At 34.7% G+C, this 132,965-nt stretch overlaps 8 protein-coding genes and 1 long non-coding RNA gene across 9 annotated transcripts; 6 read left to right on the forward strand and 3 right to left on the reverse strand.

The window, feature by feature from the left end:
- Positions 1-37,437: 37,437 nt before the first annotated feature.
- LOC110377507 (circadian clock-controlled protein daywake) lies at positions 37,438-42,772 on the reverse strand. The gene is made up of 5 exons (XM_021336434.3): positions 42,631-42,772; positions 41,550-41,787; positions 38,923-39,053; positions 38,506-38,655; positions 37,438-37,647 (listed from the first exon to the last, which is right to left on the reverse strand). The coding sequence occupies exons 1-5, from the start codon at positions 42,686-42,688 to the stop codon at positions 37,496-37,498; spliced, it is 729 nt and encodes a 242-aa protein (XP_021192109.2). The 5' UTR covers positions 42,689-42,772; the 3' UTR covers positions 37,438-37,495.
- A 5,584-nt stretch (positions 42,773-48,356) lies between these two features.
- LOC110377497 (uncharacterized) lies at positions 48,357-50,739 on the reverse strand. The gene is made up of 5 exons (XM_021336420.3): positions 50,591-50,739; positions 50,149-50,374; positions 49,757-49,908; positions 49,248-49,406; positions 48,357-48,729 (listed from the first exon to the last, which is right to left on the reverse strand). The coding sequence occupies exons 1-5, from the start codon at positions 50,652-50,654 to the stop codon at positions 48,554-48,556; spliced, it is 777 nt and encodes a 258-aa protein (XP_021192095.2). The 5' UTR covers positions 50,655-50,739; the 3' UTR covers positions 48,357-48,553.
- Positions 50,740-54,857: 4,118 nt separating this feature from the next.
- LOC135117072 (uncharacterized) lies at positions 54,858-62,433 on the forward strand. The gene is made up of 2 exons (XM_064035455.1): positions 54,858-55,179; positions 60,572-62,433. The coding sequence occupies exons 1-2, from the start codon at positions 55,160-55,162 to the stop codon at positions 62,310-62,312; spliced, it is 1,761 nt and encodes a 586-aa protein (XP_063891525.1). The 5' UTR covers positions 54,858-55,159; the 3' UTR covers positions 62,313-62,433.
- Positions 62,434-62,829: 396 nt separating this feature from the next.
- Positions 62,830-65,195, forward strand: LOC110377489 (uncharacterized). Its single transcript, XM_021336410.3, has 5 exons — positions 62,830-62,945; positions 63,209-63,437; positions 63,733-63,884; positions 64,358-64,519; positions 64,935-65,195. Exons 1-5 carry the CDS (start codon positions 62,879-62,881, stop codon positions 65,108-65,110), a joined length of 786 nt encoding a protein of 261 aa, XP_021192085.3. The 5' UTR covers positions 62,830-62,878; the 3' UTR covers positions 65,111-65,195.
- A 4,205-nt stretch (positions 65,196-69,400) lies between these two features.
- On the forward strand, positions 69,401-71,659 carry LOC110377504 (protein takeout). The gene is made up of 5 exons (XM_049847458.2): positions 69,401-69,558; positions 69,903-70,131; positions 70,573-70,724; positions 70,867-71,025; positions 71,355-71,659. The coding sequence occupies exons 1-5, from the start codon at positions 69,489-69,491 to the stop codon at positions 71,528-71,530; spliced, it is 786 nt and encodes a 261-aa protein (XP_049703415.2). The 5' UTR covers positions 69,401-69,488; the 3' UTR covers positions 71,531-71,659.
- Positions 71,660-72,341: 682 nt separating this feature from the next.
- Positions 72,342-75,158, reverse strand: LOC110377505 (uncharacterized). The gene is made up of 5 exons (XM_021336430.3): positions 75,051-75,158; positions 74,120-74,345; positions 73,120-73,271; positions 72,778-72,939; positions 72,342-72,555 (listed from the first exon to the last, which is right to left on the reverse strand). The coding sequence occupies exons 1-5, from the start codon at positions 75,115-75,117 to the stop codon at positions 72,380-72,382; spliced, it is 783 nt and encodes a 260-aa protein (XP_021192105.3). The 5' UTR covers positions 75,118-75,158; the 3' UTR covers positions 72,342-72,379.
- A 10,133-nt stretch (positions 75,159-85,291) lies between these two features.
- On the forward strand, positions 85,292-104,837 carry LOC110377484 (circadian clock-controlled protein daywake). The gene is made up of 5 exons (XM_021336405.3): positions 85,292-85,645; positions 95,156-95,375; positions 101,031-101,161; positions 102,332-102,487; positions 103,183-104,837. The coding sequence occupies exons 1-5, from the start codon at positions 85,564-85,566 to the stop codon at positions 103,347-103,349; spliced, it is 756 nt and encodes a 251-aa protein (XP_021192080.2). The 5' UTR covers positions 85,292-85,563; the 3' UTR covers positions 103,350-104,837.
- Positions 104,838-110,267: 5,430 nt separating this feature from the next.
- LOC110377498 (circadian clock-controlled protein daywake) lies at positions 110,268-123,122 on the forward strand. The gene is made up of 5 exons (XM_021336423.3): positions 110,268-110,439; positions 114,711-114,930; positions 121,615-121,745; positions 122,180-122,335; positions 122,896-123,122. The coding sequence occupies exons 1-5, from the start codon at positions 110,361-110,363 to the stop codon at positions 123,060-123,062; spliced, it is 753 nt and encodes a 250-aa protein (XP_021192098.2). The 5' UTR covers positions 110,268-110,360; the 3' UTR covers positions 123,063-123,122.
- A 1,097-nt stretch (positions 123,123-124,219) lies between these two features.
- LOC135117177 (uncharacterized) lies at positions 124,220-125,072 on the forward strand. The gene is made up of 2 exons (XR_010276679.1): positions 124,220-124,695; positions 124,869-125,072. It is a non-coding gene; the product is annotated as an uncharacterized LOC135117177 (long non-coding RNA).
- Positions 125,073-132,965: the final 7,893 nt, after the last annotated feature.

Below are 132,965 nucleotides of genomic sequence, written 5' to 3' on the forward strand. Positions count from 1 at the left end.
GAGTTTACCGCCACACGATACAGGAATATCCACAGTAAATCAACTACACAAGTTTTGATACAAACAATTTATAAAAAAAACATTAATCAGCACCCTTAACGTCAAAAATAAGTTAAGAAAAACATATTGACATTTTGCTGTTCGAATATTATCCATATCGTTTCACCTTGGATATATTGTAGCATTTCGTCAATGGCCAAAAAAAAAGTTTTCATTTCATCATTTTCAAACACAATAACTTAATACATTGTTTTAAAGATAAGCTCGAAATAATTGCAGTAGACCTACTATATTCTCTGTCACCTGTCCACCGTGTTGGCCGGTTGCCGTCTGATGCAGCAGTGTTTTGTTTTGCTCCCTTTCCATTTTCTCCGAGTGAAGTCATAATCTAGTCCTGTGTTTTTTTCAGATGCTACCACTAGTCCCATTATCTGAGGACTTTAGCATTTTAACAGTATTCTTGAAAGCGTATTTTTTATACAGTCGACAAATATTCGTTTCTTTTGTTTTAGATTTCATCGCAAGAGGAAAAGCTGCAGTTTTTTTGTCACTTGTAGGATATATATATTTTTTAATGTATTTCAGATTCAAAACTCCTGTAACAAAAGTATGAAAATTGTATGTTTAGAGTCTTTCCTCCCCACTCAGAGACATTTAATGATTACTTAAGTCACTCCTTAGTGACGGAATGTCATACAAATCCTTCACTAAGGAATGGCTTAAGTAACCAAATGTCTCTGAGTGGGGAGGTTTAACTATAATATGAAGACTCTATTTTAAAAGGTTTGGTCTTTTTCAGTAACTTTTCATATCCTGCACCTATTACATTTTTTACTATCCTTGATGTAAAAACTAAAGAACCCTTGTCTAACCTTCCAATGATTTTCACAAATACAATGAAATCAGCCCCATTTGTTGAAACATAACAATACTAAACCATCTAATTGTTCACAGTTCGGTCACGTAGACATACCTAGTAAAGTACAGAACACAGATCAATGTGAAATCTTTCGCACCGTTAACACCAAATACAGTTCAAACTGATTGCGTGCATGCGGGCCCACGAGATTGGAAACTATATGCTTGTTCGATTTACGATGTTGGGAACACCTATGGTGAGACAAATTGATCAATTATAACCTTGAATTGTAATATAATATTTAAGTACCTATACTCATCGATATATATGTACTCCTATACTTATAGTAGGTGCGGGTTATCTATCACCAATTGCAAAAGAAGCTACGTTAAAATGAGCGTAAGCGTACCTAATAAAACAACAATCCATACTGATATAATCAAGAGGAAATTTTTTTTTGTTTGTACCCCAATGATTCCGAAACTGCAGAACCGATTTGAAAAATTATTTCACTTTAACTTTATGAGGATAAAGTAGCTTCCCAATAGTGAAATAACTTGAGGAAGTTATAGGTATAGGCTATATTTTATTCAGGTGTGATTAGTAGTTTCCACGGAACGTGAGTGCAATCGAAGGATAACAGCTAGTTGTTAATAAATAGATTGACGATGTAACCAACCATGAGTAATGATTAATTTAGAGTATTTTAGAGATTCAACAATAATACAGAGATATATTAGGTAATAAGTAATTGTTTAAAATAATTCATGAGAACGCTAAAAAGATGCTCAAAGAACTACTTTTAAAACACTAACGCCTTTAAGTACAAGCTTAGCTCAGAAATCTTAAAGTACTTTTCGTTGAACAAGTTCATTACGAGTGCGACTGGTAATACCTGTAGCTTCAGTACTGAAAAACAAATAAGATGAGTGAACAGACAAACGGTACAAGATATTTTCCTTAATACATTTTATCCATGAATGAAGTAATGAATTTGGTGTCTATCTGTATTGGGTATCAAAATGTCAAATAGGTAAGTGTATTTTGGACAGAGACCCTATTTGTATATGTCGTAAAATTGTCTCCTTTAACATAACTGTGTCGGAAAAATAACTTATTTATAAAACTCTTTTTCTTTTTATATAAAAACTTCTTTCGAAGAATCGCAGTCTCAAGATTTTAGGGAATTTATTTGACCAAAAAAGCTACCGAAGGTTGTTATTTCATGTAGATGACGAAGTAGGTATAAGTTAGTTTTAGAGAATTATTTCTGTAGGTATTTTTTTCAAACCTAAAATTCATTTTTACCCATACAAAATAAAAGATGTAGTTATTTGTTATTTTTCAATTCGTTTAAAAATAGGTACCTACTTGTAAAATAACAGAACTCATATTTTTTAACAAAACAGCTGAACAGTGCTAAATGCGCATTTTATCACAAAAAGGCCCAGCATTCAAAACAATAATACAGCAAGCATGCAAGTTTTCCCGTTCACAGCAAAAACAGGAACCCGTTTATTTTCTTTTCCACAGAGGAATTTATTCAGGGATCAGTGACACGGCACTGGGGCCCGTACACAGTATTCACTATTGTTTGTGCGGCTCTCCCCAAACCGCACAATAATGAGTGTCAAGTGCTTGCGACAGCGGCGCGCTTTAAAATCTAATTTGTACGACAAGAATGCTTTTACACAGTTTTGAACTTCGCACGAAGAATATTACGCTACCTTTGAAGTCGCGGACTATAATGGATACCCATATATTTCAGAGGGCACACTTAGAAGCCGACTACATAGAATTTCCATTTTCTTTTTGATCCCACAGTCGTATAAAATCAATGTTTTATTGCGTATCTTAGGGCTACGTTTTTTTATAAAGCATTGTCTGAAAGATTTCTTTTATCAATTTCGGTGGCTTACTTAGTTGAATTTAGAGTCTAGGCTTAACTACATTATAATTTATATTAATATAGGTATATCCAGCCTTCGTGGATACAATAGTGAACAGACCTATTTCTTTTAATAACTAGTGAAAAATCTTTTTACTCCAAAACTTTATACTTTAGTCTTGTAATAATTAAATAAAAAGTTTACCATGTAAACAGATCCTAAAACATCATTGTTTACTCATCCAGCACACCGTAACCACCGCCTAATGAGTGTCAAGTGACGTCACGAACCCCGCCATTAGCGCACAGATAACACACATCCACTTCTACTCACGAAAAACAAAATGAAAATTTATTTTTTAAGAATAAAGAAGTATTTTCGAATGAAAATTTATATGCGTTTTGTTGAAGAAGTGTGTGACATGTTTTTCCGAACAAACAAAGCGGGAAAATGGAGCATAGTTTGTGAGTCGAGGCTTGAAAAGTTTGTTTAAATTGAATGGTTTTCATATAGGTTGATAGACAATTTCGATGTTGTGGGACATTGAAATAATGGTGTTGCTGTTATATAAAGTGCCCACCTTAACAGGTGCGTTATAAAGAAGAATGTACCTACTCATATATGTATATGCCTAAGTTAAGGAACGAATTGGATTGATAGAAGAAACATGTGCCGGGTAAGACAAATATAGCTTTTGATAAATTACTTTGTTATCCAAAATAGAGGTCATATGCATTATCCAGAAACATAACTTCTAGGTACTTCATAGAACAAACATAATGCACTAGAGAGCTATACTATAAAGTCATGCTTATTCACTTAGAATCACAACTAACACGTATTCTGACTAAACGTGAAATTAGAACTATTTCAGCTTTGCTGAGGCAAACTCCGGACAACTTGTAACGTACGTGGGACGACTTAGCGTCTTAATTAAAATACGTAATTAGCAATAGTGTGTGCTTTAGAGTTCCTGAACTGTGTTTGATTTATAAGGAAACTGTGTGACGTTTAATGAGGTTCAGATGTATTGTTATTTCTTATCTACCTACATAAAGATATTTTATTCATTTAGTTATTGCTTTTGTAACTGCATAGGTATAGCGATGTAGAACCTCTTAGTATCTGACTTTCAATGGGCAATGAGCAGATGAAGACTTTATTTTACGTTATTTCTTACAATCAAGAAGCCTATATTTTTTTTCAATTATGAAAACATGTACCTACCACTAATATGTTTTAACAAAACAAACCCAATGAACAGAGTCTCCTTAATCAAAATGTTCTATGACGTTTCACCTCAATTAAGTGGGGACCTATTACTTAAACTTTATCACTCTCGCGCTACTAATTCCTAGAGAGACTAAATTCATGCGAGATACAACAAACGGACATTGAATTCTAGAACTAGACAAGACTTGCTAATACAAGATACAGTCACAGTAAGTTAAATTGACTTTTGTGATGTCATGACGTGAATTGTGTTTGTTGTCAAACTGTATGTTGAATCGCACTGTTATGCAAGATGCTTATGTACATTATTGTGTGGAAACAATCCATATAAGTAAATATTTCCCTGTATATAATTTTATTCAATAAATATCATTATCTCGTTGTTATAAAAACAGCTACCGATAGTCGGCCGGACGAAATATCATCGTCAAATATCAAATCTTGCTGAACCAAAAGTCTAAAATTTTTGGTAGGTACGTGTTGTTAAACAGACTCGAACTAAGTCTGCTCAGATTTCCTTAAAAAAAAAACTTTTTTTCAGCAGTAGGAAATATAAAACTTTTTTTTATGTCTGAATTGAATATCAAATATTTGAAAAATTGAAAACTTTTGTAAGTATACACAGCGAAAACATCACGCAGAACTTTGAACCGTTTTGCGGAAATTATATTTGTCGCTATAAATCTAGACACACGGCAGTGTGTCCGCCAAGTTCGAGCAAAAAAAGCGACACACCGGCCGTGGGTTACATTACACGAACCATTTCGAGCCAAATTCGACCCCCCTATAACTCAAAATCTATTTTATTTACGCATATCAAATTTCTAGTATCTGTTGAAACTCCCTCACTTATCTAAAATACAAAATTTCATTAATATAGCTACTGTAGGTCTTGAGATATTGACGTTAGAAAATCGCTATTTTTACTATACACTCACTGACTGACTCACTCACTCATCAAAAACCTAGACCACTTCCAATGGTCGTATTGACTTGAAATTTGGCATGGAGGTAGGTCTTTATGTCAAGGTAAAGGAAAAAATCTGAAAATGGCCAAGTGTGAGTCAGTTTCAAAATAATGAAGGTGTTTTATACCCGGTGTAAATTTATACCCCTAAGGAACTAAAACGAACCAAATTTATCTATATTTATATAATATATCTTCGAATGGTCGTACCGATCTGAAATTCGTTACAAAGGTTTGTATTTAGTCAAAGTAAAGTAAAAATCTGAAAACGGCCAAGTGTAACTTTGATCCACGAACATAATATATGATAACATGTCATGTCAGTCAGTTGGTAAATCTAGTCCATTTAGTTAATCTAGTTCATTTCTTTGTAAGAAGCATAGTGCATATTCAAAAATCTGAAAGATAGTATAAATGAGACATTTCCTTAACTAACTTAATAAAATAAACAACCTTACAAAAATAAATGAAATCCCACCCAAAACAGAAATGTGAAAGACTGCCAAGTTCGATAATATGGGAATGCTTCGCCTATAAAAGAAGTGAGATCTGAATAAGTACCAAGTTCCATACACATACCTCAGTAAAAAATAGTTACTTTTTAATGATGTCACTTGGCAAGTTTTAAGAGAAAATTAAATACTTGATTAATTGCGTTTAGTAGGTTTATAACAAGGTGTGTGGAACTTGGTACTTATTCAGATCTCACTTCTTTTATAGGCGAAGCATTCCCATATTATCGAACTTGGCAGTCTTTCACATTTTTGTTTTGGGTGGGATTACGATAACATAAGTTTGTTGGCTCACGATCCTTGAATGAAAATGTTTTTATTTACGTAAGTAAAATAATTCTGAGTTCATGGAGTCAAGGAAGTAACAGGTATAGTTAAATCCCTTTTATATATCCTATAAATACTCTACATTATTTTTTAAATAAGCTGAGAGAAGTTTGAATTTATATCCATTTTGTATGTCCAACCAGGCTTAGTAAAAGTAACAGTTATGGTATTAAATGAGTTACCAATGTGGAAAATAAAAAAGTTAGTTTTACCTATATCACACCCATAGGTTGACAGAAAACAGTAACAAAAACAAACCGAAGAAAAATGTTATCGCTACAATAGATCAACTATTCAATTCTATGCTTATGAATACTCTTGCAATGTCTTATGTCTTCCGTATAGCTATTTAGAATGAATGTTAATGATAATCCAGTCGTAAGTCATAGAATTATTAAAATACTGCCAAAACTAAGTACAATTCTGTCACAAAATGACTTACTTACAAGAAAGCCGAGCTACTATTTTGTACTAACCATTTTGCTACACGAAATCGCATTACAATCAGTGTGTGGAGGTTCTTACTTTATAACGCTAACTTTGTTAGCCTCGCGGGTGTACTTTGAGACAGGTGAGGGTTTCTTTATTTGTTACTGTACATTGTTTTAAGTTTTGTGGAAGTTTTGGTCAAGACAAAAAATACAAAATGTTTTATTTCTGTACCAAAATATTTTAACATTTAATTTAGAAGTTATATTAATTGAGAATAAGGATCTATAGTTATTGTGGATGTAACTTCTACAGAACCAAGAGGTATGGTAAGGTTCTATGTACTTGGAACAACGTGTCCTTCCCCTCATTGAGCTATTGCTAAAACTAAACTTTACAGTGGATCGTTGAGTAAATCTCTTACCTGTGTACAAGTGTAGGTACATAACTTATGCCTCCATCTTTACCCTTCACCTATGCGTATTTACAGAGTGTACATAGCCAAAACGCATCCATAGGAAACTGCTCGCTGATATTTTGTAATGCTGTTTTTTAATTTGTGATTTCAAAGTATACACGAATTTTGCGTACTGCTCGAGTATAATTCGTAGCTTAGACGTGCACATGCATCATTCCAATTTATACATGGTCAAAGGACAATGCTCATGAAGTATGAGAAAAAAACCCAGGCCCGGCGCAAAAGAAATGTAACTCAAAATATAGGTAAAAATAAGTAATTAAATATTACATAGGGGGCATTATCGAAATCAGTGGCTATATGTGTGAAATTGCTATTTGAATTTTAACATCTGCGGTACATTGCTACTCAAGATTTTAGAGGTAACATAATGTATTAGTAAAAGAAACAGCAAACAGATACAGTTGTGGTTTAAGAGTGTACATAATGACATGTTTATAGCAACTTCTCCACTATTCTACCTACTTTTACAAGATAATAGGATGATAGAACTAAAACAGGATATGAATGTACTTTTCATTTTAATAATAACGCTTAAAAGTCATTGATTCTTTATTTCTAACACGACGAGATCCAAAAATGTTGCGGGATGCGCGAACTGTTCCTCATGTCTAGCCCACCCTAAGTAATGTAAAACGCTCATGACGCGATGACGTGGGCGCTGCAGCCTGTACTTCGGTATTGATTTATCTTTTTGGAGAAACTTATTACTTGCCATATTACTTGTTTGTTGTTTCAGATAGCACTTTAATTAAACTAGGTACAAGCCCCAGCTGCTCATTTTACCCCTTTAAAAAATCAAATAGCAATTTCATACATTTAGCCATTGATTTCGATGATGCCTCCTATGCAGTATTTCATTACTTATTATTACCTATAATTTGAGTTACTTTTCGTTTGCGCCGGGCTTGGGTTTTTTTTGAGCATTGTCCTTTAACTATTCAAAATTAATATTAGGTAAAGCATTAAATAAAAAAGGCTTTTGAATCTGAGTTTGTTTATTAAAAATGGGTGCTAATTAAACAGGCTTCTTTTTAATATCATTATTAGCCCCCAAAAATTTATGTTGCCTTCTAAATTACTAAGTCAGCCACAATTAACGAGCATCTAAATAATACTATCTTAGCCACTAGTATCTTCTAAGTAAACCACTCTAAATACAACTCAGCATGATGGTTATTTTTTAGCATCTACATTTGTAGCATGCATTCTAACAGTAAACTTCTAAATAAAATGACACCATAAAATATATTTAATTAGCTTCTATTTTTTTAACTCAGTACGTTTAAAATGTAAGCAAGCAACATGCAGCAAGCATCGCTTCTGTCAAGGCTCCAGTGCTGCGGGGCTCCGGCGGTCCCATGCGAGCTTATCGTCGCAGATGGTTTTCACGCTCACCACCGCAGCTTCGGCTTGCTGACCGGCTCAGCCGGCCAGCCTCAGCCGCGGCGGCGAGCGTTAAAACTACCTGCGCCTCAGCTCGCAGGCCGCCTCGCCCCTCCGCGCCTACGCGGTTTTGAATTGCACTCTAGGGGTAGAGCAGACAAGACTACGTGGAGTCGGTTTTGCAGCGATTCGTTTTCGTCACTAACTTCAATTTTTAATACAATTTTTAATTGTGTGTAATTTGAGTCTTAAAAATTAAGTACAATTTTTGATTTTATAAAAAATTAAACCGTCACTTATTTTTGCACGTCAAAGAGCTGTGACACCGGGAGTTGCAAAGAACATTGTCTTTTTTGACGTTCTACCAATCAGCGCGCAAGATGCATTCCGTTCTACGCCAGTGGACAATTTGACCGCTCTACATCGCTCTCGATCTTACAAAAAGACTGACCAATCAGGGAGAGCTTTCGGACAGTTGACAATTTGACAATTTCTCATCGATAGATTATAATATAGCGAAAAATAATGCGTTAAATTGCAATCAGGTGTTACGGTTTACAATAATTCGACAGTTTACAATCTCTCGAGATAGATTGTAATCTAACGATGTTTGTAATCTTACGGTGACATATACACGATTAGTTTGCATGCGGACTAGCACTGTATATTATGGAACAAAGCAAGTTACTTTGGCCACTACAAAATATATGCGAGTATTTGCGTACTGCTGCTGTATACATCGGAAGACTTTGTATAAAAAGTGAATTCCAATCTATTCGCGACTAGTTTCACACGCTTGCGTACTAGCCATGTATATACTGTAAATACGCTTCACCTATAGCCCCCAAAATGTCGATAAAATACTCAAAGCTATTGCCAAATACCCATATGACTACTAGTTTAAAGCGCACAGCTGTCCGTATGCCCGGGGGATACACTTCTAGTAAGACTGTCCCACAGTGAATGTAAATGAATGTACAGTAAGGCATCGAAAAACTATCGAGTGTATGTAAAAAACAAAACACTGTAGTTTTCTTTACGCATACATACCTATGAGTACGTACGCAACTTTGTGTTCTGAGGTGCTTTCGCACCAAAACTCCTGAACTGATTTGATAAATAATCTAGAGTTTGAAAAAATACATAGGCTATATCGTAAAAGAAGTACCCTTGGTCGCGAGTGAAAGCGTTGGCGAACCTAAAATTTTATAGTGGAAGTCTACTAAATACCATATTAAGGTAGTGATTCTTGAAAAGTTAACAAGAGAAAATAACCGCTTCTTCCATTTTCTTTGAAGTTTCAATCTGAGTTACACTACTGCAGAAAATTGTGCTGTGACACAATTTTGTGCCATACATTCGCAAAAAGACGGCCTCATTCAAGCCGTTGAATGGAAGTCTCCGAACTTCAATCGGATATATTTTTAGAAGCACTGTATTGAAATAGATTTATTTGCTATTTAAATGAGCTTAGTACATGCTTTAATTCTATTCCTTACCTTAGGGGTCAGCCTAAAAATATTAGCCACACTATTTATAAACTCGGTCGAACCGTCACCCGACCGTAAAAATTCACGCCGGACTGTGAAATTGACAAAGTTTTAGTGAGGTAGGTAAGTAAAGTTCCAGCGGGGCCCAGCAAGGCCAAGCAAGGCCTGCCGGGGCTGCGGGATTGTTCGAAAGAGTTACCGCGGCCCTGGTACATAAAAGACCTACGACGGAACACGACGGTTTTTAGTCAGTAAGAGTCTGACACTCCCACACCGCTACTAACCCACACCGGGAGGAGTAATTTGATGAATTTTGACGCCTTTAAAAAAAAGGTAAATAAAGTTACTTAATAAGGACATCGATAGATGATACAGTAGTAGGTAGGAACCTATTACTATCCGAGCACACATCCTGTAGGTAATTAATTGATTACACTCGATGACCCGGCCAGGTTCAGATGTTCATTTCCGATCACTAATTGCTCGAACCGTCTTTGAATTAATTAGTTTTACACACGAGAGCAATTTCATGAAGGATTGCTACGAGATAGACTAACATATTACGTACTCATTTAATAAGTAAGACATATATGAAAATCAAAGTGTTAATTTTACTTTAATTAGTCTACTGTTACTGAACTACTATAAAGTCTTAATGAACATGCTATTAACTTTATACTTACTAATATTAAAAATACTCTAACACAACTCTGTCTGTCTATTTGTCACGCGCTAATTTCAATAAATGCAGCACCAATTTGTGACATTTGGTAGAGACAGTCTACAGTCTGATAACGGACATAGACAACATTTTATCCGAGTATGTTCTTTCGTCGTGGTCTAAAGTCGTGGTGGCCTAGTGGGTAAAGAACCAACCTCTCGAGTATGAGGGTGTGGGTTCGATTCCAGGTCAGGCAAGTACCAATGCAACTTTTCTAAGTTTGTATGTACTTTCCAAGTAATCTTAGACACCAATGGCTGATAAAATAAGGGTTCCGTTTTTTCCTTTTGAGGTACGGAACCCTAAAAAGGTGAAGGAAAACATCTTGAGGAAACCTGGACTATAAAGTCTGAAATCACCAACCCGCATTGAGCAAGCGTGGTGATCAATGCTCAATCCTTCTCCGTGTGAGAGGAGGCCTGTGCCCAGCAGTGGGACTATAAAAAAAAGGCTGTAACAGATGTTCTTTCGAGACAGGGTGGAACCATGTAGAACAGCTAGTAGACCATACGTTACGTACTTTGGTCTCATATTTAGTATTTAACCAGTGCACTAATGCGTTATTTAAGTCCTAAAATTGTATCATTTGGCCAGATTTGAGTTTGACTTTTAATAAAGCCTGAGTTACATTCCACTATTCAAACACATTTGTTAAAATTTAAAGAGTATACTTAATAATAATCGAAACATAATTGGCAATAACAAAGATAATACAAAATTGCAAACATTAATGTTAATTATAAATACACCTAGATAAAACCATAATGTTCTGTAAATAAGCCGAGCACAGTATTGATGTTTAAGTATGTTTGTGAAAGGGAAAATTTGGTTCAAGTGGATAATTCTATTTTACAAAGTACTTAATTGTTTTTTTAAACAATTATAATACAATTTTATTTCGTTTCGGGATAAAATATAGGTTACGTTACACGGGAAGAGTGTAGCTTTCCGGCAGTGAATATTTTTTCAAATCAGTTCAGTATTTTCTGAGTCTTTATAGTGTAAACAAACAAAATAAAAGTTTCCTCTTTATTATAACTGTTGGCCTCCACATTTTTGATTAGTCTAACTAATTGCATAGAGAATGTCACATTTCAAAACATTAGCCGACGTCCTTATAACCACGTGGTGATCTGACCACGTTCAGCTTACCTAGCTTCCATAGAGTAATAAATAACTTCACAGCCAATTAATATTGGCTGTAAAATACGGCATAAATTCATCTGGCAAAGCACACAGTTCGATATTAGCACGTTGCACACTAATCCATCATGAGCCGAACATTATGGACTGAATAGAATATTTATTGGGGAAAATTCTCGCTGGGAATAAGCTTTGTGTATTCATGTCTGTGTACTTTTAACATCTAGGCTTTTTTCGTTAATCGCCTTTCAGAACAAACTTGTTGTATTCTTAGACTAATATTCTTAAACCGCTTCCTGATAACTACTTCTCGCCCTTGAATATAGGTATACTATCTATATTCTTCCGAGTTTACATTTATTAGCCATATACTGTATTTTTTTTCTGATCTGTTCAAAAGCTTGAGCGTAAAAGGTTTCACAAACTTTCTCGTTTAGAACAATTGTGTTGCTATAGACCGTCAGGAGGAGAGAAGGAAAATGTATGGCGATTCACGGCTAAAAAGAATTGTAACTACTATATCTGTCTCTAGTTAGCTCCATCCAAAATATAATTCGATTGAAAACAGCAATTTAGTCTTAAAAGAGTAACAAACACATGAGAAATACACGGGCTACGTGTCAGTTTTAATTTTCTACTGACGAAATAAAAGGTTGTTTTCACCTATTCATTTGCTAGATTCGCAACTGAATCAAAAACTTACAGCTAACTAACATTACAAGCCTTTTCCAGGTTAGATGTGACCCCTTTAAATGCATTCAGAAAACCTACAAAATTATGTTTTAGCTAGCGAGAGCCGCTTTCATACGCGATATTACGTTTCATATTGTGGAAAAGGTACAATAAAACGTTGTGATTTCAGAATTACGGACTGCCTGAGCTGAAACTTGAAATCTTGCGCGGTTTGTTTTCATAATGTTGTGGTGTTAGTATAAAATTGTTCTTTTGAGATCTCAATACCCCCAGGTATTGAGATCTCCAATGGTATTCAGCTTGTGAATTAATTAAGTAACGAGTATTGTCTACGCCGGAATGCTTTAAAACTTCCACTCTACGAGAACGCATCGTTTCTTCATTGAACTTCGATTACAGTGATGATGATGGTGATGAGATTTTACTATACTTACTGACATAATATTTTGTGTAGCTCTTTCAGGGCATAATACCTAATTATAGAGATTTTGACATTTTTATCTATAGTGCTCACAGTAACTTTGTTACAACATATGTATCCTAAAAGTTCACAACATTGACAATTTATAACATATAACATTGACAATATACAAAAAAATATTTTATTGCATTGAAAAAACTTCATTGTACTTTTTATCTCAAAATGCACACAGTAATGTAGATGAAACGACTGTTTAAACGAGTTTAATATAAAGCGATTTAGGTTATATCTAAACTTAATTTATTTTTTGAACAAAACACATTAGCAATGCAATTCAATTCTAACGAGCTCAAGAGTTAAGCAAATATCGTCTGGGAGTAAAATTAAACGATTTTTTCATTTTCTTCGAATGCCGAATAATAAAATTCTTAAATAGAAACCTAAAAAATGTTGACGACGTCTCAAAGATTGTGTGGGAGCAATTTAAGTGAAAGCCGAACGATTGGTTCAAATAACCTAGCTTGAATCGCCTACGCCATCTGTCTGCGAATGACAATGAATGACAGATTTCTTGATTAAGTAATAAGCAATCTATGCAAAAACAAGCCTGTGATGTCGGCCTTTATAAATCAGTTTCTATTGTATTAATCCAATATCTTTCCTTCAAATTAATAATGACATTTCTGTTTTAAGAGCCCACTGTTCTTTCGAAATATTGCTTTGTAATCTGAAATTATACGCAATCCTGTATTACTCAATTTACTTAGCGTTACATCAATAACCTTATCAAAATTATGCTCCCAGCATACAAAATACATCATGAAAAATGACATAAAGATTAACACACATACTCACACACACACACACACGTTTAAAATAATTTAAATACACAATCTCGGTGTTTTCACAGCCCTTCGTAAGGGCACGAGGACATTGCGGTCATGTCACTGTCACGCTCACAACTCAACATACACACACATACATGTAGCTATATGTATGTATACACAGTTGTTCGTTGCTTTAGAAAACCACAATTTGTTGAAGTGCAAAGTAACTGGAGATGGTATTTTGATATGCTGTCAAGAGATGAATGTTTGTTATGGGAAATTATTCTTCTTGGAATAATGGGTAATCGGCTGATTAGCGCAATTTAATGTCGTTTAGGTTTATGGTTTTCATGTCAGATCTAGGTTCTCACCATACCCACTAAATAATAGATCTTAGTTAGTTCAGTCTAAACTCTACAGTGTAACAGAATAGTGTACCAAGGTCAAAGCTTCCCTCATAGTTAATTCACGATAAAAGTATATATGTGAACCAAAGGGCAGAAAGTAATGTACTGCGGTAGGAAATCCTGAAAGGGTGGTATTTGAATTTGATTCGAACCTGTCGACTTTGAGGCCTCCCAAGAGCCTTAAACATGAGTGGAACGACGAATTCAGTATTTATTTAGGGCTTGTGTTTAAACACCACCCAAAAAAGTACCTATTTTACTACCAAAAAAATTCTAAACGGTTACCAAAATGGATAAATGGTCACCAAATAACGTTTCCAAAAATATTATTAGATAATACCATTTTTTCGTATTATTGACTACTAAAAAAATATATGGACGCCTTTAAAATACACTTTAGACCAAATATTATATATTGTCACTACTTAGATGTTACCAATTATGTAATACCATGACTCCCAATTTGGTCATTTTTGTTAGACTAAAAAAGCTAACGATCGCTAGAATATTTCCCAAATACCAATTAATATACTAGGGTTCCCAAACGTACGTCGCTTATTTATTGTTATATGAATTTGTGTGTAACTCAGTGCGTTTAAAATGTAAGCACGCAACATGCAGCAAGCATGACTTCTGTCACGGCTCCGGCGCTGCGGGGCTCCGGCGGTCCCATGCGAGCTTATCGTCGCAGATGGTTTTCACGCTCACCACCGCAGCTTCGGCTTGCAGCCTCAGCCGCGGCGGCGAGCGCTGAAACTACCTGCGCCTCAGCTCGCAGGCCGCCTCGCCCCTCCGCGCCTACGCGGTTTTGAATTGCACTCTAGGGGTAGGGCAGACCAGACTACGTGGAGTCGGTTTTGCAGCGATTCGTTTTCGTCAATAACTTTTTGGTAGTAATATTAATCTTTTAGTTGGATAGAATTTGGTGACCATTAATCCATTTTGGGAACCAAAAATAATATTTGTGCGAGATTTGCGATTTTTCTGATGTTATTTTATTTTTTTTGGATCATAACATTATATACTTTAGTGCCCTTTTAATAAAGTCAATTTATTTTTTTTGGCGTTGTTTATTTTATTTGGTGCCTCAGCTTAGAGTCTTAAAAATATTTTTGGTGACCGCCTAAATTATACCCTTTATTTAGGCGTAGAAGACAGAATCTAAATATTCACACACAATATTTTTTATTTAATTTTGTCATGTTTCTTATTGGAGACTGTGCTAAGGCTAACTTTAAACAATGGTTTATTTTTAACGTATCCCTGTATTTTGTCCTGGTTTCACCTGGCCTATTTATTGGACATCGTAATATGTATTTAGTTTTTTAATCAGGAATTTCTCAGGAGTAGTTTCTTGTCAGGATATAAGCTCTGCTATTTCATGAGCTTTACGCATACAATTCTCGAGATTTGGGTATGCTTAAACGTAGGTACATCTCTACTAAACTGTCCGGAGAAAACGGTCGTGATGTATGCGTGCATGCCCGACAATTCTCAAATTTATGGTAAACCTACCTCCGCTCAACCCATTACCTAAGGCTATGTGGTTTTGTACTTAGGAACTGTTAATATAATCTCTCCGAATCTCCGTTAGTTACAAAAGACAAATATATCTAAGTAACAAAGTAAAAGGTTTGCTTTCGGCAAACTTGGCCCGTGATGAAAATATCATAGCCCCATAAATATGAGATATCGCGAATCCTGCGATAGATAACTGTAGTTTTCAGTGATGATTTTATTACTTTTAACACTTTATTGCATGTTCAAAATAGCTTCCGAGGTGACAAAGTAAGGCTTGACTATGAGGGACTTTTAATCACTTTTGGGAATGTCTACTTGATATTAAAATTGGTGTTAGACCCTTTCGTTAAACCTCACTACACCTTGAAGTAAAACATGCTTCATTATGTTCCTCTAGTCATCATGTTCCTGCTTAAGAAATGAAATGACATCAAATATATAGAATAAAAAAGTCAAATCTTCACTACACTCAGCAAAGATCTACAAGTCATTTGAACATCTAAAATGTACTGAATCGATTATCCTTTCGACCTCACCAAACTTATCACTTACAAGTACGGATGCTTTTGTCCCGGTAAATAGGCTCTAAGGCCGTGTTTACACTATCAAAGTGAATAAGAGCGGTGGACATTGACGGATGGTGTTTGTACACACTGCGAGGGAGGCAGTGGTTGGTAAACAACAGGTTTATTTATTTGCAAAGTTTTCTGAGTATTATAATGGTGTGGCCGCGGAAGTTTTGGGGTGTAGTTCTTCTGCGAGTGTTTATTACGTAGTTTTGGTTAAGTGGCTTGTTAGTTATTTGTTATGATTAGAATGAATGATGTATTTTTTTATCACCCTTGATTATGAATTATTGTTGTTTTGATAGATTAGTATATTACCATACATAAAAGTTATTTTTTTCATTACAATATTTTGAACCGCATTTATTTAAGTTAGGTCAAATAAATCCTCATTTTGCGGATTTGTTGAAGCTTTGTTGTACACATAATGTAAAAATAGATATTTCATGAGCATAAATTCAAGAGCAAAAAAATCTACGTAGCTTTTTTTAAAGTAAGTAGGTACGTAGCTAACAATAACGTGAAAATGTTTACATCAGCAAGAGTCATAAATTCCAACAAATGGTTTTACACCGGTTTTATCACTAAACGCGAGTGTTTGTGATTTTTTAGAGCTATCCAACCTTTATGGGCTGAAACTATTTGGTTTGTAAGTAATAAATCTAAAGCTTTTTGTGGATTACTCAAGGACCGCAGAATAATTTCTCTAAATTAATCATTTGAGTGTAAAATTGATATTTTATACGATTTTCGTCTTCTGCGATTGTGTTTTTATGAAAAAGATAAAACTTTTGAATAAATTAATCTAAGAGCACTGTATAATTCGAAGCCTTAATAATCTAAGAAATTAATCATGATTTTATTTCAAATCTCTAAAATAACATCGGATATAATTAGAACCACTTATTATTTCAACTTTGGATTAATCGCGTCGTTATTAAATATCAAAAATATTTCTAATTCTAATAAATATAAGTTGAGCATCATTAAACTTTATGAACATCAAGTTTACTAATGATAACAACAACTAATACCTTCGCTGGAACTTTTGTTGACTTTGAAAATTATCTGTGGGGACAAAAATAGAAGTTGGGACATGTCCCTCGGCGAAATCGAGTTGGCTACGACAGCCACCAAAGTTTTATGAACACGAATTGTTTTTGAGATGAAACAGAGCTGTGTACTTATAAGCTTTTCGGGAAACATCGACAAAATAACAGAACATTTGAGTCTGTGTGGCAAATATCAAGTCAAAAGAAAGTACAATTAATTTTTTTGAGTTTTATCATGTCACGATTGTTTATACATAATTTTATTTAATGTGATTCAAGATAACAATAATTATTAACGTTTAAAAACAGTTATATATTATCGAATTATAATGAAATGGATATCCCTCGTCTGACCCTTTAGAAAAACTTGCTCGGTACGTGTTAATATAACAACAAGTCTAATCTACTAAAACAATCAAATTCGCAAACAATTTAAAACAGCCTCCAAACTAGATAAATTAATGAAACTTTTCCGACAAATGTTCAACAAAATATGCAGAAGTAACACTTAATTAATGAAGGGTCTGGCTTGTATAAAACCATTAATATCTGGGCTTCGAGTAAAGCAAAGCAGTGAGGCACTAATGGTCGAGCTGCTGTAATGTCCACACCATCTGTCAACGTCACATCTTTGCCCACTTTTTGTGGCACTTATGTACGAAACTACGGAGTTCTATTCACTTTATTATAATGTTTTTGCTTTTTATTTGCCATGATGACCGGATAGATGAGGTTATAATTAGCCTCTTGGTCTGTGTAGTCCTTTGTTTTATTGTCAGCAGTTGTTTGTTTTATTGTAGTAGCCGGATTTTATTGCTGCTTACAGAAAGGTGGTTTTTGGGCTAACTCAACAGGATTATACTGCTAAGTATGTAAGCTAAAATCAGTTCAACATTAAGAAGTGTTGCCTTTTTTCCTGAATTGGCACCCGCTAGACCTTTGCCATATCTAGGAGTAATGAATTTTAATGGGCTATCATGAAAACATGTAATTTTTTTAAATTAATAGGTAGGCTAGGCATATCAAAAAGTAATAACGATGAAAATTGTTATACAAATGGTCATTGTTATGGGGAATATAACTTTGAATTTGTCCACCGGCAATCTGTAAAAGTAGGCTACTATAATGCTTATAACATCATTTTCCCAAAATATGTGAGCTCGTTACACCATAAACTATAACTAATGGTCAGCTCATTATGGTATGAATGGCATTGTAATTTTACTACGATTATTTTACGGTCTACAAATAACTTTGCAAAAGAATGCATGCATTGTTTAATTTAGTATTTAGGGTTTTCATGTCCTTGACATGGGTTCATGGAAAAAAAACTTTTTGACTCGCCAGTGACGAATTTTTTTCTTGATTATTAAGCGTAGGTTTTGCATAACCATAAAGACGTGGAAGACTATCAATAAAGCCTAGTTTTACGATGCTTTCATGAGTTTCCAACCAATCTATTAATCCGATTACAATATTTCACTCCACACGATCTATATTCAAACGATTTATATTGATGAGATGCTTAAAAAGTTTAATTTCGTCGTTCAGGATACGTTGGGTTCGTAAAACTTTTAATAGAGCTTTTCAATGCAGACGCAAGTTAAAGCCAATTTTAATTACAAGCCGCCGAGGTATTTCGTCCTCAATGGTAATACGTTGGCAGAAAAAAAATACGTATTTTATTTTGTTTTTGTAGAGTTTTTTATAAATTCCTAGCGAATTAAATAACTTAATGAGAAACAAAAGATGAAAATAGGTTTCTAGAAGTTTTAATTGCTAAAGCTGTTAATCCAAATTTTATGTTACGTAATCGACTTATTTGAAAAGTTTTCAATCTCCACTTCATGTAGTTGACAGTTTGAGAGTTATTAACAGTTAAACAAAGTTTTCAATTATTCACGATATCTGTCAAGAGCATTTGAACGTTGAAAGGAAGTAGTATTAAAACTAAAACGTTCAAAAATGTTCCTGTTTATTCCTTGGGATTCAAATTTAAATTAGGAATTCCATTTTTGAACAGTTCTCATAAATGATGAGACTAGTCGTGCTCGTTCGTGCGCGCCGATGGTCAATGGAAAAAGAATAGGGTAGCATTTTTGCACTATCTTTTACGTACTATCTTTCCAAAATGTTCTGGAAAGTTCCTTGCTCAATACTGCTCGAAGGCATTTTCTAATGCGCTTTTTTACGGAACTCCGAACAAAAAATTATAAAATCTAAGTTTTATACAAACCCATTATTTTAAGCCTTGAATACATCCTCATAATTCCTAAGTCGGCAGCTATGCTTACATTTCATGCAGCATTAGCCTAACACCTGTGGTCTATTTCAAGGCTCATTTACATAGCTGTGACAATTTACAAGTACACTGCAATACGAATGTTAAATAGCGCACTGCAAGCTTTTAGTCGGCTGACAGTTTGTTTGGGCTCGTGAATCAGTATCAAGATGAATAAGTAAGCACATAACAACGAACAAGTAATTGGCCGGTATCAGACCGACTAAAAAGTATTATTGAATTCATGATTAAAAAAAAAACACCTATCATCCGGCCGACTATAAAAACTAAAACGTGCAAAAATGTTCCTGTTTATTCCTTGGGATTCAAATTTAAATTAGGAATTCCATTTTTGAACAGTTCTCATAAATGATGAGACTAGTCGTGCTCGTTCGTGCGCGCCGATGGTCAATGGAAAAAGAATAGGGTAGCATTTTTGCACTATCTTTTACGTACTATCTTTCCAAAATGTTCTGGAAAGTTCCTTGCTGAATACTGCTCGAAGGCATTTTCTAATGCGATTTTTACGGAACTACGAACAAAAAATATATAAAATCTGAGTTTTATACAAACCCATTATTTTAAGCCTTGAATACATCCTCATAATTCCTAAGTCGGCAGCTATGCTTACATTTCATGCAGCGTTAGCCTTACTCCTGTGGTCTATTTCAAGCCTCATTTCCATAGCTATGACAATTTACAAGTAGGTACACTGCAATACGAAAGTTAAATAGCACACTGCAAGCTTTTAGTCGGCTGATAGTCTGTTTGGGCTCATGAATCAGTACGAAGATGAATAGCAGTAAGCACATAACAACGATCAGGTATTTAGGATTAAAAAGTATTATTGAATTCATGATTAAAAAATATATATATATCATCGGGCCGACTATAAAGATAATGATAATACCAGTGTCATTTTCAGTACACATAAACGACGTCAATGTCAATAGAATCGATAAAATAACAAAAAAGGAATACTTCCGAACGGACGCCCAAAAATTGTGCCAACAAGATTGATTAGCTGTCCACTTTGTTTAATTAAAAATAGCATCGGATTTTCCGGGAAATCTTCTCCGAAAATATTAATGACACAGCCTTTTAATAAGTTTTATATTGTGTTCGTTTTCATTAAACACCAGGCAATTAGTTTACTAGGATTGAACAGGGGTGTATAGATTTCTTTCAGTTGAAAGTTCTATATGATAAGGGTCTGTGATTCATTCTAACTCTGGCTTGATGTTTAGAAAAATGATTGGTAGTAGTGCGGTTACAAATTTCAATGTTAGTTAAAGTAAAATATCTGACATAAGTGCAAAATTTTCATTGAAAGAACTCCTTCATCATACTAATTTTATAAATGTAAAAGTTTATGAGAATGTATGGATGTACGTTTGTTATTCTTTCACGCATAAAAGTCTGGGCCGATTCGGTTGAAAGGTATGTAGATAGGTTATACACTGGATTGACACATAGGCTACTTTATCAACACAGCACGCGGGCGTAGCTGCGGAAGCTAGTAAAAAATAAAAGTTTGTAGCTAGTACTTTACATACATTTGCTTAATCTTGACATATGAAAGGAGAAAGATATGATGTACAAGGTACCTAAGTTATCCCTCACTTGGCCTATACTTCCTTTATACATAATGGGTTCCTACATCTAGAATAAATAATACTTACGTCCCTTTTGCTTCTGACTGGCAGTTTGTTAACCATGTTACGTAGGTAAGAACATCAAATGTTATATTTTCTTTGTCCCTTTTAAGGGTATCTTAATTTGTATTCATAATGCGTGGCACCTATGTAACTTGAATACTTAAAACTCCTACAAATAATGTTTTAATAAATTACGTTTTATATTGTTAATTTTGTGTATACAGGTTGATGTTACAGCTGCGGTACGGTTTCAAGGGGATGAATATGTGAATGCCCTTAAAAATATTATGTGACACTGGAAGCCGACCCCAGTAGGTATGACTGTGGTTTTTGATCACTTGTCATTCTCAATAATCTGAAAATATGTGAATATCAACTAAAGTTGTGCCTCTACACTACTTATGTAACTAATGTAAAACTTATCCGTTTCCATACTTCAAGGCTTTGAATGGCTATCGATTTCTGAAAGAACAGTAGTTTGATCGATGCTTAAAAATGCATTAGCCTCGATAAGTGAGAAGTGCTCCGACAAGCTACTCAATCAAACTATCGTTATGCTTTTAAACAGCACTCTTGTTATATTTAAACGGTTTGTAGGTATTCACTTGGTTTTTGTACTATAGATGACTGTAGCATGAAGGGTATATGATTAAAAGGCTATTTTCTTATTATGAATATATGGGAAATATATCAATATAAGTATGTAGATAAAATATGAAATTTCAGAGGTCAAAGATCAGCTGCGAATAATTAAATTTTCTTCATTAGGTGTAAAAAAAATCTAATTAAAAAAATTACTCCAAGAAAGAAAATTGCTTCATAAAAATGTCAACAAATTGTAGGTAAGCACAATTAAACGGGATTCCCGACGGCTTAAAAATGTACGTGAAAATAAATTGGGAGGGGGATTAAAAATTTTTGCACGTTAAAGATTATTAAGTGAACCGAATGAGGGAGTGGCTAGAAGCGCACTGATGGGGAAAATATGCCCGATCAGCATTCCACAAAATGGTTGATTCTGCTCTTCAATTACCATTTGCCGATTGTCCCCTATTGTCGAAACGATCATTATTCAATGGAAAGAATAGTTTTTTTCGCCGTATGGGGACGCTTTGGAGCGTTGATTAAGATTACATTGTTTTAAGATTTTGTTGGTAGGTAATGAGTTTTAGGCTTTTGTAGTACTTTAATTATAACGATGATCTCGACCTGGAAGAGATAGAAAAGGGTAGCAACACTTCAAAAGATTTATTGTACTGAAACGGGCCATAATAGAATTAAATATAGAGAAATTTTGATTCACTCGAAAATTATTAACAAAATACAAATTCTTTGCACTCCAAGTCGATTCTGTCGCTACCTGAAATAATTTGAAAGCGAGGGAAATAATTTCATTGACATTAATTGTTAACTAAGACAACGGAATTGCCTCTCTTTATTGGATTAACGTTTAAGTAGACATCACCATTACTTCTCCAGTAAGTTAGAGGTACAATAAATTGGTTAGTCGAGGCGCAATCTTTGGTTCCCTCTGCTAATTGCACAAGGTGAAATAGACTTAATGTTAAGGTGTATTAAGAATGTTTTTTGTTCGTCTCAATTTGACAAGGATTGAAAAGTGTGGGTGCTAACCTAATTAGGTCACTCTTCTAACACGACACACCAATGGCACTAGTTTTGAAAGGGTTGGAGACGAACTTAATTTGTGTTACTAAGTAAAAGTTTGGGTTCTAGATACCTATGTTACCTTTGTTCAATAAAGTTTTCTCTCACAGCAAAGTATTGCCTGAAGCCCTAATTTAATTATTTCAATGACACATTCAGTTTCAGTGAGAATTTCAGGAATGTTAGCCAGGTTCGTCATGTAGGTACGGAATGTCAACACTTATACCTATCCATAAATGGAAGCATTAACATAATAATTAGGTACGCGATAGCTACAATAGAATTACCAAAGTATTTATATTGACATGATAAGTATACCTACTTCAATTAGACGCAGGCACCTGAATAAATAAGAACCTGAATGCAGGTAGCGTAGTTTTTTTTCAAAAAGGGTTAACCAAACTACTTCTTAACAAAAACTTCTGCCAACAACCGTTTCTAAAACTTCCGGGTAGTTTGACAGCAAAAACTTTTAAGTGACTACAAGAAAAGTTTTCCTGAAAACGGTTGAAACGCTGCTGAAGGCAGGTAATTTATGAGTTACTTACGTTGGTTCAATGCTAACAAGTCCCCTAGTTAGATACCGTATCACGGGTTAAAATCTAGCGTAAAATCTACTAGTGCTTGTCTAGATCTTTCGATTGTTTCACTCGCAAGCTATTCGCAGTTTGTATTTCTTTTAGGCTAAAATCTTACTTGTATTATAAATGTGAAAGTTTCTGAAAATGTATGGATGTATGTTTGTTATCCAATCACGCAAAAAAGACTGGACTGATTTGATTGAAATTGATTGGTATGTAGATAGGTGATACCCTGGATTAACACATAGGCTACTTTTTATCAACACACCATGCGGGCGAAGCCGCTGGCGGAAGCTAGTACCTAAGCTATAACTAGGATCATCAACGAATGAATACAAAAATGTACAAATGCAACTGTGAATTTCGAATGCCTTAAAAACTTTTAAATGCTATGTAAATTAACCACTTACATCAGTATTAACCGTAAACGCAAACAGGATAGCAGTTAAATGAAAACTACGCAATGTCGCCGAAAGTTGCCGGCGACGGTAGCAAAAACCGCAAACAAACCCGGATAGAACACTTGTATCTAATTAAAACTTTTGTTTTTAAGTGCAAATGGCACATCTCTAGTGGGCAAGTCAAGTGTTTGCTTGTTATAACTTCAGTAAGTACTAAGTTGCTATTCTGCTTCACTTAAAGTTTGTCGTTTCATACGAAAATTTTCTGATTCACGAAATTTTTGCGTAATTTTAGCGGCAGGATAACAAGTTTAAAGTTACTTAGGTAAATTCTGGGATTTTTTTTTTTATTAATGTTAAGGCATCGTTCATACCTTTTAACAATCCAACGCATCGTTTTTAAGTTCTGTAAATAACTTTTCTCGAAAATCAACTGTAATCATTTCTTAAAATACATTAAAAAACGACTCATGACTAAACGGTATCCAAATAGAGATACAACCATATTACGCGCCTTACATTCTAAACGCCTTTACACGTGATAAACAGTCACAAACGCACAGTAAAAAGAGTTCGTAACAAATTGAAACAGTTACTTTACATGTACGGCGACAGCATTCATAACATCATCATTTTTCAGCTGTCTGTTCGCAGGAATGCAATGAAAAATACGACGAAAAACGAACTAGCACTAAACAATTGAGTGTCGGTACTCTTTGTTCTAAATACAATTGTGTAAAACGATGTTTAGCGATTGATGTTCGCACTGCAAATACCGTTTTTTATTTACTTCGTGTTCATATTTGTTGTATTAAAACTTTCGGTAAATATGTTTCGTCAAATAATTGTTTCATATACAACAGATGTATTATGAATATATGTATTAATTTTGCTAACTTCGCTCCGCTACAAAATGAAACTGCTCCTATCGACTGGATACAAAACCTAAACCTTTATACCTGTGTCTAAGGAAACACCAGTCTCTATGCGTTTTACGCCAAATGATTTTATCTTAATCTACTGTGTAACACACAGAATTACTTTCGAATTACAATATATAATATTTGTTTGAAAAGTTTTCCCAAATGAATATTTTAATATCTATAAGAATAAGAATAAGAATAATTTATTGTTTAAAAATTACAAGCAATTGTTTTGATTCCTGAAACTTACACTAGGATTCCCTGTGTCGTAAGTTCCAGGCTCATTCGTTGTCACTTTTACAATTCATGTACAGATTTTGAGGTACTAAAGAGGAGACAGGATTTCATACTATACATTAATACACAAATCATATGCTCATCCGTTACAATAAATCACATATAAAAAAAAAGAAACAGAAACAAAAACAGTAAGGCTTGCAGTTGGGACTTGAAAGAATGTTGCTTATATATAGGTTAATACAAATTTTATAAATACATAAATATAGTGTAATTAATTTGTGCAATATGAATATGAATAATTGATGTATATATATCAAATAGTGTAACTATGTGCCTATAAAGTCTTCCGTCATGTCATAGTCCAATGTAAGAAGCCATTTCGTGACCACAGATTTGCATTTAGATGGTGTTAGCTGCAGAATATTGTGTCGATCATTTAGTTTTTTATAGATGTGTGGTCCCATAAAACCGAAAGAACTTCTACCTATTGTCTTGTGGCAACGAATCTTCTCCCAATATACCCTTCTACTTGACCTAATACAAGTATTAGGGGAGGTCTTGTGAAATCTTAGAGTAACAGATAAGATGTAAAGCTGTCTGACTCTTAGAACTCCCACTTCAGTGTATAGTGTGTTAGTGGGGTATCGAAAGGGTCGTCTATAGGCAACTTTGAGTAGAGCTCGCTGAGCCCTTTCTACCTTAATAAACGAGGTTTTGCCTGCTCCGCCCCATGCTGTTATGCAGTAGTTTAGGACAGATTGACAGAGGGAGTAGTACACCATCTTTAGAACTGAGTCATCTCCAATCCTACCCAGTAGTTTAAAAATACAGAGCATTTTTCGAACCCTACTCCTTAAGGCACTCAATTGTTTAGACCAGGACAAACGATTATCTACAAACACTCCAAGATATTTAATCGAATCTGTCTGTTCTATGCGTGGGCAACTACAATTGTCTAAACTGGAGCAGGAGTGCAGCCGTAGAGAGGTAACGCTGTGAGGGGACGTGCGTTTGGAGACGGCAAAGCTTATTGCTTTCGTTTTGTCTATGTTTAGAGTTAGGAGATTATGGGTCAGTCGCCTCGAGGTAAGCCAGGATTCGTCAACCTGGTCTAATTTGACGGTCATTCAGATGTACCAACCTTCATTGATGGTAAACATGTCCGTTACGGTAAAACTGAGTTGTAGCCAGTTCGAAACAGTTTTGATACCGTTTTCAATACAGTGCTGAACATCATCCCACGTTTCCCCATAAAACACAATTGCGGTGTCATCCGCATAAGTAAAGATTCTGGCTTGTGGTATTTTCAAGGCGCATAGTCCGTTTATATATATAATGAAAAGGGTGGGGCCCAACACACTTCCTTGCGGCACACCAAAGTTCACCGTGGTTGTGTCACTTGCATATTCCCCGAAAATGACTTTCTGAATTCTATTATCGAGGTACGAGGTAAACCAGTCCAGAGCAATGCCACGAACTCCCAGAAAGGACATTTTTTTAATCAGGAGTTTCCTTGAAATCGTATCAAATGCCTTGGCGATATCCAGGAATATGCCGGTACATGCCTGCCCTTTCCCAAGTTTGAGGGAAACGAAATCGGCTAAGTCAGTTACTGCGTCCTCCGTGGACTTGCCTACCCTAAACCCATATTGACTGTCCGAAATTAATTTATTTTTCTCTAGGTAACCGAGTAGTCGCTTGTTCACGACTTTCTCAAGAATTTTTGAGAGAGCCGTAAGTAAAGAAATCGGGCGATAGTTTGCAGGGACCTTGGGATCGCCATTTTTAAATATAGGACATATATGTATTTGCAATCTTTACGCAGTCAGGTACTTTGCCTGTAATAAGACTTAAGTTGCATAAATATGCAATTGGGCTGACCAAGGAATGTGCACACTGCTTTAGGAAAGTATTATTAATGCCATCATAACCTGTAGCTGACGTCTTTTTGAGATAAGAAATAATATTAAGTATTTCTTTTTCATCAGTCGGAGCAAGGAAGAAGGAGTTAGTGTCAGGGTTAACGGTGCTGTACTGCTCATTATGTCGTGCTAATTCATCTTCAGTTAAGCCCAATAGACTGAGTGTTTTAGCAGCAAGGTTTTGTCCAACAGTTGAGAAATAATTGTTAACATTATTTAAAGTGGTCTCAGGGTTTTCACTACATGTCAAAAGCTCAGACTTTTCAGATTTTTTATTTTTAATATTACATATCTTTTTAACTTCGTCCCATAGCTTTTTACAGTCTCCTTTAGTTTCCATAAGCAGTTTACGGTCATGTTCTTGTTTTAGATTTTTTAATAAATTGTTACAGTGATTTCGATACTTCTTATATTCATGTTGAATTACTAGATTATCACGATTTTCTTTTTTCTTTGCATTAATGTGCATTAAGTCTCGTCGTCTTATACACTTTAAAAGGCTTTTAGTAATCCATGGCTTGATAATAACCTCTGAGCTATGGCAAACGCGGTTAGTGGTGTGTTGTTTTATTTTGGCTGAGAGGATGTCGACAAACATTTGGAATGCCGTTGTGACATCTTTCTGCTCACTAAGCCATATAATTTGTTAATTACATCTAAGTGATTGGATATTTCTATTATTAATGTGAATAATTTATTTTCCTCGAAGAGTTACAGAATTACAGTTTGCATTAATATTTCTGCAAGGTTGAATGAATAGTATAATTTATATGAGATAAAATTAATCTTATCTACATCAAAAGGTGCCCTTTAGAAAATCTTTACATTTTTGCTCTTCAGAGCTTCATAAAATTGATGAGGGTTAGACACGAAGATACTTCATTAATGTATTGCTAATAAGATACTTAATTAACATCAGATTTATATTTCAAAGGAATTTTAATAAATCATTTATAATAGTTATATTATAAATTATAACTAACCAATTTATTTTTTCGTTAAATAATACAGCCTACCATTGATAGTACAAGAATAAATATTTTGGATACCTGATATTAATTCTAAAACAAATCATTTTAAAGATTAATAATGCCTGTACCTACTTTTGTAAGCATTTTAACCATTAACCCCCTTACTTATAAAATCTGTAATCACCTTCTAAGCAACATTTTAACTAATCACTACTTAAAGTGTTAAGTAGTGGTAAATGTTAGTTAAGACATGCTAAAGCAACGTTTATAAGTAAGAATTTTCTTAAACAGCCCTTAAGTACCTATTACCTATATTTAATTCACGTTTATAACTAAGGCTGTATGTAACTAATTAATTTTCAAAAAAAAAACTTAACATTGTTTTAATATTATGCGTGTAAAACTCTGAAGAAATTATAGTCGAAGCGGTAATTTAGTATTTCCATACTAGTGCGGCGTAAATTACGTCTAAAGTCAACTTGAAACAGAAAGCTATTAGGCGCCCAAATGTGCTCGAGCTGGCAATAGGTCGTTTGTCGTATAAAGTAATGGTCGTAAGCTAGAAATGTGACTGCTTACTTGCCACCGCATTGCGTTACTCGCATAGATGTCGAAGATTCTGGTCATATTTTATGAAGTCCTTATGAATCAGGAATGGCAAATATATATGGTAGGAATATATTTGAAGTATAGAACCTGTAGAAGGAAAAATGAATTCCTGTCGGCTGCACAGTTTACGCGCCAATATCCCCAAAACCTCTCAGTTCTAGATACATATCTGAAACCAAAAGCTCCAGTATTGAATGAATTCCAATTTTGAAATACAGTTCAAATAAAACAAATAAGAATCAACAAAATATTCGACTCCAACAAAACGTAGCTTAGCTTGAGCACAAAACGAATCTACATAATGAATTTAATCAGAATAAAGAAGTATCTTTAAGTATCACTCCGTCACTTCAAATTCTGGGCCAAATGCAGGCGCCTGATCAGAAAAACAAACAACGTACACTAGTTTAGAGACGAGGTACAAGAGAACGTCAAAGAAACTCGTGCTTCACATTTTGAATACTCCTGTCAAGAAAATCTCGGAGTAATAGGCTCTGTAGCATTTGTTTTCGACCTCAATTTCGTTCCAGACGTGCTTATTTCACTAGAAGCCGACGAACAAATCGAATGGTCTAAGGTTTTTAAAGGACTTTCGTTTTGACCTAAAAATACAGACGAATCTTTGAAGTTTCTTATTTACTTTGTAAATTAAAGTGGAAAAAAGCTGTGACTTTGCGAACCTTTAACATAAAAATAACCTAACAATTTCCCCTATATTCTATATCTTCCTTAACTTTGCTATGTTAAAAAAAAACAAATGGTCTAATCACGGCGACCCGCATCCATAAAGATAAACATAAAAAAAGATTTCCGCAAACAAAACAATGATGTGAGAATAGACCCGGTTCTAACGATAAAAATGATGGGTAAAATATTCATTGAATGGTCTAAAATTATCGTAACCGTGTAATAGTGTGAGCGAACCCTTACACTAGCGAGAATGCCGATCTCCTAACCACGGCTTGAATATTGCAAATCCCACCCTAGATTTTATCTTTGAGGCGCAACCATATTCGCTTCGTACAATCTCGAAGAAAATCATGTCGAATTTTCCTCACATCATTATATTATATTCATACAATAAGAATTTAAGGAAGCGCATAGAATAATGAAGGCTCCATTCTCGTCTTAAATTCCATGGAATATAAAAAAGTGTACTGAATGGGAATAAATAATGGAAGAATGAATAACAGCCTTTCAATAAAGCAAAGACTTGTTCATGATAAATGATTTAGCGCGTCTTTCTAATACAATAGTTAAATTAGCGCTTTTTCTTTGAACATAAAAAAAAATTGCCCATAAAAAAATCTCAAACGATATAATACCTATGCTTATTTTATTGAAACCAAGCTATTGATTAAAATACCCAGAGGAGAAGTTAAATGAAAAACAATGACATATCTACATATTCAATTAATATTATTGCATAAAAAATTACTTGTATTTAAATGTTTATTTACCTACTTAATTTAATTATCAACAACGCCCCCGGCATAAATATTATCGCATATCAGTATAAACTACAAAATTCAATTCCCTGTAAATCCACAATGGTATAGCGCTCTCACGGAAAACACACATTCTGCAACGTCACTAGTTCATCCCCCGACGTACAAAAATACCCACATTATTAGGTTCCTCAAAAACAATCTTTATTGCACCAGCTTAAGATTTATCAGGACCGCATTTTCTTGTTTGCTAGTTTGTGTTCGTCATAGGACCGCGGGTCGAGTCTTTGTTCTTGAAAAAGTCGCTTTGTTTGTCTGTTTCCTATAGCCCGACAGACTCGCGGATGTGTTGTTTTGATATTTTATAAACAACTTGTTTGTTACACCCAGTCAGAGGAAGTTATAAAAGTAACATATTTGCCGTAGCGAAGTCTACTTTAGGAACTTTTTGAATAATTATGCGCGATGGCATTGAGCGGTGCCGGGAGACCTAGTAGTTTCTGTACCTCGTTATTTCTGTTTCATAGAATAGTGTAGGGGAAAACACGATTATGAAACTACGGGAAGTATGTTAGTATCCTGGTTGGACTGCTAGCTAACGAAAGGAATCCAGAATCCAGCTTACAGCTAAATCTGTTTCTAGAGCAAAGCACACACAATCTTCATGCAGACATTGGAACTCAGTAATAACATTCCTATGCGAATGTGATACACTCGTAAGTTAATGCGCTCTGGCTCTTTCTCGTAATAATGGACCAAAGGATGTGGACACACAGATTTATGACCCTGTTTTATATTTATTACTTTGATCATTGGTACTTTCCATTTAATATGGAAGTGGAATTTTCATGCGTGACCGCGTCCCGTTGCAATTTATTTCGCGTCTTGGTTTGCCTTTTCGAATGGATTTCCTGATAGAACCTACTGTTATGAATGGCCTTCATTTGGTTTCGGCGACTGGTTAAACATTTTTACTACGAAGCTAGAAATAAATAATTTGATTCTTTATACCCTGATTTTAACCAAGATTAGAAATAAAAGCATGTGTTGAGTGTAGAGGTTGCATTACACTTCAAAGGTTGTAATTAAACACGACTGTCTTCTGTTACATCAAAATAAAGAGCAGCTATTTCATTTAAAACTGTGTAGTGCCAATAATCCAATGAGCATTATTTTACTTATTTGATCAAACAGCGAATGAATTCTATCCAAAGGGATTGTTTGTAGCTGCAATCGTAGGTTTTTAAATTGTTCGGCTGAAAGCATATTTTATCTTTATTTACAGATCAAATTCTTCAAATTACTGCTTCGCTGAATAATAAAACTGCACCTACACAAAATTGATAAAATGGTTATATCAATAACAAAAATTGACTGCACATAATATAACAAAACAACTGTAATCGTATAATATACATAAGTCTAGGTAAAATTGAGATCAAGTCCGACCAAAAAAGTCACTAAACCCCAAAATTTTATCAAGAATAAACTTAAAAGTGACTAATAGGAACCATTTCGAGCAAACCCATAAAATCACCATACGATTCAACAAAATACAATTTGCTTCGAAATTCACGAAGTTTACTCTTTTATTGATATTTATTGGCAATGTCAAGGATTTGCGGTAATAGAGCAAGATTATGCAGAGGATATTTGTCTAAAAATTTTTGTATCGAAATTTCTAGAAGATTTTTTGTAAACAGCTTACAAATCTTCGTCAGCAGTCGCTGATTACAAAAATAAAATATCCTTACTATTTAAACGTAGAAGTGGGACTTTGACTATTACGCTTTCACAGGAAAACGGCTGCAAAGTATGACAAGAAAAGTAGGTATACATAATACAGGCTTGAATAAGACAAATTTCCATATTTCTATCCTGGTATTCATGCGACGGGCTCTATGGTGCAAAGAGTAAATTTACTCTTTAAAGAAATCAACGCCACTGTTTTGTTCTAAAATCATTTTACTTTTTGAATGAAAATACTTTAATATTGTACAATTTGACCGTCAAAATTTCCCTTAAACTGGAACAAAATATTCGACACCCGATAGTTCCCGTCTCGCTTTAATGATGACAAAATTTAATGAACTGCCTTTTGGTTGAGTAAACTCTTTGTCCAAAAGTGGAATTCTCCAGGAAATTCGCTCTCAATGTTGATGTCAAGGTTAACTTTTGTTATATTTATTCATATTGAGAATATATTGTTTTATCATACCACTCGCAACTTAATAAGTACATAATTCTGTTAAATAAATTAAGATACATATATGATAGGGTTGTCAAGTTGACTGAACAAATCTTCAAATTCAGAAAAAAAATGTTTCAATAGTCAAAAGTTCCATCAAAGATTATATTGTTTCACATTTGTCATTGTAACCGCCAGCATCTTTCGCATTTAAATAATTCACTAATTAACATTATAGCACACCATTATTATATAATTATTATGTAACCTACACTCAAGGTTAAATTACATTAATTAACATTTTTATAAAACAAACAAACGTAAATATAATTACGTAAGCGTACTGGACAAAATTTAATTACGTATCTACACTCAAATAAAATACCAGAACCTCATTATGATTTACGAGTATTCTCGCGTAAACACTACCTTAGTCCCTTATTATATTCTCACAGCATACCATTGAATATTCACTAATTAATCCACGTACACTTTTATTCCGTAATTCTAATTCTGTGTTACTAAGTGACAAAGGCAGATTCGGAACGCTATACATTTATACAGAATGCGTATCAACCTTTTTGGGAACGAAAAAAACAAAAAAACAATTCCTTGAACCGAGATTTCGTAATTAAATCGCAAAGCCGAACACGTGTCAAGTGCCATTCAGTCTGGACAAAGTATCCATTTCGGCAAACCGCAAGCAATTTAATCTATAAATAGAATTGTACCAAAAGCTATAGTAAGCAGTAAAATGGATTATTTTCCTCTAGGCTGCCATTTCCCCGCCCTAACTTACTACCCTCGTCTAATTGCAAGTTTTTCTCAACATCTGCTGTCTTTTAATTAATGATCACGTACCACCTGCTGAGACGGTCGTGTATTTTTCAGTCCCCTCTGGTAAAACACTACTCGTGCCTTTGTAACTTACTAACAGAAAATTAGAGATGTCCCGATATTTTTAGTATTGGGAGTAATACACGTGCCTATACTGATTCAGCAATCTATCAGTTTTGATATTTGTAGTAACGTAATATTGAGTAAAACAACAATATCTCCCATCAAACACTAATAAACGCTTCTTAATATCAAGCCATTGACTTCCAATAACCAAGGCCATTAAGTTGATATCTCCTTCACTCCGCTCAATCTGACCTAGTTAAGGTCCAACCAGGTTATTGTAAATTTCATGAGTTATTAATCTAAAGGTACCGCGACTAAATAGTGGCACTTAGCCAGCGTATTGGCAATTAGCTGAGAGCGTCTTTACTAATGAAGATCGAACGCTTCCCCGGTATCAAGGAAACCAGTGAAGTATGAACCACTTAGGACTTGCATTGCTACGGATAAAATTTATATGAGTGCACAATGGAAGTGTGTAAGTCGATACATAAGGTGTTCACATAAATGTTATTCTATTCTTCACATATATTAATCAAAATCTGTATTTTGTGAAGATCGCAGGCCTTGAGCGCGGGGACCAAATCCAGAAATTCCATAACGAAAAAACCTCACGCTCCTCACTCCGACGGGCACGGAGGTGTGGCTGTGAAGGCCGTGCATTGTCTAACGTCGTGTCAGTTCGGCAGTCTTCGACACGGCGCTGTGTGTCGTGCGATTAGACGTATTGTACGACTTTACGGAACTAGCCCGAATCGAGACGAGCTGCTCCGAAATCGGACGAATACATAATCAGCTGTTTGTATATAGGTGTATAAGTATTTATCTACAACAGTGAACGGCTGTACTTGTAAAATTTGTGTAAAAAGTGTAACTTGAATTAATATCAAAGAAAAAGAAATACTGTATGAATAAAATAAAAAAATAAATAATTATAATTGCATAAGTTGATACAGAATGCTATGCAATAGCTTTACCGCGGCAGTCCCCGAGTGCCACACGTATTTTTTTTTATCGTTGATATTTGAATCCTATATTATTATCGTCATTTTTTATACTCTTTTTACAAACATCACTAAGCATATCGAAAGCACAAGTCTCATGATAGCAAGCAAAAGTTTTATCATAATTTTTCCGAAGCTTTGAATATTCCAGCTTTGAGTACAATAATTCAACAGCTGAAATATTTTTTGCTCCGAATTTCGCTCGCCATTTTTATTTTGCGCCACCATACTTGATCCCTGGCATTGCAGTCAAAATGCACATGTCGGATTTAAATCGTAGGTCTCGATGGACATTTTATTCCCGACTAGATATTGGACAGCTAAACGCAAATAGGAACGGAACCCGCTTACCTCGGCTGAAATCTCCCGGCGATTTATACATGAACAGACTTTTAATATTCCCTTGCTAGGTGGATTACTATTTCTGGTGCAGTCAGCGAAAAAGATCGAATAGCATTTTTAACACTTTATTTTATGAAATACCTAGTAAGGTAATGATATTTGAAAAAGGATTTCGTTTAAACTGAACAGGTTTATGGAAACTTCTCAAAATTAGGCACCTACATGTCATACATTGTGAAACAAGGAAGGAAATAAAATAAATGACAAGTAAACATTAGCATATACCTAACTAGATATGTATTTATAGATTTATGATTGCAGTTGAGCATTTTATTGCATATAGTAAAAAGGATACAGAAATTAATATACTTCTTTTACTTAATCATTTACATACGAAAGTACGATGCATTTAAAAAGATTGTCCAGCGATAGTGATTACTTTACAGCTACTAAGTATTCCCATTGAAAGCTCCCTAAAGACAATCAGAATTAGTACAATAGATGGAATGAGCTAGCTTCTTTCGTTCCTAGCCTCAGGTACGACTTTGTGATGGAAATAGACTTCTAAAAGTACTAGAGAAGGATCCTTTGCAGAGTCCTACCGTTATAAAACTGGTCTTAGAGGAGTAAATTGTTTTTGTGCCTCTAGGCGTTTTGCATCGTCTGGAAGCAAGTGGGGCCGGGAAATATTAAGCGGTTGCTATCTCTTTTAAGCGTTCCTTGCGACCACGATATAACATGCCCTACCCTTTAGTCTGGAAAGATGTAGACGTCTGAACGGGACGTTGTAAAATGGCCATTACCCTGAATATTCTCGAACTTGACTTGTGACGGCAAAATTGTTTTCTCTGAGCACCAGCTGCAGAATTATTTGCGTGTAAACATGGTACAAAAGGGAATATGAGAACGTCTTGAATATTAATTGACTGGTCGAATTCCTTAGGAGTAAAACATGATTTCCCCGCATCACATTTTTTACATATTCGGAATGTAATAGACTTCTATTATGACGAAAAGTTGTAAGATACCTGTACAAATGTATAGTATAACAAAAAATAAATGTAAAAACAAAACTCAGAAAGATGACTTATTTTATCTCAGAAAGTTGTTGAAGAAGCCGAGAATAACTTTCAGATGACTCTTGTACAATTGGGACCATATTTTGGTGTGCAGCCCTCAATTACAACAGGTGCGCAAGGGGATTCTAGAAAGTTCTCGGAACGAGGATATATTTATTTTTCTTTTAAAAATACTCAAGGAAGCGGAATGGAGATTGAATTTATTTAGATACGGAGTTACGAGAATCTCGAGGTTTTGCAAAGTGTGCTACAAACAAAAAACTGAAGTATTCCTTGATATGATAACGTCGAAGAAACTCCGCCGGTGTCTGCATTACGGTATCTCAAGTCATTGCCTTACTTACGACTAAAATCTGGTCTTAATGTTGCCTTTTCAGCCTATTGTGTGCGCCGTGAAGGCTCAATTCATACTGGCTTTAACGGCTTTTAACAAACTCAAGAAACTAGAAGCTTTTAACCGGAGAGGAAGTGAATCGGAATTGTTGCATGTTAGGCAGGTTCGTGACGGTACTAACTCTCACAAATAATAGTGTACATAAGATGTACGATGATACATTTCAAGCCTTGGTGCTGAGCCAGAGAAGCGCAGTAGTTTTTAACTGCCGTAAGCACATGAATTCTGTATTGTAACGGCAAATAAATTACATGTTGCCTTTATTTTGCTGGACATTATTCTACGCTATTGTAGTTCTTTTTTGTGAGTCCATCCTGTTTGTAGATGTTCTTTTAGTTAATATAATATGTAAGTTTTTCAGCATCTACATGAAAATGAAGCTACACATTTTCCCACACAAGATATTCACGCAGACCATACAATTCTATTCCTCAAGCCATCTCTCAGAGAAACGCGAGCATCAGCAATTTTAACCGTTATATTTTAAGTTTCCTCCGCCGAGACAAACAGTATTATGGGTCCCATTCCTGGTAATCTCATCCGCTTCGCCGTCGGTAAGGCGGGCACATTGTCCCACCTTTATCTCAGGTAAATTACGTTTGGGCCCAGATATTCGTTGCCGCCTGTCTTTGTTTTGCTCCAAGCCTCGTAATTGCAGTTTTAGTTTTAAATCTTTATGTTAAAGATAGCTATTAAAAATGATCGTTTAGGCTTCCGTTTTTGGCCGTCCGTAATTGGCGGTTTCATTTTGGGCTACCTCAGAAAGTACCTACCAATATGTATATATACTAGGTATATACATAAATGTATCATTTCAGTAATTTACTTTGTATAAATTTACACAGTACACCTGCTTACTTTAAAGCATAAACTTATTACCTACTTAGTATCATAACCAAAACCATATGTTACAAGTTCCTGACTCACATATTCAAGACTTTGTATGCCGAAACATTTTAACCCTACATTCCGTCGGCATCCAATAATAATTCAAAGATGGCGTGCTGCGGTTTCTCTGTGGATGAACTTAAAATTTAATTAAATCACGAGATGTTTCCTAGTACGTCCACCAACGGGTGATGATGTTTATGTTCTGAGCAAATATACGGGGTTTGAGACAACAGACAATTTGCTAAAGGACGGTAGCTGAGAAATGAGTATTGTTGATTTTGTTTTGTCACTCTGTCATGGTGGTTGAAACTGGTATTTTCGTCGTGATTATTTTAAAATATTTAATTTTTATTTAATCTTTATTAATTACTACACTGCCAACAGCAAAAGATATGGAATCTAAGTTACGTTAAAATAAATTATCAAATTAGATGGCAATGACTAAAAATCTTCAAAAAAAAATTAAGAGTAATTTAAAACCTAGAAGGCTTTATTTACTTTTCAAAAGAAACTCATTAAAACCTTAATTATAAAGTGTAACTTAAGACTAGTTCAATGCTATCGTTTCTACTTTTGTTCGGGTAGCCGAAAAACTATCAAATAATAGACGAAAACGTAGGGACCTGTAATAGGTAACCCGATATTTATCAAGTCAGCAATTAGTGAATAAACTGAGGTTCTCTGGGCATTTAATTTCTGGTCCGCAGGGCTTTAATTAAGAGCACACCGGGGAATACGATAAATTAATGTGAAACAAGATTTTTGAGACAATGCTCTATCTCGATGGTGGGGCTATTTAGTAGCATGCGGATAGAATTTAGAAATGAAAATATAAGTTTATCTTATTATAATTAAGATAAACGTCCGTATATTATAATCTGTAAACTCAGTATCCTCATATTTTAATAGTACCTACCAGAAAGACAGCTCCGTACCTTATCAGCCAAACAAAACAAAATCGAATCGACAAACAGAATCCCATCTACAATTCCACACACAAAAAAATAAAACAAAAGACGTTCGCTCATTATAAACATTTATTAACAAACAAGACTTTCAAACATCGAACACTATTTCCTACTCTGGTAGGAGTTCATCATAAGGTACTTGTGACAGCAAAACTGACAGATTCTCGGCGACAGCTGCACCCAGAGACTGACAGATGGATGGACCCACGTCAGCTACAATTTCACGCCACATTTCATTTAGAAGCTTGTTGATTTGATCACCTGGAAAAGTAACACCTGCGTATATATAACCTATATATTATGCCAATAAGTTATTTTATACACATACTTCATGCACGTTGGGTTTGGGTAATTTTTCGTCTCTAAATAACGAGTTCAAAGCAATTGAAGTAGTCCAACATTTTGAGCGTAAATGGATGTCGAATATGCCATGAATCTTGTGGTCAATCATTGTGGTCTAGAGAAGCATAAATCACAATGCATCATTAGGTACGAAATAAATAATTCCAAATTCACAGCCAAAACTGACCTTCCAAAAACAACATTTGATATATCATGTTTATCCCTTTCACCCTACGCATTTATTTGAAGTATTGCCAATCATCTAAATTCGTAGACATCAAAACATGCGATTCGTTCAACCATTTGTAGAACTTTTTTATCGTCAATTGTTGTTTTCAGTGTTATCTGTTCGCAAAATACTTCTAAAACGATCAATCATAAAATTGTACCAGTTTTTGTTTGTGTAACGCTCAGGTTCCCTAGCAAAGCTCCATCATTTTTTATATCCTATTCTATTGGGAATAAATAAACCGATGAATTTATTAAATGTTATTTTATCTCGCCGGATTGAACTAAATGTTCAGTATTTTCGGACACATTTTTAATTGGACCACAAACGATGTGAATCGATTAGAATTTTACGTTTCAATATAGTGTGCTTTAGTGCTTAGCAAGGTATTTGAACAATTATTTTCACTTTACAATACTTACTTCACTTTATAATGCTACATTTACTTAAAACACTTTTTATGATTTTTGATGTTTTAACTTGATTTGTATAATTGAAATATTTTTATTTACTTATCTTATTAAAAAGTATACAATTTATATAATTACCAATATTCTTGTCATTCAAGAGGTTATCCAGTCTAAAACTAGCTTTTTCCACTTCATACTTGATGTCGTGTTTATATATTTTCCAATAAATTTTACCATCGGGTCCTTCAACGTGCTCATACCAATAACGTATGTGTAATAGAGTATTTTCTGAAAAACAAAATTTAAAAATAAAAGCTTCCCACACGAAACAAACACCAATTAATGTTTTTATTTATTTAAATAATCATCATCATCTCAGCCATAGGACGTCCACTGCTGAACATAGGCCTCCCCCTTAGATCTCCACAGATACCTGTTGGAGGCGACCTGCATCCAGCGTCTTCCGGCGACCTTTATAAGATCGTCTGTCTGTGATTTAAATAATGATGTTTAGATAACTTATTTTATCCTATCAAAAATTATTACATTACTCACTTAAATGTATGTAAGAATCTCCATTTGATTTAACTGGTATAACCAGTAATCGGCCGCTTAAGTCGTAGGTATTCTTCACATTCAAAGTGACCATAGCGTCTGCTATTATCATTTTATTTTCTAAATCAAACCTAGAAAAAAAGATAATAAATATTGAATGTTACTTTTGTCTGACAAAATGATAAAGCAAAACAGTGTGATAAAATATTACTTATTTATTTTATTTTTTGTATTTTAATCTACAGGTAAATCATGGTGTATTATGTAAATAAAATGCATTTAACACGTTTTACGACCAGAACTTATGTACCTACTCATTATCATAGTACATAACTAATAAAATTAATATTTTATTTTATTATGAGTAAAATTAAACCGAGTTCTTTTCAGAAATTGAAATGGTAAACTACAAAGAAACCCGTAAAGTTTTCAACTTTAAATAAGAAAACTTATAAAACAAAACTCGAAAATAATGAATATGCAAAAATATATTTGCATTCATTTAACGACGGCGGGCTAATTTGAATGAAATTCTGCAAGATCATAGCTTGGTTTTTCACACCATTACGCCTTTTGTTCCCAATGAATCATCGTCTGAGCCTAATTATTTAAACGGACCCTTTAAGTTACGACGCCTTCATAATATTATTCGTAATTAAAAGGCCGAAAGCTAATTGTCCGTGAGTCATGACGTCGTCGTTAGCCGCACATAGTTCATTATAGATTTAGGTGCCTACATTATACAGACTGCAGAACAAACATTTGAGGTCTTAAAATAAAAAAGTTAAACAGACGTTCGTCATGTGTTTTCAAAATTTTTGTATGGAGGATTTTCCTTAATCCAAGGCTAATATCTGTTTGACTTTTTTAGGTGTATTTTTCTGCTAAGAACGTAATAAATGCACCGCTATGCGGTCCTTTAGGTTGCAACAAAACATTTTGTAAAACATTTTTTTTAGGAATTATTATGACTCGTCCCTTCATGCTTTCAAACAGATTAATGTGTGATTCCATATCTTATTATACAATTTCTCTTTCAGTAGCAACTATTTTAGTAAGTGACAAGGGTCTTATATTTTAGGCGTTCATGAAACGCTAAAGAAATAATGTCTCTCCAAAAGATTTTTAATTATTTACCGCGACAGCAGCAAGGTACTTAATACAATTAACGTTTAAAAAATTAAGCTGACTTAATGTAATTTGTTAATTTTGTCGACTTTGTTCTTGAAAATGCTCGCAGTAATTATCTATGCCATATTCTGCTATCTTACTTTATAATTAGATTTTGGAGTTCGTAATTTTTTTTTATAGCGTATAATATTTTGAGAGCGTATAATACTTCTCATTTTGTTATAGATCCTCAAAGTGATATTTGTGTTGGAACGTTTTTGTAAGGCCCACTACAAGGTAATGAAGACCATATCTTCGTTCTGACGCCAAAGTCCTAATGGAACCAAATATCTGATATAACCACTATTGTCATTTAAATTGCTTATGTATGACATATGGGATATTTTACTTCCCCACACTTCGGAGCATCTCGAACTATTTTATATAAATACTTTTTCAGTCAATTACCCATAGCAATATCATGGCTGTGACAAAAATGATACATTACATGATTTATGATGGACTAAATAGCGCTCGTAAAAATCTTTGAAGAGGTTTGTCAAATTATCCTACAGGCAAAGCATGCTATTATCAGAATAAAACAGTTTTTTTCTTGCAACCCATCCAAAACTAAAACATATTATACATAATTTTTGTTTTTGTAGGCTTTCACAATATTAATTAATTTATTAAATTAAAAATGGAGCCATGACAAAACTAAAAATATACCTGGAATTTACGAATTCTGAACTTTAAAATTGCATTTCATAGTAAGTAAATGAGTTCCAGGTATTTGCATAAGCATTCATAACTGGATAATCACTAGTTTAAGAAATGCTCAGTCATTAGTTCAACAGAGTAAACAACGGCAAACAATGTTTGCACCAGTAATGTATAATTACGTCTCCTCTATAATTTTCTAACTATTAAATCTTACGAAGTTAAACATTACGCGAAAAACTATGAAAAGTTATGTAAAACAAGTAACACTAGTTTTTTTTTCATATTCACACGCTGATAAAACTTCTTTAGAACATGAGTTTAAACCATGGATAAGTAAAACATTGTATCACCGACGCAAAATCTTATGGAGTCACTACGAGATTTCACCCACGTTCCCTGGCAATAACCCCTCGTGAATTCAAAATGACGACTTCTCTCGACAGTTCACGCATCGTTCTCGTTTTTACAATTTAAAACAACAGGTATTTATCACCAACATTGGCTCGATCAAACAATCTAACAAATTCTTCAGTTTTATATAATCATCGGCACGAATCTTGAGCGCTGACCTTCACCTGCGCAGAAGTTATTAATTGGGTCCCTGTTGTGGTATGAAGTGAGGCGCGGCGCGGGGCGTTGTAAAACGGTGATTGGCCCGAAGCGCATCGCGTTGCAGCCGTCACTCGGGATTGGTTCTTTGCTAATAAATCACTTCTGCGCAGATGAAGGTCAGCGCTCAAGATTCGTGCCGATAACTATAATAATAGTACCAAAAAAAATAAAATGTTGCTTACTTAAGGTTCTCCATATGCATTTTCGAAAGTCCTGTAAAATAGTTGTCCTTGAATATCACTCTGAATCCTTGTTTATTCGGTATGTACACTGTCATTTCAGCGACGTACAAAGGATCTAATGGATGAAGGCCTCTATCCGGGTCTCCTAACGAGAATTGATGAATAGAATCCCTGGCCGATTTCAATGCACATTCATTTAGTTTCGGATCGTTTCTTGAACATGATGTTATGTATGACGCTGGAAATTAAGAGCAGTGTTTTCAAAGAGGCCTTTTTAGCTCCTGTATACTGGTTGAAATGGGCTAGAAATTTTTGGGAATTAGTTATTATTGATGCTTTGGCGACCATCTCACCCTGTATATACCTTGCACCAAGCATTTTGTCGGCCTATCCCTTTTCATACGAAGGAGTGTAGGCCTTTGCTTAGTAATCAATCAAAAATAAACATAATGTTAATTCCACTTTTATTGTTGGAAAATCATCAAGTGATCCCTCTATGGGTGCAGCGTGAGGTTGGCATCAGAGTCTTACTGACTAAAAGCCACCATGTTCTTTTTGAAGCCCTTCATGTACCAGAGGCGCAGTAACTCTTTCGAACAACCCCGCAACCCCAGCAGGCTCTGACCCTAAGGGGTCACCTTATTTGCGGTTTTAAAGATTCCCAGAATTGAGCAAACAACCGAACTTCTCAGTATCACGTACCGACACCACGTAATAAATGGAATATACTTAGCTACTAACGGTATTAAACAAATGATTTTTTAAGTGCAAACCAATTAAAAGCTTTTGATCATCCACTTTTAGGTTGTTCAAAATTTAAAAATAACCCGTAGACAAATACAGAGTTATTTCAGCATATATATTTTGATTATAGCCACAAGTAAAGTAATACTAAGTAGTATTTATTAAGTATTGAATCTGTTTATTTCTACCAAAATTCATCGCTACAGTTCTTCCAAACCCGACACAATAACAGACATCTAAATCTTTCGAACTTTTCTTAGTCTATGAACTATTACAGCGACAGTAGCGACTCACAATTTTTTGGCACTTAATTTTTATTCAACTAAATAAAACTTACGTAATCCCATAGAGAAAACACAGCCAAATAACTGAACTAACAATATAATTTGCAACATTTTGTGGACCACTTGTATAACGCTAGAGAAAACTAGATAATCAGCTCCAAGTTTGTTCGACCAACGCTTTATAGACTAATAATGAACAGATTATATGTTACAGCCTCTTCATTATGTAAGTTAAACACGGTAACCCTTAATTTTCAGTCAACATAGTGAAGGTTTCCTCTCGGGAAACCGTACTATTTTAGATGGCCTCCATAGATTTCTTTGTTCTTTTTTATTTCCATGCCTGCCTTAGTACTGGCTGCGAAGTCGTATACACGTTTAAAAACGCAATGTATGTCATACTTTGCAGCACATTGCTACTTCTACAAAGTATCTTCCAAGCCCTATTGTTTAAGCAAACTCATACAAGAATAGACTCTATATTTACTTAACAAAGGGTTGAAATTTCAGAGGCATTCAATGATGCAACCGTTTTGCATTATGAGTGGTGACGTAAATAACTTTTTTAGATAATTTAATAACAAGATATGCGTTCTAGTAAATTATACTCTGCGTGCAAATACGTCAGTGGTGACTATTTAGCTTTGTTATTGTTTATGGGAGTTTGTCAACAACAAGCAATAATGTCTCAATTATAATAAATGTTTTGTTGTAAGAATATTATCTATGAAAAGGTACGCTTTATAAACTGGATTTACAAGTACCTATGTGTTTATTTTGCAAGTATTTGTTACTGACGATATAGCAGTATGAATTGTACATTGTACGAATGACAAAATATAAATAACTCATGCCTCAACTATCTTAAAATAAAATGTATACTTTTTTAAAGGATAAAAATCATCAGGTATGTAAAATTGTACTGCTTCCAGGTCCAGATTAAATTTCCCAGCGAATACAGGTAAAACAATAATAATACCTACTGCAATGTAGCAATGCGTTGGGTGTCTGAAAAAGCTCTATTCACGAATCTCCTACCTCATATTCCATTACGAAGGACCGTGTTTAACAATAATACAATGTTAAAAAAAAAATACGCTAAATGCTAAAGTGTCCACTTGACAAGGACATACACATGAAAAGCGTCGCAAATGAAAAATGTACGCGAAAATATATCACCGCGGGAAATGTAAATAAAATTATATACATAAACATAAGAAGATGCATCTTTGACACATGAGTTCAGTTTCGTGTAAGATTCGACCTTATTCTCTGCTAACGTAGAATTCAATTTGCATAATCAATATGTTTGTTAATTTTGATAAGAGAAAAACGACTTTAAGTTCTAGACAATAAGTTTGAGATTGAAATGGTAATTATGTGACAGTGTACTTTTTTCCGGTTAAACGTTAACAAAATAGTTTAGGTTGGAAGTGACAGGGAGCACGTCACTTGAGCTTACAGAACATTTGTACTGCATGAATGGTGTTTTACTTTGCTCCGGCATAGAAAGTTCCTGGTTGGTTTATTATTTAAAAAATTTCAATATAAATTGTAAGTCCCAGCTGTCATTTGAACACCTTTGGCAGTCGTTACGGGTAGTCGTAGAAGCCAGTAAGTCTGTCAACCTGTCATACCTAAGGGTATTTAGTAGCATCCGGTCCGCATCCGGTTAGAGTGGAAGCCACCCCAAGATAGTTGGGAAAGGGCTAGGCAGATGATATAGGTACATAGTAAGTAGATACATAATGCGTACAATATATTTGATAAGGCACTGCATATGTAAATTATAATAATTTTTATATAGTATCCTTGTTTTCAAGATCACTGATCACATAATTTGATTATTAATAAGCAAATTGCTTACCTATCCACTTATAATTGAATTGTGACATTGACTTGCTTGCATGAATGAATTCATGTAATTTGTACAGAACTGAAACTAATTAAGTAGAAGTTATTATCATAATAATCATAGTATTTAATGATAATGAAATTATATGAAGTCTTCTTTTATATTATTTTAAATCCGAGGTCTAGCTAACTTTACTTGCATAATTAATATTCCTTTATGCTTCAAATGATCGGATACATTGTGGTTTTGGTATTTTCAGTTATTCTCACCCAAAATTATGTAATACTAGTTTTCGCCAGCGGTCCCACCGGCTACCTAAGCGAACTCATGCATATATGCTATATTCCCTCCTGTCAATTTTCATTGACATAAATAACAAAAATATAGTCAGACAGTATTTTGAAACAATTGACAGTGCTGTCAGTTAGTAAAAACAACGGTATTTTCCCAAAAGTGACAGCTGTCAACTACACAATAAAATCAGTACAGTATACACAAAATTACGCATTTATCCTATTAGCTAATGTCGAGAATAAAATATTAGTAGTGGTTGTAAAAGGTTGATAGATGATGGAAATCAACAATTATGCACATTTTAAACTAAGTCGTGTAATTATGCCTACTATGTTTCATGATAATAATACACTTAATAAAATGCTTCCTAGTTAATAATAACTTGTTTTAGGTAAGTATGCAAAAACGCTTGTCATGCTTCATGATTTTAATATCTTTTACAAATCTTGATATAATTCGTAAAATATAGGATTTGAATTATTTAACAGAAATTTTATTTTTTTATTCTGGTTGTGTTATATAATATTTAATTAATATTGTTACATTTATTTTACTAAGACTATTTTTAGCTTTTACGGACAGTATTTAAAATTGTAACCTAAATGGGTTCAACCCGATGGTTTTTACCCGACTGCCCAGAGGCGTTAGGTAGGGTAAAGGCGGGATAGATGCCCCACTTTTTGAAATATGCTTATAGTTTAATAAATATTGGTTCTACATTAATAACCCCTATGAATATAACTAGTTTAATCCTTTATGTTTATTTGTGATTTGTCTTTTTGGACCTATATACTACACGTTTTGCAGATTTTAGCTTTTTGTAGACCTAAATTTTTGGGGATAGATGCCTACCCCTATGGATAGATGCCCCACCTTGAAAATACTAGCGAGGATAGATGCCTGCGGTGCGGGATAGATGCCCTTCATACTGTATAAGTATATTATATTAATAATATTTACATATTTTTTGACTTTAATTCATTTGAAATGAAATGTATTTTGCAGTTTTTTAAATCTTTTTATATTCATTATCAGATTAATTAAAATTAACACAATAAAATTCTAAAAGTATTTGATCAACAAAAAAAATGTATTTTATATTTTAAACCCTTATTACAAAATATTAATTATTTAGTTTCAACATGCAAAATTATAAAAATCATTCTTTCAAAAACTAAAATAACACAATATACTTAGCATCATAATGTTTACACAGTGAAAAGTGTACAGGTTTCATGTAACCAGCACTGACACATTACACATTGAATCCAGTCGGATTTAGGGTTTGGTTGTTCATAGCTTTCAAAGCATTCTATGCAGTTATTTTTATTTGTATCTTAAGGCTCATCCTGTCCATCTCTTTTAGTCTTTTTCACCGGCAAACCTTTAGTTTTCTTTCCCTTAACTATGTTCTTAGGTGAATTGTCTTCATCTTCACTGTTTGAACTGCAAATCATTCGTAATCAATAAAAAGTATACACAACCCATACATAAACACATGAAAAATATTAAAAAAAAACACAAAAATATATTAAAAATATATATTCAAAGCACTTATAATACATTCAGGGTACACGTGGTGTATGGAGGGATAGATACCCCTAGGGGCACCTATACCGTAAAAAATCAGGGCAACTATCCTTTTTGACAGGGTTAGATGCCCTAGTATTTTTTTAAATAAATAAATACAATAGAGCAACTATTTACATCAAAATGTATACTTCATGAAACAATATACATACGTGATAAAAAATTTGATGGAATTAATATCTACTTATAAAGTTATACAACAGCAAATACTCACCTTTAAAAATTTTACGCTCGCTGTAAGTTCGCCGCAGAAATGAATTCACACACAAGCGAAACGCGACCTCACCCTTCGATGGTGCGTGGCTAATTTAGGTGCGGGGTGCTTGTGGCTTCTAATTAAACGGTTGTTTCTTAATCGCGAGCATGGGAAGTTAGGTTTTTTAAAAATGGGGCATCTATCCCACTGCGGCATCTATCCCGCCTTTACCCTATAAAAATATACCTAACGCCTCAGCCAATCAAATGTTTAAGTAATAGTATAGGCTCCATTCCAAACTGATACAATTCTGATTTTTATTCAATACAAAGTGGTGAGGTTGAATAAGACGTAACTCTATTCAACAAATACTTCTTTATTTTTTTTTATTTTATTTTTTTTTAAGGAATAGCAAACAGTTACATTATATAAACTTACAAATAATATAACAATGACTTGTTGAGGTCATAATGTAGCCCACAACGCTATCCACAGGTAAACATAAAAATTTAGAACAGAAATTCTAATCGCTAGGAACATTAATAGCAGTACGCGTAACAAATAACAATTAGGGAGAGTATAGTAGTGTAAACATGACTTTTAGCAAAATATAGTCATGAAAAGGAAAGAGGAGTTTAAAGATACGATGACAAAATTAAAATGTTTGTTATTAAGAGGTTTGGGTTTTAAGTAGGGAACTATGAAGGAGGCTTTTGAACTGATTTATGCTACAATTGAAAATATCAATGTTTATAAAGGTGACGTTATAAGTGTCAACCATACGGCGGATAGGTGAGCGCAGGCCCGAATTAGTGCGACAGGTGTTCAGCGCAAAAAGAGTGCCTGGGCGCACCTGTCGCCTGTGAATGGTTCTTGGTACAGCATAACAGATCATATTATTTAGGTTTGTACAGTTAAATTTATCTGACTATATTAAACAAGACAGTTGCCTCAAGGTACTTTCTTCGAGAGCTAAGGGGAAGGAGTTTGTATTTGCTTAGTAAAGTAGGATACGGCAGGTAAGCTTTATGACATCTATAATGCATTGCACGCAAAAATTTGTACTGGACATTCTCTACCATCTCAGCGTATTTTATGTAGAATGGATTCCATACCGAAACTGCATACTCTAGTTGCGAACGAACAAGGGCTTTGTACAAACATAAATACGATGTGGTTTTTTTGAAGTCAAGAGTAGACCGCATGACAAATCCGAAAAGTTGAACTGTTGAACTTCTTATAACTGTTGAACTTCTTATAGCCCTTACAGGATGATTCCCTTAAAAAATGCAGTAATAATTCTGGTATTAAGTACAAAGGTGCAAGTCACTAATTTTTGCATTCGTGACATACATAAGTACGTGATATACGACGTAACAAAGTTTTTATCTAGCTCGAACCGGCTTTAAGCCACAAATGTCATGAGCAGATATGACAGCACGGTGGACTGGTTTATTCGTCATTCTTGTTTGTTTTAGAGATTTTGTTTTATTTTTATTTTATTCTAGATCTCATTTTTGTTTATATTTTGAGCTGCGAGGATAACGTTGTACATTAGTCGTCACCGTACGTAGAAACAAGTATATTGTTATCTAAAAATATTTCATCATCATCTATTCTTCGAAATATTTATGTTTATTTATTAGAGCAAAAATAAATGATGAAAACAATGACAAATCTGTCTTGGTTTTTTTCACAAATCCTACTAAACTCTTAGTGATGACAACTTGGAATTTCGTAAAGTAAGGCACAATTTCAGTTTTATAATAAGTCACATATTTTTTTCCCAAGTAATAAGTAGTATTCTTATCTCAGGATCCCCATAATAAATAAAAGAGGCCAACTTAACAATACCAACTTTTATTGTCACAAAAATAATCTCGATATTACATATAACATTGTTCTACATATACAAAAACAAAGGTAAAATGAACAAAGAGTAAAACAAAGTTTATAAAAACGCAATCTTTAGAAGATCAAAATTATAAAACCACTTCAATTTTATTGAAGTGGAATATATTTCAAACTACAAAATTCCATTCTATTCATGCGCGTACGCGGATAAATCGTCGAGGATATAATGTTTGGCAGGTACTGTATCAAAGAATTTGTGTAGGAAGGAATACAAAATGTCCATAGCTTTGTCCATGAAAGGTGTGCCGAATGATGCAAATAACATCTGCCAGTTTTCATTCAAAACTCCCGTTACGAGTTTACCTGTAAAAATATGAAAAAATTAAATTAGTTCATTGAAGGGTGACAAAATATTTACCTTGGACATGTCAATCCGTGCCCAATGTATTTATCTTTTATCCTTATCTTTACCTTTGAAGTCATCTTGAATTGACTATAGCATGTGGTCGCATAGAATACCTTGGTTAGGTTAGCCTCATAGTTTACAAAGTCATACAACAAGTTATGATTAGACCCATAAAAACTACAATTAGCGTACATTGTAGGTATGCAGATAAATACTAATTAAATGCCACTCAGCGAAGATTTATGTTATTAAAACTGGACTCTTAATCTCTGATCTTTGACATCCATTAGACCTGCTACTGTTTTTATAATTTTTCTAAATTGATACTTTGAGTTATAGAACGATTAAAAGAATATAATAAGGTTTTCTAGGGTCTACTAGAGGGATGAAAATATTTTTTCTAAAATATATAGATCGACATTACAAAGTGTTATTTTATGCAAGTAAAACGGTAATACATTTGAAAAGTACTCACTTGCTTCTTGCTTTCCTATATACAAACTATCGGCGAAGAAAGTCATTTTTCCTTTGATTTCATAAGTGTATTTCAGCTTGTCATTTTTACACCTAATGTAAAGATCACCATTTTTCTTGTGGACGTCGAAATCAAAATCGATTTTAAGATAAAGTTTATCTGAAACAAAATACAGGGCTTAGGCATTTTTACCTAAATATAGCAGTAGATAATAATAATTCACCAATAGTCACCATTTTATATTGATATACGGGAATATTTAAATCTGGAATCGCATCCCTCTTGACCGAGTTTGGTCGTTAATTTGGATTATATTCAAGAAATAGCAAATAATCGCCCTAATCTCAAGAACTACGGATCCGATTTCAAAATTCCATGGAGAACAAAGAAAATTGTATCAGTGTTTGGTAGTCCCTTTATTGAGAGACGCAATAGGCTACTTTTGATCCGGATAAGCGGTGAAACAGCTAGCATAAACTACTTATTAACAAAAGAAAAACATTTGTTACCAATTTTGACTTTTCCATTTCCATCACCAGTGACTGTATCTCCACCGGCCAATGTTTTAACGAGAGGGCTGTTGGAGAACACTTTGTAGTGCCCCTTAATTGATATATCGCATGTCAGCTCCATAAATGCACGGCCTTCTTCAATTTTAGTACTGAAAAGGAAAATATTTTCACAGTAATTGAAAATGGAATAAGAAAGGATTTATTGTGAAGAAATACCGATTGAAAAATAGCCAATATATACGAATTTCTGAGGCGAAGATACTTCATAGACACATTTTTGGCCTGAAAAATCTTGCTAAGATAAGTAACCAAATAATTTATTTTAACTCCATTTACCCTAAACTTCGTAGATCCTTTAAACAAGACTGTTACATGTTAAATGTACTTACACAAACTTATTAACGATGCAATCTTTGACTCCCTTCGCTGTGCCCTCAATCATAGTAATATCAATAACATTTAGAATGGCCAAAGAAATGTTATTGATAGCAATGGGATCAATTGTTGGGATGCCCAGCTCTGGAACACCCGTCTTGGCAATGTCCCGAATCACCGACTGAATTAAGTCCTTTTCACATTCTCCATCATTGATTTTACATTTTCCCAAATTGTCCACTGTAAGAAGTGTTACATAATTAGTGTGGAATAGCGCAAAACATCGTTTATGCTTCAAGAAATAAATGATGATAAAATTGGTCTTGTCTGATATTAATTCGGGATAAAATATTTCAGTTTTAAAAACAAATTACTATTTTATTTTTTACTTGAAAGAGGAAACTACATAAAAATTAATTACTCATGTAAAAAATCTGAAATATACAGCCAACTTACCGAAACTCGATTCACAAAACACAAAAACTGTGCACAACAAGAAAAGGGAATTTTTGAAGAACATCTTTACTTGTCAAAGGATTGACACGAATAATGCTTAGACTCGACATGGTGATTATATATATCGTCCACAAAATAAACGCCAACACGTATCATTGGGAAAAAATATATAAAAAACCTACTCCAAGATACCTTCACTATAGATCTTAATACCAGGTATTAATAGCCTTAATTGAGTGATTTTAAGAATAGTCTTGAGGAAAAAATAATATATACAATGTCAGAAACGTATGTATTATGTAATTTTATTTTTATTACGTTCTCATCATTATGGTTACTTATTTTAATGGACATCTACAATGTATTGTGTTAATTCAAATGTATCGCCAATAGGGTTCCCTGAAAACCACTAAAAATAACGTTTGAAATGAAAATAGAGAAGAGCTGGCATTCAGAAACTACAATTGGCGTGAAAATAATATAATATCCAGATCTTCATAATTTAATTAGTTATCTCTATTTAACATAAACTCAATCAGTATTTTTCCAATTGATATTGGTTGGAGTTGGCTACTAGTGTAATTGGTTGCATCTCAGTAGGTACCAGAGTTTAACATGGAGTGACTGCCTATCTGACCTCATCAACCTAGTTAATCCGATACCTCTTGTTAAGACTGGTTGTCAGCCTGTCTGGCTTCTGACTACACTAACGACTAACAAAAGATGTTAGAATAGCAGCCAGTACCCATTTATTTAACGTGCCTTCTGAAACGGGGAGAAACTCGTCGTGATATGATAGTCACCTATCCACGGGCCAACCACGCCAAGCATTGCTTAACTTTATATCCAATCGACCCGTGCTGTTGAAACACTTGGCCACATGCTAATGATTTGTATAATGATAATAATCACTCAAAACAGCATTTAGTATCTCCTAGTTAGAAATACCTAATAAAGGACAATTCTCTAAATAAACTGGCTGTTCCACGCGGTTTCACCTGCACCTCGAGGGATTTACTTCGAAGGTATTTATGCTGTCCTGGTACATGGTAAGCGATAGCGTCAACACTTGAGTATTGGTATACGCTCATGAAACTTATAGGTACTGTCCTGGTACTTGATGAGCATTTACGCCGGGAGATTGGAATACTCGTCATGTATAAAGAGTTATTTGGTTCCGCTGCATTCTGTAAGATGATTTTTGACTAATCACCCCCGTCCTGGGGAAACTTCTGCCCGTACCTGGATAAAACAAAACCCATGTTCGCAGAGAGTGTTGCTTTACAGTGAAAGAATCATTTATCGTTATTAAGGTTCAACAGTTTCGGAGCCTAGGTATTCGCGTCAAACATACAAACAAACAAAAACTCAAATCCTTCTCTTTATATATTAGTATAGATAAACAAAATAAATCTAAAATTATCTTTGTAAGGAAAGTTTCCTCGAGACGCGGAAAACCCGCGGAGAACTAAGTTTATTAATAATTCGAATTTTACCAAAGTTAGTTCCCGGGTGCCTATGAATATATTCCTAGTATATTAGGTATATACTAGGAATATGTTTATTTTACCTTATAAGCTGTATTTGGGAATCGGTAGCATAGAATTATTTTACCTTATTAGCATTTTTCCTCAAAAAAGGATGAGCAGAAATGGATAAAAAATCACAAAGTTTGTTTATAGTGTTTTAAGCATTGCGTCAGGTCAAAAATAAAAACTTTATCTATTAAGATTATACTATTCAACGATTTATAGCCTTAATAATAGTGCACTTTTAACATAAAAATTGAATAAAACAACTTGGGACCATTAAAAAAAATATAGGTACGAATTTATTTACCTACATATAAAATGTTTTTAAATTGGTTCAGTCCAGCCAAACATTAAAACCTTCAATTTTTTTCAACCTTATCCGTGGTGCCACAAAAACTTATAAACGTCTGTTGAACAATTGTCTAAAAAAATTACAGATTATTACGTTGAAATAAGGTCCGTTTTCCAGCCACACTTTTGAAGACAAGTGTTCAACAGATGTTTAAGTTTTTGTAGAAAGGCTGTATCTTTTTATCATTATGTACCTATTTATTAAACAGACATAGCCAGTCATATGTCAGTTATTTAAATCACACGATACATTAATTACAAATATATCAGGTATTCTCATTTTTTTATTAAAAAAAAATAGATTGATAAAAAAGGGTTTCCTTGTACTGTCAAAATAACATACCTTTAACCAACAATTCATAAATGTTTATATGGCATTACATCAAAAAGACATTTTCATGATTTTTGTCTTTTTATTTGCAACCTCAGGAACAACTGATCCCGTCCGATGATATTCTGAGGACTCGATTAAGTTAAAAAAAAAACACAAAACTTGTACCTATATCGTAAAAAGTACCTACACTCTAGAATTGTATCAACACGGGCAGCACCATATGTCTAAGCTAGTGATACACCAATTCGTAAGGAGCGGTTTATTATAAAAAATCGATATAAATAATCGAATGCATGCAAATTATTGACACACAGTATTTTTGTTCGTTTTATAAATGTAGGTCAATGCACTGATCGACTCATTTTGGTAAGGTCAAACGTTTGTTCTAGGTCGGCTATTAGAGGATATACCTGAATAGGCCAATAGTTATTGGTGTTATTTAGCCTATTTATTTATTTTGGTTTAATTCTATTCGTGTCACTTGGTCCTAATAACATTGAATAACATTTAAAGGCTTTTTTTGGTTTCTACCAAAGTTATATCAGCAAAAGACTAATGCACTTTGGTATTTTATTCGAAATTTTCCTTCAACTTTGAAATATATAAAATAAGCGTAATAAATCCATTAAATAGGTATTTGGACACCTAACGTTTGAACACTTGGTTTTTAAATTGCAGGTAGATATTAAAAAAAAAATATGTGTTTGTTTAGAGTGCCCAATAAATAGGTCTCTAAGGGAGGCAGGCTAAAACGCATGAGGTAGACAATACCTATCGCAACAAGCATTCTATTTTAACTTTAAGAATACAAACGGCATGTTTCACTCGAACGACTGCCTGCTCTAAAAATTCAGGCGCTTAACTTCTATAACGATTGCCGGTATTTGTAAGGATTTCTTTGAAAACGATTAAAAACAGAATATATGTTAATGTGGGATAGTGTCCCTTCTCCGATGCTTGTCTCGATATTTTTCCCATGATGATATGACCCCTTCATTTGATGATTGCCCATATAAAAAAGGATTGAAAGTAGCTATCATGGAACAGGCATGTTGTTTATATGAAAGCAAGCAGTAGTATTAGTCAGAAGCCAGTAAGTCTGACACCAGGTGGTTAGAACCAAGAGGTATCGGGTTGCCCGGGTAACTGGGTTGAGGAGGTCAGATAGGCAGTCGTTTCTTGTAAAGCACTGGTACTCAGCTGAATCCGGTTAGACTGGAAGCCGACCCCAACGTAGTTGGGAAAAGGCTTGGAGGATGATGAAGCAGTAGTATTAGAAAACATCATCTCCCTTGCTTTTTCCCAACTATGTTGGGGTCGGGTGTAAATATAGCCGGATACAGCTGGAGTTTTACAATAATCGACTGTGATGTTGTAGACGAAGGCGAGTGAAAAAAATGTTTTCTTAGTATATAGAACAGGCACCGGGAAAATATAGGTACAAATCTGTAACAGGTCTACTTTTCCTACTACAAGTCTTAAATGTTGCCTAACAATTCTAGGGCAGAATATGCCCCGGTCGCTTATTTGACTAGGCTTATATACAACTGCATACCTGTTTTCCAGTGTAATAAAAAACGTATCTAATTAAAATGATAAAGAATTCATAATAATGCGCTCAACAAAAACTTCATTATCATAAACGCTAATTAAATCTTCACAATTGTTTAAGCATAATATAGGCGAATAATAATTTGATTAGTACTTCCCACTACCGAACTCACTGTCTGAAACTAATAACAATTTTTATGGTTCCATAACACTGAAGAAAAAACGATCTTCGTTATTTAATATCATTTCAATATAATATTAAAATTAAACATTCCGACTGCTCTAAAGAAGATAGAGACAACTTTAGACTGTTGCTGTTGAGGGACAGAATATAATATAATACACTTTTTATTTATTTTTTGTAGGTAGCTATGGTGACCACCCAGCCTTCGGCCCTAGATTAAGTCTGTACGCACACATGTATAATGTGCTGACTATAATTTTAAGAACTTAGGTAGATAAGTCGCCCCACCGGAGATGTCGCGCCGAGATGGGTCAGACAGTAGATTAGTTTTTACACAATTAAAAGTACCTCAGAATCGGTAACACGCTTTTAATTTGTCTCCCGAAATTCCTTAGTAGTAATACTTAGTAATTTCAATAGTTTCCCCGCTCCGGAAACAAGAGTGGCGCAGCCGGTAGGATTTCGCTGTTATATTCCTAAATTCTTCGCGGTTTTAAATTCGTCGCGTGTCTCGAGGACGAGCTGCACGATAGCTGTGGGAATTTAAGGACGAGTGAAATCCGACGAACCAAATAAATTACTCTTGGTGCGTGTGGGCAAACAAAGGAATACCAAGGATGAGAGTAGCAGCTGGCTGGTGAGTGATTTTTTCGCCAATCCATGTTCCTCTATCCCCCAATACTTAATACCTACATTATTTTGAGATTAAACCTCTCTCATTATAACGTGTTCATTTAGATTATTGGCTTATCTCATTGTGTTCTATAAATAGAACCGACATAGAGTAGTTAAACTTTCAGAGACGCCAATTAATTGTTATCTCAAGTGTATTCTTTGCATTGATATTTTTATAAATGTGTTTTATTAAAAGTAATAAGTAAAGTGTATGTAATTCTACACCTAATATAAAAAAAAAATATATATTTTATACATTAATATTTTTAATTTTATTACCTAAACTATTACATACATTTTGCGTCTAATTATTTTCTGATTTACGTGTGTTATGTTTGAATTGTGTTATCTTGTGTGTTTCATAGCATAGTCAATTGTACTCTCACGAATTGTTTTATCTGTTCCGTTCTCTACTCTGTGAACATGATGACTTCAGTGACTATTGAACAAATACCCAAAGAAATTATTCAATTAATACCTTTGTATAATGGTGATAAAAGACAGTTAAATCTTTATTTGCGAAAGTGTCAGTATGTCCTTGACCGATATAAGGGTAGCCACGAACAAAATCTTTACGTTTATAATGTTTTAACTAGTCGATTGAGAGATGACGCCGCAGCGCTCTTATCAGAACGTGAAGATATTGTGACATGGTCTGCTTTTAAAGATCTACTTATTCAACATTTTGGAGACCCGCGTAGCGAAGCGTGCATTAATATCGAATTAGAATCCTTAAAAATTAAATCCGGTGAAAGTTATTTAGAATTTTGTAATAGAATCCAAAGTGTTCGATCATTATTGATGTCCAAGGTCAACATGATTGAGGATACTGATTTGAAGAGTGCAAAGACAATTATTTATAACAATACGGCCTTGAATGTGTTCTTATACAATCTCCCAGAGAATATGGTTCGTATTGTAAGGCTTAAGGCACCCTCTAGTTTAGAAGCGGCCTTGAGTATAGTACTTGAGGAAGTTAATTTCTTAGAGCAGTATAATACTAGGAATCGCATTTACGGTCAATCTAGCAGTTTCGGATCAAAATTGGTAATGACGCCAGCGGATACAAACCTTTATTGCCAAATAATATTACCACACCTAAATTTAATTTCGGTATTCCACAGAATAAATTCAATCAGCCCCAAGGTCAATTACCAAATGCATTAACATCACGCCCCAAGCCTGGGTACTTACCCCAATCTCAACAATTTGGGTACAGGCCACCCCAACAATTCGGGTACAGGCCACCTCAACAATTCGGGTATAGGCCACCTCAACCATTTGGGTACAGGCCACCCCAACAATTAGGATACAGGCCACCGCCACGGTTTGGCTATAAACCGTTGCAACCTCAGCAGTTTGGTTACAAATCCCCCAATAATTCTAATACCCCACAAATACTAAAACCTCAAACGCAAACTACTGATGTGTCTATGCGAACAGCCCAACCTAAATCGAATGTACCACAAGGTTTCAATTTAAATGAATTGTCTGCTGACGACTATGAGCCTTATTACAATAACTATTACTCTAACTATGACGATGACTATTATGGTGACTCAAATGAAATTAATTATCATGACGAGACTCATGTTGACTATGAATTACAATCAGAAAATGAAATTCAGGCACTGGATTTTCAGGAGAGTGCCTCGACGGACAAGAAATCTTAGAATTAAATTTTGACTCTAATTTAGAGCTACCGTATATTTATGTAGAAGAGATAGACGCAAAAATGATGATAGATACTGGTAGTATGAGATCGTTCATTGGTCCTACAAAAGCATATGAGTATTTTACGACTATATACGTAATGAAAATTTTCAGGTGGTTAGTACTCATGCTACTAGTAGACATAATGAAGTAATAGAAATTCCTCTTCTACCTACCTTTGTTAGTGACGATTGGCATAAGTTCTATGTATACGAAGTAGATCCACGGTATGACGGGCTTATAGGTAACGACCTTTACAGCAATTAGGTGCAATTATTGATCTAAAAGAACGAATCTTAAAACGAATTCCACTTGTATTCCAATAATCAATAATAATTTAAATTATAAAATTACTGTACAGCCACGTTCAGAACAACGATTTAAATTGCCAGTAGATCAATATTCAGGTGACGCTATTCTTGACTACCAAGAATTTCGAAATGGACTACGAATGCCTAGTGCTTTAGTAAACTGTGATAGTGGATACGCATTTACAGTAATTCAAAACACTTCAGATTGCCCAAAACAACTGACTATTTGCCAACCTTTCACAGTAACGCCATATGAAAATACAGAATACAACATTAATTTTACTACGACCAATACTCCTCTAGAAATTGACAAATTACTTGAAGAAAATTTAGATAAATTAAGACTCGATCATACCAATGGCGAAGAACGTGAGAAAATTTATGCACTTTGTAGGGAATATAAGGACATATTCTACTGTGACCAAATCCCCCTTACGTTTACTAATCAGGTTAAACATCACATACGTACCAAAATGAAGATCCTATATACATTAAACCCTATAGACAGGCACCTTTCATCCAAAACGAAATAAATAATCAGGTAGAAAAATTACTTCATGAAAATGTTATACAAGAATCTCATTCCCTTGGAGTGCTCCAGTTCACCTTGTCCCTAAAAAGAAGGATGCGTCTGGTGAAATTAAATACAGGATGGTAATAGACTACAGACGACTGAATGACATAACCATAGACGACAAATACCCCCTACCTAATATTAATGACCTTTTCGACAAACTAGGAAAGAGTGTGTACTTCACCACATTGGATCTAGCAAGCGGCTACCACCAAATAGAAGTAGAAGAGAAGGATAGACAGAAGACAGCTTTTCGACGCAAAATGGCCATTTTGAGTTTCTCAGAATGCCGTTTGGACTTAAAACCGCTCCTGCTACCTTCCAACGGACCATGGATAATATTTTGCGTGGTCTGCAAGGACTCCACTGCATGGTATACTTGGATGACATAATAATTTACGGAAATAGCCTTGACGAAATGATAAATAAATTAAGAATTGTATTTGACCGACTTAGAACAACTAACATGAAAATTCAATTAGACAAATCTGAATTTTACGCAAAGAAGTGCTCTACCTTGGACACACTATAACTAAAGACGGGCTAAAGCCTAATGACGACAAAATAAACGCTGTATTGAATTACCCGTTACCAAAGACAACGACAGAGATTAAGAGCTTTCTTGGACTTGTAGGTTACTACAGACGTTTTATAAAAGATTTTGCAAAAATTACTCAACCATTGACAGCCTGCTTAAAAAAGCGCAACAAAATTGTTATTGACCAGAAATACATAGACGCATTTAACAAATGCAAGGAACTCCTGACACATGCCCCACTGTTACAATACCCTGACTATGACAAAACATTTATACTGACGACCGACGCATCCAATGTCGCTCTAGGCGCTGTGCTGTCACAAGGACAGATTGGCAGTGACAAGCCCATTGCGTATGCTAGTCGTACCCTCAGTGATACAGAATCACGTTATAGTACCATCGAACGTGAACTGCTCGCTATAGTGTGGGCAGTAAAGCATTTTAGGCCCTATCTGTACGGTAGAAAATTCTATATATATACTGACCACCGTCCCTTAACTTGGCTCCAATCTCTTAAAGACCCTAGTAGCAAACTCACACGTTGGCGGTTACGTTTGCAAGATTACGACTTTGATTTAATTCACAAAACGGCAAACAAAATACAAATGCAGACGCTCTGTCCAGAATAAAAATCAATGCCTTACTCACAGACGACGAAAATCAGTCTCTAGCAGTTAATATTGATGAGAAGGAAGATAAAAATCTAAATGAATGTGCAGATAGTAAAGGTTCATCAACAGTAACGATATCTGATTCTAGTCGAACTATGACCTGTAGTCCTATAGATTTTTCCGACAATATTAGAAGTTCACTACGATACAAATGAGTATCCAATACGATCAGTGTCCAGTAAGTCGAACGAAACCGTTCATTCCGCTGTAGAATTAGAATCAACCGGTATACCTATTTTACATGAGGCGATCGACACCAAGCCGAATCAAATCTTAATATTTTCATGGTTTAAAAATCAAATGCATGTTAAGAACCTGTCACGTGACAAACAAAAGATATTAGAAGTTTTCCTGCCAAAAGATAATCCGCAATTAGTAAAGGACTTTTTAAAGGAATACATACAGCCAAAATTAAAATATTTCATTTATTTTGAGGAGAATGAACATCGGAAACTATTTAGCAATATAATAATTGAACTATTCAGAAAGGGAACTATTAACCTATTTGAATGTACAGAAAGAGTTATTTTTGTAGAAGATGAAGGAGAGCAAAAGGCACTTATACTTAAACACCATGAAGGAAAGACCTGTCATAGAGGCATAAAAGAAACGCTAGTTAGGCTCCGTAGAAATTATTATTGGAATAGAATGCAGGAAACTGTAACAGCCGTCATAAACAGTTGCGATGGGTGCCGTAGAATGAAATATGATAGGAAACCCATCAAACCTATATTACAACTAACACAAACCCAAGACGCGCCTTTTCAAGAGCTATTTATAGATCTTTTTAGTATAGAAGGTAAAACTTATTTAACTATAATTGACGCATTTAGCAAATTAGGTCAGGCAATCGAAACTCAGGGAAAATCAACTCCCGAAGTAACTAGAGCACTGATGAAATATTTTTCGTATTACGGTACACCCAGAAGAATAAGCTCAGACCCCGGAACCGAATTTAATAATGAACTAATTAAGGAATTTTTGAATTTACATAAAATTGATTTCCACATTGGAACCCCTAATAACCCCAATTCAATGGGTCTTATTGAGAGGTTCCACTCCACTATAATAGAAATTTACAGACTGGCCAAATACGAAAAACAATGTACTGATGCGGCTTCGGTTATGACTTATTCTGTTCTGGCATACAATCACACTATTCACTCAGTCACTGAACTTGCACCATTTGAAGTTGTCTTCGGACATACCGACTCAAGCAGTCCGTTTAGCATAGAATTAGAAAAACGTTATTTCCAAAAATTAGTAAAAGATCATGCAAAAAGAATAAAAACATTATACGAACACTTAGCAGACAAAATGGTTAATATTAAAGAAAAGAATAGAGAGAGTAAGGGTGGTGAAGGTGAAATAAAGTTTAAAAAAGGAGAAATTGTTTTCGGTAAAGACATAAATAAGCGTAAAAGTAAGGATAAGCCCCGATATATAAAAGCTGTAGTAACAGGCAAAGCAGATAAAAATATTTTACCTATAAAAATAGGAGAAAGGGATACCAAAATTCCTATTAAAATATAAAACGTCCTCCACAGGTGCGGCATATTATTGATGACAGTCACGATGCTGTCGCTGGCCCTTCATCTGCAAAATCTTGAAGGTAATCCAGGAGTTTTACCGGTGAAACAAGGTCATGCATATTTCCAAACTGATCAGTGGACTATTGTAAAGATCATCAGCCTAGATCAAATTTATACTGACCTTAACTACATCTCTACCAACTATCAAGCGCTTTGTAATTTAATTGATTGGAATGCATCATACTCACAAGAAATTATGACTATTAAAATGCATACAGATTCCATACGTGATTTAACTGTAGAAAAATACCAACAGCTTATACCATCCAAACGATCTAAACGAGGACTCATTAATCCACTGGGCTCTATTATAAAAATTGTTACCGGTAATTTGGATCATGATGATGCGTTGAAGTATGATAATCTCATTTCTAAATTGAATCAAGGTCAAATCACTATATCTAAAAGGTTAACATTGGTCTCTAAAATGTTTGACAGTTTTATTAATGCCACTGAAACTATTGAACAGAATACAATTAACTTCCATAACAGGTTAACTAAAATTGAAACATTAATTAAAGATTTAACTGCTCAGCAAAATAGTTGGATTTTTCTGACGTACTTAACTGGGTTGTTCAATGTTTTCATGAGTAACTTTCGTACTATATTTATTAGATTAAGTGAAATCGAAACTGCACTTGCATTAAGCAGAGTCTCTATTTTACATCAATCAATTGTTAATTCTTCAGAACTTTTATATCATCTTAAATTAATATCCGAATATGAAAGCTTAATATATCCTCCCGCCGAAGCGAACTTGTTAAAAATAGAAGAGATTATATGTGTTAAATCATTTATTAAAAGTAATCAAATAACGTTTATAATGGAGATACCACTTACCGATAATGTTACTTATAACTATTATAAGATTTACTCCCTACCAATTTTCCATGACACCGAAAATAAGACCCTAGCTATTTTCCCCAAATACCCTTACCTATTGGCGAAAGAAAATAGATACTCACCAATCGCAATACCGTGTAGACCATTCTCTGCCGGTGCTCGCTTCCTCTGCACTGCAGACAACAGGATCCCCTTCTATGAACTTACCTGTGTCGAACAGCTTATGAATTTCGAAAACGACCTTACCCTTTGCAAACAACATCCAATAGAAATCGAACAGGTCAGAGTCCAACAAGTCGCTAACAACAACTGGATCCTGTATAGTGAAGAGAAGACCACACTAACAGAACGATGCAAGGATGAGACCAGTAGACAATTGGTATTTGGTACTTACCTGATGACCATCGAAGAACCCTGTGAGGTGGAGATTCATGGCATACACATTAATCATCGTATCTTCATAGAGTCCGATGTGGTGAAAAGAGTACCAATCATCGCCTTACCTCAGTTACGCACTAACGCACAGCTATCCAGTACACGTGCACTTGATATGAAGGGCATAAATCTAGACGAAGTGAAATATATGGCGTATTCGTTAAAACATAGTGAAGTGATCGAAAGTGTTTTTGATAAAAGGGACAGTAGCTTCAGTGCGTCCTTGGTGTACGTGACCTTAGGTTTAGTTATTTTAAGTATTTTTGTATTTTCCGTTTATGTTGTTCGGCTCAAATTGCTGAAATACACGTGTTTCAAGAAAAATTATCGGAACCAATCTAAAATCGATTCTCCCGATAATTTTCCTCTTAAGGTCGGAGGAGCTATGGTGACCACCCAGCCTTCGGCCCTAGATTAAGTCTGTACGCACACATGTATAATGTGCTGACTATAATTTTAAGAACTTAGGTAGATAAGTCGCCCCACCGGAGATGTCGCGCCGAGATGGGTCAGACAGTAGATTAGTTTTTACACAATTAAAAGTACCTCAGAATCGGTAACACGCTTTTAATTTGTCTCCCGAAATTCCTTAGTAGTAATACTTAGTAATTTCAATAGTTTCCCCGCTCCGGAAACAAGAGTAGGTACTTATTTATATTTTCAAGAATGTCATAACATCTGTATTTAGAGTATACAAAAACAATTGCACTGTAACTTGTACATAAAAAAACCACGAAAAGTATGCAGGTTTTGAACGGTCGCGCGGGAAGCGGGAATTATTACACGTCTACAAAAATGGAGATACAGAACTCACAGTAAGACGAGACCAGCTCTGTTTCAACCGGTATTTATTCCTTCTTAACCTCTAATTATTAAATTAAAAATTCATTGACTTCATCTTTTTGCCAAAGTATATAAATTGAGTAAGTTCCCGTAAATAAACACTCGTTTAGTGCCACACAAAGTAAACAGTAGTAGAACAAAATGTGGAATTTCCAAGTGTTATTGTTGACCAGTGCCATCTTCGCGATTTGCGAATCTGCGGCCATAAGTAAGTGTTACGATAAAAGTATATTACGTGTAACTTTAAAATAATTAAGTGATATCACTATCTAGGGCCGATTTTTCAATGGCTTGATTCTTAACTTTATTTGAAGAATATGTTTGCCAGCGTGTGTATTGAATATTTTATTTTATTTTATGAAAAAATATGGCAGTTTGAAATCAAATAGATGTTAACTGATGATTGTGAAATCGACCCATAACAAAGCATGTATTTAATGAAAATATGTTTAATTTTCCACTTTTTTACAGTTGACAAGGTAAATAAAAAGTGTAGTATAAATGACAACGCTTGTCTGCAAGATCTATATACAGTATTATTAGACGACATAGCGGACAATGGGGTCCCAGAAATGGATATTCCTAAACTAGATCCCTACGCTTTAAAGAATAAAGAAGTTGAAGTCCTCGGAATGATTAAAGCGACAATGATTGAAGGATATGCAAAAGGTTACAAGAATTGTAAAACAACTAGTTTCAGGTATGAAGTAACTCCTCATTTATAAAATCAATTCTTACTTTCAACGAAGAAAAACTGACCTATAAAATGGAACTAGATTTTTCTGTATAATACGTCCCAGGCCGATATCGACCACGGCGGTTGTTCTCATATAAGGAGATCAGCCAGCTGCGCAGGGCATATTAGAGGTATAGTGCACAAGCATTTGCGCAGATACAGGTGCACTCACTACTCCCTCACTCTCATAGTCTGATGAGACAGCAGCAGGCTGAATCAATCATCCAGTCCATGATGCTAATTTTGGTATTTTTTCCAGCAATAACATTCAAACACAGCGCACCTACGTAGAATTGGTATGCGAACCCTTTGCTGTCGAAGGAAGTTACAAGATTGAATCAACGCCTACACTCTTAGCGCTCATTGGAGGTATCAATATTCATGGTCAAGGAAAAGGTGGTCTTGTCATTGGTAAGTAATAGAAATATTTTTTATTATAACAAACTTGACCTGGAAAAAATACTTTCTTTATTACAATTTAAGCTATGTACATTTCATTCGTCTGCCTCAGGATCATAGGATCAGGAGGATAGGATGAAAATTTTATTCTGAAGGGTCGCAATTAGGTAGCAACTCTGGGTGAAAAAAAACTAATACTTTTACGCCATTTCTTCACTGGGAAAAGTGACAGCCAACCAGATATCAGAATGGCTGTCACCTTTATATGCTAAATATCTTCAAAACCACGAGGGTAGCAATTGGTAGCAACTAATGGAAGCTGGAAGCAATTAGGTAGCAACTCTTTATATGTATTTCGAGAGGATCGGTGAGTTGTGACAGCGATCCTGACGCAGACTTTCATTCCTACCCTTTACGTTTGCAATAAAGAATCTGTCTTTATCATTCCTGTAGCGAAATACAAGCTAAATTGTTTTTTTTTGCAGGTAAAGTAAAACTTAACCTAGACTTCGCATTCGAAGTGAAGAAACTTGATGATGGTGAGCTCCATTTCCAAGTAGATCCTGAAGATTCTGTGTATACATTTGAAGTACTGGACAAAATTACCTTCTCTGGCGACAGTTTATTCGTTGGAAAACAAGATATTAGTGAGTATACTTTATTAAAACTTTAGACTGTTAAAAGTAGTTTTGTTTAATTGAAGCCGACCCCAACGTAGTTGGGGAAAAGGCTCGGAGAATGAATATTGCTTAATTGATTAGGAAGCGATTTAAGATAGTGGACTTTGTCGGCTGCATGATATCAACTTACTTTGAGAACAGGGCTATGTGATGTTACACTTGCCATGTCATCATCTGGCCAGCCCTTCCTTCATCCTTCATTGAGATCGCTACCGTGCCAAAAGTAGCTTAACCTTATGATCGATTGACACCCGGGGCTGTTACTAAACTTGTCTTAAACGTCCTTTTAACTTTTATGTTCATTTTGTTCCTCAGATTAACATCAATAAGGGAATTATTTATTAATATAATATAATTTATTAATTCATTGTATTTATTTCAGGTACCGTCGCAGTAAACATCGGTAATGAAAATTGGGAATTCCTCGCCAAGTCCTTTGGAAAACCTGTCCTAGATAAGGCTCTGGAAGTTTTCTATGTGAACTGTAATAAGTTTTTAAGCAAAGTTCCTATTAAAGACTTGATCACTGACGATTTATCGTCATACGCTAAGATCTAAGATAGATTGAAGAGTCAATGCTGAATCCAAATGGTATAAAATTGTTTATCAACCCTAATATTAAGTAATGTGAAACGTAGTAAAACATAAAATAAATTATTTCAAAATTAAAAAGTCTCTTATTTCCCGAATTAAAAAGTTTACCTACTAATAGAAATAAGTACCTTCACCTACTGGTATTTATTCAAAAGTATTTTGGTATTAATTATACAAATATATGCAAACCAGCTAACTTCTTCGACAGAAGCAAGTATACATATTTTAGTTTTGTGCATTTATTACTAAATCTAGACCTTCAGAATTGAACCACAGACAAAAATAATTGTTGCCGTAGATGAGAAAAACATTAATACAATACAGAATTAATAATATTTGCTTATTGAATATATAGTATGTATGTATTGAATATTAAACCGTATGTTTTGACTAGAGATAGATAGATAGATAGATAGATAGACATATTCTTTATTATGCACACCAATTAAAAATCAACAAGAATAAACAAAAATTTTGAAGTTGGTGACACAATGGGCGGTCGGTTAGAGAACATTCTGCAACAAATAACATAAAGAAAGAATACACAGTGAATTAATTTTCATCACAGGTTTTCTTCCTATAGTCCTAAACATTCAAACACAAGTCTTAAGGGAGTTTATATCCGGGTCGCTAATTTGGCTACGCTTATATACAACTGTTTTTCAGTCTAATAAGACACATATTTCATTAAAATAATAAAAATAAAACATAATAATGCGCTCAGTAAAAACTTTATTATCATAAAGGCTAATTAAATTTTGTTGAAGCACAATATAGGCGAATAATATTTTGTTTAGTACTTCCCACTACCAAAGTCACTGACTGAAACAAATATATTTTTTTAAGGTTCCAAAACTCTTTATAAAGATCCATCTCGGTCAGTGGGTCGCCCAAGAAAAATGACGTCCATGTGGAACCTTTAACGCACTTGATTTCCCTATCAAGTATCAAAACAAAACATAATAGTTTAAAGTGATATCTATACATATAATAAATCTGTAGAAAAGTAATTTTTGTACATTGAAGAAATTGACAAAAAAAATAGCCAGCATGTTAAAGGATAACTAACAGAACCCATTTCCATCATTTTTGTAATTTTTGTCTGTTTGTCTGTTTATCTGTTTGTTCGTTCGGGATTCACGTAAAATCTACGAATTCAATGCAGACAATGCTTATATACAAAAATTTTACGTAACTTGGGGTATTACTTAGTTTTTGTTTCATCGAAATCGATTCACTCTATCAAAAGATATGATTAATTTTGTGAATTCAAGATGTAAAATATTACGACACGCAATCTGTTTGTCAAAACTGTACATTTGAATGTTGTACTTATATAAGTTGATCGGCCTATTAATCTTTACACAGAAAATCACACCTTCATAAGTAACTTCGGAAGAAAAAAAAAATGAAAATTTTGTTTAGCCAAGGTTAAAGTAGCTCCATCTGTGGTAATATGTGTTAAATAAAATACATAAAATTTGACAAAGGAGCGAGGTGGTAAATGACAATAAATTACCATACATTCTTTATAGAGGATTATTATTTCAACAGATGGAGTTGTGTATTTTCCGTAATTCACCATATTTTAACACGTAGTGTAATTTTTCGATAGACATTTCAATAGTGTTTGTCAGTTTGCCGTGCCACATCAAAATCCAATTATAATTATTACCTTGATGAAAGGAAAATTAATAGTTCTCAGCCAAATTTAAAACGGTGCCATCTAAATAATTTTTTGAACCTTATGTCAAAAATGATGACAATTAATTATCATTTAAAGTTACAGATGGAGTTCATATCAGGATTTTTTCATAAACATAGTTTAGCTTATCTTCCACTAATGTGGTGGCCTTAAAACAAATTACTTTGAGTGAGTAGTATTAAGTATACCTTAATTATTTTTTCGAAATGAGGATCTATCTCTCGCAAGCGCTGCTAAGCGTCATCATCATCCTAGCGTTGTCCCGGTTGCCCTTCCGGGCCCGGGGTCCGCTTTCCTGCTTCTTCTCCTCCACTTCGCTCGGTCTTCGGCATCCCTGGTGGTTAGTCCATTGGCACGCATGTCATCCCTTACGACGTCAAGCCAGCATTTCCTGGGTCTACCCAGTCTGCCCCGGCCGGGCGGAGGCGCCATGGCTAGACATTTGTTCCCCACGTAAGCGCTGCTAAGCGTGAGGTAGGTAATGTAGGATTCTGTAGCTTTAAAAACAAGCCCAGATACAAAGTGCAGATAAGAAATGGGAGCTTTCTCGATTTAATACCATACACACGTAAAATGCTTTATGCGTCTGAAAACGAATACATTGCGCGTCGCATACCAGAGACATGCTTACTTTCAACTTCTGATCGCAAATACACTGGTCACGATTACGAACAGTCTCAGTAGGACCCGAGCCAAGTCTAAAAAAACACCTTTTATATAAAACTACGTTTGATGTCATTCAATCACAAAGACAGAATTGTTTTCTGTTGCAAATCCTATCCACCTGTATCCTATCCTAATCCAGCATGCATTGCAGGTGTGCATTGCACAAAAACCAATGGTATCCTATTCGAGAAGTCAAAAGAGTCGACCTGCCAACGTCAGCTTCTGCGCTAAGCAAGTGTTCTTAATAGTACCATCAGAATTACATTCATCGTTGAATGAGGTGAATAAATTTTCAGAAACCGCAATAACAGTAGGAGCCAAAGCATATGATCGCTTCATAGAGCTCTGGTTGGCCCCAGGTGACCAAGTCAGGTCTGATTTGTTCGTTCATCAGATCTTTGAAAGTGTTTCGGTGGATACTGTCGTCCTGTGTGACACAAAATATGGTATATAAACGTCTTCCGCAAGAGCGAAATTTTCCCGGTGTGTGCGGTAGTGACGCACAGTATACAACACTTATGTTTCTTTCGATTTGCTGGCTCCACCAAGAAATGACAAATTGCAAGCGTACATTTTGAAAATCTTGGCAAAACTGCAGGTTTCAAGTACGAACTCGGGCGTGTGAGTAGCGCGGGCGCCGCGCGTGCGTCGCGTTTTGCTGCCCTGCGGCATTTACCTATAGCGCGCTCGCGGCGCGCACGTGCCGCTCTCCTTGACGTTTAGTAGACGCGGGGATAGCGGGCGAAGGGGTAAGAACGCAACTCGAGCGCCGCGTGCTCGCGTGCACATGCCGTAGAGCAGCAAAACGCGACGTTCACGCAGCGCGCTCGCGACGCCCGCGCTACTCACACGCCCGAGGATCGCGCACGCCTAATATGGGGTCAGCCTTACCATAGTGAGTAAGTGCACAGAAAATCCCCGTCATACAAGTGTTTCTCCCCAGTAGTGAAACTATCCTACCCTATGCGCCTGCTGATGATGATGACTCATTTTATCATCCATCCAGCTATTCCCCAACTATGTTGGTGTTGGCTTCCAGTCACCGAATCTGTTTGAGTACCAATATTTTGCTTGGAGCGACTACCTATCTAGCTACCTTCAATCCAGTCAACTACACAAGACGATATCCATCATAAGACTGACAGACTTTCTGGCTTCTGATTAGTCGCAGCAGCTGCAGAAAATGTACAAATGACAGCTTTGTCAGACTCAAAGCATATAGACATAGATTATAACTGTTTCCTGTGAAAATTATTTACGCACCATACGTTATAATTTTCCAAATTGGCTGACTGGATCCAGAGATATTCACAACGTCACAAACTTTACTTCTTTTGTTTAGATAAATGGTCACATCCACAACACAACCTTGATCATTGAATCTATGCGACTGCTAAGTGCTAATCCTAATTATACTGTCACGTGAAAGAATGCACCTACGGGATAAGTAGTATTTTGACGATTCTATATTGCCCACGCAGACGAAGTTGCGGGCAACAGCTAGTTCTTTTATAAAGTGGTTACTAAGATAAGAAAAACCTATGTATCTTGCTGAAAGTAACCGCACTTCCATCTAACGTGGTAATGCCGCTAGTCTGTTGGGCTCGATACTCTTAGGGAGTGTTAAGGATGAATTTGTGATGCCTTCTTTTTTCTACTTCTAGGTGTATTTTTTTATCTTAATTTCCAAGAAGAGCCACGTTTTACTTTAGGAACATATGAATAGTTCATCTATTCATGTACCTCATATGATTAAAAAAAATGGGAGTACGGAATTCATGGTACAATGAACACAACTCTGACACGCTTGATGTTTTTTCCTACTTAAATTCTAATTACTTATTAAATTAAAAATTCATATAATTCATCTTTTTTCCTTAAAGTATTTCCAAAAACGTATATAAATTGGGGAGGTTCCCGTAAACCAACATTCGTTTAGTGCCACACAAAGTAAACAGTAGTTAAGTTAAAATGTGGAAATTCAAAGTTTTATTGTTGACTAGTGCCATCTTCACGATTTGCGAATCTTCAGCCTACATAGGTAAGTGTTATTTTAAAATAACATAAATAAATTAATAATGTCGGGACAACTTTTCACTCACGGTCGGTTAGCCCCAAGCTAATTATTTCTTAACTTGTGCTATAGGGTGCTAACATAACTGATAAATTACATATAGCTAGATATATACATATTTTTATAAATACATATTATAAAACCCAGATCACGGCCAACAAGCATGCTCATCACACAAATGTCGACCGTACCGGGAATCGAACCCAAAAACATAATATATAACTTCAATATAATTGAGTATTTTAATTTAACAATGAACAATTATAAAAATTATTACTTAAATATATGTTGAATTTTCCATTTTCTTGCAGTTGAAAAGGTTAATAAGAAGTGCAGCATAAATGACAATGATTGTCTGAAAGATGTATATTCTGCAGTATTAGCAGATTTAGCGGACAATGGTGCCCCAGCAATGAATATTCCTACATTAGATCCTTTCTCTATAAAGAATAAACAAATTGAAGTCCTTGGTATGATTAAAGCGACGATGATTGAAGGCTATGGAAAAGGTTTTAAGACCTGTCAATTAACTGGTTTCAGGTAAGAGGAAATCAAATATTAATATTCTTACTACAAAAAAGGTAAACAGGCGTTCATCAACTGTTTAAGAAAATATTGTAAGAAGAATTTTCCTTAAACGCCTCCTTTTTCCTTAAACTTTTTGTAGTTATACCGTAAAAATATCATAGAATATTTCCCATTTACAAATATACTTTATGGAAATAACTAAAGTAAAAATGTCCGACAGTCTTACTTATAATTTTATTTATCTTAACACCCAACTTGTAGAAACAGTGCCATAAAATGAAACTTGGTTGTCCTACACATCATCATCCTGTCAGCCAATTGTCTTCATCATGTATACAGTTTTGTTGGACGCTTTGTACCTTCTAGAACATATAATGTACCTGTAATAAGAAATAAATAAATAAAATAAAATAAATAAAAATCCATTGCTTGACCTAGGCCTATTTTTTTCAGCAACAACCTACAAACACAGCGCTGTGACGTAGAAATGGTATGTGAACCGTTTGCTGTCGAAGGAAATTACAAGATTGAAGCCACTCCTACACTCTCTGCGCTCATTGGAGGTATCAAAGTTTATGGTCAAGGAAAAGGTGGACTCGTCATTGGTAAGTAATATTAATAATTGGTAAAAATTTTGTATCGTTTGACAGGCGGAGGGGGAGGAAAAGGGAGGGAGGGTGGTGGGGGGGACCATTTTGGAAATAGTTCTTATGCGTAGGCTAACAAAATATTTTTGTTGAATTACAGGGAAAGTAAAACTGAACTTAGATTTAGCTTATGAAGTGAAGAAACTTGATGGTGAGCTCCATTTCCTGGTAAATCCTGAAGATTCCACATACACCTATGAAGTATTGGATAAAATTACCTTCTCTGGTGATAGTTTATTCATTGGAAAACAGGATATTAGTGAGTATACTTTAAATAAACTTTTGAATGTAGTTTTCTTTGATTGACAAAGAATTATAGTGGGTTGTTAGTCGTAGGGAGTTATTTATTAGCACGTCATACCAATTTTATGCTATTTAGAGAAAACGGTCGTTTGACAATAGAAATTAACTACGTTTGTCTTATCATCATTTGAATAGCCTTTTTGCCAATCGCTGCTTATGATCGGTTGGGCCGTGCAGCTGTTACTAGTTTTATATGTCCTTTTAATTTTTAGTATTCATTTTATGTCTCAGTTTTTCTTTGATTTTTTATTTATTTGTTTAATATATTTAAATTATTTTATTCAGGTACTGTAGCAGTGAACATCGGCAACGAAAACTGGGAATTCATCGCCAAGGCCCTTGGAAAACCAATCCTAGATAAAGTTCTGGAAGTTTTCTATGTGACTTGTAACAAGTTTTTAAGCAAAGTTCCTATTAAAGAATGGATCACTGACGACTTATCATCATACGTTAAGGGCTAAGATTGTGAATCCCATAGTATATGCAAATGGTATAAAATTGTATCGCACACCTAATATTTTCAATCCAGTAATGGAAACTTCACTAAAATGTTCGAAAAAAAGTGAAATAAATGATATCCAAATTCACAATTCTCTCATTTCCGGAACTAAATACTTTTTCCCCAAATATTAATGTGTCAACAAACTGGTATTAATAATTATAACTGGTATTTATTCATCAGTTTTTTTTATACATCACTGCATTGATTACAAGTGCAACGCAGGTGAGTCAGTGGGCAGAAACAAGTATTAATATTTTGGATATATACACCAGTTGGTATAAAATCTAGGACTATATCGTAGTCAATGTGTGGGATAATAAATAGATCAATAAATTAATTCGGTAGATAATACTTTACGTCATTGGACATATTTTTTTTGCTTCTATTTCCACAGTCCACGCGTGCTTTTTTATGTTTCGTAAATTAATGTGACCTTTGAAATATCCTTAGATAATACAAGTTTAAATGTTATTTTTCTCTTGGTGTTTTGTCTTACATGTCTTTTACATCATTCTATGTGCACATAGTAAATAAATCAGATGTAAAACAGCGAAGGTTACATAAGTGACATTGTTTTATGTATGTAGGTAAAATACCGGCGTCTCAATGCACGACCATTTACACTGTAAGCTCTCAACATAGTTGAAAGGCTAGTTAGATCAAGAGTTTGAAAACATACGTTCTAAGGTTCTAACCCAAGTGTAAATAAAACAGAATAATCAATAACTCACTATTTAATTACATGACGTTTCAGAAGACCGTACAAAATAAGCCAAAAGGTGAATAAAATGGTTTGCAAAATGGTGATTTAGGGTTTAAGATAAGGCGACAAGTCCTCAATGATGTAGTGTCTTGCTGGCACGCTGTCAAAGAAATAGCCAACAAACTTGAAGTAGGACTCCACGGATTTGTCCATAAATGGCGGAGCACATGTCGACATTACGAATTGCCAGTTTTCGTTCATCATCTCGACCATGAGTTCACCTAAAAGTGAAATGCATTGTCATTAATTTTAGTTTCAGAATTTCCAATGTTAGCCTACTACCCAATTCCGTTAGATTCCTGGCTTAGCCTGAAATCGGTTGGTCGGTTTTAAAAACTTTCGCAAAGCAGCTCCGACTCCTGAAGTTGGTGGACCAACACCACAGTTAATGTAAAAAATGGATCCCTATTTCTAAACTTTAAAGATATTGTATTAATACTTACTGATATCCTCGTCCCCCACAACAATACTATCAGCGGCATACACCACTTTCTCTCTATTTTCATAGTCGTACTTGATGAGGTCGTAGATACATTTTATGTAGATCTCCCCGTCATCGTGCTGTATTACGTTGAAGGGGAAATCGAATATCAGATGCATGTTTTCTGGAATAAAAAATAATAACTTTTTTAATCGTATATTTAAATTAATTAATTACCTTTTTTTAGCCACCGATCCTATTTCTCTAATGAAATAATTGTAAGTTTGAATGGTACGATCAGGAGCAAAAAGTAACAAAATATCTGAATACAAAAAATCTCCGTTATTTAAAAGAAATAATTTACCAGTTTCAGATTTTCCATATCCATTGCCGTGCATATATTCTTCTCCAAGGAAGTTCTTGAACAAAGGACTGAAAGCTTCCATTATGTAATGCCCCTCTACTGAAATATCGCATGTATTTTCCTGGTGTCCTATTCCTGCAGTTATATTAATACTGAAAAAAATATCAAATAAAATGTATACAGTTTCAATATTTAAAAAAAGAAACTACGTTTCGATAGGTATGAACGAAAATTACTGCTCTCAATTGGGTCGAGTTTCATTATATGTTTTTTTTTTTTTGGCAATACGTAGAAAAATGTCGCCGCCCCAGCCAGTCATCCAAAAAGTAACTAAGCATATATAGAACTATGTCATAGTTGGTTCTATATAAAATTATAATGTTTCTTTCATAACTGTCACTAGTGGCCGATAAAATCGAAATATTCTACAAGCAATTTTTTTTTCATTGCTCTAAACTCCACAGTTTCGCAACAAGAACGATACACACAAACTGACAAACTCACACAAGCTATTATTCCACGGTCACTACTCAAGGGAACTATTAGGCACACTCCATTTAGCCGATCTTAACATTACCGTGTCTAACGCAATTTCCATAATAACTTTGTCCATAAGCAGAAAAAAAACTGTCATAATTTTATGCTTGAGTTATTTTTGTTGTTTCTTGTTTACATTCGTATGCATTTTTTAGTATCAAAGAATTATTGAACATTTAAAGGGCATTGTCATTTTCTTTTTCCAAATGCAGTTTTTGACCTAATGTAAAAATAACACTAAAAGTTATACCTATTGCCAATAAAAATGCGAATTTGAATAGAAATTGACGTCATTCACAGATTTTTTTTGCTTACTTTTTTTTCAAAAATATGTTGCCAAGTTTGATCCTTTGCAGCACTTTTTGAACTTGTGCACCACCTTTGTGACGTCATGACATAAAAATCATATTTACTAGGTGCGCGATTTTGAATTCCAGAAATCGTAATTTAGCTTTGTACTCACCTGAATTTTTCAACAATGCATTCCTTGATTCCTTTAGCCATACCTTCTACTATTGTTAAGTTCGCCACTTCATGGATATTAAAAGTAACGTTTTCTATAACCATAGGTTCCATCGGTGGTACATCTTGTTCGGGCAGTCCATTCTCGATTATTTCCTTGATCACCATTTCATATAAGTCTCTTAGACATTCGGAATCGTCCAGGTGGCATTTTGGGAGGTCTTCAACTGGAAAGAAAAAAATGGACAATTTGAATCTTGCATGATGAAGAAAATCGATCGATTAAATAATTTAAACATTAATCTACAACAAATTCCTACTACAATTACCGATTACATGAATGATGCAACCTTCATATTTTACTGTGTTTTTGTTTATGCCTCGCGTTGAGAATATTACCCATCGGAAAAATATTGATAAAGGAAAATTCGGAAGAAGCGAAAGATAGCTCATAGGGTTATCGGTCGTCGGAAACCATAATAAATAAGGGGAGGAAACAATACAATCGTTATTTAGTTGAAGGTTGGAAATAACCTCAATTTTTACAGGGCATGACGATGCTATGTTTAACATTAATCATCTGCCTAGCCTTTTCCCAAGTATTTTGGGGTCGGCTTCCAGTCTTACCAGATGCAGCTGAGTACCAATGTTTTACAAGGAGTTACTGCCTATCTGACCCGGGAAAGCCAATATGCCAATGTAAGCCTGGTTGTCAGGCTACCTGGCTTCTGACTACACGTAACGATGGCCAAAGATGTTCAAATGACAACCGGGAGCTACAGTGCCTACAGTTTATCGTACTTTCCGAAACACGGTTTGTTTAAACATTAATATTTTGTGCAAAATAACTAAAGATTTTCGATCGGGATTGTAAAGTACAAAATGCACTGTCAAAAACACAGTCAGTATAAAACAGAATGTTGGAAACTAACCAACAATGGATTCACATAAAGCGAAAAATGTGAACGTAAACCACACTGCGGAATTTGTAACAAACATTTTAATGTAATTTTGAATTCTATCTTTGGTTTATATATAAACACTGAGCATAGATTGTATCAAACATGTTTATGATAGACATTTGTGAACTACTAATTTATGTTATACATAGATCTGTAAAAGAGATTCTTTGTCGATACATTGTTGATAAAATCGTCAGTAAATGGTACAGTGCACTATAATTTCAGGTTTAAATTAAATAAACAACAGTAAAATTCCATTTGCAACTAACAGTTATATCTTGAAGTTTCATGTAAAAGTTATATTCTGATCATTATGTATTGTTTTTATATTTGGTAGATCTTGCCATTCCACCATATACTAAACGTAATTGTGCGTACACAAGTTTGTACCAACTCGTTTTTCTTAACTTTAAAACATGAATCGATAAAAAACAATGTTAATAATTGTATAACTTCCGATCAAACTTGTTTGTGTTATGTACAAATTAAATTATTTTAGAACAATATTTTTATTACGTGTTTATTCATTTCCTTTGTGTGTTAAAGCTGACTCACACATGAATGTTTATGATGTTTTTAATTTTTAAAAATAATGTACCTACTTTAAATTTTACTTGTATTTTTTTTAAATATCTTAAGAAATGATTGATGATTTTTTTAGTTTAGTTTTTTTAGTTTATATCTTTCAAGGTACCTTTATTTTTATAATAGCAAGTAACGCGATATTGCTTCAATATTTTCAAGTAGGCGTTAACGGACTCGCATATCTAAATTTTCTAGATTAATTCAAAAGAAAAAATAAACAAAATCCCACCTGTAGCTATGTAAATAACTCTAAATTAACGAATAAACTTATCTCCTAAAGCCAATCTTTATGGAAAGGAGAATCACCACTTTAAAGTGTTAAAAAGATTTAACTAAACCTCGCATTTAAGAAAACCCATTTAGGAGCCTTAAACGAAAGAAACAATGTAATTTAGGGATTTATTTATTTTTAAACAAAGTTTATTTTGCATTACTTTGTGAGGTTTATTCTCAAAAAGGCACAAAGTATTATTTAGTAGATACATTAAATAGTGATTGTGTTTTTATGAGTATTCTGAATTTGATATATATTTCTACCAGCGGTCAATGAAGATACCAACTAAAAAAGGAGCCACGTACAGCTAGGTAAACAAAAGCTTAAAAAGTTGTTAAGTCCGCTGTTATACATTGTGCTAGAAGTAAAAATACACAAAATGATTATATTAGAGTAAATTAATTTGACTTTGGCCTTTACGATTATTGCTTGATACATCAATGGCTCAACTAAAAAGTTTTTTATCCTCTAGTAGTTAAACGATAGCAGATTAAAAGTTTAACAAATACTGCCTATGCAGCGATGTTAAATTATCACTGCACGAGTGCCTGCATTTGTTAATCCAGAGCAGATAATACCAACGCTAACTAGTGTTTGCTTTCTGCCACATTATGTAGCCAATACTTTAGTTAAATTAATTAACATTTGGTTTAGTTTAGTTGATGAATGTTAATTTGTGGGGTAATTGAGGTTGTAACAAAGTTTTAACGTTTATTCGTTTAAATTATCAAGCAGGTTCAAAGAGTGATTTCTGGTAATGTTTAAAACAACCAGAACTCATACTCGCAACATGTGATATACTTAATAAAGTAGGTAAACCATTCGCTTATAGCATCCAGTTTTCTGGAAATTCATATTTCGTTATAAAAGAAATATTTTATACTATTTTGTTTCAATATTTTTTTATTCAAATGGATATAAACTGTAAGGTAACCATGAGTTTGGTGGTGCCAAAACCTAATCCATGGATGTGCCATAAGTCGGCTGGGTCAGTATTATACAGAGTAAGGTCGCCAATATTAGATAGAGCAAACATATTATATTCATAACCCTTCAGTTTAAGTCTCAATAAAGAAGTGCAGTCACGTGCATAAATATTTTCATCTCATCATCATCATCATCAGCCTATCGCAGTCCACTGCTGGACATAGGCCTCTCCAAGTGCACGCCACTGAGATCGATTTTCGGCTACTCGCATCCAGCTCCTGCCAGCCGTCTTGCGCAAGTCATCACTCCACCGTGCCTGAGGACGTCCTACACTACGCTTGCCGAGGCGTGGTCTCCACTCTAGAACTCGTTTACCCCAACGGTTATCGGTTCTTCGGCTAATATGGCCAGCCCACTGCCACTTCAGCTTGCTGATTCGGTGGGCTATGTCGATGACCTTGGTTCTCTGACGGATTACCTCATTTCTGATGCGATCCCTCAGAGAAATGCCAAGCATAGCCCTTTCCATAGCCCGCTGAGCGACTTTAAACTTGTGGACCAGCCGTACCGTCAGTGTCCACGTTTCGGCTCCGTAAGTCATGACAGGTAGGACGCACTGATTGAAGACTTTCGTCTTTAGGCACTGTGGGATCGACGATGTTAGGACTCGACGTAGCTTCCCAAATGCAGCCCAACTGAATTCTCCTATTCACCTCGTCCTCAAAGTTGTTTCTACCTAACTGCAATTTCTGCCCGAGGTATACATATTTCCGAACAACTTCGAGAACGGCGCCGTGTATCGCAATCGGTTCCGGTAGAACATGTTCATTGAACATGACCTTGGTTTTGTCCAAGTTCATCCGTAGGCCGATGCGTAGAGAAGATTCAGCCAGGTCGTTCAGCATTTGTTGTAGGTCCTGCAGCGTTTCTGCCATGATGACGATATCGTCAGCAAATCGCAAGTGAGAGATGTGTTCGCCATTGATGTTGATGCCACGTCCTTTCCAGTTCAGCGTCTTGAACATATCCTCCATTGCATTAGTGAACAGTTTCGGGGAAATAACATCCCCTTGTCTCACTCCTCGATGCAACGGTATGGGCCTTGTTTGCTGATTTTGTACTTGGACGGACATTGTAGCGGCTTCGTAGAGACATCTCATCACTTGGATGTATCGCCAATCTACTTGACAACGCTGCAGGGACTCCAGAACAGACCAGATTTCAACCGAGTCAAAGGCCTTCTCATAGTCCACAAATGCTAGACACAGGGGCTGATTATACTCTTCGGTCTTCTGTATAATCTGCCGCACTGTGTGGATGTGGTCTATGGTGCCGTATCCGCTCGAAACCCAGCCTGCTCCGGTGGTTGGAATTCGTCGAGTCTTCGCGCAAGTCGGTTCGTGATCACTCTTGAGAACAGCTTATATACGTGGCTTAGGAGGGAAATGGGTCGATAGTTCTTCAGCTGGGTTTTGTCTCCCTTTTTGAAGAACAGGACGACAACACTCCTACTCCACGCCTCTGGAGTTCTCCCTTCAAACAGGACGGCATTAAAAAGCTTCTGGAGCTCCCCCAGTACGGGCTTTCCTCCTGCTTTTAATAGCTCTGTTGTAATGCCATCCTCGCCAGGGCTTTTCCATTTTGAGCTGTCTCAGAGCGATCTCGATTTCGCCACTGCTGACTTCTGGCAGGTCTTCGGTGAAATGGCGCGTTAATGTGGCTCTAGAATCCTCATTTCCGGGATCAGGTCGAGATGCATGCGATGCGTATAACCGGCCATAGAAATTTTCCACTTCCGAAAGGACTGCCGGCACCGAAGAAACGACTTCTCCACTTGTTGTGGTCAGCTTCGTCAAGTGGCTTCTTCCAAGAGATTGTACAAACACCTTTGACCCCCGATTCAGCTCAATTGCTCTTTCAATGTCAAGAGTATTGGAGCACCGGAGGTCGCGTCGTACGTGCTTGTTGATCTCTTGGTTTAGAGCCCGCTTAGCTGACGAAGTGACAGGCGGGTTTTCACGTCGTCTCTTCATAAGCCCTAATGTCTCTTCCGAAAGCTTTGATTTCTTGCCCTTACGCTGCATGTTACAGAATCTCGAACCTTCCTCCTGAGGATCCGAACCACATATTCGTGGTTCTGGTTAACGTCTGTTGTGGTTTCCACGGCGGCAAATCGGTTCTCCAAATTTGACTGGAACGTTTCAGATCCTGTCATGGTTTGGAGCAGTGTTGGTCGGAGCCTGGCCTTCATCAGACGGAAACGTTCAGCCTTGAAGTTAATATTCAGAGAGCCTCGGACAAGTCGGTGATCGCTACCGGTATTAAACCTATTGATCACGGAGACGTCTCTGAATATGTGCTTCTTGTTCGTCATGATGAAGTCAATCTCATTTTTAGTCATAGTGTCGGGGCTTTGCCACGTCCACTTCCTTTGGGGCTGCTTTTTGAAAAAAGAGTTCATCAAAAAGAGCCCCTCACGTTCGAGGAAGTTGACGAGCATTTGCCCCCTATGATTCCTGCTTCCAAATCCATGGGATCCTACTGCCGATTCGCCGCAAATCTGTACTCCCACTTTAGCGTTAAAGTCCCCCATGACAACGGTGTAATGGGTCTTTGTAGTGAAGTGGAGGGCCCTTGATATATCATCAAACATATCCTCCACTTCATCGTCTGAATGTGTCGAGGTCGGTGCGTACACTTGCACTACCTTGAGGCTATACCTGTCGGTGAGCTTTAAGATAAGGTACGCTACCCTGTTTAAGATATTTTCACACATTACAAATTGCCGAAGTGATTTTATGGATAAATCAAAAGTAAAACTTCCTTTGGGCGGCGCTTTCTCTCCGCCACCCAAAGGTAGACTGGTAGAGAACGCCTAAGGCGTTAAGTCCGCCATTGTACTATTTGTGCAAGAAGTATTTTAAATAAATAAATAAAAATAATATTTAAGTAATTTCTATTCAAAAATCATTTTAAAAGCTACCGAGTTGTCATGAACTGTAGTTTTCTTAATGCCATTCCACACTCGAAGATTTTGCCGCGTGCAGGTTAAAGGTTATGGCACATTATAGCGGCACCGCAACAGCACGGCTCCACAACAGCATTTAAGTTGTCATTCAATTTAGAGAATTAAATCGTGTATATTATAATATATTTCGTAATGTCAATATGAAAAAGCCAACGGCGAGCAGTCAGCGTGCTTGCCGCTTCCACACAACTCGACTCACCGCCCGCGTGCTGCAAGCGAGCGGTCCTCATGCGTACAGCGCGCCGACGGCGTGCTAATTGCGCGCCGACTCCGAGCCGGCAGCGAAACAACGTCATTACGTCGTGTTCAATCATAACATCAATCATAATCGTCTTAAAATAATATTGAGTTTGCGGTGACAGCAAGCATACACCTCGCGGCCGGCGTGCCGACGGCGAGCGGACGGCGAGCGGACGGTGCGCCGACGGCGAGCGGCCGTAGTCTTAATTCGAGGCGACGCCGTGCTGCTGCCGTGCTGTTGCCGTGCTGCTATAATGTGCCACAAGCTTAAATCTAACGTATACACTTTTTTATCAAAATTCTGTCACTCTATCTCAAGGCCATTACTCACGCTGAATTTCAGGCGTCATTGCTCGAATCGCTAGTTGTCAATTGTTTATTGTCGCGCGTTAACGCAAGGCGATGTCCGAACCGATCGAAAAATCCGCTGGCTTGAATGCCTGTAGCACACCTCCGCTGCGAAACCCAAAGGGCGAAAGTTGTGAGTTGTTGGGCGGCGAAACAATAGCGAAATTCCCTGCTCTAACGTACAAAACTGACTATGACGTTGTCTCTTTCTAACATGATTTCGCTCATTTGCCTAGGCGCCGTCTACATCTCCGCCCTGGCGGACAACTGGCGGACAACGGGCGGAGATGTAGACGGCGCCTAAGCAAATGAGCGAAATCATGTTAGAATGATGTTTCGCAGCGGAGGTGTGCTACAGGCAGAAAGCATTCTTAGGCCTAGATCACCCACTACATAAACGTCCTTATTGCTTAAAACACACATTTTCAGTTTACACAGAAAATTTTACATAAAAGTTACCTAATAGTAAACATTTTTTAAAAGAAAATTTACATTTATTTTGTTCGGTGAACTTGGCCCTTTTAGCCAGTGTTTATAATTTTATACCTAAGACATGATTAATTTAACAGCCTACAACTGTGTCAGTCAAGCTTATAAGGCAATTATTAACATTATTATGCACAAAATAAACCAGTATTGCATTAAATAATGATAACTTGAACACTTTATAAAATGATAAATACTTAGTGGAACTAACGTGGCCTTTTAGTGGTCAATGACATTAGAGCGGCAGGTGATAGGTTAATAAATAGTTTTCTGTATATATCTACTTGGTGGGAAATATATGTGTTATAGTGCATTTGTAATACACATATAAGAGAATACGGTCGTGTTTTGTATCAAGTACCCAACTTATTGCATATTGCTAACCTATAGGTACGCGAAAAGATAGCCTACTGTATGCCATAACAGCGTTAATAGTACATAATAGACATATCGAATTCTATAGGTAATTATTAAGCCTCACAAAATAATAACAACAAAGATAATGCTTCGTTGAAAATTCTGAAAATCCTATAAAACCCTCTTATTTTTTTGGAAATTAGTGTTGCATGAAGAACGTTTGTAACTTAAATTTGAATATTCCAAAGGCTTTCATATTAATTAGTTGCAGGTAGATAAATCAGGTAGACCTCTAGTAATTAAAATGTCACCTACAAACGTATTTTGTTGTAAATGCAACGTAGCTAAAGTGGGAATTAAACATATTACAATTTGTTAAAATTAATATTATTTTCTTTCCATGTTATTGTAGTGCCTATCAATATTATTCCGGAAAACGGAGTCACAAATATTTATTTTGCAATACATTTTAAACTTGCATGTCAAACACAGATACACGCAAACAGAATATTTTGTTTAATTAAAACTATATTTCTCTTTTTCAGCTATTTTCTGATTATATTTTCCGAAGGCGCTTTTGTTGAACCAGCAGTAGAGATGGCCGACTATTTCGTACTTTTATTTATTTATTCGCAAAGTATGACCAACAGCTTCTGTGTAGAAATTAACAAAAATAGGAGGTTTTAAGGAGTAAAGGGCTTACACAGTTGCCAATTACATTTGAACCAACATTCACGAACATATATACATATGTGGTAACTTAAACTAGATAAATTGAGTAAAATAAACTGTGTATTAGCGCGAACTAACACCTGCTTGAAAGAATAAAAATTGAAAGGACCAACTCCGATTTTGTCATTAGAAAAATTGATGTCATCTTTTCATAACTTATTTTGAAGCTCACAAAAGACGTTCTTTGAAGCATGAAACCGTAAAAGTGAACCAGATAGGACTTATTGGACCAAAAACCCAGTTGACGGATCATAAACTTTTATATTTGTACGTGTTTGTTTCGTGGAAATCTATTAGAAAATATATATTTTACCGTGAAAATAGTAAACAGATTTATGATTACTTTTTTAGGTAGGTAGGTACCTAGATATATTAAACCATCATGCTATATAGTGTAAAATGGGTATTACTCACATTTCCCTATCCAATTTTTTTTAAAGGAGTAGACAGATTTTTTGACAAATATCTTCAAATTATTTAGCTTCATAAATCGATTCATTTGCTCACCCATTAAAACGTACCAATCATATAAACACACAAGTATTCATGTTTATAAAATTAACAAGGATGTAGAAACCCCTTTACCAGGTACACTGATAACTAACCACGCAATCCTACAAAGCCATAATTCCTTTAATCTCTGTATCAAGTATAAATGTTTGGGTAAAGCTCAGGAAACGCCAGGAAATCGAGAAAGTTAATTATAAAGTTAAAATAATCTGTACTTATCCGCGCTCGAAGTTTGTTGCTTCCATACTGATTGGGGATTACGAGAATATCGCAAAATGTTATAAATTCTGCCAACTGATATAAATTGCTTGTTTTGTCGATAATTTTATGAAAACAGTCAACATTCAAATAATAAGTAATTAGTATCCAATTATCATGGGCCAAAGCTTTATCTTTATTTCAGTAGTTTACTAGAGGAAATTTTTCAAAGAAAAAAACGTTCATAATTATTAAGAATAACTATATTATTTTTGATTCTGTATCAGGCACAACGGTCAAGACAAACATTAATTTTCAAAAACATTAAAATAATGATTATTTTATTAAAATCAGGAGTCAGGTAAGGCAATAAAATACAATTAAATTATACTTACTTATCATGTTTTTGACATAGGTCAACAATATTAGCGTGATTACCTTTGCGTGATTTTAAGAGAACAATTAAATGCATATGCAAAGGAAACTATTTTTCATTTGCATGTAGGTAATTGTTGTAATCACATTTGAAAATTTGCATGTCCCCTTCGCACTAAGGTCTTGGTTTTACAAACTATACAACGTATTACAGAAGTCTCAAATAATATGGAAAAACCCCCCAAGAGAACAACAGTTAATAGGTACTTATTATTATTGGCAAGCTAGATAGTGTGCTTTTTTTTCTGCTTGAACGCACTAATCTCAGGAACTACTGATCCGGTTTTAGAAATTCCTAAACTGTTATATAGCTCACTTATTGGGAAAGAGTATATGCTACTTTTTTATCTGGATGGGTGAAGTTATTCCTGCGGGTACACAGGTAGAACTGTGGAGAACAATAAATTTTATTTAATCCCCGAAATATTGCTTACCAAAAGAAACAAGCCAACTAGTACAAAAACTATCTCTAGCCTAGCATAGCATATCTATGAGTCAGCCACCGCAGAATGCTGCTAAGCGTATTAGCTAATCAAGTGGCCGCAACGCATTCGTTAGCCAATCTAACTCTGGTATTACTACCGCAAATGTCTACGTATCACTACATAATATTTATTTTATCTATATGATTATTTTGTATAAGGACCTCTTCGAAAAAAAGACAGCTGTAGTTACAAGATGTTGACTAGATTTGTAGATGACTAGAGATGTAGTCATAACTGGTGCTGTGTTTCTGTAATCTACTGTCAAATATTATTGCCTACTCAAAAAGGATAATGTACTCGAATTTAGATACCGTAACGAAACAAAAGTAATGATGAAGATGGTTTTATGTTGCAATGAACAAGACATGAATAAATAAAATAAACAAAATACGTGGTTTAAAACATAAGATTTTCACAACACTGACGATTGCTGTAATAATAAATAAAGTACCGATGTGAGTAATGTACTTATTGTAAAATACCAAAACGCTAAAGATAATGATGAATCATGAAAGTTATTAAGTGTTTCGACATCGATGCGCACTCGCAAAGCACAACAGTAGGGCTCCCAGGCGTTACCTTGAAATGATTTAATGCATAAATGCAACGAACACGCACCTTTTGCTGAAATAGTTGGGTATTACCTATTTACTTACAGGCTTATTCTGGTAGAATTATTTCTTGAAGATTTTTATTTATGGTAGCACTAACCTTGGAACCTAATCCTTATTACAATTATGAATGCGAAGGTAACTCTATCTGTCTGCCACGCCAAGACTACTGAACCGATGTAAAAGGTTCAGTTTAAGACAGGACAATGGCTACTTTTTATCCAACAACAAGATGTAACCTTCTGGACGCGACTGGAACCTGGGCTAGTTTGTTTTAAGAAAAGCAGGACTACTCAACTCATACCTTAAGATTGTTGTTTGAAGAAGACAATTACTTACTATTCTTTCATTATATTGCACGGCCCTTTGTAACACTATGATCTATGATTAAGATGTAATTCTATAAAATAAATGAGCTGCTATGTTAAGTTGTGGACATATTCCGTAATTCCATATTGGGTTTAAGGTTGACACATTGCACAATTAGCGGTAATGGGTCACCGGCGACCACCATGGCAACCTGTTTCGCTTAGTTGGCTTACCATTTACGCAACCTCGTGAGTGATACGCGACGTTTTTCTTTGGATCCTGTGAGAACTTGGTTTTGAATGCAGGCTAGACTTTCCAGAAAACCAAATAAGAAAAGAGTATAGCTAATCCATATCGGGTTAGACTCTAAACTCCAAATCGGTTTTTAATGAAGGGTTGAGTGACCCTGAAAAATAGTTTGAGTTTTCAAAGACTTTTATACTCTTCAAGGGTCCACGTTCTAGAGGTAGGTATGTTAATTTTAATGGAAATAATGATACTCTAGAAACATGAGAGGCACTAGGCAGTTAAACTGAATGTAGGTCAGGGCATTAATCAGCTGCAAAAACGTCAAACCGCAATGGGCCATCACAAACGACGAAAGCACTAAGTACACAAACTTCGACACCGCGACCTTCGTACTTGAACCGAGTTTTCGAAAACAACACAGCTGGCCAATCGCGGTGCAATATCCCAGAATACGGTCGCAAGCGCACGCAGCCTGGCGCATTCACGTCGCGAACATTTTGTGGAACAGATTAGTGGCTAGCGTTCCGTGAAAATCAGGCTTCACATTGGCAAAGAGCTACTGGAATTTATGCAACAGATATAAGAAAGAACCTGTTTCTATTTACATAAGCGAACTGCGAAGACACGAGGGTCAGCCAGTTAGTGTGCTCCTGGTTTTTGTGGTCTTCGCAGTTTTGCCGCTAACGCGTTTTTGATTGGAAGTGATACTATGTGTGATAGTAAATATGTTCTGGTTTTCACTCTGGTGTCGGCGGCGTCTTTCGTCAGCGTATATTCAGCGAAGTTCGCACGTGAGTTTTTACTGTTTGTTTTGCAATGTTTGTGGAGCTAGTTGCGGTTCGTTTGGTTTATTAGCGGTTTATGGTAGCGATTGATTTTGTTGGTTAGAATGAGGCTTATTGTTGTTTAGCAGCTATTAAGTATTCAAATTCATTCAACTGGTTGACGTGGGTTTGTTGTTTGATGTTTATTTTATCGTTTTACTCTGATGCAGTTGATAGTTTTAGGTCAATGAGGTTTACCATAATCATTTAATCATTCGAATTATATTTAGTCTGCCTAATGTTGCAATACATTTGCAAATAAACCTATCAAACTGCTGCAAAAGTAGGATTATGTTTAAAATCCCACTTTATTTGATTGTCCTTTATATAAACGTGAATTATATCGAATTCGAAATAGGAGTTTTGAATGGCGATCTCTAAATCTATTTGAAAAATTTTCAATTACATCAGCGGGAAATCGCACATTAGAAATTTTGCCTATCCTTGTAAGCACATTATCTTTTCGAAGGCCAGAGAGAAGCCGCAGGAAGTTATAGTGGTAGCTAAATACCTCCGTCTACGTTGCCCCCAATCTTATTAACCGCTGTTTAGATATCTCATTTAAACCTTGAATTAACTTTATTAGAAAGCCGAGCAAGCATTTAGGGGATTGAGTAAGTAGTCGGAACTAGATTTTTATTTTTGTTTTGCTTGCTAAGATTTGGCAAAAAATCTGTAGTTGTTGCAGTGTAACGCACTAGCGTTAACATCAAAATGTCTCTTCATTTCGAAACTTTTCTTCGTTCCTATTTACCAGAACTTTTAACAACCAAGGGGTATTGAATTAGGCAGGCAGTCGGTCCATGTGGAACATTAGTACTGAGATGCATCCAGTTAGACTGGAAGCCTACCAATCCAACATTGTTGTAAAAAGGCTAGGCAGATGATGATTCCTATTTACCACGTTAATAAAACCACGATTGCAAAGACTGCCTGCCTACTTTACGAATGTTTGCACAAATAAGTTGCGCATCCATAAAACCAAACTGTTGACTTCAGAAATATGTTTGTAGACAATAAGTACTCAAAACAATCAGCATATAGGACCTTTACCAGTAACCACAAGTACACTTCGTTATTAGATAATCGAAACACCTGATGGCAAACACTTCTAGGTGTTCCAATAATATTTGTTTAGGTTCAATAGCAAACGGGCGGCCGTGGCTTTTAGAGGGACCTAATTCTGTTAACCGATGTACAGTCAACTTCAGGTCAGTGGTAACAGTTTTATAGGAAAATCGTACTTATTACTATTGAGTTAAGGTGCATGACAGTTACCAGTGATATGCGGTCTACCGTACGAGTGTTTTGTTTCGATTAATGTAAGGTAGTGTTGTTGTTTTCGTGCATTTTGGGACGGTGACATCTGTTTTGAAAAGTTCGAAAAGATCGTTTTATGAAATCAAATAGTATGAAAAGTATTTATATTGGATAGATTTCAAATGATATTGAGATCTGTTAACTTTTGCGTTTGCTCTAACTAACCATTACTTTGCTAGATTCCAAGAAACTGAGATCTATTAACTGAAATGATGAAACAAGAATCAAAAGTCAATCCATTTTAATTCGCATTGTGGGTTCAAAATCTTTGATATCTTTGTGAAGCCAGTATTTATACGCATTCAATTTAAATAGCAAATTACTTTATGAAAACATTATACTATTTATCACTTTCATCTTAAGTCAAGTTATTTAGGTAAGTTGTTGTGAAATTAAGTGGTGTGATGAACCAATACAAATCCGAGACTTGACCTTGGTAGCAGTAGTTCGTAAAACTATGGTTTCAATGATAAAGCAATTATTCTGTGCGTAGTCTGGTGAAGGATAGGGTGATAAAAACTGAATAATTTTTTCTTTCTTGTTTTTCAATGATTAAATTCCTTACTTTCATCAAGTTTAAGGTCTGTCCGTCAAAACTACTGCATCGAATTAGATTTAACTTGCTAGAACCTCAGAAAGGTAATGTAATTTTCATAATTACTGTCACGCGACAAGAGTCCCTAGGAAGGCGAATTTCGAGGAATTTCCCTTTTTTCTAAGTAGATATCAGAAAAAGCTGTTGCTTGGGTTGGACACGATGGTGATTGACGTTCCTAAATTCTTAATTGCTAGCGTAAGTGAAGTTCAGTTGTCATCGTTTAACAATGTGGCTTTGTCTTGTTCGTGCAGTGTGACAATTGTGTAACGTATGTAACTAGTGGCCAATTTGAGATCAGGAATTTGACGAGAATCGTAAAACTGCCAGTTCTTGGCAATCGGGTAAAAAGGGCTGATGATGACGGGTTTTAGATGGTTACCAAGCTGAAACGTATAGAAATATCTGACATGGTTCTGTGGCAAAATAAGACGATGAAAATTCAAAGAATCTAAGAAGTGAGATATGTGCAAAAGGATGTAGATGTGTTAAATTAAAACTAGTAACATTATTCAAGTTGTAATTATGAAATTATTTTACAATATCCTAATTATGAACCAGTGTTGCTTAACTACACACATTACGGTTACTGAAAAGATTGCACAATTCTTTATAATGTACAATCAACTATGTTTCATACATGTTTCAAGATAGGTAAGTTTCCTTTCTAAGTATAGACTTATGTAGATATAAATCTTTATTTAAATTAGAACACTCATAAAGAAGGAAAAGCAGATATTTACTTGTGTCCAAACAATAATTTTCAAAAATACAGTGAAAGTTAAATTTAAAAGGAAAAATTTTACGTAAAAAATATACTTGTACAAACAACAATAAATACTTGTCAAACGAAACAATAAATTATTTTCGTTGTTTTTTTTATATTCAACCATTGTATTGTTATACAAGACACGAGTGAAGTACAACAAAATATGTATGAAGGCACTTAGCCAGTAAAGTACTGCACTAGAGCTGTACTGCACCACGTGCCATTCACCAGTTGTTCTAAGGTGCATGATAACCAGTTTGATTGTGCCACAGAACTAGATTCATGAAGTTCCAGTTTCTATAACATTGGCTTTATTGCCGATAAACTGGATGGTCTAGTGTTGCCAGTACATTTTATAGTTTATTGGAACCGGTTAAGCCTTCACTTCAATTGCTAGTAATTAAAAAGTGAATTACCGGAATTACCTAAGTGAAAATAAATAATGTTTCTATGTATTATTTTCACGAGTTCTTCTTGTTTTTGCCACTACCTACAATTTTTTTCATTACAAAATATTCAGCCTTATTACTTGCATTTAAAGCGTAACAAAAATATGTTTTGAAATTACGTTCTTAAAAAAAAATACATTAAATTGTCAAATACTGTTTATATTAATCTGCGAAATAAACTTAGGTCAGTTGACTTATTCTTGAAAACTGTGAAAAGAGCAACAAATGCACGGCGATGTGACATAGGATTTTGGATATTTATTTATTTCCATTGGATATTCATTTGTTTTTTTACAACTGTTGTAAAATCACTCGGTACTCGTTGAAAATATGCTTTTAGAAACATTGTATAATTCTATAGAAAAAGTTGAAAAAGACAATACAATACAATTATTGTACAATTTGACCCTCACTTGCACATTACCTACCTAAGTTTACAGTTGCATGTATAAAATTATTTTTATTTTTATCCCATGAAGGTTGTAACTATAATTTACACAGATAGGCATCTGCGTGCAGATTTTCATACATTATAATAATTTCTAAAACTATCATCAAGATTGTTTTGAAGTATAAAGTACATAACTACTTATTAGTTTTTATAGATAAGTGGAAAAATGCACGCAAAGAATTTCATCACGCATCGTTCGACAACATTGTAAGGACAGTTCTATGCCTAATAATAATTATATATTACGTTTGTCACGTGATAATTATTTCCAGGATGTAAGCGCAGTTAGCTATGTAATGTTTTTTTAGAATCCAAATAGTCGAATTGATCTAGAATTTTATTGTGTTTTATATTGCCTTTACAAAAAGGAGATGGGCCTATTATACCTAAAATCAAAAAACCTAATAGTTTCATTTTTTATATAAAAATTGTATATGCCTATTCCAAAGAAAGCCTAAACCAGTGAAAGTGTCGGTTGCGTTTTAATTTATCAAACCTTAACAGCTATATAGCTCCCTAAATAACTGTACAACTTACTGCATTTGAAATAAAAAAATTAGAAGTTTTAAAATACAAATGGTTCATAAACTAATATTAACGCAGTTACGCTTCTCAAGACACACAGCCAAAAAATTAGACCACCAAAGTTAAACAATATTTGCACGAACTGGGTCAAGTGCATTAAAATGTCTCCGCCACGAAGGTATGCCCATAAAGGTTCGTACCTCGTCTGATGAAACATGCAGATATGTAGGATTTACCAGTAATGTACGTGTTTCCCTACATTGCACGTTTGTAATCAATGGCCCACGAGATATTAAGGGCATGTTGTTTACTCGAATTAATTGAAAAACTGACTTTTAAAAATTATTTTTAAAATCAGAAACATATTTTTTGTTTGGTCCGTCTAGACGGCTTTCGTGGAATTATTTCTTCATGTTTATCAAAGTTCTGTGGAATATTAAAAACATAATTCTATTTTCATCATCGAATAATTATGATTTCGTTTCCTGTGAATCTACATTACTGAAAAAATATTTAATTACTGTTAATAACCTTCACAAATTATTTTCAACACACATGAAGTTTGTATATTATCGGTATTTGATTATTCTTTAAGAAATATGTAAATAAATAGGTATTTATATAACAAACATTATTCATCTTCTTACAAAAGATTATTCTATCGAATGTTGCAATAAATAAAGTGTAGGTAATATACAATTACCATAATTCAAAACATATCTCACAAAAACACGGTATACGAATTATTACAAAAACGTACGTATATTAAACGCATGTGTTTTCTTAAATTACCTTTATTATGACAGCGCGTGTCCCCAAGGCTTTATTACAAAATACCTCATGTTTGATCAAACCAAATGAATCTTTTTACACGTTTGTCTTTTGGGGGTTATTTGGATAAAATAAAATAAGTATTGTTGTTACTTGGTATTGTATTTTCATTCTTATGTGGCTGTTAAAGTCTGTCTGTTTGTATTTGTTTAAGTAGTTTCTAGTTTTGTCATGATTAGAGGCCTTCTAAACAAATCTTAACGACAACTATTGCTCCATTCGAGTAAGTGCTCCATTAGGTATACAATTGAATGCAGGCTATTATTTTAACCGACCTCAAATAAGAGGAGGTTGTCAATTCATCGGAATCTTTTATTTTTATTTGTATTTACAGAAAATTAAAAAAAAAATGTGATCAAGAAAGGTAAAAAAATAATTAAATTTTTAAACAAATTAAACATTAGTAAAAAATGCCTAGCTTCTCCTTAAATCGCGTGATCCTATCGCGAAATGACTGCAGTGTAACGTTGCCTAACTATTCTGAATCAGTACCTTCACTCATTAGTTGAAGCACTATTGCAATGCTTTACGAGCTAACCTTTTCAATAAACTACTATGCATTTGAATACTGAATTAGTTGGTTTATTTATGAAGTTTATGAGTAGTCAGAAGCCAGTAAGTCTGACACCAGTCTAACCAAGGGGTATTGGGTTGCCTGGGTAACTGGGTTGAGGAGGTCAGATAGGCAGTCGCTTCTTGTAAAGCACTGGTACCTACTCAGCTGAATCCGGTTAGACTGGAAGCCGACCCCAACATAGCTGGGAAAAAGGCTCGGAGGATGATGATGATGATTTATGAAGTTTATGTTAGGTACCTACTTGTGAAATGACGGTATCCCCTAATTACATTAGGTTAGAGCTGGAGGTAGGGCTGCCATCCGTCCGGGTTTCCCCGGATTTGTCCTCGTTTGGAGGCCGTCCGGGGGCCGTCCGGGCGGGGTTTCAAGAAGTGTCCGGGGAAAACCCGGACATTTTTCACAGGGCCGTCTTAACCTATGGTGCCTGGGTATGCGAATAACCCGGGCGCCGTGGGCTCAGAGGCATCGCAGAGCGCCCACACCAACGCCATACAGGCCTAGGGCCAGCAGATTTCAGAGGACGATCACTCGATTTGAGAGGATAATAAGTCAAACAGGTTTTCAGTCCAATTCCTAGCCTGCCTCGCCTTCATCAACTACGAGTTGAAAACATAATATACATGAGATTGCTTGACTTGCATGGAAGTTTAACCATGTAAAATTACAAATAGACAAGCATTTGCTGCAGAAGTCGAAGTGTCCCAAAACTCAAAAATTTTCGCGCTCGCTTCGCTCGCGGCTTCTTTTCTTGTCACTGTTGTTTTATACGTTTAGCTACTTTAATATCCCAATTTTCAAAAAAATTTGCGCTCACTTCGCTTGCGGCTTCTTCACTTTGCGGATTTTTTTTATTAGGTATACAAGTTTAGGTGCTTTAGTGACCCAAAACTCAAAAATTTCTGCGCTCGCTACGCTCGCGGCAACTTCACTTTACAGTAGGTAGGGTAAAGGCGGGATAGATGCCCCACTTTTTGAAATATGCTTATAATTTAATAAATATTGGTTCTACAGTAATAACACCTATGAATGTAACTAGTTTAATCCTTTATGTTTATTTGTGATTTGTCTTTTTGGACCTATATATTACACGTTTTGCAGATTTTCGCTTTTTGTAGACCTCCATTTTTGGGGATAGATGCCTACCCCTATGGATAGTTGCCCCACCTTGAAAATACTAGCGAGGATAGATGCCTACGGTGCGGGATAGATGCCCTTCATACTGTTTAAGTATATTATGTTAATAATATTTATATATTTTTTTACTTTAATTTATTTTAAATGAAAAGTATTTTGCAGTGTTTTAAATCTTTTTATATTCATTATCAGATTAATTAAAATTAACACAATAAAATTCTGAAAGTATTTGTTCAACAAAAATAATGTATTTTATATTTTAAACCCTTATTATAAAATATTAATTATTTAGTTTCAACATGCAAAATCATAAAAAATCATTCTTTCTTAAAAACTAAAATAACACAATATACTTAGCATCATAATATGTAACCGAACAGTGCTTTAAGTTTTCTACATCTCGAGCAAAAATTTCTGAAAAGTGTACAGGTTTCATGTAACCAGCACTGACACATTACACATTGAATCCAGTCGGATTTAGACTTTGTTCATAGTTTTCAAAGCATTCTATGCAGTTATTTTTATTTGGCTTATGTTTAACTGATCACCAGATATAGTAACAAATAGCAGACAAAAATAGTAAATGATCACCAAAATGAAACTCGCATTTTAATGTAAAACTACAACCAAAGTTTTAACACTTTGCTATCCTATTTAAGTGAAATTACTCCAAAATAAGTCATGCGTAAGCCAAAAATAGTAAATGATCACCAAAATTAAACCACCATTTTAAAGTAAGATTACAGCCAAAGTTTTTAAATTCTGCTATCCTATTTAAGCAAAATGAGTCCAAATAAATCATTGTTATCCCAAAAGTAGTAAATGATCACCAAAAGTAGTAAATGATCATCAATATTATACCAGCGTTTTAATATAAAATGATAATCAAAGTTTTTACATCTTGCTATCCTGTTTAAGTAAACTGACTCCAAAAAAAATCAGTTCGGCCTGATACAATAAATGTAATAACATTATGGGGACCCTTTTCCTGCACTAGGGTGGAAAATTGTCTATTGCATGCCTCTAAACAGTGCGATAAGAGTGTGTTTTCGAGGGAGTATATTGAGAAACACATTCTTCTTCTTCTTTCTCCTGCCCTGTTCCCAATTTTACTTGGGGTCGGCGCAATATGTAATTTTCTTCCATTTTCCCCTGTCACTCGTCATACTGACACTCACGCATGCATTGCAAGCCGGACACATAACTTAATATGGCATCATAATACTTTATTTGGTAATAAGCCTACATTTTATGGCAATCACAATGACTTATTTAGGCAAAAATAATACATTAATTTGGTCGTCAAGAGTTGGTGATCATTTACTAAATTTGGTGGTCGAATACAATTTAAAGTGAAGTCGTGACTAAAATAGCTGGTACTATTACATTTTAAGACTTTATTTTTCTGGTGTTCAGTAGATATTTCTGGTTACAAAACTAAGGGTATCATAGCATTTTATGGTGGTCATTATATTTGTTCCCTTTTTATTTGTATCTTTAGGCTCATCCTGTTCATCTCTTTTAGTCTTCTTCACCGGCAAACCTTTAGTTTTCTATTCCTTAACTTTGTTCTTAGGTGAATTGTCTTAATCTTCAGTGTTTGAACTGTAAATCATTCGTAATCAATAAAAAGTGTAAATACCTATACATAAACACATGAAAAATATATATTCAAAGCACTTATAATACATTCAAGGTACACGTGGTGTATGGAGGGATAGATGCCCCTAGGGGCACCTATACCGTAAAAAATCAGGGCAACTATCCTTTTTGACAGGGTTAGATGCCGTAGCATTTTTTAAAATAAATAAATACAATAGAGCAACTATTTACATCAAAATGTAAACTTCATGAAACAATATACATACGTAATAAAAAAAATTATGGAATTAATATCTACTTATAAAGTTATACAACAGCAAATACTCACCTTTAAAAATTTTACGCTCGCTGTAAGTTCGCCGCGGAGATGAATTCACACACGAGCGAAACGCGACCTCACCCCTCGATGGCGCGTGGCTAATTTAGGTGCGGGGTGCTTGTGGCTTCTAGTTAAACGGTTGTTTCTTAATCGCGAGCATGGGAAGTTAGGTTTTTTAAAAATGGGGCATCTATCCCACTGCGGCATCTATCCCGCCTTTACCCTAGTATGTATTTTTCCAAAAAAATTGTCTAACCTAACAAAAAGGTAGCGCCGTTTTAAAGTCCTATTACTAACAAGAAGGTAACTCCTAGTTTCCATATGAGTTTTCTTATTTATGACCTTCGAAATACATTAAGTCACAATCTTTCAATAATAGGTACTACATGAGCTTGAATTTAAGTATATGGTAATATTAAAAATTAGACGTTGTTTTGTTTAAAAAAAAATTGGACTCGTCCGGGGAAAAAATGCGATTTACGCCAAATTTCCGGGTTTTTTTTAATGTTTGTCCGGGTTTGGCGAAATTCGAAATGGCAGCCCTAGCTGGAGGAGAATGACGATGATGATGAAGTTTAATAAAAACACATTAAGTTATAGACGACCAGGATTTCTATATTACTACTAACACATTTTATTAAACTGGTTCGTATGCTTTTCCGTGAAAAAATCTGATATTGCTATTCATGTTTACTAGGTACCTATATCAGAGATATCAAATTTATTTATTCCAAACTAAAAATATCGTCTAAAAAGTTTTACATGAATCGGGCTGTAAATAAATGTTTTTAAGCTAATTTATATTTCCAGGCCTTTTATTGTCATTTCCTCTTATTAGTTTTAGAACATACCACGGTATACGAGAGATAGCAAAAATACTTACCTGGCTTTTTCTTCTTCCGCAGCGGACTTCATCCACCCTTGCAACAACACAGAGCCAGCGTGTCTCATAAAAGCGACGCAGGATGCAATACCACAGTTCTCCAAGGGTCTACCACATCTGGGAGTACCACCTCTAGACCCGTTTGTCATAGATGAGCTGCCCATACAGCTGCCGGGCATCAAGGTGACGTTCTACGATGGAAAGGCGACAGGACTTCGAAAATGTCAAGTTTTGAATGTTGAGTAAGTTCCTGAATGACTATAAGTACTTTTACTTGTACTTGGACGTGTATCCAGCAGTATTAGGTTCAAGGGGCCAAAAGCAACAAATTATGGGCATAAGAAACTTGAATGACAAAATCCTGAAAATAATTTTCTGTATCTTTAAAATCGAAAGAGAAGATGGATCTTGCCAAATAATTCAAGTATACAAAGTAACGAGTAGCAATGTAACAGTATACAAAACCTTTTCTATGCAAGGACTTAGAGAAAATTGTTCAAAACTCTTGGCCTGTACCCTGAATCACATTTGAACAAAGAAACGATTATATCCGCTTCAAATGGCTTCAAAAGCAAGGGGATTATCTTTGAAATTCCCGCGGTAAAGATGCTTTTGCTTTTGTCTACATAAAGACATATTTAAAGGCCGTAGTATTCTACGGCTATTGATTCATGTGCCTTAAAGCTTGGAAGAACCAAATAACACAAATATCACAAATATTTTCACTAAGTTCTATTTACAACCTGTTTCATTCACGATCATACTTAGGCCCGTATCTTCTTTTCACATAATTCTATCGGATTCTATAGCTTTTTCCGTCCAGAGGACACTATTTACCCCACCAAAAAGAAACAATATTCTTTACTTATTTTTAAAGCATATAAAACGTTTCAGTCGCTAACTCTGAAAACTTAGAGATACTTACTGACAGATGGTTTTCCACATTTATAATTTTACTAATATTTGTTTTGATTGCCAGTTATTCAGAAAATCCTGGATCAAAAGTTTGTAGCACACTTAAAGCGTTGAAGTTCGAAGTTTAAGCGCTGAGCTATATTAAGCTATAGTTTGCCAACGGTTTTAATCGCATCGCTTCATGCAGCAAACGACAATGTCTTTAAGTTTCAGACTATTGTGCCAAGTTGATATTAAACTGGACTTTGTGAATTTCAATGAAATGGCTATTGCCAAAGTATTCATTAATAGAGAATGCAAAATCTTTATTTGACAGTTTCATAGTAAACTGCGACTGCCCAAATCTGACAATGACCTTGATAATTATTTTGAACATCATATATTTTTAAACAATGAAAAAACAAGATAGGATAGGAGTAAGGAAAGAGAAGACACCAAAATAAGAGTAGAATCATCGTATCTGATGATGTCGTCTATGAATTAAAATCACAACACTCCTTTCTATAAGGCAGCCCGTCCATCCACAAATCTCCTTTTTATAATATTCTTCGTAATTCAAACGCTACTTTAAAATAGCTGTTACTCAACGATTACTAATAGTCCCCAGGCCGGCGAACAAATTTTTTTTTGATACATATACATTTAAGACTTTGTGAGTGCCTTCCTTACGATAAGTCCGACAAACTTTTCGAATGCGCAAATTTTGGTGCCGCTGCGTTTTTTAATGCTTGACTCCTGAAATTGTCGATATGACGTCACTATGGCTCTTCGTACATACACGATTCATTTTTTGAGATTCGTTTAATAAAGTTAACTAGAGAATGGTGGTCAACTTGTCCGATAAAGATCGTGCTGCGTTTGGAGTGTCCACCATCCTGAAAATGTCGATATGACGTCACTACGACTCTTCGTACATACACGTTTCATTTTTTGAGGTTTGTTTCATAAAGTCAACTAGAAAATTGTGGTCAACTTGTCCGATAAAGATCATGCTGCGTTTGGAGTGTCCACCATCCAAAACATGTCGATATGACGTCACTGTGTCTCCCCATACATACATGTCGGACAAATACAACAACGATAGATAATACTATTCTTATTGCAAATATCGACTTGTCCGACAAATGTAGTGAGTCAAATAGTCAGTTCGACAAGAAAATGAGAAAAAAATATTACAATTGGAAGAAGTTTATTCTTTTTGTCAATTACTGACTTAAATATTCACGTGCATTATTTAAGTATATTAACCCTAGATAGATAACCATATTTCACTGTACACTAAAGATAACCATACGTCGATTCGACGTGCGAATGTTTGAGTGAGCATATTTTGGATTATGTATATACTATGTTTATAAATGTGATACTATATTTTAATATCTTTAATTATATGTTGATAAAATGAAAAACATTAGAGTTTATTTATATTTTTATTAGAAAAAAAAATTAAGTACAAAACAAGATAATTCTTACCTTTCGAAACATAAACGTTTAGCAATCTTTCCATCAGTCTTATAATTTATTGTGTAAACTTTTAAAAATCAAATTTTTTTAATCTCTAGAATATAACCAATTAAAGTAAATATTTTTTTTTAATCATTTTAGCATGCAAGGCACTTAGGGCAGGCGCTAGACTTGTGCTCTCCACAAATGGGATTTTAGCAGCTGTCGGACATAGTCTTTGTCATCCTTCTACTTTTTGAAGAATAAAAGGCACAATATTTCCTTTTTTTTAGCTCAGGTATACCTTCATGTCGTGTGGGAGGTTTGGCTGGTCTTTTTGGCAGTATACTACTATTTATTTCTTTGATATTTATCGGCAAAGTGACCATTTTATGCCTTGTCTACATCCATGGGGTCATCAGGCTACCGCTGAGTTTCTTCATAAAATCTCTACGTCCCAACGGTTGTTCTTTCTTACAAATCATATTATCAGCAGCAGATACTCTGCCACGTGTTCTGCCTTACTCGCCGTCCAACGATGATCGCTTTTGCCACTGAGAATTTGACGCTATGGCATGACGATACAACTCGGCATAGTTAGCGAAGCACTTTCAGAAATTTCAGGGTTATTTTCAGACATGTCTTCAGCATCAGTGTTTACCTTCACTAGTGCACTGTCTTCAAAGTCTTCTACATCACTATGTACTTCATCTTCTAATAAACAGTCTTCTGTTTCACTGTCCGACCCCTCAATCTCTAAATCGCTTGTTTCAAGCAACAACCGACAGGTTGCTACATCGTCTGCACGGTTTCGTGACGTCATAATGTTATTTTTATTGTGGCCTATCACAAGTAAAAAAAACGAATAAAAAACATGTATATTTATTCTCAAAAAAAGACAATAACACATTTTCCCGGAAACAAAAAAACTAACACTAAAGATAACCATACGTCACTTCGACGTACGGTAGGTAAATATTGACGAAAGTATTGCACTTACCGGGGCGGTATGGGCATGTCCTACAAGCTCCGACGGCCTACTGAGTTGACAGGAACGGGCAGGATAATAACGTGAAAAACAAATGAGTTATAACGATTTTTCAAAATCGATTACGTCGTTTCGACGTAGGTTATCTATCTAGGGTTAAATTGGCATACTACTTACCAATTTTAATTACTATTTTAGAAAAAGTAGCCTGACTAAGACGTAATGTTGATAGTTTATATTATGTTAAGGAATAATATCCCACATCTATTAATGGACTATATATCAATCAAAAGGTCTTTTTAAGTGCAACATTTTGTCTCAATATACCACTTATCAATTCTTAGTATTTTAGAAGATATAGCCCAAATAAGGCGTATTATCGATAGGTTTTACTACGTTAGGGAATAATGTCCCACCTCTAGGTATGAACCATATGTCAATCGAAAGATCTTTTTAAGCGCTATATTCCGTCTTAACATACCACTTACCGATTCTTAGTATTTTGGAAGACATAACTGACCTAAGGCATATTATTGATACTTTACATTATGTTAAGGAATAACATCTCACTTGAAGTTATGAGCCATGTTTCAATCAAAAGATCTTTTTAAGCGCAAGGTTGTATTAGCATAACTCCGACAAATTGTTAGTACTTTAAAAGCTAGAGCTTTTCTAAGAATATATTATCGGTAGGTTCTGTCAAGCTAATCCATTACTTCTTTAGTAACAAATTATATATTATTTGAAAAACCTTTCCAAATGAAACATTTCCTGTTAACATACTTCCGACAAATTGTTAGTAGTTTAGAAGCTAGAGCTTATTTAAAATTATAATTATTGATAGATGTTTTCAATTAAATAAATCCCATCTCTAGTAATGAGTTATACATCATTCAAAAGACGTTTTTAAATGCAACATTTCATATTAAAAAAACTTCGGCGAATTGTTAGTATTTTAGAAGCTAGAGCTTATATAAGATTATTTTATCGATAGGTGTTTTCAAGTTAATAAATCCTTCCTGTAGTAATGATACATATATCATTCGAAACGACTTTCTAAATGCAACATTTACTATTAACATACTTCACACCAATTGTCAGTACTTTATACCAAATCTTAAAATATATCTATATTTTCCGGACGGTGGACACTCCATATGCAGCATGATCTTTGTCGGACAAGCTTACCACAATTTTCTAGTTAACTTTATTAAACAAATCTCAAAAAATGAAACAGGTATGTACGAAGAGTCGTAGTGACGTCATACCGACATTTTCAGGATGGTGGACACTCCAAACGCAGCACGATCTTTATCGGACAAGTTGACCACCACTTTCTAGTTAACTTTATTAAACGAATCTCAAAAAATGAAATAGGTATGTACGAAGAGTCATAGTGACGTCATATCGACATTTTCAGGATGGTGGACACTCCAAACGCAGCACGATCTTTATCGGACAAGTTGACCACCATTCTCTAGTTAACTTTATTAAACGAATCTCAAAAGATGAAACGTGTATGTACGAAGAGCCATAGTGACGTCGTATCGACAATTTCAGGAGTCAAGCATTAAAAAACGCAGCGGCACCAAAATTTGCGCATTCGAAAAGTTTGTCGGACTCATCGTAAGGAAGGCACTCACAAAGTCTTAAATGTATATGTATCAAAAAAAAATTTGTTCGCCGGCCTGGGGACTATAAGGAAACCTTGCCTCACCGCAGTACCGTGCGGTTTAATTCTCACGCCAACTGTGACTTGACGAAACCCTTTGTGTTTGTCTACTAAACATTCGTATGTTAAACAAATAGGACTTTTCAAGGATAAAATTAAATATTTGACCTGATTTTGGAAATTTCGATTGCGTAACTAAGCCATAATTTACCAAATTATTTCTTGTGAACATCTTATAATCATAAATGATGACGAATTAGGAAAAAAGCACAAAAAAACGAGCCTGATCATTGCAAGGACACGATTAGAATGATAGCGCATTACAGAGCCCGGCTAACAATATTTTCAAGAACACCAGTATTTTCAAAACCCTAAAAGAAACTTAAAGAGATCTTAAAAGACCCGTATTAAGATTCAGACGATACTAACACTTCCCCACTTCCGACGATAGATGGAACAGCGCTTATCCCATACAGAGCCTTTCTGGAACGAAGTATAGAGCTTACGAAGAACGAAGTATATAGCTAGTTGTCGTCGGGTAAAAGGGTATGACATATCTAAATTGTTTTTCCTATTGTTATATGGCTCCGAGGGTTCTGAGATGTGGGATAAAAAGGCTTATAGAAACATTTTGTTTATAAATGATGAATAAGTTGCTTAAAACTTTTGGGACTTCAAATGTTACTTTGGTACTGCTATTTATGGGTAAATTTTAGATTTAGAACTCTCGAATGTCCATTTATGTTGTTGTCAACATTTAGCAAGTTCCGAGATTTTCTCTCATTCAATTCATAAGTCATATACCTACGTATGTAATTATTTGTAAGAACTTTTTTGACTAAAGACGGTAATAATGTAATCATCAATTTCACTTTTCAGAGCATATTTGGAAAAGAATATATTCAATTTGGATGTGCGGTGTAACATCACGATCAAGGGCAAGTACACAGCAGTTGGAAGACTTCTGCTGTTCCCTATCAACGGAGAAGGAGACTCTAAGATCAAAATTTGTAAGCATTCTTATATTTTCATTGTTAAATAACTTACAAAATCTTACTGATCTATATAGATGAATTTATATCAGGAGAAAAAATAATTCTTGCGAAGATGACGCGACTGTCTACAGCAACAAAATATCCGTTTCTACGCTATTAATTTTCACCCAGACAATAAATACTAAATATAAAGTTACAGTCTGTATTTTAAGCAACCTTGGATTCTGAGAAACGCTTAACAAAGTGTCGAATAGATCAAAACGAAGGGGAGTTATGCATCCCTTCAGATAATTGCTGCGGAGGCGTTAAAGAGCAAATTCTGCGTAATATGAAATTTTAAAGATCCAAAAGTAAGTTAGGATATTTGTATATTGGCGAAATTCACTATTTATTAATAGTGCCAGTATTTGAAATACCTTATAGTTTTTTATATATTGTCAAAATCGAAATAGTTTTTGGTGAAGTACCTCCTGATAGTTCTTTCAAAAACAGGAATGTTTATAATTACAATGTTATTGGATATTTAAAAACGTATGTTAAATTTAATAACACACAGCCAAAGCCGAGGTGAAATACTGATTACGAGAAATCCACGAGTAAAATGAATTTAAATTGCCATGAAATTCTAAAGATTTCAATAGCGTCATACAATAAATGGAACATGAAAATAAATTGCAAACATCACTGGAATGCCTTCGTGTATTCTATAAACGGATACAATACCGAATCGCGATGAAATAGAAATCGCGCATTCGTTGGAATATTAAATATTGAAAGTTGCTGCAAACGTACTCACGGCATATGCGCCTTTTGTTGAAGTGTCAGCAATGTGTGATTCGTGGATATTTTATTATTTATTTATACCAGGAAGAACATATTATCCACTAAATAATTTTGAAGATTAGGTTGACTTCCCTAATTGAATTTTTAATTCAACGATTGTGTTATTAAAATATTTTGTTCTCAAATAATCGGCGTTTTGTCGGTTCATGTACAGAAACAACACTTACATAATGTGCTATAAATATTTTCGTAGGAACTTTACATTTTTGTAGAAGTCGGGAAAAGTTCATTTTAAGAATCACAGAAGTTCTCTTCCGATTTTTGGAGACTTGGCTACTACTAAGTCTGCACGAAAAAATCTGAAGAACCACGTTCTAAACTACAATTCTTACTAAATTACAGTGAACTCGATCATCAAGCTGAACATCAATACGAAGTACTTCAAGGATGCTGATGGACGGGATCACTTTGGTATCAAGAGCTATAAGTACACGTTTGATTACGGAGAGAGAATTATCTACACCATCAACAATCTTTTCAAAGGGAATCCTGAATTAAGTGAGTACCTAGAGTTCACTTGTTTTATGTTAGGTATATAATATTGCAGCTTTGGGATTGATTGATTCTTTTGTAGCATTTTCGCTCACAGGGCGTTTACAAATTATCCGGTGGTTATCTCGTACATTAGTTGGGTAAAACGATTCGTAGTGTGACAGTCTCAATAGAACATTAGGAAGGTCTAATGCAGCAGCGCTGGTGTGCCAGTAATGTTTAAACGCTCTCAGTCTTTTAATCAAAGCTGGATTAATAAATAGTTTATATAAATAATTTTTATCAAGTTAGAGTTCTAGATGTCAATTTGAAATAACACCTTAGTACGCAGAGTTTTTAATTAAAACTAAGAGTAGTTGATCTACTTAATATTACTCACACTCATTGTGTATGTTTCTCAGATTACGAGGTGCCTTTTGCCACCTAATGGGTAATAGCAGTTATTAAGGAGACAAGGCCTTTAAATAAACGACACTATATTCAGTCACAAGAATACGTTACATTGTTGTTTCTTTTATTAAAGTCTACCTCTATAAAATATTGCCCCGAACTTCATACAAAATGCTTCACACACACCATGTTTACGAAGTAGTCTTTAAAAAGTCTTGTACTTTCTGTATATGTCTTGACTCCATCAAACTATCCCCTTGTATGATTTGTACCAATTGCACTTTTTTAACCAGAATCCCAAAATGTTTCAGGTAACACAGTGCTACAGTTCCTGAACGAAAATTGGCGGATAGTTACTGAAGAGTTCGGTCAACCAGTGGTAGACTACGCGATCAATGTCACTGTTAGCACGGCAAAGAAGTTCTTTGATGCTGTACCTTATGATGAGTTGCTTTATGTGCCTATACCTAAGTATTAGTAAGGACAAAATACGATACAAAGTCATATGACTTTAACTTTTGGAGCGACTAAGGTTGCTTAATTAACTTCTTGTGAAATTGTCTTTTAAATTTTGGGCTATGATTCGTAAGAAATTAAATAAAACACTGTTTTACTCAGTTTTTATTTAATATTTAAGATTAGAAACTGGGCCCCGATTCTCCTAAGTTAATAATGTCAAAATCGAATAGAAATCGAATCGCGATATGATCGCAATAGCAGTTTTAACCATATCGGGCATTCTGCTACTAATATAAGACCAATCGTATTCCAACGACATTCGATTGGTTTGCGATTGGTCTGCCATTTTGGTGATTTTGGCCTATACGGTAGTTTGCTCTACAATCATATTGCAATCGTAATTCATTTGCAGACAAAATGATTCATAATTGAATGACAGAAAAGGATAAAAACGTTTATTTCAAAGAAAAAATAGCGGAATGCCACATACGCTTCAATCGTAATCGAGTCGGGATTGGATCGTAGTCGAACGTGAATCGTATGTTGCTTAAGTAAAATTAGGAGAATCGGGCCCCTGATACAAAAATGAATCGAGATATATATTTTTAATCTACCCCCCAAAATGGAGTGAGTTCTAAATTCGTAAGTTTTTTATTTGTTTTTCTTCAGGCAACTATTTTTGCATTGTATAAAATGTAAATTCAGTGTAAGTAATTAATTAATTTTATTGTAAATAGTTATTTTTAAGCTTTAAATAAACCTGACCAAACACTTTAATAAAAATTATGACATTCATATCATAGTGCATATCAACTTTTGTATGCTATTAACGGAACATCTATTATTAAACACAATAATTAACAATAATTAGTAATATATCATAGAGTCATAAAAAACTTCCTGATATTCCAGATTTATAGTTTTGACATTTAAACCGAATTAAAAACAGGACTGACTAGTGTCAAATTGAATAAATTAATTGATCTATGGTAACCTGTGCATAATATCTCTATCTTAATACCAAATATATAATAAAAACTATAATCAAATGATGCATAAAACTAATGCGCAAAAGATGCATAAAGCTTTAAAATTAATAATGTTTCTATTTATAACTTGTTAGGTATTTGCAAAGTATATTGAATTTTGTAAGTGTTATTTTTAGCCACCTGTATAAAGTACCTTTAGATTTAAAAGTATATGGAGAACTTATATTTACGAATAAGGTACCTACCTATTGTCTTCAACATTTGCCTAAAAATATAACTTCTCTTCCCATAATAAACTAGGTCAGTATTTTGGAAAAATCGCACGCATAATCCAGCCACTTATTTCTTCAATCTTGTGATTGCTTAATAAAGCTACAGACTTAAAGCATTTGATTGGTTAAATCGAATTTTAAACCAAAATAAACGCTCGTGTCTTTTTCTGGAATACAGACTTTAACGATCAAAATTCTGACGACAAATATCGAATTTACTTTTTTTTGTATGTAACAATTTTCGAATTTACTTTTTTCTGTATGTAACAAACTTTATTCTAAACTAGTGTAGTGTTGTAATTATAGAAATACGTAAATATATTTTAAATAAATATTTTTATCTAATATAAGGTAAGGACTTATTATTTAATCTGTAGGAATCCTGACTTGTTTTGATCATATACTTATTCTAAACTAATTCATAAAAAGTACATCCTTAAATATGAATATACACTTCATAGCCGACACTGAAATTATAATGATTTTTGTCCTCGATTTTCTGAACCTTAACTATAAACTCCTTTCAGTAGTTTTTTTTTTATATTTTTACTTGGTTTGTTTGCAAATTATTTCATTAACATGTAGTACTAAGCGCATAAATCATCAAACTACATCTCTCGCATAGAACTCACTCAACTACCAAAATGTTTTCCCAACTCTACACAACTTAATATTCTAATACGAACATTGTTCAAATCATGAGCAATGTATGTCTAATTCCTAAAACGCTTTGCATCTACTGGCAACACTGATTGTAAAGCACAGGACTTGAATGTATAACTAAGTGTGTCACAAATTAATTTATGGAAGCTTCTAAATTGTACTTCTGTGATGGCAGACGAAAATAGATTGTGGATTCTGTATTAATTTATTTACCAATTTGTAGAACCATCTTCTTCTTTTAGCTGTAGGCCCCGATAGTATACGGGTTGCGAGTTTGATTCCTGAATCAAGTCGAAACTTACGAGTCCGGATAAGTACGGACGTAAAGTCGCCGCGTATATCCGAATGTAACCTGTGTGCGGATTTCATAATTTTTCAACAAATAGAGGTAGGTACAGCATATATAAAAAAATAATAATTTAAACTTAGTGTAGTACTAATTATAATATTAGTATACTAATTGAAATCTCCAGTAGGTACTCTTCTGGCACTGCAACAGTTGATAGCCACTACATAAAAACTACACAGAGTTTCATTAAAATAACTACAATTTTGTACCACTAATATTATAAAATCAAAAAAAAAGAACCAGTTATTTTGATTAAGATCTTGGAATAATAAAGAGGTTTTTGTAACAGCCTACTTTTTTTTTCAAAAACATTTGATTCCATCTTTTTTAAGCGTCGTCGTTACAAACTGGTATATCTTACTATTTAAAGAAAAATAATTAAAAAACTACATTCAACATAATTAAAAATAGCAATTACGTAATTTTAGTTTTGTATAATTTTTCAATTTGGAAACTATGTAGAAATAGCCAACGATGTTTATTATTTTAATGACTACATAGGCATACACATGCTTGCAAAAAATAAGGTACCTAAAATCTTTTTCGAAGTGTGATAAATATTAATCTAAAAACAGTCTCAAAATTGTGTCAGCTAAACGTGAGACAACCTTGCACAAACATACAAACATAGATACCTACAGACAGATAAATCTGAGAACCTCCCTTTTAGCAATTGGTTTAAAAATATATTAAACAAATTCCACTCAACAAAACACGCAGAAAAAAAAAATAAAAGCAAGCAACCTTGTAACAGTTATAAACAAAACAACTAATTAAACCACATATTTAAGACAAGAAAATGATAAGTTTTCAAACGTGGATGATGCAACGTAATCTAAACCTCATTTGGTTTTAACCTTTGTTAACAAACACAAGTAATTATAGCATTTTTTAAACAAGCATTCACCGATCATTACTCTTGTAAAATAACAGTTTGATTTTATTTTCATTTTTTACTGCTATTGATATAAATAAGTAATTTTACAAGTTTAAGATACATGTTTTTGGTTCCTTGAATTTATTTCCTTTACGATTCATGATAACTTTTAATGCGCATTTTTCAATAGAAATAGAAGTGAAGCATGACTTTTAGGCAGAATTTTAGTTTTAAGTAATACATTCGCCAAATATCCTAAAAATATTCCGAGGGGGTGGTGAAGGGGAGAAGAGACTTAAGGAAAGCTTACCTCACCAGCATAAAAACTGATTACATACGACGGTAAGTTATCTATACTAACAAGCTGAAGAGGATTTTCTTGTTTTATTGAAAGCGCTAATGTCAAGAAGCATGATTCTATTTAAAAAATATTTTCAGTTTTAGATAGCAAATTTATCGAGGAAGGCTTTTTTATCCGGATGCGTGAAGTGGTTCCCACGAAATACTTGTAAAACCACTGGCGGAAGATAGGAATAATAACATAGTTCATCCTGCTGTGTTAAATCTCATCTAGATTTAATATCTCTTTATAAAAAATACCAATATCAAAAACTCAAAAAATACATCCTTATGACGGAAAACGACTACAGCACGGAAATAATCCAAGGCTAAAACTAAAAAAAAAACTAGATTTTATGGGATTCGTTCACGCCTCAAAGCCTTCTTTTAAATAATATTCAAATGAATGTGAATAACAAAGGGCTATGTGAAGAAACTCCTTCAGTTTGTGTTCCGTATCTTAAAACTGAAGGATATGCCTGTATTATGTAGTTTTTCATAGATGACAGACGAAGGCTTAGAAACAAAGATTACTTGTTTCTGAATCTTCATGAACTTGCATAATCTATACTAATAAAATAAAGAGGAAATATTTTTTTGTTTGTTTGTTTGTAACCTAAAAGCTTCGAAAATACTGAACCGATTTGAAAAATTCTTTCACTATTAGATAGTTACACTCTTCCCGAGTAGCATAAGCTATATTTTATCCTATTAGTTGTAAAACCAATTTGATAACAAGTCCTATCTTCTCTGTAATTTTATATGATACTAACAGTACCTAAAAACTTATAATAGGTACCTAAATCAATCAGGTATATCAAACCAATACATTGCAATAAAATTACTATCACTACTATGTAATAAAGCAATGCGTCATACTACCATTCCACGAGGATCAAGTAAATTATCACGACAATAATTAGTTTGATATAAGAGAAACATGTAATTGTGCTGCTAAGGTTACAAACCTTGACCGACAAGAACAGCGATTAACATCCAGAACTATTTAAAAATTACTTATGTTTCCTCGTAATATTTTCTTATGTCATTTTTCCTTCTTTGAGGTAAATTTTATCGGAAATTATACAATAGCGAATATATTGATACTTTATGGCGTCCAGGCCGATCTTCGGCAACGGCTGCTGTTTTTGAAGGTGATCAGCCAGCATATATTGGAAGACTCTTTATTCCCTCAATCTTATAGTGCAGAGGGACTGGAAACCGACATGACGAGAGAAAGATCGAACACAGGACTGACTGTTCAACATGTCCTCCAAGGAAAAGAGTTGTATCAGAACCAATTTTCTAGCTTTGCAGGTTCCTTAACAGCGAAAATATGAGGTAAAGTACAAAAATCTATCAGTTGTTTATTTACAAAAACGCGGTAGGCAGTTTTACCTAGTTGTGAATTTATTAAACCTTGCTGGCACTATTTTAGGAAATTACACCGCCATGAGATCATGGTAGGTACCTATCTAATTTGATTTATAGTACCTGACCATCGCTAGTCAGTTAAAATCTTTTTTAAGGGAGCGGACATTGACCTAACCGTGATGAATAGTGTGGATATGAGGAAAATACATCAAAATATATCTACACAGTTATTGATATCAATATACATGCCAGTCAATACAACGCATGATTGCTGTCACAGGATTTTCATTTACTTTTTATTAATATTTTCGGACTGAATACTCGGCGTTGATAATAAATCATCTATGGTGCTCAATAGACATTCTGTAGGTATTTAATTACGTTTTGATTTGTCCTTTATTGGCCATAATATGCTTCATTTTGGACATTGTTAATTATTATCCCACCCAAAACAAAAATGTGAAAGACTGCCAAGTTCGATGAAATGGGAATACTTTGCCTATAAAAGAAGTGAGATCTGAATAAGTACCAAGTTCCATACACATACCTTAGTTAAAAATAGTTACTTTTTAATGATGTTACTTGGCAAGTTTTCACACACCTTGTTATAAACCTACTAAACGCAATGAATCAAGTATTTAATTTTCTATTAAAACTTGCCAAGTAACATCATTAAAAAGTAACTATTTTTAACTAAGGTATGTGTATGGAACTTGGTACTTATTCAGATCTCACTTCTTTTATAGGCAAAGTATTCCCATTTCATCGAACTTGGCAGTCTTTCACATTTTTGTTTTGGGTGGGATTTCATTTATTTTTGTAAGGTTGTTTATTTTATTGTTTTCTTATTATTACGTTTTGAATATGCACTATGCTTCTTACAAAGAAATAAACTAGATTAACTAAATGGCCTAGATTTACCAACTGACTGACATGACATGTTATCATATATTATGTTCGTGGATCAAAGTTACACATTCGTTATTTTCGAAAGTGACTCACACTTGGCCGTTTTCAGATTTTTACTTTACTTTGACTAAATACAAACCTTTGTAACGAATTTCAGATCGGTACGCCCATTCGAAGATATATTATATAAATATAGATAAATTTAGTTCGTTTTAGTTCCTTAGGGGAATAAATACCTTCATTATTTTGAAACCGACTCACACTTGGCCATTTTCAGATTTTTTCCTTTACCTTGACATAAAGACCTACCTCCATGCCAAATTTCAAGTCAATACGACCATTGGAAGTGGTCTAGGTTTTTGATGAGTGAGTCAGTCAGTGAGTGTATAGTAAAAATAGCGATTTTCTGACGTCAATATCTCAAGACCTACAATAGGTATATTAATGAAATTTTGTATTTTAGATAAGTGAGGGGGTCTCAACAGATACTAGAAATTTGATATGCGTAAATAAAATAGATTTTGAGTTATAGGGGGGTCGAATTTGGCCCGAAATGGTTCGTGTAATATAACCCACGGCCGGTGTGTCGCTTTTTTTGCTCGAACTTGGCGGACACACTGCCGTGTGTCTAGATGTCAAACACATAATAATATCGCGCATGCTATTGGCATTTGTTACAGTGGATTACTTAACTCTCCTTAATTATTTAGTTACTTTGTGTTGTGACTAAATTGATATGATCTTTAATACTTATACGTTATATTTTCCGTTGTTGATGTTGTTATTTAAAATTAATTGAAATAATAATGATAGCCAAAAAATATATTAATAAATCAAGGTAATTAACTCAGCACATACCTTTTAATTAACCTTTGTTTTGAATGATCGTAAAAACATTTTTTTATCTGTTTGTTTATAACAAATACCCTCTAACGAGTTAAAGTCAGAGTTATACAAGGAAGATCGAATCATCTGCAAAATATTTTCCAATGTAACCAAAATTCGTCTTACAAAATCGATTTTTTCGAAATATTATCGAATCGAATGTATTTGTGTTCTATCTAAGCGCTAATTACAGAATTAATAGCGTTAATTGGTCGCACACAGGTTCGTCTCGGAGCGTTCGTCCGCTTACAATGTCGGCAGTTGAAGGTCTCATAATAGTCTTACGTTTAGTCGATATATAGCTGTAATACTCGCGCGTTGACGATACAGTTGTAAAACCTCCTTTAATTGTTGAACATAGTGCTGGCCGAAAATGGGCTTTCAAGTGCCAGTCGGTAGTATTTTGTTTTGTTTCGTTTTATTGTTTTGCAATGGATATGCGAGATTGGCACGTAAGTTTTTTTTATTACTTTCCCATTCAAAACATCTTTCAACTTTATATAAAAAAAATATTGCTAGTATTTCTTCTTATCAGTCCTAAATAGTTCTTGAATTTTTTATTGCAACAAATGGTTTAATCATTTGATATTTTGAAGATTTTTTGTTTTCTAGACTGGTCGAAGAATAATCCTTATTATCTAACCTTCCTAAAAATGCTTTTGATATCGAGAATACAAAATATTTTACCTATACAAGTAATTTTTTCTTTTTTCTTAAATCCATCAATTAAGTATTTTTTTATTCAAAAAATTATCAACATGCGTCAGTTTCCGATAAAATCAAGGTAATCAGCAATTACTTCCCAACCTTAGATCCTTAAAATAAACCTGATATTGTGATATCCACGTGTATAGGCCTGAATAAAATGAGAAGGTCTTTCCTGGTATCTTAATCTAGAATTACTTGTAAATCAGTTTTTAATCAATCATATATATGAAACTTATTTCCTTATTTATTTATTTTAAATTTTTGTACACACACATAAAAAAGAAAGAAGACAGGAAAGAAAGAATTTACAAAGGTAATGCTTATTCTTACCTTCACAAAGTTATGAAAAATGGTGATACGTGTGATGTGGTCAAAAAAATCGTATTAGGTAATTTCCAAGTGTCATATTTAACCATACTACTGGAAGTAGTCCCCTAAAGGAAGCTCGTTATCAAATAACAGCTACATACGAGTGGTTTTAGTAGACGGTCCGTAGATAGGAAAACCTGGTCTCTGGAGACATGTTAAATTGGTGAATCCCAGCTGTCATTAAAACATCAACATCATCGGCAGTTGTTACGGGTAGTCAGAAGCCAGTAAGTTTGACAACCAGTTTTACCAAGGGGTATTGGGTTACCCAGGTCACTGAGATTAGGTGGTCAGATAGATAGTTCATGTTAAACGGTGATAGAAAAAATTGGTTATCTCGTGTCTTGAATAAAACCGCGCCAAACGGCTAATAATGAGTGACTAACGTTTAAACGTTATAACTTATTCAAGTTATTTGGTATTGAGCTTATTATAATTTGTTGTAATACAATCTTGAACTTGGCTAGTTTGTAAATATGACCCCTGTTCAACTTGACCTCTAATATTAATACTTTACTGCTGTATATTAATTCCGTAGAATAAAACAAATGGATTGATTTTTTAATTTTAAATTAATTGAGTGTAAGGTCAAGTTTTGGTAGGTAAGTTAAAATTGGAATTGCCAAGGATATTTTTAATGGAATTATTGTCGTTAAAAATCCTGTTTCTTTTGTAATAATCGTAATCTATTAATATCATGTTATTATTGGGCGGTAGTCCTTGGGCACAAAGGTTAGGTTAGGTCAGTTGTATTAATCGTGAGCGTGAACTTTTCCAAGAAACAAGATTTTTCTGGGCTACATTATGTGTTAGTCTGATAGGGATTAGTTTGCCCGAATTATAATCATATCACATTAATATTATAAACGTAAATGTGTGGGTGTGATGAGTGTTAATGCTTGTTACTCTTTAACGCAGAAAACTCTTATCCAAATATTTTGTTGACACCTTTGAAGTAAACGTAGTTTTTATTGGCCTTTGGCCTATTGCCATCAAAAGTGGCAATGCTGCCAATCCTTTGGCATAATGTCAAATGTTTCGATGGATGGCAAGTAAATATTAGGTTATGTTCCAAATACAAATTTTATTGCTGTTTAAATGATACAGGGCTGTCTTTAGGCCCTCATTAGGTCTTTCTCCTTATCGTCCTCCTGACCTTATCATAATGCTCTTAAGACTTGGGAAACGTTGAGTGAAATTATTTCTAGCGTTACCGTCTTTCAAGTAATACGTCCATAATTAATTTGGTCGTCCTCTTCTTCTACATTCCCACACATTAAATATTTTGCTCTCAACATGATTCTCAATCGATTTATCAAGTGTTTCGGAAGGGGATTCAGATGGCATTCCTATCCGTTCCAGCTGGCTTTGGGGTCCTTAACATGCTTTAATTGTATTCATTATTTTAGAGATAAGTTAAAATAAAACTTTGTAACTTATTTTGAAACAGCAGATAATCCATTTATTGCACGTGTTTCCCATAAAGTTCTAAAGTGCATCACATAAATCATCATTGCATTGATGTTTGTCTGTATTTGTCAAATGCCATACCAAAGCGTGCTAACATTTTAAATGTTGAAGTTTCGATATTTGTAAGTCTGTGAATTATATTGTTAAGTCTTTATTAGTCATATAGCATTGATTAGATCAATGTTAAACATAAGAATAATAAGAAGGAAGCCGACTCCAACATAGTTGGGAAAGGCTCGAGAGACGAGCTATACATACATAGGTACATGATAAATGTGTAAATGGAGAAATGTAAGATATTATTCAAGTACTAACTACTGTGAATGTAGTAGGAAATAAAACGCAAACCAATAGTATGATACTATTAATTTATTTCTCTGTCAAGTTCACTTAAAACGATAAGCTAGTATTGATTAAAAATAAAACACGTTTTAATCACTTAAACAAAACTTTAAAGTTATACTGCCTTGACATTGTACGATCCGGTTGTCTTGGTTATTTCATAATAATTATGTCATGCACAAATTCATTTGTTCTACCTACAAAAATAAACGTCTGCAACGTATTTCATGTGGTTGTAATATTTAAAAAAAATAGCCGTTGCTGCTATTATTTAATATTATATTTATAATTTACTTGTTGTCTTGTCTTTTATCTATTAGATATTATTTAAAACGCATTTTTCCCTTAAGAACGTATATTAAAATTAAATTATAAATTTAAAAAAACCCCCGACCCAAAAAAAGTACGAAATAATTATGACATAAGGTTAAAAACGCTAAACCCTATAAAAAGCAAAAAATAACTTTTATCACTACGTAAACTAAATTTTGTCGTGTCGGGGGACCGCTCTAATTCATTACTTTAGATACGTGTTTTTTTTTTTTAAACGAATGTTGTAATCAGGTAGGTATCATTTGCTTTATGTAAGTATTTATGAAGGTAAAAAGCGGTCCCCCGACACGTCAAAATTTAGTTTACGTAGTGATAAAAGTTATTTTTTGCTTTTTATAGGGTTTAGCGTTTTTAACCTTATGTCATAATTATTTCGTACTTTTTTTGGGTCGGGGGTTTTTTTAAATTTATAATTTAATTTTATTTCATGCTTTTTAAAGGAGCTCCTTAATTTTTCCTTCTTTCATTTAATTTATTTTATCTTAAGATGGGGTCGCTATATGAGATGTCGAGATTTCGAAAAACAATAAAGATTAACCTTTGGACATTCTAGATTTTCAGCAAAAATATAAATCGGTTTATCCGTTTCATTCCGGCATTCCAGGGTTTCATCCGCCACATCCCATTTCCAGCATCAGGTTCTCGTCAATCAGAAACATGAAGAGAACTCGTCAAGACAAATTCAACGAGCCCAAACTCGATGGGTTTACTAAAAGGCAGTTCAGGGTTACGTCTCCTACCTTCGTGCCCTAACAGCAGACCAGCTCAGTGGTTCCAAAAGACATTAGTGTTTCAAATTTCAGATCCCACATATACTTGCAAGTAAACTGAGCGTGTAACATTCCTATCACATCTAGCAAACGAGCTGATGACCTTGAAGACCTGAACCGATTTCCACCAAACATAGCTAAGAACACTCCCGACTGACATACCTTTTAAACAAAAAAAACCGCATTACAATCGGATCATCCGTTTGGGAGCTACGATGCCACATACACACACACACACACACACACACACACAGACTCGTCAAACTTATAACACCCCGTCGTTTTTGCGTCGGGGGTTAAAAACGATCATGAATACCTTGCGTGCTTCTTACCATAAATGGCATTTATCAAATAATCTTCAGGGATATCGATGTTTCTGTAATATTCAGGATTCCTAATTTGGGCGATTGAGTAACCTTCTTGTTATCCAATGAAAATCTGTTTTGTTTACACACACCGTATTAAGCCAACTTTATTTTATATTCAACTTAAAAATGTCAACTCTACTATTACTCACGATATAAGAGAAGATATTTCAGTTTAAAACATTTGCGTGTAGCCTGAAACACCAGACATCACTACTGTTTTTAGCGGTTTAAAGTCTTGAAGATCTTAAGAAACCGTTCAAAAGATTGATCTGCCGCTGGCAAGTTTTCCTCTATTCCCATAATACCTTTCCTTTTAAAACTATCTTTTGGCAATACATTCACCATTCATTTGTTTATTTCCAGCTGACTATATTCACCCCTGCAACGAGACATCCAGAGAGTGTCTAGTGAAGTCCACTCAAGACGCAATCCCGGAATTTGTCAAAGGAATTCCCGAACTTGGAGTGCCAGTCCTGGATCCCTTCACTATTGAGAAACTGTCCGTCCCTCTGAGTGGCTTGACGTTCACTTTCTACCAAGGGAAAGTCAATGGTTTCAGGAAATGCATTGTGGATGATGTTGTGTAAGTTTTTTTTCATCTTTTTTTAGTTTTTTTTTTAATGAGTTATTTTAAGGCATCGATTGACTTTGCTATGCATATAAATTAAAATAGACATATACATAAAAAAACTCCTTGTAAAACACTGGTAGGTACTCAGTTTCATCCAGTTACACTGGAAGTCGACCCCAACATAGTTGGGAAAAGGTTGGGCAGATGATGATTGAACTTTTATCACGGAGTTGTGTAGACTTGAATGTGCCTATGTGAGATTTGTTTACAATATAAACAGAATGACTACATCTAACGCCTTGCTCCTTATGAGTGCCATTAAAGTGACCATAAAATATAATAATAATTTTATTTTGCATCACATTCAATGACAGACAGCATCCAAGGCAATTTATAATAACCTATCGTACAATTAAAGTAAGGAAAATATAGTAGGATGTGTAGTAGTGTTCATTATAACTAAATAAATAAACTAAGGAAGCTCGCTGATAAAAAGGTGAAGGAAAACATCTTGAGGAAACCTGGACTATTCAGTCTGATATCACCAACCCGCATTGAGCAAGCGTGGTGATTAATGCTCAATTCTTTTCCGTGTGAGAGGAGGCCTGTGCCCAGCAGTGGGACGATAAAAAGGCTGTAACAGTAACAGTAAGGAAGCTCGTGGATTCACCTACGTCTGAAACCACTTCCCGCAAAAAAGTAGCCTCTATCCTTTTCGGGCTAGGCAGTCTTTGTACCTATTTAAATCAGTTTAATTTTGGTTCATTTTTGCTTTAGCATTTATAAATTAAGTAGGTACAGATTTACACTTATGGTGGTAAATGTAAAGATAGCAATCATTACTGAGATACTTACTTATAAGTAAACTTGATCTAAATAATTATTAAAAAATTACTAAAGATTCTTTAAATTATATCCATAAAGTTAAAAAAATAAAACATTGTACACAGAAATACTAAGAAAGATTACAATGTATATAAAAATGTATAATACCTGTCACACACATAATAGCTTAATGATAGGTGCAATTAACAATCTTTAAACTGGTTTCCACGGTTACATCATGAGATAAATCTCTAAACATTCTTAATTTAAGAACAATTTAAGACTGAAATAAAAGCATTACGCTGGATTTTAATATCAAAACACATTAAATAACTTAGAGTAGGTAACGAATATATAGATATGTAACAAAAAAAAATGAAACTGGTTAAGCATAAATTAGTTGTTTATCTTTACCCGTTTCGTTTGTCGGAGCGCAGATCGAGACACAATTGATTTTCTACTTTTTTTTTTATATTAGCGACATACATATGAATAAATCAGAAATATTAATATAATCATCGAATTCAGTCGCGCCACTCTACAAGAAATTAAAAAATACATTTAAACAAGTTAGCCATTCATTACTTCCTCAACCTTATTTAAAACCTTTGTGCAATTGCAAATGAGATCGCTACTAGTTCCTTGGACGGGTTCAATGAACTGCAAAAAGCTGTTGCAAATGAAGGCTGGATTAAGTCGTCTGCATTTAGCAATCCAGGGCTAAAACAAAAGGTTGTGATTCGCGAAAGCTGACAAAGGGTAGTTCATGAGGTGGTATAGATTAATCAATGGTATAGGATTCGATTTAGTGTTTGTCGTAGCCCTTAATTAGAGGTTTTCTTGTGAATACATATGGTTCGGTTTTTGAATCGGTTAAGGATAAGTGATTCCAAATATTTCACACCTAGTTCCATCTATCAAACAAACAACTGATATATTAGTAAAATACCCATTGCAAAGAAACCAAAACAGATTAGGACAGGAAATATGTGATTTAGAGGAAGTGGTCAAAACCATGACCTTCAGTTTCAAAAAACTACCCATCATTAAAAATAATTAAAGTCAAAACTCATTGCGAAACCTTCAATGACATTAAATAAAAAAATGGTTCCGTTAATGATAAGCGTGAGAATTAAATGACAGTGGAAACAAAAAATATAACAAATCTCGCTATAGTTTTTTCTTGTCTTGAAAAACATGCATAAGAGGTGTCAGTAATTTTCTCATAGATTGTAAGGTTTTCTAAGCGAAGGCTTTAGACAGAACTGCCCTGTTCACATTGGACTAGTTATGATCAATTATACTGATACCGTAATCAATAAAATTGTACATACCAGCTTTTTATGCCAATTAATATTCCATTTTTATCATACCTCTACACTATACCTTTCCTCAAGTAACCGCTCCGACCGATCAAAGGTTAAGCAGTGCTTAGGACAATCCGCGGATGGGCCGACGTGGATCCACCTAGGTATGTAATAAGGATTTCCTACCTGTCGCAATAAGCATAATAATCCGTGATTTTCATTTGACAGGGGTAACAGGTAGAAAGAAGCTGAAGACTGACAATCAAACTAGTATTTTTAGTGTGTCTGTCAAATAGACAGGCCTTTCATCTCAAACACAAATACTCCGCTTTTTACTAAGAGAATCCTAACACACAAAGGCAACGCAAATCGAAGGCAAGCTAAAGTACAAATATATGGGTAATTCTTCATCAAGATGTTACATACAGTAACTTTATAGACCATTTTAAATGCTTGTATATTTATATCTACTCAGATAGACAGTCGCTTCTTGTAAAGCACTGGTACTCCACTGAATCCGGTTAGACTGGAAGCCGACTCCAACATATGTAGTTGGGAAAAAGGCTCGGAGGATGATGATGATTTCTATCTACTGAAGTTCTGTTCAGGTTCAATATACTACTATGTTTAGTTATCAGTTAGTAATAATAAGATGTTTACAACAGGAATTATAATTAACTGGTCAGTTTATAGTATATTGGGTTATTGGACTTTGTCAAACTTGTTATTTTGTTAATTTTAATACTAACTGGTTTTATTACAATTCCATCAAAATATTAGTCAGATCCTTTGCTACATAAAGAAAATATTATTAACCATCTGTTATTTCTAAAATATTCTAGACACTTTAATATCTTCTCGTAACAAAATATACGATTGGAAAATTACCCACTTTAAATATGTGTACATGCTACGTTTGAAAAAGTCAAGGCCATTGAAAATATAGGTATAGGTATTATTGTAGGCAGTCTCAATAATTTTTATGATATTTTTAAGACAGGATCAGCAGGTTTTTTCTTCCATTGAAATGTCTAGCATAAAATATCAGGCAAAATAAAATCTGGATTGTCGGTACGTATGAATAATTATGTAGTTCGTTAATGTTTGGATACAGCGCAAACAACTTTACAAATTAGTTTTTTTGTCTATGAATCTTTACAAGCATTCCTAGCAACCTACTTCCACTATAACATAAAGTTTAGATTATGGATTAGTTTAGAGATAGTTTAGTTCAATTTTTTTCTTCTCACATATCACGTTACTAGCTTCTACTAGTGATTTTACCCGAGTCCCGTAGAAACTTCTCCACAAACCTGAATATAATTGTATCCTTGGTATAATAGCAGGGTATAATAGCCTTGGTCGATAAATGGGCTATCAAACCATGTATTTTTATTTTATCCGACCAGTAGTTAATGAGATTAGTGCGTTCAAGTCGACAAACAGACAAACTCTTCAGCTTCATAAAATTAGTATAGATGTAGGTCGCTCTCTCGTGAGTGAGTTATACACTGTTGCAACACAAATCAATTTTTATTTGTTTGTTCAATATTCGTGAGGGAGGAAACCAAAGGGGTATTCAGAATTTATTGGTGTTTTTCTCATATTTCTATGTTGTCAGGAAGTTTGTAGCCCGAAGGGATTGGGTATTTCCAATCTTCAAATAAATTAATATTATATGCGTCACTAATTAATACAAGCAATATATGTAACAGAAAATTATTTTATAATCTAATTTGCATATTGTTTACTAATTTAACTTGTACTTCCTAGAATACATATGAAAAAAAAACTTCTGCTAATTTAAAAGTATAAAAAATGAAGGTCGTAATTACACGGCTGATAAAAATTTAATAACATCATGTAAAAACTGTTATAAAAGTCAAAACATTAATTTACTGACCTTGCTCTTCAGTATTCAATATGCAGTTTGCACTAATTCCAATTTAATGTTCTATATTCATAAACATAAGCTGTTTCTTCCTTTTGCACAAAAAATACGTCCGCAGTGAATGCTAGTCAAAATAAACGAGTAACCATAGCCTTTAATACCTGTAGCATAAACTTTTATTTTTAAGAGGTTCATCCCTTAGTCATAATTACGAGTAAAGAATTCCAACTTCACAAACAAACTTCAATTATTAAGTAGAAACTTTGTTTGAATATTTTACGCAGTCCCGACGAGATGAGGTTGTAGTATCATCGTTATTTTTGAATTACTGTACTTTCAAAGGTATATCAAACAAAGTAAGTTTAGACGACTCAAGATTATGTCAACATCTTTAGGTTTTTAACTTACATAATTATACTAAAGCCAAAGTCTGGCGATTTCTTAGATCAATGGGGATTGGAAAGTCTCGTAGTGAAAATATTTCTCAAGATATTAACATCAACTTATTAAATCAACATTTCTCATCGTCGTCTAACTTTGACATAACAACAAAGTTAAATACTTTAAACCATCTTTCTAACATTCCATCCCCTGATTATTCATCTTTCGTCTTTAATCAATTTGCTGCTTGTGATGTTAAGAAGAGCATTACATCCATAACCTCCGATGCAGTCGGAAGTGACTGTGTCAGCCGTAAAATGATCCTCCCAATCCTTGATGAAATCCTCCCTGTCATATGTCACATCCTAAACTTTTCCATTTACAGCGGTGTCTTTCCAGAAGCTTGGAAAGAGGCCCAAATTATTCCTCTCCCAAAGAAATGTAATCCCACATCCTTCTCCGAATATCGCCCTATTTCCATATTACCATTCCTTTCCAAAGTCCTAGAACGTCTCATTCATAACCAGCTAAGCTCATTCCTATCCAAGAATAGACTTCTCAATCCTTTTCAATCCGGTTTCCGTCCTGGTCATAGTACTGTAACAGCCTTGGTAAATATTACGGATGACATCAGACTGGGCATGGAAGGTGGAAAGTTAACGGTTCTTGCACTGCTGGATTTCAGCAATGCGTTTAATACCGTTGACTTTGATATTTTGCTTGCCATTCTTCGCTCTCTTAACATATCTCCAACGGTCATTCATTGGTTTCATAGTTACCTGTACGGGCGCCGGCAACGTATTCGTATTGAAGATAAATATTCTTCATGGTGTGAAACGACTGCTGGTGTGCCGCAGGGTGGCGTGTTGTCCCCATTACTCTTCGCTATATTCATTAATTCAATTTCTTATAAACTACTTTCTTCCTATCACCTTTATGCAGATGATCTTCAGATTTATTCACAGGCTCCACTAGATCAATTAACAGAAGCTATTGAGACAGTAAATAAAGATCTTAATGAAATAGCTCAGTGGAGTAGGAGTTATGGACTAAGCGTAAATCCATTAAAAACCCAGCTCATTGTTATCGTTAGTTCACGGATGGTGTCAAGAATTGACTGGTTTCGTCTCCCGCAAGTCATTTTTGATGGCGTCCAAATACCCTTCAGTAAGAAGGTTAAGAACTTGGGGATATACATGGACTGCAGTATGTCTTGGGATTCACAGATGCAGGAAACCAGTAGGCGGTTATTTGCTTCTGCAGGATCACTGAGACGGCTGCGGAACTTTCTACCCACTGCCACGAAAATTGCGCTTGCACAATCTCTTACTTCCTATCCTTGACTATGCCGATGCCAGCTATCTTGACCTCAGAGTGGACCAACTAGATAAACTTGAGCGACTTCAAAATGTTTGTATAAGATTCATATTTGGTTTGCGCAAGTATGATCATGTTTCAGAATTTCGCACTAAACTCAAGTGGCTTCCTATACGACTTCGTCGGAATGCTCATATACTTTCTTTGCTCTATTGTATTCTCTTCCACCCTACAACACCTTCTTATCTTAAAGAACGCTTTGAGTTCGTATGTGACACCCACTCACGGTCTCTAAGGTCATCAGAGAACTTAAAACTGAAGATGCCGGTGCATTCCACGTCTTTTTATGACAAATCGTTTGTTGTTCAGGCAACTCGTCTGTGGAATGCACTGCCGGTGACTATCAGGCGCGCACAGTCTCTTGCTGTCTTCAAGAGTATGGTGAAGAATCATTACCTAGCTCTGTAATGCTGCTTCTCCTTCTTATGTATTTCTATTTTTGTTTTGTATTACTTTCTTTATATATGTGTATGTATTGTTTATTTGATTTCTTTGATATAAATAATAAAATAATATTTTTTGTACGCTAAGTATACTACCCGTAATGTATTTCTTTACAGATCGACTCCATCCAAAGGTTGTCTGGAAGAGATCACATTCAGTGATAAGACCGCCTATTGTACTCGTTTACTACTTGTTTGTTATGTCCTTCTGTTTGTTTGTTATTAGTGTACAATAAAGAATATTCTATCTATCTATCTATCTAAGAAAGTAAATCTTTTCTACAGGTTTATTTTTTCAACTCCATCATGATGGAGTGTTATATTTTTTCGTTATGGTTTTTACTTACTCGTCTTTTAGTCTTCATCTTGAGACATTCATAAATTTCTGTAGGCTTACATAAATTGCCCTCGAGCAAATATCTTCACAAAATAACCCTACAGTATTAAAAAACCCCCAATTATTTTTTTCCAGGTCTGAGCTTGAAAAGCGTCATTTCGTCCTGGCCTTCCATTGCAACCTCACGATCAAGGGTACTTACGATGCCGTAGGAAGAATTCTCCTGTTCCCCATTGACGGGGCGGGAGACGCGAAAGTAAAGCTGAGTAAGTAACACTGCTATTAATAATTCAACAGTTGCTGATGTCTACAGTTTTCCTTTATCTCCCTTTTAAGTTTGACAGCTTTGCATTTTGAAATTCGTTCGTTTCATTGCAGTTTGTGGAATGATTAAGAAATTGTTGTGTAAATGATTGTTTGTTTAAACATGAAGATATTTGCTATTTTTATGCTATGCATTTTTAAGATCCCATTGAGAAAGTTTGAGAAAAGTTTGCTTATCTCTGGGGTAAAATAACGTTTCGCCACAATCCCTAATTTTGTTTTTTGCTCACTGTTACTTTTCAATCGAAACAAATCATTTATGACCCACATTCTTCTTATTTACATTTTTTATCGTCAAGTATGTAATTTAATTAACCCCGTTGTAAAAACATATTCGTAGAACAATTTTGACTTTAACGTCTCATTTTTGTTACAGCCAATCTCAGAATGAAGGTCGATATAAACACAAAGTACATAAAAGACGACCAAGGCGTCAATCATTTCGCTTTGAAAAATTACAAGTACTCTTTTGACTACGGAGATCGTGTCTCATTTGACCTTAAGAATCTCTTCAAGGAAAGCAAGGAACTTAGTAAGTAAAAAAGGATTTTTTAAGACTTATATATCTCCCCGCAAACACTTTTTCTTCAGCCAACAATGATTCCTCGAAAGATCATAACAGTGAAAGTAGGATAAAATTTTAATAATATACCAAAATACAAACTGGTAATATTCAGGAGAACTGAAGTAGAAAAACAATATTCATTATTGCCATATACCTATAATAACTTCGACCAATTACTAAAACTTCGCAATTATCGGAACAGTGTGGCGTTGTCCTCAATTCACTTGCCTGCCAATGAGCCACAATAGCAATTATTTTACTTAATTGTCCCCAACGCTATATCCTCCAAGGAAATCCTGTGCCGATCAAGATGTGCATATCCGTGAATGTGCTGAGGCGTAATAAAAACTATTGACCTACTTGAGAACTGCTGGTTATTTTACTGATGTCTATCCGACTTCATAATTATCACTTTATCAAGGTTTAATGCTGTTAATTTTCTCTATTTCAATACCATCAAAATACTTCATCCCTATTTATTTTTTTGAATCTTCACATATATTAATAGAAACTGTTTTCAATTCCAGGTACAACGGTGCTTCAATTCTTAAACGAAAACTGGAGGACAGTGGCCGAAGAGTTCGGAAAACCCATCGTAGATTACGCAGTAGAATTAGCAATAAAGACCATCGAGAAATTCTTCCTTGCAGTACCTTACGAAGAATTGATAAATGTTCCCATTCCTAAATTCTAATTAAGATTATTAAAAGACAATTATATTATAAGACAGTTAGAATAAAATTTTGTTTAAAGATGTCATCTGTTTAATTGATTGCTTTTGATTTATTTGCACAGTATTATTTTGAGTAATGAATGTCATTCGAAATTGAACTGTAATGCCTTGTGATAAGGGCTTTGTTGCAAGTAGGATTCATTTTGTTGGATCTATTCATTTGTCTTAGTTAGACGCGGAGGACAGTCCCGCCCTTCCCGCGTTCTCGTCATCTTGACAAAGTCCTTTCCTATTACCAGTGGCGTCAGACTTTCTACATGACATTTATTTCTTATGATCAGTTAATGGCGTTGGATAGTAGTGTTCCTTTCGGAACTTCTTTGTCGTTTAGTTTTTAGGCCACTTACACTATTTTTGGAGTATCCTGTCTAACATTAGGGTGTGATTTTGTCTGTCTATTACGAGTTCCACATTATAACGGCTTAACTGACTTGGATAAATTATGGTAGGAATGGGAGCCTAGTTTTTATTGTCTTGGCTTGGTATGCAGGTTAGATTGCAGGAATCAGATAGTTATGCTTAGTAAATTAGTTAGTAAACAGTTATCCGCACAAATATGATAAAGCTGAAGAGTTACTTTGTGTAGGTAGGTGATAATCTCAAAAATTACTGATTTCAACCTATAAATAATCATGAATCAAATTAAAAAGATTATTTTTAATTTAGAAGTTCATTTGGTTCTTTCAGATCTTTTATTTTAATCTCAACCTAGTACAAGTGCTTATGCACGTCCATATAAAAAAAAAACACATTACCCATTTTTGTAAAATACCCTTGCGATATTCTCCTCCATAACGCTCAAATTCCATTAGATAGCCAAGTGCTAAAGTTTTAAACGCTCGTAAAAACGTATTTTATAACACAACTTAGTTAATTTTACCTTGTCTGTATTACTCATAGCTGTCAGTGAACAGATTTTTAGCATTTCCAAGCTTTATCAACGTTGTAAAATTATAGTAGAAGTATGCAAATATTTTAATTAAACCTTCAGATGTTAAATTAAATGAATCATGGATTTATGTGCAGGTGTATGCACTTTGCTTTGTGTATTTTATTTTATGACTGCTGCTCTACAAAGTGTATCTACCTAAATGTGTAAAACGTCAGGTCACAAAAGTAAACATGATCCCTCTTATTATAAAACGCGGTATCAAATAAGTATCGGCTTTTGTACTACCTTTAATCCACCTTTAAGTACGACCTTGAAAAAACGTTATTACAAAACGCAGTTTATCGCAAGTCCTATTACTATCTGTAGTACAAAAGATAAACCATCGAGCCCCCTAGTTTAACTGCAGTACTTAGTCGACAAACGTCAAATTCCGACATTATTTACTTTTGAGGTTATTTGTTTTGTGATGAAAAAAACGAAAGTGGACATAAATATGTGTGATTTGGAATACTTGGATGTGTTAGAATACTATTGAGAGTGTCCGGGGACCCAACAGAATGCGTTATCGACAAAATCTCTTCAAATTACCTGACGACAATTTTCGATATAAATATCGATTTACGTTTTTCGAAATAATAGTCAATTGAATGCATGATGATAATCCAGGAAGATCCTATGATGCTCAACTGGGCTCGCCAAAAAGTAAGTAGCCTTTACAGTGCAAGTAGGTTGCCAAAACATCCTAATTAATTGTATACGAGTCAAAGTTTTTATTATGGATGTTTGTTTATGTTCCACGCATAAACTACCACATAGATTTTGATGAAACTCCGAAAATATATCAGATTATCACACAGTCTATTGTTTATTTACAGATTCAAGACTATTTTGGCGTTTTGCACGCCGTATCTCTGCCAGTAATATGCAATGTTTGTAAAAGACTGGAAGCTTGCTAAAATGTACAAAAATGCCTAGATGAGAAAGGGAACAAGATTGTGTGATGAAGAACAGTGTCCAACATGTATCAGTGCATTTGACTGTATAAATAGACATCGGAATAAAATATAATTTTCTACTTTTATGTTGTTTCAAATGTTTCATCATGGTAATTTAATGCACACGATATTCTGTGTGTAAGTTATTGTGCACTTAATTTTGAAGAGGTTCTAATTAGATGCACAACGTCTTATTTAATCATTTAAATCGGGATGAAAATAATCCAAATTATTTCTAACCTAAAAACAAAACATAACTCGGATACGCGCGCTGACGTTCCGTTATACGCGCGAACTCGATAGTTGTTTAAAAGATAATAATTGAATCATGTATATCGTTAAAAGATACTAGAAATATAAAATTACCTTTAAATAATAAAAAGTAATATTTTTTTATTATCATAGTTATTTATTTTTCATCAAAATAGACTTGACAAAATAATGTAAAAAGGAACGGCGCATAGAATTCGGAACGATTGAACGAATGATTTAAATATTTGTTGCTTATAATCTGTGGATATTATTTGAACCATAGACAAATCGAAATACTAAACAGTCTTCTCTTAGTCTACGTTTTGTAATAAGGATGTAAAGACTATCGTAAGTACCGTAACAAACCAAGACGTCTTCAGTCGGGTTTAAACCACTACTTGCGGCAGTTTTTATAATAAGAGGGGATATGTCTACTTGGTTTAGTACCAGGTTTTTAGTAGTAAATTATTTCGTTTAGATGGTAGCATTTATACAAATATATGATAGCTCTTCTAAACATAAGTTGTACCTACGCCTGAGTGAGTTTACCAAATAAACAACAAAAGTTTTAACCATTTTATTCAGAGGTTCAGTAACAGCCGCACAAAATAATATGTAAGAACTGAAGACTAACGTTCCCACCTCGTATTCCAGTCCCGTAGAACCAACCAAGAAAAATAAGTAGACAAAGTCCACATGAACAACACAGTCACAACTCTTAATTAAATGCCCGAACAACCCACAAGAGATAACCAAGTGCAGTGGATTCTATTCTGAGTAACAATGCCTTGGAACCTCCGTACGGGAACAAGTCACAACTTGTCCACAAGTTAACAACTTGTTGTGGCCAAGTGAAGTGGATTGTCTCGACTGACCGAACATCATTTTATTGTTGCTACAACTTTGCTTTTACTAGGAGATTTGATTAGTTGTCAATTGTATTAGGGTAGGTAAGGGCTGTAAATAGCATAGCCACGCTTGTGAGTCCTGAAGTCTAAGGGTCAGGCAGAGGTGTTTTTGTCGGTGCCAAAACATGCCCAAAAGTGACGCCTAAAATCTAAATTTCTAGTAACAGATCCTCTGTTCTGAGATTCTATTACGAACTGTTATTGAGAACCGAAAAACGAACTTATACTAATCAATGTTTAATGGAACTAAGTTTTGGTCGACAGACGATTACAAAAAGCTTTTATCTATTTTATGAATATCTATTTTGCGAATATTGCCCTAAACGTAGAAAATATGACCTAAAGTTCTAATTAAATACTTTTCTTTTATCTACCATTTCGGGTATGCATTTATGCACAAGTTTGCCGTTGTTTCTACATGTTATCCCAAACTGAAAATGCTCTCAATATCCTTAAATTCAAGTACAAAATTCCAGTATTCAAATGAAGTTAACATTTGCGGTACCAACGCACGTCAATTGACGTCCGCATTCAAATCCAATCAAACATGAACGGTAATCATCGTTGATTTATCAATTTCATGTCACGGGCTGTACTCTACAATAGCTGGCAAAATTGTTTGGTAATTCCACGGGTTCAACCCGTGGAATTACCAACTACTAGACTTCTGTTTATTTGGTTTAATTGTTTTTTCTAGAGGTATAACTCATTTACGGACGACAGTTGTGAAACAGTTCAATACCTATTTTGGTCGTTTCATTTAACATTGTATTTTAAAGGGTTTCCATGACGCACTACGTAGGGATACTCCTTTTCTTTGGGTAATAAAGCAGCACTCCAATAGTGAAATATTTAATGTTTTGGTTATCAGTTTCAGAGATATCTCAAGAACTTTTCAATAGTGGCCTAGAAAATAGTGTCCGTTGTATCACAATGATCTAGGGGTATTAGGTTCTATCCCTTACTATATAACTTTTACCTTAAAAACATAAAGAGAACTGTACTGTAAATGAAAATAATAGGATTTAGAAGCGGTCGGCCACGCTCCGACAGTTTCACAACCCTGTTACAAGTTCATTTTACACTCAAATTTGATTTAAGTAAACCCCAGTGGAAATACTTTAACTGAAATAAGGGTAATTATGGCGTTGAGATTTTTCATTTGTCCAGGTTTTCGTTTTGTTTGAATGTAGGTATTATGGAAACTCTGTTATTATTATAAGTGCAAAGTAAAAAATAAAAAAATCAAGTATACTCTAGGTGAAGCGCCGATTTTAATTTTCATTTGTCGTTCCGGGGCTGCGGAATTATTCAAAAGAGTTACCGCGGCCCTACTGCAAAAAGGGCTTCAGTAGGAACATGCATAGGTTTTATTCCATTTCGCAGCACCCATTGCGGTCATCTCAAAAAGGCAGAAATCATGTAAAAATCGGTATATAAAGAAATATGTAAATTGACAGGTATAGTAGGTATCCATGACCGAAAACTTGACAATCTCCAGTAAAAAAAATTATACGTACATAGCAACGAACCAAAAAGGTACGTACAACATTTGTAACTGAAACTCGAAAATAAATTCAAAAGTACACGAGGAATTCGTAACCAAAGAAAACACTCTCAGTTGAAACAAGTTGGCACAAGTTGTCCGAGCTAATTTCTTCGTACAAAGTTTGGACTTACAACACGACCCGTTTGTTGGAGAATTTATGTCTTAGTCCCGGGTTTTCACCTTATTTTTACCCGACAGTCAAAGAAGGATTATGCACCTTTGGTTGATACTGCAGCAATTTTATTGTTTCGACTTTTTCAAACTCTTGTCTGAAACGTAAGACGTTTAACAACTGAATATAGAACAAGATCCCGGAGAGTGAATTGACTGACTTCGCGTTGTTGATAAAAATACAGTAAGTCCATGGCACAATATGGTCTCCTGCGTACCACCCAGCTTCTTGAATACATTCACTACACTGTGTTTCAATTTAATGTGAAACATTTATAACGCGCCAGTTTTCCAAATAAACTTGAAGCAAAAAAGATTATACGAATTCCCATACAAATATAATCTACGTTTTATTTAAACGGCAGCCCTCTGCATAAGGGACATCAATCATACGAGGGAAGCAAATAAGACAAACAAATAGTTCTTTCAATTTTGAATGGAACTCTTTGATGGATGTTCTCTCTGATCTACCATTTTTGGAAGCTCCTCGGTGCGATGAATGATGAACTAGTATACCATTTTTGATAAAAAAGTTTGAATAATTTTATTATGCAATGTATGCAATTTATAAAATACTAGCCGTTTTCCCGCATTTTCACCCGCGTCCCGTGGGAGCTACTGCCCGCACCAGGATAAAATATAGCATATGTTACTAACTAGCTGTTAAAGAATATTTTTGAGTTAATCCATTACAACCAAATCAAACAAACAAAGTTTTCCTCTTTATTATATTAGTATAGATTGATATGCAATTTAAGTGCACATATATTATGTGTTATAGGAAGTCATAATTATGTTTAAGTCATTGCTCCATCGTTTGTTTCCTATTTAATTATGTACCTACTAGTTGAGTGGTATTTTTTGACTCTACTAATAGACACAAAGTAGGTAATGAAATGAGGATGAATTTTGAATTAATAATATTGTCAGGGCTTTATCAAAATTGGCAATAGCACAGTAAATATTCAATTGTAATTGAGGTTGGAAGTTGAATACCTTATTGTAGCCAGAGGGTGTTCCTGCTAATACCATGAGGACTTTAATTAAACCTAGTTTCTGTTCTAAGTTCACTGGGACTGGTTAACTCTCTAATGAGGTTTGCATGCACAGAAACAAGCGAATCCTTCTACCACAAACTGCTTTAAGAATGCTTAAAAATAAATTAAGTTAAAAATATACGCTCGTTAATGAAGCAAAACTCGACGGTGGTCCAGAAAATTATATTTTCTTTTATCTTAAATGTTAAGTTTTCAGTTTTCCATTTTGTACCTATGTGTGTATGTTTTCAGTCTTTTTTTTGTATATTTTTTTCAGATTTTCCATTACAGTTTCCAGGAACAGTTTACATTCACTTTTATTAGTACCAACATCATAATGCCAAATAAGCGTATAAAATAAAATTCGTGATCCATTTTTTTATCCTATTATTTCAATATATTACCGTGAAATTCGGGAAACTCCAGTTAAAAACTTATGAAAAATAACATTTCCACACGGTTTTATTACTTTATCTGTCAGCCCCATTTTACATACAGCCTTTTCGAAATAAAAAGGATTTTTTTTTAAATATTTATCGCCATTATTTTCTGCACAAAAAAAAATGCTCTGTGTTCGATTTTCAAACGTTGGGGATGCCATCAATGAGCACATTTTGAGTACACTTGAAACTGAAAAACCGAGTGCGATGCGAAATCATGAGGATCAGCGTCGAAACACGATTTTTTCTTTCATAGAAACCCATCATGTGATTCTTTTCACCCTGGAAATATAACGTAGGCAGAAAAGTATTTTCTCAACAATCCACAGGCTCTCATTTTATTATACTGTATTTTATGTACCAAAGTACCTAGTTTTAATTTCATCACAAAATACATGTTAAGTAGGTATTTTAATTTGTATTCAATACCTATTCACAATCTCAGAAACATGATGAATTCTTACAAAAGAAGACAAACGCCTGACATAGACCACATTATGCTAATACTCCTTTCTGCTATTATAAACAACAAAGGCGTTGGGATCCGATGAATTGTAGACATTCAGCCAATTTCATCAAAAGATGTTCCACCAATTTTTATATAGGCATAGACACTTGACCCAAATTTCCTTTGATTGATGGAATCAACGGATGCAATCTACAAAATTAAACGCAAACTCGATTTTCAATTCGACCGGAGGATATTGGGGGAAATTGGACATAAATTTTCGGTCATCTTCCAAAGTGTATGGGACTAAGTACCGCATTCCAAATCCCATCGAAACTTCTACGATAAGATAGGATAAGATCGGATACGAAACTGTATTTAAATTGGGACTCCTATAGCTTATACTTTGTAGGTGAGTTGGTAATTCAGTAAACCAAAGTTCCTTTGTGGGATACTGTTTAATAGATTGAAGATTTAAAGCTTTGAGTAACTTATTTGTCCCTAAAGTTTCATTTTTCATTTTACTGTGTGTTTGTGTTAACAATTAACCAATACTAGAACATATATACCCATTTCCGTTTTATACCTACAACGATCTAAGCAAGATATCAAAGACAAGTGCGACCTTCTTGTTGTCAAAATAAACCAAATAATTGTGTCTTAAAACACAAAAGCACGTTGTCTATTACAGTCATTGAAAACGAAACAGGAGTGTCGGAGTGGCATCAAGTGTCTACCCAAAGGTAGGGTCTCCAAAAATCTGAGACCACACATACTGTCTTGGATGTACGTAATTTTTATGACTCATAGTTAAAAGAACGATGGATGGGTGAGAGCAAATTAAAACTTTAACTATTATTGGTACTACTGCTACTAACAAACACAGGTTTATATATTAAAAACATTTGTTTCAAAACCAAACAAATAAACACTGATATACCTAACCTATTACATCTTCATCACTTTTGGAAGTCGTTATGGTTACCAATGCAGCTTTTCAACACTGTTAGAACATCGAATGTAATGTTACGGTCAACCCAATAATGTCATTGTCGTGTTGCCATTCCAGCTCCCCTCTATCGTAGTCACCCTACTTAGAACGCATCACTAGAGACCGCAAAGGCGATGACTCTAAGGGCAGACAATAATTATTATTGTTAAAGTGCCGGAAAAGGGTTCGCTTCCTTCTTGGAGATCAAAAGGGTATACACTCCTAATTAAATGCCAAGACGATATCGTATCACAATATGACTTGAAAGCATTCTCAAATTGCGTTTCGGCTTTTTGTTATTTCATTTACCTGCAATTAACAGCCTTTTGTTAAGGTACTGATGTTTTGATGTTTACTGTTACAATTACATTGAAATAATTGTGTATGACAGAAGACAACATTCAAATTTCAAAGTGACTTGAAGAAGAAGAGAATATATTGAAATAAAAATGCACAAAAGCTTTTTTAAGTCATTTATGAATCAGAAATACATACCCTGACATTTATATAATTAGAAATACAGAATTTTATAACAGCTTATGGTTTTTATATATGTGGGAGCGTCAGAAGGAGCCTCGCGGCGGTCATGGCTGTCACGTTGCATCTCGGGCGTTGCAACTACCGGAATTCAAAAATAAAGGCACGCTTGTGTAGTCCACCGTTCCATTATTTGGTTTCCTCACCATTTTATTCACAATCACACACAATCAGTAAGATGGAATTAGATTTCGAGCCAATAGGTTAGTATGTGCACAATTCAGTTGGCACCTGTCACCAGAATGACTGCTGCCATCACTCGTCGTGACACTTACTACTCTATTCGGGGTTACCCGCTCATAATTTTAATGATATCAACGTGCCGACACGGCCGTCCTGCATTATCACACGTCCTCGTGTGTACCGGTTTCATCTTACAGTCTACTCCGTTCGGTCACCCTGACCCCTCAAATAACTCCCTTTGCTCATGTTATACAACAACTTACAGTGGTTACAAGTTTGAAGTCCAAACGAAACAAAATGTTTCCCTAAAGTCACACATTTCCGTAAGTCAATGCCATACGGGCCATTTGCTGCCACACAGGTTAGTCATTGCCACAGAGGCTAATCATTGCCACACAGGATACTTATTTCCACGCAGGCTATTCGTTGCCACACAGGCTAGTTATTGCCACACAGGCTAGTCGGTGCCACACAGTCTAGTCGTTGCCACATAGGCTAGTCGGTGCCACACAGGCTAGTCATTGCCACACAGTCCAGTCATTGCCACACAGGCTGGTCATTGCCACACAGTCCAGTCATTGCCACACAGGCTAGACATTGCCACACAGGCTAGTCATTGCCACACAGGCTAGTCATTGCCACACAGGCCAGTCATTGCCACACAGGCCAGTCATTGCCACACAGGTTAGTCATTGCCACACAGGCTGCTGTCACACAGGGTTCCCTTAGCCAAGCTATCAAACACATGTTACCAACTGTACCACAGATGTATACGGGTCTCTTCCTGGTCACCCCGATGCCGTCACACAGGCCAACGAGTCTCTTCCAGGTCACCCCGATACCCATCATAGGTACAGCTTAACACAATAAAAACAACAGTACCGCAGACTTTACACAGGTCACTTCTTGGTCACCCCGATGCCATCACGCAGGCCAACGGGTCTTTTTCAAGTCACCCCGGTATCCGTCATTGGTACAGCTTAGTGCCAAATGTTACCAAAAATCTATAGTCTGATGCACAGTCAATCAATCAATGACGCAAAAACTGAAATATTCTAACTTGAGGTTTTAATTTTTAACGCGATTGAAACTGCCTCTCAAGTTTATAAATGTCGTATGAAAAATAACCTCAACATAAAGCATAAATGGATCGGTCTCACCGGGTTTCCACTCAAAGTGCGTGACGATGCGCACATCGCTATGGCGCGCAGTACAGCGGCTTCACGTTCGCCACGGAGATGCACGAGCACCGACACTCTAAACTCACGATAACACGTCAAGCTCCGCAGGCAGCTGGGAAGCTCCATTCACGACCGTTATTTTGTCGCCATATTGCACAATAATCACCGTCATTGTTGAAACATGAAAATTAGATAAATTCGGTTAATTTTCTAGCACACACGATAACAAGCTTGACTTGTAAAAAAAAAAATGGAAACCGATACCATAACCATAACCGTG

This window comes from Helicoverpa armigera, chromosome 7 (genome assembly GCF_030705265.1).
Source record: "Helicoverpa armigera isolate CAAS_96S chromosome 7, ASM3070526v1, whole genome shotgun sequence".
Taxonomy (NCBI): domain Eukaryota; kingdom Metazoa; phylum Arthropoda; class Insecta; order Lepidoptera; family Noctuidae; genus Helicoverpa; species Helicoverpa armigera.

Bases quoted from the DNA above. Each gene is read 5' to 3' on its own strand.
- LOC110377497 (XM_021336420.3), bottom strand. From the start codon at position 50,654: ATGTTCTTCAAAAATTCCCTTTTCTTGTTGTGCACAGTTTTTGTGTTT. The intron at 49,909-50,148 runs GTAAGTACATTT...TTTCCTTTTCAG, and splicing joins TGCATCGTTAATAAGTTTGT to TACTAAAATTGAAGAAGGCC. The intron at 48,730-49,247 runs GTGAGTACTTTT...ATATTTTTACAG, and splicing joins TATAGGAAAGCAAGAAGCAA to GTAAACTCGTAACGGGAGTT.
- LOC110377498 (XM_021336423.3), top strand. From the start codon at position 110,361: ATGGGCTTTCAAGTGCCAGTCGGTAGTATTTTGTTTTGTTTCGTTTTA. The intron at 114,931-121,614 runs GTAAGTTTTTTT...ATTTTTTTCCAG, and splicing joins TGCATTGTGGATGATGTTGT to GTCTGAGCTTGAAAAGCGTC. The intron at 121,746-122,179 runs GTAAGTAACACT...TTTTTGTTACAG, and splicing joins AGACGCGAAAGTAAAGCTGA to CCAATCTCAGAATGAAGGTC.
- LOC110377505 (XM_021336430.3), bottom strand. From the start codon at position 75,117: ATGTTTGTTACAAATTCCGCAGTGTGGTTTACGTTCACATTTTTCGCT. The intron at 74,346-75,050 runs GTTAGTTTCCAA...TTTTCTTTCCAG, and splicing joins TTTATGTGAATCCATTGTTG to TTGAAGACCTCCCAAAATGC. The intron at 72,556-72,777 runs GTAAGTATTAAT...TTTCACTTTTAG, and splicing joins TGTGGGGGACGAGGATATCA to GTGAACTCATGGTCGAGATG.
- LOC110377504 (XM_049847458.2), top strand. From the start codon at position 69,489: ATGTGGAAATTCAAAGTTTTATTGTTGACTAGTGCCATCTTCACGATT. The intron at 69,559-69,902 runs GTAAGTGTTATT...ATTTTCTTGCAG, and splicing joins CGAATCTTCAGCCTACATAG to TTGAAAAGGTTAATAAGAAG. The intron at 70,132-70,572 runs GTAAGAGGAAAT...TATTTTTTTCAG, and splicing joins TGTCAATTAACTGGTTTCAG to CAACAACCTACAAACACAGC.
- LOC135117072 (XM_064035455.1), top strand. From the start codon at position 55,160: ATGAGAGTAGCAGCTGGCTG. The intron at 55,180-60,571 runs GTGAGTGATTTT...CGTCCTCCACAG, and splicing joins ATGAGAGTAGCAGCTGGCTG to GTGCGGCATATTATTGATGA.
- LOC110377507 (XM_021336434.3), bottom strand. From the start codon at position 42,688: ATGTTGCAAATTATATTGTTAGTTCAGTTATTTGGCTGTGTTTTCTCT. The intron at 39,054-41,549 runs GTAAGCAACATT...CTTTTTTTCTAG, and splicing joins ATGCATATGGAGAACCTTAA to GTTTGATTTAGAAAATAAAA. The intron at 37,648-38,505 runs GTAATTATATAA...TTACTTTTCCAG, and splicing joins CTTGAATGACAAGAATATTG to GTGATCAAATCAACAAGCTT.
- LOC110377484 (XM_021336405.3), top strand. From the start codon at position 85,564: ATGTGTGATAGTAAATATGTTCTGGTTTTCACTCTGGTGTCGGCGGCG. The intron at 85,646-95,155 runs GTGAGTTTTTAC...CTTCTTCCGCAG, and splicing joins ATATTCAGCGAAGTTCGCAC to CGGACTTCATCCACCCTTGC. The intron at 95,376-101,030 runs GTAAGTTCCTGA...TTCACTTTTCAG, and splicing joins TGTCAAGTTTTGAATGTTGA to AGCATATTTGGAAAAGAATA.
- LOC110377489 (XM_021336410.3), top strand. From the start codon at position 62,879: ATGTGGAATTTCCAAGTGTTATTGTTGACCAGTGCCATCTTCGCGATT. The intron at 63,438-63,732 runs GTATGAAGTAAC...TATTTTTTCCAG, and splicing joins TGTAAAACAACTAGTTTCAG to CAATAACATTCAAACACAGC. The intron at 63,885-64,357 runs GTAAGTAATAGA...TTTTTTTTGCAG, and splicing joins AAAAGGTGGTCTTGTCATTG to GTAAAGTAAAACTTAACCTA.